General features: G+C 41.8%; 1 protein-coding gene across 4 annotated transcripts; it reads right to left on the bottom strand.

The window, feature by feature from the left end:
* Positions 1-10293: 10293 nt before the first annotated feature.
* LOC306986211 (uncharacterized protein) lies at positions 10294-90535 on the bottom strand. Of its 4 annotated transcripts, none has more exons than XM_079589207.1 (4): positions 90068-90535; positions 35707-35794; positions 31389-32864; positions 10294-11709 (listed from the first exon to the last, which is right to left on the bottom strand). In XM_079589207.1, the coding sequence occupies exons 3-4, from the start codon at positions 32718-32720 to the stop codon at positions 11416-11418; spliced, it is 1626 nt and encodes a 541-aa protein (XP_079445333.1). In that variant the 5' UTR covers positions 32721-32864; positions 35707-35794; positions 90068-90535; the 3' UTR covers positions 10294-11415. The 4 variants fall into 4 exon arrangements, with proteins under 4 accessions (XP_079445333.1, XP_079445335.1, XP_079445336.1 ...); XM_079589209.1 differs by having other exon boundaries at positions 35707-35788; XM_079589210.1 differs by having other exon boundaries at positions 10300-11709; positions 35721-35788.
* Between the last annotated feature and the right edge of the window lie 34911 nt (positions 90536-125446).

Raw genomic sequence — 125446 nt, 5'->3', positions numbered from 1 at the left:
TTTGTCTGCATTATAATTACTAAAGACTGGCTATTCACGCTGTTTCAATCCCTCATTTCTTTTATCAAAGTTCTCACCTCACATTTGAAACTGTATCAAATGCCCTTCTTGAAAAAAGAAACATTTCATTAAGCATTCCTATTTAAAAAAATCTTAAAAATAACAGCTAGGTGGCAGGTGCACCTAGGGCTAGCTAGCATGTTAGCTTAGCACACCATCAATACATGACAATTTGTGAGATTAAAACCATGTTTTTGCTCCAAACTTACTTTATAGTGCAAGTCAGTAGCGGGTTTGGCACGGGCAGAAAACACTGAATGAATGTGACATTTTTTCATGTCACATGGGGGGCGGCACAAGCTGTTAAAAAATAATCCTCTGCGCCGCAAAGCGGTTTTCTATTATCTATCATTTCAATTATTGGCAAATTGGCGCCCCCGCTTGCTGAGAATGTGCTGTGCACAGAAGCTATCCCTTATCCCTCACAATGTGTAATCGCTCACGACGTGGTGTAATTCATTGTAGAACCGCGACTGGCGCAAGTCGAGTGTTTTAAATAACCTTCTGTGATCTGATTTGGCTTTGAATTAAAAAAAATCAGACAGAACATTTTATTAGGCTATATATAATATAATATTATTTTATAGTATTCTGCACAATGTCTATATCGATTAGCATTACATTATAAATATAATCTATTATTATAAAAATACCTGACATGGCTTGAAGAACACAGGTAAAACAACATCGTTGCAATCATGATTATTGTCTTCAAAACATCTTTATCTGCATGTTACAGCGATCTCTGAAAGCTTTGTTTATGTCAGGGACGTCCTGGAATGTCACATGATATGTCTCTTCTTCTTGTGTTCCATACATTGACTATACTGTGCAAATGGCGCCCTCGGGCTGCTGGTGTGTATTGAAAACAGTACATCAGAGTATCCAGCGCTCATAATGATTACATCGACGCATTTGGGTATAAATTCACTAAATATTATTCCTCTCTATTGACATCTGACATAAACCTATATTTCTCCAAATCTGCTCATTTTTGAGCCAAAAGCCCTGAGGGACGTTGTTTTGTCAAGCGCTGCCATGATGATCGCACGGGAGTTTTTATGAATGGAGCAGCTGATGCTCATTATTCATATTAAAGGTATCGACTCATTTTTTCATTACATAACTCCTGACACAAATTAAGACATAACTGTCACTATAAGTTTCTCAGAATACAATAATGGTCCAATATTGAAACTTGAGTCTTATATCTTTTTAATGATGTATAGTTTGTCAAGGTAATAACATTAAATCTAATAGTAACTTTGAACTAAACAAAGGATGATTCTGTGCGCCGGCGCTCTGGTGAAGCTTAACAGGTATGTAACCATTGTATATCGACATGAAATATACTTCAAAATCACCATGAATTATCTGCGTATTTATACTGGAGAATGCTTTGACACGCTACCAAAGCAATCCACCAAGTGTTTAAAATGTATTATAATATTGATAAATAAAAACCATTTGGTGAATTGCAGAACTACAGGGAGCTATTGGCACAATTTCACCTGCTGTAAGTCAGTCTGGTTTATAGGAACTACAACCTTTGAAACATGATAAAAGAAAAAAACTTTTATTATATTACAGAAATTTCCTAAGAAATAGTTGTTTACTGTAAATAAATGAAGGGAGGTATTGGAAAAAAGTCAGCTGTATTTGAATGTTAAACGTAATTTTTATTAATACAAATTATACGTTTTAACAACTTGAAGGAATTGGCGGACGTGCCCTTAGGCATCATGCGCTGTGGTCGCGCGTCAGAGTATTAATGTGCAGCTGTATGCCAAATGCACGCAGGGGATTTAGAATTAATAAATGTCAATATACAATGGTTAGCTACATACTGTTAAAGGGGGGGTATAATGCCCTTTTCACAAGATGTAAAATACAAAATAAATCTCTGATTTCCCCAGTGTGTGTGTGTGAAGTTTTAGCACAAAATACCCCACAGATATGTTTATATAGCATGTTTTAGCACTTTTTGAGGATTTGCAAAAACACCGTTTTGTGTCTGTCCCTTTAAATGCAAATGAGCTGCTGCAGAGGGCGGAGCTTCAAGAGCTTGTGTGTGTTAGCATCTGCGATTACCTCTCACACACACACACACACACACACACACACACTAACATGACAGAAACTGTTCTGTCTTTAATGTTAAAACGAGTCAGACAAAGATGGAGAGACTCAAGAAGAAGTGACAACATGTAGAAGCAACAGGACGTCTCAGAATGGTTAGTTGATGAGTTTATGTTGCTGATGTGGAGTTAACTATCTTCAATTAGCATATTCTGTCATGGTAATCTATAAATCGCTCGTATAGGAACTGTTGTGAGATGCACACAGAGTGACGTTCTATTGCATGTGAAAAGATGGATGCTAAAGTTTGAGCGGACTCACAAATGTGCTCGACTACAACAACTCTTCCTCTTCTCAACATGGACTGTGTTCCGGGGGCGGGGCTTATGTAAATTCTAGGGTTGGTGATGTCACTAACCCGGAGGAATGTTGTGTAGTTCCAGCCGTTTGTTGTAGTCCTTTTCTTTAAAAGCAAATATCTTCCTTTGCTCTGAACTTTGAGCGTTGTAACTTTGCAGATGTTGTTTATGATCAAACAGCAACATTACACTCGCACTACAGTTAGAAAACACAACATTACACACTCACTACAGCTAGAAAACACAACATTACACACTAACTACAGTTAGAAAACACAACATTACACACTAACTACAGCTAGAAAACACAACATTACACACTAACTACAGTTAGAAAACACAACATTACACACTAACTACAGTTAGACAACACAACATTACACACTAACTACAGCTAGAAAACACAACATTACACACTAACTACAGTTAGAAAACAGCAACATTACACACTAACTACAGTTAGAAAACACAACATTACACACTAACTACAGCTAGAAAACAGCAACATTACACACTAACTACAGTTAGAAAACACAACATTACACACTAACTACAGCTAGAAAACAGCAACATTACACACTAACTACAGTTAGAAAAGTGAAATCATAATCAACCACCCCTTTAAAACTAATCGTGGTGTTGATATATTAAGACTTCTGAGTCTGACCCTATAGAATAATGGCAAGGAAAACGTCTCTGGTTACGTATGTAACCTTAGTTCCCTGAGAGGGAACGAAACGCTGCGTTTACGCAATGGGAACACTTCCAAGTGTCTCGTCATGAAGCACATGTATAATCAGTCCAATGAATGAGCGGGACATCAGGTGACGTCATAGACCAGGAAACTATAAATCACCCCTGAACGCAGAGCGTGACAGCTTCTGATAAACCTGAAGCAAGTCAATCAGGGCATGCAGGAAGTATGGCAGGCGAACGCAGCGTTTCGTTCCCTCTCAGGGAACTAAGGTTACATACGTAACCAGAGACGTTCCCTATCAAGGGAACTCCCGCTGCGTTTACGCAATGGGAACCCCATACCCACTACGCCATAATTACAAGTGCCCGTTCTGTGTGAGTCCTGCGCACACTAAGAAGCGAGAAACCTCGCCCCCGGAGTGGAGAGGTCTAAATCATAAAATTTGACAAATGTATGCGGTGAGGACCAGCCTGCCGCATTACAAACGTCATGAAGGGAAACTCCCGAAATCAAAGCCGTAGAGGCAGCCATACTCCTTGTAGAATGAGCACGGACAGCCAAAGGTGAAGGCTGTCCGACCGCTTGATAAGCAAGTGAGATAGCCTCGACTACCCACTTGCTCATAACCTGTTTCGATGCAGGGCAACCCTTCTTGGTTGAACCGAAGCAGACAAATAACTGCTCTGATCTACGCCACAGGGCAGCTCTGTGAACGTAGGCATCCAAAGCCCGAACTGGACACAACAGATTTAGTCTTTCCTGATCTGGGGTATTAAAAGGTGGAGGACAGAAGGCCTGCAGCACAATTGGGCCTGCAACATTAGTCAGTATTTTAGGAATGTAACCCGGCCTAGGGTGAAGAAATGCCTTAACCATACCAGGTACAAATTCTAGGCATGTTGGAGCAACCGACAGGGCCTGCAAATCTCCAATTCTCTTAATTGAAGAAATGGCAAGTAGGAATAAAGTTTTTAGTGTAAGGAACTTTTCTGAAACCTCTTCAATAGGCTCGAAGGGAGCCAGGGCCAGACCCTCAAGTACAATGGCCAAATCCCAAGCCGGCGCTCTAGAGTGCAGTGCAGGCCTCAGCCTCAATGTGCCACGGAGAAAACGATTAACCAAAGGATCTCTCCCCAGAGAAGTAGCCCCCAGAGGGGTGAGATATGCCGATATAGCTGCTACGTACACCTTTAAGGTGGAAGGAGATAATCCAGCAGAGAAACGGTCTTGAAGAAAACTGTACCAACCGGGCAGTTAACAGGATCCAAATTACGTTCTCCACACCAGGTAGAGAATAATTTCTAATAAGAGAGAATAATAAGTTTTCTCGTGGAGGGAGCTCTGGATTGCAGGATGGTCTCCACGACCTCAGTCGAGAGACCGGATTCTATGAGCTGGGCCCCCTCAGAGGCCAAGCCCACAGTCTCCACAACTCTGGGTGAGGGTGAAATATTGTGCCCCTTGCTTGGGACAGCAGGTCCCTCCTGACAGGAATCTCCAACGGAGAGCCGTCCAGAAGAGACACTAGGTCAGAGAACCAAACTCGGGCCGGCCAATACGGGGCTACTAACAATAGATGAGCCCCTTCCTGGCGAACCCTCTCCAGAACTCCCGGGAGCATTGATACCGGGGGGAAGGCGTACAGGTGTGACCTCGGCCACACCTGTACCATGGCATCCAGTCCGAGAGGAGCTGGATGAGTGAGGGAGAACCACAGCGGACAATGGGTTGTATCGTACGATGCAAAAAGATCGATCTCTGCTCGACCAAAGTTCTCCCATAGGAGCTCCACCACTTCGGGGTGAAGTCTCCACTCCCCGGGCCTCAGCCCCTGCCTCGATAGGATATCTGCACCCACATTCAGATGCCCTGGAATATAAACTGCCCTGAGAGACAGCAATTTCCCCTGGGCCCATGGGAGGATCTGATGAGCCAGTTTGCACAGTATACGAGACCTCAGACCCCCCTGATGGTTGATGTAAGAAACCACCGACATGTTGTCTGACCGGACAAGCACATGGTGGCCTCTCAGGTCCGGCAGGAAGTATTTGAGAGCATGAAATACCGCCATCATTTCTAGCCGATTTATGTGCCAAGAGAGCTGATGGTCCTGCCAAAGACCGGTCGCCGAGCGGCCACTCATGACCGCCCCCCATCCTGTGAGGGATGCATCCGTCGATAGCGTTAAGCGTCGACAAGAAGCCCCCAACACTGGGCCCTGGGCGAGGAACCAAGGCTTCTTCCACATGACCAAGGCACGTAGGCAGCGCCGCGTGACCTTGATCATGCGGAAAGGATTTCCCCTCGGAGAAAACCCCTTGGTCCTGAGCCACCACTGCAGGGGTCTCATGTACAGAAGGCCAAAAGTTATCACGTTGGACGCAGCTGCCATGAGACCCAACAATCTCTGAAACTGTTTCACAGTGTGTGACTGGCCTAGTTTTACTCTTTTTACGGCTGTGAGAATCGCAGAGATACGTGCTGGAGACAATCGTGCTTGCATGGTTGTCGAATCCCACACCACCCCTAGATAAGTGGTCCTCTGAGCTGGGAGGAGCACACTTTTCTTTACGTTTAACCGTAACCCCAACAACTTTATATGAGACAGAACGACATCTCGATGCCGAACTGCCAACTGCTCGGATTGAGCTAGAATCAACCAGTCGTCGATGTAATTTAATACGCGAATGCCCTGGAGTCTCAGAGGAGCCAGAGCTGCATCCACGCATTTTGTAAATGTGCGGGGTGAAAATCCTAGGCCGAACGGAAGAACCCAAAATTGGTATGCTTCGCCCCCGAAAGCAAACCTCAGGAACTTCCTGTGATGAGGATGGATAGACACATGGAAGTACGCGTCCTTCAAGTCTATTGTGACAAACCAGTCCTCGGACTGAATCTGTGACACAATCTGTTTTAGCGTAAGCATTTTGAACTTGAGTTTCTGAACTCTGCTGTTTAAATGACGCAGGTCTAGAATCGGACGCAACCCTCCATCCTTCTTCGGAACGATGAAGTAACGGCTGTAAAACCCTGACTCTCTGCTGGTAGGAGAAACCTTCTCTATAGCTCCCTTTTGAAGAAGCGTCAGTACTTCCTGCTCCATGACCAGAGCCTGCTCTGGGTCCACTACTGTGGAGAGGACCCCTAGAAATCTGGGTGGACGAAAACCGAACTGAATTCTGTAACCCTTTTCTACTATACGCAGGACCCACTGAGAAATATTTGGCAGAAGTTTCCACGCTGCCAGAAATTCCACTAAGGGAACCAGTCTCTCGAGACTGGCCTCTGGATTTGGTTGAACAGTCACTTCGGCACCCTGAAACGGCGAACCGGCAGGGAACAACCGAACTGACCGCTCCACGACCCTCCTCGGAGGATCGAATGGGGACGCTGACACCACGGTGCCCTGTAACGGCGAACCGGCAGGGAACAACAGTTGTGGCAGCGCTGCGACTTTCCTCAGACTTCCCCAGAGGGCGCCGAGGAGGAACGATTTCTCGAAACCGTCCCTCCCCGGAGGGGACCACCCTCAGAAGTTTGACACCATAGGCGTCAGGACTTCTTCTTCTTAGACCAAGCCTTCTTAGATATGACAGTCCTCAGATCTTGCCTATCACCAGATGGCCTAGCCTGCGACCGCCACCCAGACCCCCCAGGTTGTGGAGGAGCCCGAGCGGCGACGCTACGTTTCTGTTGCACTCTGTGCTGTGAGGAGCTCGTAGACGGCCGAGGCTGCTCTGATTTAATGATTTTACGAAAAGCAGTCTCGGGGGCATCAGATCGGCGAGGAAGAAACTTCTGGAACGCTGCAGATTGCTTTTTTGTTTCTTGAAACCTATCAACGACACAATTTATAGCATCGCCGAAAAGACTTGTAGGAGAAAGCGGGGCGTCCAGAACAACAGATCTGTCTTTATCTTTGATTTCAGAAAGATTTAACCATAAATGGCGCTCCGTGGCCACCAGGGCTGCCATAGACCGGCCCACTGATTTGGCCGTCTCCTTGGTGGCACGGAGAGATAAATCTGTCGAGCGACGCAATTCTCGAATTGCGTCAGCACTAACTTCCTCACTTTGATCGATATCCCTCAGCAGGTCGGCTTGATAAGCTTGCAAAATAGACATTGTATGCAAGCACGCTGCTGCCTGACCTGCTGCCGAAAACGCTTTACCCACAAACGATGATGTAGCTTTTAATGGTTTAGTGGGTAATGTCGGGGCTTTCAGTGATGACGCTGACTCGGGAGAGAGATAGCTCGCAAGCGTCTCTTCAGCCTGAGGCATTGTCACGTAACCAAAATCTTTAATACCTTTAACATTACTATAAATAGATGTTTGGGGATTAAAAACTCTGAAAGATACCGGTTTATTCCACGATTTCGACACCTCAGTGTGGAGATCGGGAAAAAACGGGAGTTCCCGACGGGGAGGCTGTGATCTAGATGGAAAATAGCGATCATCTAGTAAACTCTTTTTAGAATCACATTCAAAATCATCGGCTGGCCAGTCAATATTTAATTTAGCTACAGCGCGAGATAAAACCTCCATAAGCTCCTCATCACCAGAGGTATGAGCTGGCGAAAACTCATAATCCCCTGTATCAACACTGACAGCGTCCAATTCCTCGGAACTGGATAGCTGCGGCATTGGTGCCTCAACCCGGGGAGAGGAAACCGCAGGGCGGGCTTCCCCCTGGGCAAAGACACTGGATCCAGCCGGTAAAGGCTGAGATAGGGCGGTGCCCGTCTCAAACCCCGCTGCTAGATCCATCTGCAAACCCCAAGATACGTTTCGCCGATGTGCCTCGGCAGCAGCGGGACCCGTACCTCGGGGAGCGCGGACCGAACCGTCCTCCTCAAAGAATGCCCGGCGAGAGCGGAGCGTCCTCACGGACAGCAGCTCGCAATGCTCACAGTCAGCTCCCTCGAGAACTGACTGGGCATGCTCCACTCCCAAACAAGCAACACAAGCTGATGTGTGTCCCCACCCGTGATGTAACGAGGGCAGGGAACAACACAACGCTTGAAATCTTGCTTGCTCGCCATAATATATATATATATTGAGTGTGTTTGTAACAGACAACAATAAATCAGACAAAGGACAAATACAGAGAGCGCTTCGCTGAAGAAACAGAAGCTGTCACGCTCTGCGTTCAGGGGTGATTTATAGTTTCCTGGTCTATGACGTCACCTGACGTCCCGCTCATTCATTGGACTGATTATACATGTGCTTCATGACGAGACACTTGGAAGTGTTACCTTGATAGGGAACTCTTTTTTCTGCGCTCCGAGAGCCCTCTAGTGGTCGGAAGCATTTCCGCTGTGTTGTGCACTTATGTTTGCTTTTCAAACTCCACTGTGTTGTGCACTACTGGGCCACCGTATGAAACCCTTCAGAGAAGAGGTCAGAGGAAGGGATAGTTAAGAATCTTTATATTACCCTTTTTATGAGAAAAAAAAAATCCTATTATGCTTTTCCAGATATTCCCTTTCATTCAGTGTGGAATGTATCTGTTTGTGAATGCAAAGTTTTAAAGATCAAAGTGCACAATAAATTAAGTTTTTGTCTCCTAAAAGAAAGCATCGATCCAGAACGACCGAAACGTCAGCAATTCCAGTTTCACTTCCTGTTCAAACAGCAACCGTGTAACAAATGCTCTCCATTGGCTGCCGGCGAGCGACGCCTACTTTGACCCTGGAACTGGAGTTGTAGCTGAGACTGGAGGTCATGTCGTTGTTCATGTCGAGAAGACGCTGTTTTCTGCAGTGCAAATCCAGTTTGGATGCGTTATAAAAGGATGAGGTCTTGCGCTGGAATTGATACAGAGAAACCGGCGCCATTGTTACCGTTTGTATCACTGTGTATAATCGCTGAGGAAGAGCTGAAATGTTTCCGACACACGCTGTAAGCAGTCGACCAATCACAACACACTAGGCCATCTGACCAATCAGAGCAGTGCGTGCGAAATCCCATACTCTCTTGAGGAGGTACTTATATATATGAGCAGATTACATTTGAAGGTGTGAAATTAATGGATTACTGCGTTTCACATTTTAACTTCTCCATTAGCTTGACATGTTGCCAGGCCTTGTGTTATGTTGCGGGTCAATTTGACCTGTTTCGATTTTCTAGTCGTTGGAAATACTGGTTAACCTATGTTTTTTTTCTTGATATTTTGTGACTTTTTCTCATTTATCATCATGAACATGCATGCAAAGTTTCAACATGCTGATGTGTTTTGACATATACAAACAAAATTACTATTACGTTCGTGATTTTCGCGGTCAATTTGACCCACATATTTTATCGCTCTAAGGCAACTGTACAGACCCAAAATAATAACATTTATTGGTTATATTTAGCTATTGTGGCTTTTTACTACCTTATGAAGCTAAAAAATTAGCTTTTCCATACTTATTTCAATACAGAAAAATATTTTGTCAGCCACAGATTGTAAAAAATTAGCTATCATTTATTTTTTCAAGCTACCTGAAATAAAATTAAACCTTTGTTTTTTTTCTTGCATGCAAATGCAACATGCATGCAAAGTTCAACATGCAGATGTGTTTTGACATATACAAACAAAATCACTATACGTTCGTACTATTACTAATAGTGTCAATTTGACCCTCATAGGCAGCTATTTTAAATAAACTGTACAGACACAGATTAAAAACATGTATGTTATGTATGGCAGGGCACTTGTGATGTGAGGTGTGCCCATCCAGTGCGAGAGCAAAACCAGCACCGTGTGTGAAGTGCAAGAAATTCATATGCAGAAAACACACACTTGCTGTGTGCTCATCATGTCAGAAGTAACTTCTTGACTTCATGAAAGGAGTCTACAAAACAAAAGTTGAGCCAACTTAGGAAAAGTAAACATTATTTTCATTATACAGCTAAATTGAATTGTTCAGTTAAGATGTTCTAAGCATAAAATAAAAAAAAAAATAAAAAAAAAGGAGCAGTATACTGTTAATCAATAATAATAAAATTTTGTCAAAACAAAACTGTTTTAATAAATTTTTCAAAAGTGGCGCTTCAGGCTAACAGGTTAAAAAACATTTTCATAAATCATATGTTCATATATTTTTTTTTGTAATGTTTGACAAATGTTTATATTAAAAGTTTACAATTTGCACCTGAATCTGTGTTGTTTTTCATAGTGTGATTTTTGAGGAATTGTATTGAATCCAATTTCACCCGCTCCATAAAGGCAGTAGCCTACACAGAACTCGAACAGTGCACAAGACTGTATGATGCTTCTGAAGGTTTTGACTCTCTGACCTCATAAAACCATAAATTAGAATATTCCGTCAATAGTAAGGTTTTCATTCGCCGTTTCATTGCGATGCTAAAAATGGAATGAGATCCTTTCAATATAAATCTAGAAAGCCGTTCTTTTATTTCTAGCCAACATTGTATTACAGTCTCACAACTTTAAAAATATACAATTTTAGAGCATTTAGAACATTTATAAAGAAAAAAATCTAACAGCAAATATTATTTGAAAAACCACAACAACAAAAAATAAATCAGAGAAAAATAAAGTGATAGAGTGTGCTTAATCAAGAGTAGATATACCCGTATCTGAGTTCGAAACACTAGACTTCTGTCATTCCCCCACAGGACTTCTCTGATGTGTCGTTAGCACCATCGCTCTTTAAAACACCAGTCGTGTGTGAGTTTGGGTCAGTCCAGCATTAGTGGCCTTCGCTGGGTCAGAACAGGCTGGACTGTGTAATGCTGAAGTGAACTAGCATGTTGACCCACACTGAAAGCTCGGCTGAAGGCTGCTTCACATTCAGCTTGCCTGCTGGACTGAAGGTACAAACGCAGTTCATAAGCATGAAACAAGACTGCATTACCAAAATAACGGTAGACTATTTCGTTTAGCATATTCACAGAACACTTGTAATGATATATTCTCATATAATTGTGTACTTTTCCCCATCCCGTAGCATTGGTTTGTTATGATACTCATTGAAAAGACATACCCTGCAGAAAGAGGCTTGAGGTTAGCATATCTAAAAGGTGTGTGGCAACACAAGTAAGGGATTTTCTGATTGTCTCCTTGTGCATTTTGGGATTCGCTAGCATGTGTTGTTCTACATTCTGTTTCACGTTTAATAGGAGAGGACCGATTTACTAGCCGTTTTCTATGAGGTTACCGATGATCATTTGCTAAACCTTCGCGCGGAGTGAAGTCGACTGGAAACATCACTGCCGTCTCTCGAGCTTCGAGCCTTGAGGTAAATGGGTGCTAGTCTTGCTTTCGGGCGCGGACCAGCGTCTCTTGCGTGTGCGCGGTGGCTCCAGCGCAGGCTGCGGCGCGGGGTCGGGTGCGCGCGGGGGGGGCATCTCCGGAGCAGGAGTCAGGGCCAGACACACGTCCCCGGCGCTGAGCTGGCGGCACTGCAGGCCGTACAGCCGCGCGCTGCGCTGGGGACTGCAGGAGGACCAGCCGCGGTCCCGCACGAAGAACGGATACTCCGCCAGCACCGTCAGCAGCTCCTGCCGGGACAAGAGACTTCGTGAGACGACTACACTTCACAGACACTTCAGGGACACCTGCCAAGAGGAGTATCCGCTCTAAAGACACCGTTTCCCAAATACAAATCATTACTCTTTGTTAGAAAACATCATTTGTTGTTATGAAGTAAAGCTGCACACATCATCACATGAAAGTGTCCTTTCCTAATCAGAAGTTCCTCTTCCTATCAAGTTTCAGTTAAAACGTCTCGGTTACGTATGTAACCCTCGTTCCCTGAAGGAGGGAACGGAGACGTATGTCGTGACCGACAAATAGGAATCTCGCTAGAGAGCCAATCTACTTCGAGTGAAACTAAACGAGCCAATACACATTGGCATGCAATCATTTGCATCAGCTGCGCAGCCTCACAGCGTGGGTATATAACGAGCAGCTGGTGATTGCACTGTAGTTTTTTGCTGAGGAGCCAAGCCGATAAGCTGGCTGCCCCGGCGGGCGGCAGCAGATGTGGCGACGGGACATACGTCTCCGTTCCCTCCTTTAGGGAACGAGGGTTACATACGTAACCGAGACGTTCCCTATCAGTCGGTCACTACGACGTATGTCGTGACCGACAAATAGGAATCCCTACCAAAGCGCCACAGCTGCTGCACCCCATCCAGCGCCCTGTGCAAGCCTCTACACCTTCTTGCCTGGAAGGACGATAGGAGGAGGCTTACACAGAGTGAACCTGTCACTGTTGTTCCGTGATAACCCATACAGTGAGATTATTGGATAACACTGGGAAGCGTGCCCGAACTGAAGGAAGGGAACGCTGCGGAAGCCACATTCTCGAGGAGTTAAGTGGAGATAACATATGGACTAACCCGAGGGTTGTACAGCATATGAGTAATGGGTGACTTAGCCCAAGGGAAAGACACGGGCTTCCGATTAGGAGCAGCCGTGGAGAATATACACATATGGGATCCCCGTAGGGTCACACATATGGGACCCAGCCTAAATCCGGTTCTCAAGGATTCAGCGGATAAAGGCCTGGCACCGGACGCTCCGCCAAGTCCGGACCGAGGGTTTTTGGAGGACTCACAGGTTTTTCACACTAGAGAATAAGGGTGCACAGTAGGGTGCAGCAAGCCGACAGAGCCGGGCCTCTCAGTGCTTCTGCCCGTCTAGGGTGAGAAGATGGGAGGAGACCGGCTCTACATGTAGGCTATAGTATCTAGCAAACGTGTTAGGTGTCGCCCAGCCCGCAGCTCTACAGATATCTGTTAGCGAGGAGCCACGTGCCAGCGCCCAGGAGGATGCAACGCCTCTCGTGGAGTGTGCATGCAACCCGAGCGGGCAGGGCACGCCTTGAACTTGGTAAGCAAAGGCGATGGCATCCACTATCCAGTGGGCCATCCTCTGCTTGGAGACAGCCTTTCCCTTCTGCTGTCCTCCGTAACAGACAAAGAGCTGGTCTGAGGTTCTGACGCTTTGAGTTCTGTCCACGTACATACGCAGAGCGCGAACGGGACAGAGCAAAGCCAGGGCTGGGTCTGCCTCCTCCAGGGGCAGCGCTTGCAGGTTCACTACCTGGTCTCTGAAGGGAGTGGTAGGAACCTTGGGCACATAGCCAGGCCGGGGTCTCAGTACAACATGGTTGTCACCCGGCCCGAACTCTAGGCACGATTCGTCGACCGAAAATGCCTGCAGGTCCCCTACCCTCTTGACAGAGCCCAGTGCAACCAGCAGCAAAGTCTTCATGGAGAGAAGCTTCAAGTCTGCTGATTGCAACGGCTCAAAGGGAGCATCCTGAAGTGCTCGAAGCACCAGGGAAAGGTCCCAAGAGGGTATGGAGGGGGGTCGAGGAGGATTTAATCGTCTCGCCCCCCTAAGGAACCTGACGACCAGGTCGTGCTTTCCAACAGTTTTGCCATCTATGTGGTCGTGATAAGCTGAAATAGCGGCAGCATGTACTTTGAGGGTGGAGGGATACAGCCTTTGCTCCAACCCTTGCTGCAAGAAGGAAAGCACGGACCCTATCTTCGGGGGTCTTCTCGGCGAGAAGAGCACCACTCGACGAACAGGTTCCACTTCAAGGCGTACACACGTCTCGTGGACAGCGCCCTTGCAGAAGTGATGGTGTTAAGTACCTCTGGGGGTAAGTCACCTAGAACCTCCGCATCCCGTCCAGGGACCAGACATGGAGTTTCCAGAGGTCTGGACGCGGGTGCCACAGGGTGCCCCGTCTCCGAGTCAGAAGATCCCTCCTCAGAGGAATGGGCCAGGTAGGGACTGTCACGAGGAGCATGAGTTCTGGGAACCAAGTCCGGGTGGGCCAGTAGGGAGCCACCAGAAGGACCTGCTCCTCGTCCTCCCTGACTTTGCACAAGGTCCCCCCTCACTGGGGGAAATGCATATTTGCGAAGGCCCCGGGGCCAGCTGTGTGCCAGTGCGTCTGTGCCGAGTGTTCCCTCGGTCAGGGAGTAAAACAACTGGCAGTGGGAGGTCTCTGAGGAGGCAAACAGGTCTACCTGAGCCTCTCCGAACCCTCTCCAAATCAGCTGAACCGCCTGGGGGTGGAGTCGCCATTCTCCCGGGAGCACAGCTCGTGATAGCTCGTCGGCCACACAGTTGAGCACACCGGGGACATACATGGCTCGAAGCGACCTCAGATGCTTCTGACTCCCGAGGAGGAGATGGCGGGCGAGTTGCGACATGCGACGCGAGCGTAGACAACCTTGTCGGTTGATGTACGCAACGGTCGCAGTGTTGTCCGTACGGACCAGCACGTCTCTGCCCTGTAGCGGCCTCTTTAGGCGGCTCAGAGCGAGATGTACTGCAAGCAACTCGAGGCAGTTGATATGCCAATGCAGTTGGGGAGCCGTCCACACCCCTGATACTGCATGCCCGTTGTACGTGGCACGCCAGCCGGTGGCAGAGGCATCTGTGAATACCACAGCATAACTGGACACCTGTTCCAAGGGCACTCCTGCCAGCAGGAACGAGGGATCTGACCACGGGCTTAAGGTCTGGCGGCACACCGGTGTGATTGCCACCCGGTGAGTGCCGTGATGCCACGCCCATCTCGGGACTCGGCCGTGAAGCCAGTGCTGAAGCGGTCTCATATGAAGCAGCCCGAGCGGGGTTACTGCTGCTGCCGCTGGCATATGCCCCAGGAGCCTCTGAAAAAGTTTCAGTGGGACCGCCGTCCTGCCTTTGAACGTGTTCAAGCAGTTCAGCACCGACTGGGCGCGCTGCTCTGTGAGGCGCGCTGTCTGTGCGACCGAATCCAACTCCATACCGAGAAAAGAGATCCTCTGCACGGGGGCGAGTTTGCTCTTTTCCCAGTTGACCTGAAGGCCCAACTGGCTGAGGTAACTGAGCACGAGGTCCCTGTGTTCGCATAACTGATCTCGAGAGTGTGCTAGTATGAGCCAGTCGTCGAGATAGTTGAGGAGGCGAACGCCCTGTTCTCTCATGGGAACAAGGGCCCCCTCCGTGACTTTCGTGAAGACACGGGGAGACAGGGACAGCCCGAAGACCAGGACCTTGTACTGATATGCTCGACCCTCGAACGCAAAGCGCAGAAACAGCCTGTGTCGAGGAAGAATCGAGACATGAAAGTACGCGTCCTTCAGGTCGATCGCTGCAAACCAATCTTGGGGACGGATGCATCCGAAAATGCGTCTCTGCGTGAGCATTTTGAACGGTAGCTTGTGGAGGCTCCGATTCAAAACTCGCAGATCCAAGATCGGTCGTAACCCACCACCTTTCTGGGGTACAATGAAGTAGGGACTGTAGTGTCCTGACCTCATATCGGCTGGAGGGACCGGCTCTATCGCGTCCTTCGCCAGTAGGACTGCGATCTCCGCACGCAAGACATGGGCATCGGCTGCTCTCACTGTAGTGGAGTGGATGGCCCGAAACTTGGGGGGACGCCAGGCGAACTGAATCGCATAGCCGAGCCTGATGGTCCGAATGAGCCAGCGAGACGGACTGGGGAGCGCTAGCCAGGCTCGCAGAGACCGTACAAGCGGGACCAAAGGGACCGTAGGCGTACCCAGAGCGGGGCAGCGAGGTGGAACACAGGGACGTGGCCCGGGAGGCTCTCTCGGGGAGGCGTCCCGTAGCGTGGTCTGAGTGTGCTGTGCAACACTACCTGGTTCCACGAGGCAGGAGGTGCAGGAGGCGGCTTGGTTGCATTCTCGAACCACAAACTGCTGCCAGCTGGCGATAGAAGAGGCGGATGAGGGTGGTGAGGATTCTCTCCTCCCACTACTCTCCAGCCCTCTTCAGACCCAGAGATAATGGAACTGCTTTTTTTTTTTTTTTGAGAATTTGGGTACCACTGTGACTCCAGTGGTGGAACAGAATTTTGACTCAAAAGATTCACTTCCCGGCCCTCCACCAGGAGTGAGCAGCTCCACCCATCTCCGCGTCACTCGTCTCTGGTGATTGTTTCGCCGACACTTAAACAGTGGCTGAGACAGGCGGTGTCATCCCCCTGCAGCGGACACAGTAGAGCAGGCTGTGCGAGAGTTGTTTTTTGCAGGGGATGACACCTGTGGCGACGAGTAGACTGAGGGGCAGCCCACGAGGTACTCTGGTACTCTGCTGGGCCAGTTCTCAACAGTGTCGCCGAAAAGGCCACCTTGTGAGATGGGAGCATCGAGAAAGCGTGCTTTGACTAGCTCTCACACCTCTACAAGGACAGCAAGGGCGCTTCTGGACCACCAAGGTGGACATCGTCTGATCGAGGACCTGCTCTGTGACTTGAACACGGTCAGTCAACAAGCGCAGCTCAACCCCGGATCAGAACTACCCTCATGCAATAAGAGTGCCTTGGCCTCAAATGCAGGGTAGAGGTGGCCTGCCAGAAGCACAGGCACCCCACCATCGAGGGTAGTGAGAGAGGTGAAAACTTATGCAGAATTTGGCACTCCATTTTGTTTTTTGTTTTTTGGCACCAATATAGCTCCATACTGCTAAGTTTTCAATGCACGTCCGAGAAAGACCCGGGAAAGCATGGCTGTCAGCTCTGAATCTGATTCAGCATAAGCACACACACTATTACAGTGGGAACTCGGCCTCATCATCTCCAGAACGAAACAGCCCCTCTCTCCGATGCAGCAATCGACATCTGCCCTCAGCTGGAGCCTTGAATGAAATGCTAGGTTCCTCCATTTTGAAGGACCAGCAATCCCATCCAGAAGCTGCGCAGCTTGTGATGCGCTAGAGAGGGAGGGGCCCTAGGGGGTTGGTTCCCCGAAGGAGAAGCCCTCAGCTCTCAGGATCACCCAAGCTATTCTACTGAAATAGACCTCTCCTGGTGGCCACCAGGGAGGGCGCTACAACGGAGAATAGACATGGGGACCGCGCATCTAGAGCGTCGAGCGAGCGCTGGGTCGCCGTGACAACCCGCGCTGCAGCCCGGCAGCTCGACGGCACACGACACGCTGGTGTCCCAGAGTGTCGAGCAGACCTGCAGCTGTGCTTTCACACACAAGCAGCGGCTGGCCAACAACAGAGGGGACTCAAGCTTTCCGGAGAAAACAGAGTCAACCGGCATGCCGACGTGGTCATGTTCCCGTGCGAAAACATGAGCCACCCACGAACACAGTCTCACATGTTTCCCAGGCATGCGAGACAGTGATCGTGGCCGTCAGTGAGGACAGGAAACGACCGCATCCAGAAACACACAGGTGGAATGTCATCTTTAGAAAGACGCAACTCACACCCATGTAAGCTCTTTCAGGTGAATGCTCTTCTTGGTACTGAAGCACGCAGTGGAACGGTCGCAGCGGACACAGACAGAAATGTGCAACCTGTCGTGCGCTGTCTCTCTTCACGGCGGTCTTACCAGCCGTAAGAACGGCTATTTAACGCTCTTGGCGCACCGTTACCAGCTGTGAAAACAGCTTTTTTGTTTTGCTCAGAACACAAAAACAAAAGAGAAAAGAAAGTCGACCCCACTGCCGCGCTGTATCGCACGCACCAGACACGAGAGATCTTCCTGAAGAGCTTGCTCGTTGTTTGATCACTCAATATTGGATAGATTAAACAGCATCGGTTGGCTCCGAAGCAAAAAGCTACAGTGCAATCACCAGCTGCTCGTTATATACCCACGCTGTGAGGCTGCGCAGCTGATGCAAATGATTGCATGCCAATGTGTATTGGCTCGTTTAGTTTCACTCGAAGTAGATTGGCTCTCTAGCGAGATTCCTATTTGTCGGTCACGACATACGTCGTAGTGACCGACTGATAGGGAACTAATAAAATAATGGTGGAATCAGTCAACGACGGCACACAGTGGAATGATTTTTCTCACAAGCCTTTAGAAATAGAAATAGAAATGCTCATTCTAAGGTAATACAAACATAATACAAACACCAGCAGCCATATCACCCTGTAGCCCAAGACTGGTTGCCCACTGAAGCTAAGCGGGGCTGAGCCTGGTTAGTACCTGGATGGGAGACCTCCTGAGAAAGCCAGGTTGCTGCTGGAAGAGGTGTTAGTGAGGCCAGCAGGGGGCGCTCACCCTGTGGTCTGTGCGGGTCCTAACACCCCAGTGTAGTGATGGGGACACTATACTGTCCAAAGAGCGCCGTCCTTCGGATGAGACGTTAAACCGAGGTCCTGACTCTCTGTGGTCATTAAAAATCCCAGGATATCCTTCGAGAAAGAGTAGGGGTGTAACCCCGGCATCCTGGCCAAATTTGCCCCTTGGCCTCTGTCCATCATGGCCTCCTAATCATCCCCATATACTGATTGGCTTCATCTCTGTCTTCTCTCCACCAGTAAGCTGGTGTGTGGTGGGCGTTCTGGCGCAATATGGCTGCCGTCGCATCATCCAAGTGGATGCTGCACATTGGTGGTGGTTGAGGAGATTCCCCCCTTCTATGTTAAGCGCTTTGAGGTCTCAGATAAAGCGCTATATAAATGTAACGAATTATTATTATTATTATAATGTTTCTTTTACTCTTACTCATAATGAATCTTTATACTCCACTGAAATCATAGTTATGTATATGATATTGCATTTCTGTCAACATATCCTCCTAAATACGACACAATGCACTTTAAAGGCCGTAATCCTCACCCCAACTCCATTATCTCAATTAATTGACAATAGACGTATTGGCCAGATTTATTTCCATCCAGCCCTGTGTCCTGAAGATACCTGAGAAATGTGCGGTCAGCAGCAGACTTTTTAATCTGGTGTTTATATGTCTTTATCCCTATCCGGACGGGATTAATCTGGTGTTTATATGTCTTTAGCCCTATCCGGACGGGATTGATCTGGTGTTTATATGTCTCTAGCCCTATCCGGACGGGATTAATCTGGTGTTTATATGTCTTTAACCCTATCCGGACGGGATTAATCTGGTGTTTATGTCTTTATCCCTATCCGGATGGGATTAATCTGGTGTTTATATGTCTTTAGCCCTATCCGGACGGGATTAATCTGGTGTGTTTATATGTCTTTAGCCCTATCCGGACGGGATTAATCTGGTGTTTATATGTCTTTAGCCCTATCCGGACGGGATTAATCTGGTGTTTTTATGTCTTTAGCTCTATCCGGACGGGATTAATCTGGTGTTTATATGTCTTTAGCCCTATCCGGACGGGATTAATCTGGTGTTTTTATGTCTTTATCCCTATCCGGACGGGATTAATCTGGTGTTTATATGTCTTTAGCCCTATCCGGACGGGATTAATTTTGTGTTTATATGTCTTTAGCCCTATCCGGACGGGATTAATCTGGTGTTTATATGTAGCCCCATCCAGACGGGATTAATTTTAGCCCTATCCGGACGGGATTAATCTGGTGTTTTTATGTCTTTATCCCTATCCGGACGGGATTAATCTGGTGTTTATATGTCTTTATCCCTATCCAGACGGGATTAATCTGGTGTTTATATGTCTTTATCCCTATCCGGACGGGATTAATCTGGTGTTTATATGTCTTTAGCCCTATCCGGACGGGATTAATCTGGTGTTTATATGTCTTTAGCCCTATTCGGACGGGATTAATCTGGTGTGTTTATATGTCTTTAGCCCTATCCGGACGGGATTAATCTGGTGTTATATGTCTTTATCCCTATCTGGACGGGATTAGCTCTACAAGGGTAGATGGAGTGATGTCATTACCACAGGACGTCTGTAATATTAATGGCCGATTCGCACGGGATCAGAAATCTCAGTAAAACCAGCAGAAGTGTGAGAGTAACTCTGTTTACACACCGCCGTCACTCCTGTCGTCATGTGTGTGTTACGCTGCTTCCTGATATCACACGCACAAACACACATAACCTATATATATATATAACAGTAATGTCCGGTCGAGCGATGTGTTCACTTCAGATTGGGTTCTGGTGGTAATAAAAGATGTTTCGTGTCTCTAACAGGTGTGTTCGATCTTCTCTCTGATCTGAAGTGTGTGTGTAAACACTGAGTTTGTCCCAGCGTTGAGAACGAACTGAATGCTTTTCAAGCGTCTCCATACTTGAAAACCGGCGGGAAACTACTTTTAAACAGGACAGGACTCAACATTTACGTACATATATTCGCATGGATTAGTATTACCTGAGGTGATTTATTTTACTGAAGAAAATCGCCGTAATCTTTACTGGCATTGTCCGTGATGATCACTGAGATGCACAATCAGACGAGACTAAAACCACAGAGAAGCTCTGGTAATAATCTACCCCCCCCCCCCCCCCCCCCCCCTACATGTTACACTAGTCCCGTCCGGATAGGGCTGAAGAATTGCTCTCCGTAAAGTGGAGTGGTAGAGGAGTGCAGGCGACGCCTTGTGTGGAGTCACACCGGACCCGAGCATGTGGTCGCTTGGCAACCAAACACAACAGAACTTGGTCCGGCACCGAAACCTCTGGCTGGAGCTCTAACGCTCTTTGGGAAAGACCTGTTGTCTGGACCCATAGTAGTCCAGTCGTTTTAAGCCAAAATGGGGGTCAACCGTGAACAAATTGCAACAGAAGCAAACTCAACTGATGTTGTATCCTCAATATGTCCTGAGTAAGGGAAAAAAGAGCCCCGAAGAATCCCCTTAGGGGGAAGTTTCGAAAAGACCCAAATATATGAATGATTTTGCCTCATTCTTCATAAACAAAACTACCACCATCAGCGGCCAATTTACCAATCCACAAACTAACACACACATTTTACCAGCTAACACACACATTCTACCTTCCTTCTCCTTGCTTTCAGAGACAGAAGTCTCCAAACTCCTTCTTTCCAATCGCCCTACTACCTGTCCGCTTGATCCCATTCCCACTAACCTACTTCAAGCTATTTCTTCCTCTGTTATACCCACACTCACACACATCATAAACACATCTCTTCACACTGGTACTTTCCCACAGCATTCAAGCAGGCTCGGGTAACCCCACTGCTTAAGAAACCCACTCTAAATCCAGCACATCTGGAGAATTACAGACCGGTATCTCTTCTTCCTTTCGTCGCAAAAACACTTGAACGAGTTGTTTTCAACCAGATCTCCTCCTTTCTTACGCAGAACAACCTCTTGGACAGCAATCAGTCTGGCTTCAAAAGCGGACACTCGACTGAGACTGCTCTGCTCTCAGTAATTGAAGCTTTGAGATTGGCAAGAGCAGCTTCCAAGTCCTCAGTTCTCATCCTGCTGGATCTGTCTGCTGCCTTTGACACAGTTAACCACCAGATCCTCCTGTCAATCCTAAAGATGAAGGGAATCTCGGGAACTGCACTCCAGTGGTTCAAGTCTTATCTCTTGGGTAGGTCCTTTAGGGTGTCGTGAAGGGGTGAGGTGAGGCGTCTAAGACCCAACATCTAGCTACTGGTGTGCCTCAGGGCTCAGTGCTTGGACCACTTCTCTTCTCCATCAACATGACATCACTAGGATCTGTGATTCAGAAACATGGCTTTTCCTACCACTGCTACGCTGATGACACACAACTCTACCTCTCATTCCAGCCTGATGATCCGACGGTAGCCGCTCGCATCTCAGCCTGCCTGACAGACATTTCTGTCTGGATGAAGGACCACCACCTTCAACTAAACCTTGCGAAGACAGAGCTACTCGTAATCCCGGCTAACCCAGCACTTAATCACAACTTCACCATTCAGCTAGGCTCGTCATCCATAACTCCATCAAGATCAGCCAGGAACCTTGGAGTTGTAATTGACGACCAATTGAATTTCACAGATCACATTGCTAGCACTGCCCGGTCATGCAGATTTGCCTTGTACAACATCAGAAGGATCAGGCGCTTCCTATCAGAGCTACACAACTCCTTGTTCAGGCACTTGTTCTATCCAGACTGGACTATTGTAATGCTCTCCTGGCCGGTCTCCCAGCTTGCACTGTCAAACCTCTGCAACTGATCCAGAAGCTGCAGCTAGAGTGGTCTTCAACGAGCCGAATAGAGCACACGTCACTCCTCTCCTAACAAAATTGCACTGGTTGCCGATTGCCGCTCGCATCAAATTCAAGTCACTGATGTTTGCCTACAGAACAACCACTGGCACTGCTCCCTTGTACCTGAACTCATTAATTCAGACTTATGTGCCATCCAGAAACTTGCGCTCTGCAAGCGAGCGCCGTCTTGTGGTGCCATCTCAAAGAGGCACGAAATCTCTTTCTCGGACCTTTACCATGACTGTTCCCTACTGGTGGAATGATCTGCCTAACTCAGCCAGAGCCGCTGAGTCCATAGCCATTTTTAAGAAACTGCTGAAGACGTATCTTTTTCGGCAGCATTTAATCCAGTAATACTAACACTCTCTTCTCTATTCTAACAAAAAAAAAAAAAAATACTGTACGTTGGATTGTACTGTGAAGGGTCATAGCACTTACATACTGTTGGTCTACTGCTAGTTTAATTGCTTCTATTGTTTCTCATTTGTAAGTCGCTTTGGATAAAAGCGTCTGCTAAATGAATAAATGTAAATGTAATATATCCTATTCATACGCCTATTCATTATCTTTCTCTAGTGAATAGGGTAAAACCTTTAACCTTTAGATATCACCATGACAATTACATAGCCAGGAGAAAATGTCTTGTTGAATCTTGTTGACATATTACAGTAAGGTATAGTAAGTATAGTAAGATCTGAATGGAACCCATTTAGGCTACCCATGAGCATAAACACATTAAACCACACTGTAAAACCCAACAAGTTAAGCTAACTCATTTAATTTGAGGAAACTTATTACCTCAATTTAATTAAGTTAATAAAAAACAATAGTTATGAGTACTCTGAACTTATTTTAATCGAGTCCACTAAACAATGATATTTTTTAATACGCAATTAAACTTTACACTGCATTTAAATACTTTATATAGCTGAAACCTCACTATATTGAGTAAAAAAATTGAAAAGACTAACTTTAAATGAACTCAGAGCACTTGCAGTTCCTGCTAGCTCGCAATATCATATACAAAGTCAAATCTAATGAGTTAAGCTAACTCATTACATTTGAGGAAACTGATTACCTCAATTTAATTAAGTTTATAAAAAACAATAGTTATGAGTACTCTGAACTTATCTCAGTTGAGTTAAATAAAAGTATACATTGCAGTCAAGAAATTAAGTGATTGATTAATTTATGAATTAAGCGATTAGTGAGCATTAATTATGAACACCTGCTGTTAACAAGCAGAATCACTGAAGGAAAAAGAAACACAAGAACTACAACTGACTTCCAACCACAGCCTTAGATGAAATCAACTTAAGATCAAATATGTTTAAATCTCTCAAGTTCTCAGCAGAAGAGGATTATGACCCATGATTATCCAATTAAATCTGTGGGCAAAGAGACACTTTACGTGGCTTTTCAGTCTGGAAATTCATGTTCAGTCTGTCCAACGTAACGCTGAGGTCACCTGTCAAACCACTACACAAACAACATTAGCAGCTTCACTTATTACTAACCAGTTTTACTTTTGTCATGCATCTACAGAATTTGTTATTGAGAATGAACAGAGGTTTAGATGATGATGATTTATTGAGTTTCATTTAAAGACACCATGATAGTGGTCAGTGTTTGCTTTAGTTGGTCTCTTGACCCTTGACTTTATAACACCAGTTTTTCTTCTGGCTGCTGTAACTGAGTGTTTATATAACACATTTGTTATGGCACATAGGCCAAAAGAAAATATAAACATGTTATTGCGTTTAGATGATGCAAATCAACATTTAATGACTTGATTTTCTGATCTTTTCCAGAGCCAAATCTCTGAGTAAACAGGTGATGTGTTACTTGTATTATTTGTTATAACAGAACTCTGATTTTACTGTAAGGTCCATTGTAGTAACAATATGATTTTTAAAACCTCTATGGTTTCATACTGACTTACACAGACATCAAGAATGAGCATATGAATCTCAACAACGGTGACCAATAAAAAAATATTCATGCCGCAATGTGTGCTGGGAGCAATGGATACATTTTGTATTATGCTAGTACCCAGCATGCATTGCAACATGAATAGTTTTTAATGGTCACCATTGTTGAGGTTCATATGCTGAATCTTGATGTCTGTTTGTGAAACTTTTTGTGCACATTCATTTTGTAAAATTCTTCATGTTGTCTGATGAACATAGAATTGCTGGTGCTTATGCTGTTGAAACACAGTTTTGAACAAAATTATTTATATGTTTCCCTTTTTATCAGGGATTAGACTCTGATTAAGATCAGTGAATCAAGTCACAAAATGATTGATTGTCATCATCAATCCTCAACCATCTATACACAATCACAAATTTTCCATGACTTTTGTACCATTATAAATGTGTTTTATAAACACACAATATAGCAGCCAAAGAAAACCTTATGTGGAAAAAGTCAAGGGTCAAGAGCCCAACTAAAGCAAACGCTGATCTCCATCAGGGTGACCTTAAACGAAACAAATCATCAACATCTAAACCTCTGTTAATTATAATAATAACTGTATAATAATAATAATAATTAAAACTGGTTAATAATAAGTGAAGCTGGTAATGCTGTTTGTGTAGTGGTGTAATCCTCTTTTATCTTCAGTTTATTTCATCTAAGGATGTGGCTGGTGTTTCTCTTTTCTTCAGTGATTCGGCTTGTTAACAGCAGGTGTTTATCACTAATCCTCAATCATCACTTAATTATACAATTATTATTCAATTATCATTCTGGGATATAGAAATGTTCTATAACTCATTCAGTTTGAGTTCTATTTCAGTCATTCAAGTTTCAATAATATTTGAGTGCAGTGAACTCAATTTGATTTAGTACATATTACTGTTAGGTTTTACAGTGCAGTATTTATTATTATTATTGCAGAGATGGGGTTTGGGGCTGGGTCCGTGGGTTTCTGGGGGTTCACTTTTTATTTTACCTATATCTTCTGCATTCTCCTAACTCTTGTTCTTCCCTCAGACTCATCCCCCAGAAACCCACGGCCCCAGCCCCAAACCCCATCTCTGCTATAATAATACTGGTTTAATACACTCAATAATCAATACTGGTTTACTACACTCAATAATAATACTGGTTTAATACATTCAATAATAATACTGGTTTAATACACTCAATAATAATACTGCAATAATAATACTGGTTTAATACACTCAATAATAATACTGGTTTACTACACTCAATAATAATACTGGTTTACTACACTCAATAATAATACTGGTTTAATACACTCAATAATAATACTGCTTTAATACACTCAATAATAATACTGGTTTACTACACTCAATAATAATACTGGTTTAATACACTCAATAATCAATACTGGTTTACTACACTCAATAATAATACTGCTTTAATACACTCAATAATCAATACTGGTTTACTACACTCAATAATAATACTGCTTTAATACACTCAATAATCAATACTGGTTTACTACACTCAATAATAATACTGGTTTAATACACTCAATAATAATACTGGTTTACTACACTCAATAATCAATACTGGTTTACTACACTCAATAATAATACTGGTTTAATACACTCAATAATCAATGCTGGTTTACTACACTCAATAATAATACTGGTTTAATACACTCAATAATCAATACTGGTTTACTACACTCAATAATAATACTGCTTTAATACACTCAATAATCAATACTGGTTTACTACACTCAATAATAATACTGGTTTAATACACTCAATAATAATACTGGTTTAATACACTCAATAATCAATACTGGTTTACTACACTCAATAATAATACTGGTTTAATACACTCAATAATCAATACTGGTTTACTACACTCAATAATAATACTGCTTTAATACACTCAATAATCAATACTGGTTTACTACACTCAATAATAATACTGGTTTAATACACTCAATAATAATACTGGTTTAATACACTCAATAATCAATACTGGTTTACTACACTCAATAATAATACTGGTTTAATACACTCAATAATCAATACTGGTTTACTACACTCAATAATAATACTGGTTTAATACACTCAATAATCAATACTGGTTTACTACACTCAATAATAATACTGGTTTAATACACTCAATAATCGGTTTAAAGTACCTCTTCCTGCCTCTATGTATTATGCTCATAGGTAGACTAAATAGGTTCTATTCAGACCTTAACATTCAGTCTTTTACTGTAATATATCAACAAGATTCAACGACACATTTTCTCCTGCTGTACCCAATGTTTAGATCTGTTGTGGTATTTATGCAAATTAGCACATACATAATTAGATTATGCTCCGTTTGTCCATGTTAAAAAACAATTAAAAAAAAACTTGTAATACGTTTTTCGATTGTCTTGATGCAAGTAATCAACTCAGTAATTGTCATGGTGATATCTAAAGGTTAAAGGTTTTACCCTATTCACGTGAGAATAATAATGAATAGGCGTATGAATAGGATATATTTGGGTCTTTTTCGAAACTTTGCCCTAATGGGATTCTTCTGGGCTTTTTTTCCCCTCCTTAGGACATATGGAGGATACAAAATCAGTTGAGTTTGATTCTGTTTGAATTTGTTCACCCTTTTATCCTAAAACGCCTGGACTATAGGGGCTAAAGGCACATTTGATGTTCTTCTCCTTTAAACCACCAGATGGCAGTCAAACTCAGCTCAGCACTTCTCTCAACATCCGCTGACACATGGCATTTGGCTGATCCTTGACATCTCGGAAGTTGATTCTGCACTAATTTAATCTAATGAATTGATCTTTCTTTCTTTTTATTATATTGTAGATTTATGTACAACATAAAAATCAATAAAATTATTGTTTATGTTTTGAGACAAAAGTCTCCTTAATGTTTTTCCGTTTTGTTCAAGGTAAATAAAGCAAAAGAATATGTAGAGTAGACAATAATTAACATGATAAGAAACAGCTGTCGGACTTTTCCATTTGATGACATGGTTAGATTCAAATGATCATTTACATATATTAAGTTGGGTGTCCACCGTATAAATAATCCCCATTTATAATGAAACTATAAATATAAATTAATTATATAACATAATAAAATGTAATATTTATTGTTAACAGTAAAGCTATTTTAAATTATTATGAGATCTCATTCAGTGCTTTCAGAACTTTTAATTTATATTAAAAAAAAAACATATTTTTTATATGAACATATTTTAATGACAGTATATTAATTGTACAGAAATTAATTAATTAATTTATCAAAATAAACAGAAAACTTAGCTAAAGAACGTCTACTAACCAAAACGCAAAACATCTGCAATAAGCCAGGTTATCTAAATCAAAGATTAGACAGATATGTGTATCATAATATATAATTCTCAATTACTTTTTTCGACAATCAATTATTGTTTTGCAGATTCCAGAAAAAGGAAAGAGTGGCGCCACAAACTGAATCATGCATGTTGCAAAACAACATTCCTGTGACTTCTCTAATAAAACAACACATATTTTGCTGTATACACCAAATATGAATGTTTCGTAACACTTTACTTGAAGCGGTGTGCATAAGACTGACATGACACCTTCATAATCATTACATAACACACGTCATCATTATGAAGGAGGTTTGTGCATGTTTATGACAACTGCCATTAAGTGTCATTCGCTCAATTATGACATTTATAATGCAAATATGACATTGTATGAGATGTCTTGGTAATGACAACTTGACATTACCAAGACAACATAAATTGTCATAAACATGACATAGGAGATTCATTATCAAACTTAAGAAACCACTTAGCTTTACGGGTTAACATTACAATATTTTTCATTTTAATGACAAATTCAAAGTGTACCACTGTAGTTGAGGTCAAGAAGAATATTCCTGCCACCGTTATAATGTCCTCATGACAGCCAATGTCAAAACCAATCACATGACAGTTTAATGTGATGTTAACCAATAAAGTGGGTTTTTAAGTTTGATCATTAAAGGGCACCTATTATGGAATTTAGAAATGTACCTTTCATGTAGTGTGTAACATAGATCTAAGTGAACAAAAACATTCTGCAAAGTTTGAAATATGAAAGTGCACCGTATATAAAGTTATTGTCTTTCAAAAGTAAGAGTCGACTCTGAGTCATTTTTATGAATCGTTAGAAGACCGAAGCTTTTTCTCTGACTAGATGACGTCAACTTGTCAAGTTATTTGAATACGACACGCCCACTTATTGCGCTCCAAGGCCAGCAGGGAAACATCAGGGCGACGAGACGCTGTGTTCTGAAGTGCGACTCAAACTCAACTTTTTTCATCTGCCCAAGGAGGAGCATTTGAAGACTAAGTGGCTACAATTCATATAACTATACCACAGAAGTATAGTCCGAGCCTTGTGCTTTGTTCGCGCCATTTTGAAGACGATTGCTTTTTAAATGCAATCAAACTGGGATCCGCGAGCCGGCTGATATTGAAGGAAGGTTCAGTTCCAAGTGTATTTGCATCAGCTTCCTCCTCCGTATCACAACCTGTAAGTGTTATTAATAATTGTTGCTTTTATATTTTATGTAGCATGCTTAATAATTATGTTGTTTGTTGTGTAAGCACCGTTTAGCTTCTAGGTCTTCAATGGCAATTGTATTGAGATATGTGAAGTGTTTGTCGTTGTTTTCGGAGTTGTCTTAAAGAATAAAGTAATACCTCGTAGTAACGTAACTGCATTTTTTTTTTTTTGTAAAAACGTTATGTTTATGCATCGGGCTAACGCAAACAAAGACTGATTGTGCTTTTACAATATGAACTCTGGGCTATGCTCGCTAACATAACATTACATTCTTTATCTTATTTTTCGTTTTTTACTACAAACTATAAAGCAGTGGACTATAATCATTATTATAACACAATTTAATTGATAAAAGCATCATTGTACTCCGTGTTAAACAATAAGTATTATCTCTGTAAACACTGCTGGGTCATCTGACCAATCAACGATTAGCGTCGCGCAAAGGAGGGGTTTGGAAAACGAGTCGTTGAACGATTCATTTGGGAGTCGGTGAGCAAATCAGGTAAAAATAAATGCATATTATACGAAAACAAAAGTGTTTTTTGTCATTGCATTCATGTAAAACTGTTGTTGGGGACTCCCACAACAACATTAGGAACATTTTAAATGTCATAATAGGTGCCCTTTAATAATTTTCAGACATATTTATGACAGGTATGTTGTCTTGGTAATGTCAAGTTGTCATAACAAAGACATCTCAAACAATGTCATATTTGATTTATAAATGTCTTAATTGAGCGAATGACACTTAATGGCAGTTGTCATAAACATGCACAAAACCTCCTTCATATTCATAACATGTGTTATGTGTCATATCATGATTATGAAGGTGTCATGTCAGTCTTATGCACACCGCTTCAAGTAAAGTGTTACCGAATGGTTAACATTAGCAGACAGGCTGTCAGCTTACTTTACTTTCTTCAATTGACATCCATTTAAAAAGGCCAAACTGTTCTCACAAAAGTGACTGATAAATATAATAAAAATCATGATCCGAAATATGATATCAAAATTATACCCATACACTGTAATCTCTAATGCTCAAAAGTATTCAATTGCATTGAACAGGGGGAAATTAGGTATTCAAATTAGTTGAACCTATTTAACCTTGGTGAGTATTTCTAACTTTATTTTGAGCTTATGAAACTGACGCATTACTGTTTTGAGTTTAGTGAACTGTCTTAGCTGGGGTTTAAAAGACGATATTATAGATTTGACTGCACTACTGGAAGAGAGCAATCGAGCTGGAAGTTTACATCACTGCTTTCTGGAGATTTATAGATTAATCAAAGTAATTTCACCACTGAACTGACTCAATCTATGACACTATTGTCTTCTGTAGAGCTGCTTTACAGCGGAAACGTTAATACTGCCGTTTTTTTGTTTATTCTTGTACATTTCTGGCTTCTTCTGGTGATATTTTAACATCCATATTTGCTGTACTTCTGAAGCTCTCATGAAAGACTATTTCTGATCCCGAGCCTTGGCTGAATGTGACCAATGACCAGCCGGGAAACAGAAAAACATTCTTATGAAATTCTTTGGTGTTATCAACATTATGTTTAAGGGATTATCATCAAGGAAGAAAAATCTAATTATATAATTCATCAATCCTGCCAGTGTTTATCCTCTTGCCAGCCTCGAGACCTGTGGACAACGTTTCAAGTCGAAAACAACGAGTTTCAAACTGTTTTTTTGCCTCTTATAATGACTATGTTAATCTATAAGATAGAGTTCTCCAAAACAATGACAAAAACAATATATTTAATATATTTGATTATAAAGCATGATAATAACATAAAGCAATGTTTATTTTACTCCGATATATTTATTTTATTCTCATCTCACACGTCATGGATCTTCACTCAAAAGGCTTTTTTTGCAATGGGACGTTTCTTTATATGATGTATTTCTAATAAAAATACAAATGTTATACATTTCATCTTACAAGAAATGTGGACACAAAATGGCTAAACAAAAAAATCTATTTATACAGCCATATTATATATTAAAGCACAGACTTTTCTTTTGTTCAATCAATCAATCAATCTTTCTTTAATTTAATTAGCATCAAACTACATTATTGTTCACAGTGATAAAAAGACTGATTATAGATTATTAAATAAGATTGCACAGTAGGTGGCGGTATGCACTAAGAATGTTAAACTAAAGAAGAGGTATGGCGTGCTTCTTTCTTCTGGGTGACTCCATTGTGAATGTCTTTGGTCACCGCTAACTCTGAGTCTCATACTCCGGGCTGACTGAACTTACAGTACTCCAGAACGACTGCATACCGTGAGTAAACACAGTTTGGGTTAATCACCCGAGAGTTCAGGGTATATGTGACGTAAGCTAACCTTTTTTTCTGCAATACCACCCAGATTCTCATCACATTTTCTGTCCAATCAAATGCTCTGTATAATCTGAGGTCCTTACATTATTAAAGATGCAGAGGCTGTGGCTCGATATGTCCTGCTCTGAACTCGTATTTCAGTGGAAATGACATCCACACATTCAATAACTTTCAAGGGACTTCATTAGGATTCTAAGTAACCTTTTCCGTTGCCTGGAAGACATCAAGTATAGGAATGTGTGTTGCTACTTCAACATGCACAAAAAATGTTAAAGATCTTGGTGTCATGTTTTTCACCCATCAACGCAAAATTCCCTTCCTTATTATCATGTTGCGCTCTTACAGCATAACATCACTTGACTTGGCATCATAGTTTGATTTCTGCATATAGACTCACCTGAGTGTTGCGGTCTGTGAGTAAGACCTGCAAGTGGTTGAAGCCGTACGTGGGTCCTGGCGAGATGAACAGAATAGTGCAGGAGCTCAGGTGAAACTCAGGCAAGGTGTCAGCACTGCGTAAGAAGTCCTCCGTCTTCAGCTCCTCCACCCTCTTCAGATGGCCACCGGCCAGCTCGATCAGGGAACCTTTGGCAAAATGAGGTAGGACGGCAGAAGGAGGCGGGTCAGGGCCGGTGAGCACAGCGACGGGAGGCCGGTACGACCCCGGAGAGGGATCCCATTCTGTCTCAAACCCATGGCTGTTCTGCTGGCTTTGCAGGGAGTACTGGGAATTCCTCGGGGAACAGGACACAGAAGGACTAAGTTGTGGATATGCTTGAGGGCTCTGGTGAGCAGAAGGGCAAAGGGACCCCAGAGCATAGTAGATCTGAGCTCCAGCCTGAGAGGCACTAACACCAAAGTGGTCCTGAGAAGTGATGGCCTTTCCTGCCTTTGTGTCTGGCGAGGGGGGCACTGGAGCTTTGGGCGTTCCCCGGCGGTCCCTGTCCCTTGAGGAATGTGCACTTGTGTTCTCTCGCAGCAGAAGGCCTCTCCCGAGGGTCTGTCTTGTCGTATTCTCCTGTCTGCTCCTGCCATTGGCATGGGGACCATCCAACCTGCTCACATTGTCGTTCCCACAGTCATCGCAAGAGGGCACTCTTCTGCTAGGCCTGCTGTCTGGGCTATCAACACCATTGGGCCGTCTGCCTTGGTACCTGAGTCTGCTGTCAGGGGGGGCGTCCTGGGGATAAGCCGTAGGCTGTGGAAAGAGATTGGGGGAGAAGAGAGATGAGCAGTAGTCTCGCCGACTGGGGCCGTAGGACCACATTTCCCTGGACTCGGCTGTGTAGACACTCTTGAACGTGGGCACAGAGATGAGCGGTTGCACACTAATGGGGGGGATGTCACTGCTCAGCCAGCGAGAGTGCTGGGGAATGGTGTGCTCCAGTCCTCCATCCATACCCCGTCCACACAAGGTTTCTCTCCAGGATGCCGAAGATGGGCCTCGCCGCTCTCCCACCTGGACCGGCAAGTACGAGTGATGCATGGCGGGGCTGTAGGACACCTGCCAAGGCAAGGACAGAGAATACGGGGGCAGCATGGGGGGAGCGGGTGGTAGAAGATCCCCACTCTCTCTGTGACCCTCGGTGGAGTGATGCTGCCGCCGGCTTCGGAAAGGGGCAGGGGGTTTGAAGTCATCCTCTGGAGCTGGTTGATCTGATGAGCCCTGCCGGGATTCCCGCTTTTTTGGGGGGAGACACTCCTTGCTGCGGTCTGGGCTTGGATTCATGGGACAATCCCCCGGGCCTTCTGGGCCGCACTAGGTTACATGGGCTGGGGAAAACAAGGGGCTAGGAGAGAGAAATCTTCTTCTGCTGATCAGCATCACGCACACAACGTGTCACTCACGGCCACGTTCAGAGCTCCCACTCACCTGAGAGGAGAAAGTGCAAGAAAAATAACGTTACTGACCTCTTGCTTGGCCCTCAACAGTATATGCACACAACAAACACACCAATGCAGGCCCTAAATACAGTATGTTGTAAGTATAAAATATATATCCTAGCAGATTAACCACAGATTTAGTTAATCAAATTTAAGATACATTTTAAAGTGTTGTCCATACGCTGGTGCCTTTATGGTCTGGCTCCGCCCTCCTACGTACTTCCCCTTAATTAAAATTTTCCTTCAGTACTACTTCTGGGCTTGCGGTATATTCTTGGGTTTTCTCCGGTCAATTTTTTACCGGTCCAATCAGCGAACAGGGAGTGGCTGAGAATGATGACGCTAGTTTGAGTTGACATACGTCACGAGACTCACGACCAAACGTTAGCGATTGGTCATGGCAGATCCAGAGTGGCTCTGGGCAGATCCAATAGTTTTAAACTTCAACAGAGGACCGCCTTCAAGGAAGTTAACGCTCGTCAATGGAGAGAGGCCAGACTCTCTGTACAAATGAAATGTAGGAGAGTCTGTTAGGACCAGGCTAGGGCATTTATACAGTATATGATTATCTTCTATTATGTAGAACTTCGGTTTTGTGGGCTTTTTAGTGGGAGCAATAAATTGGACAACTGAGACCTAAATAAAACGCCCATATGATTATCACAATATTGCTGTAGTGGTACCAACAAACAAACAAAACATATACTGATACACAAACACTCAAGAAACATTTTCTCACCCACACACATACAGAGATGGCAAGAGACTACATGCCAGTTCTTAAATAGGTTGCCTCTGCTCATTAAAACTGTGATGGAAATCTCCAGACTTATTCCAGAATGTTTCAAAAACTCCTACAGCAGTGATAGGAAAAGCTACCGCATGATTGAAGTTAACTTTACGATTACGGATATACGGCATTTGAAAAAACAACAAGAACACACACACACACACACACACACACACACACACACACTAAACAAGGTTTCATTCACACCTTCCTGTGGGGCAGAGTCTCTAATGTCTATCCAACACTCCTTAGACATTCAGGCCCTGTTTACACAGAACGCTCGCGGGTGAAAACGTAAAAATATTTTATCGGATGTGCCTTTCGTTTACACGGCGACGACGTTTTTGGGGCTTAAAAATGCCAAAAAGTGAAACCCCCCTCCAGAGTGGAAATCTTAAAACCGCTCCACCGTCGCGTTCCCCCCCATAACGCTCATCTAAACGCAGAATAAAAGGTGATAACGCAACGCCACTTTTGCGTTTTCTCTTCAGACCGTTTCCGTGTAAACACAGCCTTATATTCCGCTGCGCTGCCAGCACATCTGGCCTGTTTCTCAACGCCTCTGTCTACCACACTGTCTGCACACACTGAACCCGATACCCTGCTGCTGTTTCCATGGAAACTGAGTCCATACATCTACAGTGACCAAAGACGGCTAACAGGACTATATAGGGATTCTGTCGGAAAATGTAGGCCGTCAAACTGTTCAAACTCATCACACATGAGCAAGCTGCTAAAGCGAGTTTCAGAAAAGTTTGTGCAGTCTAAGCTTTCACATTGGATGGAGACCATTTCTAATCATTGTCACAAGTCCCTTTTTTATCTTTTTTTTTTATCTCAAGTTCTAGTGCAATCTGTGGAGAAGATATTTACTTGAATAATAAATAGAGAGCTGAGTATAAGTACATTTCTCATAAGACAGTGTTGAGCTGTCAAGTGCTTACAAATGCTTTATGTTTTTTATAATGTTCACACATTGCTTTGTGCATCATCGGTCATTGACTGTAGTGTGTAAAGTAATTTAACCGCACATAATGTTTGTTATATCTCTGAACGCTGCACATATGAACACATTTTCATGATGAAGTTGAGAAATCATGTTACTCCCGCAGACATTTAAATATAAAAATAAATAAATAATAATAATAAAAGTTGAGAAGCATTTCTGTGGTAATTTTTTTATTCAAAACAGAACTGAAAATAGAAGAGCTAGACATAGATCACAACATACACTCTGTGAACTGAAATTTCTGCTTGTTCTTTATTATCTCTAGGTGGAGTTTTGAAAAATAAAATAAAAATATGACATAAATGTTGACAGATGATTATTACCCTAAACATTCAGTACAAACACATGTGACACCTTTTATCCCTGCGACTCGTTTTTACAGACCTGCTCGTGTTAGATTCTTCTCTCTAACATGAGGCTTGTGTTCAATGCTCTGCACATTTATACAATTAGAACGTTTTTAAGAAAGCTTTCAAAAAAATCAAAGAGTAGAAAACAGGACAAGCACTGACAACGAACACACAGTCTTTAAGAGGAGCAGTCTAGTATTTAATGCATTACCAGCGTAATACACTATCCGTACAGACAGCACAGCATCTTTGCCATTTATCAGACAGGATTTCATGGCGACTGACATTTATTACACTTCACTGTCACAAATAACTCTGAGGCGTAACACTGTTTATTTTTGAAGTGTCACAGTACATTCTTTTCACTGCTTTAAGTCTCACTGCTTTTATGTAAACTCGTGTTCTGCTGTTCTAGTGTCATTAGTGTCGGACTAGTGGAGAACCGTGATCTCCCAACACTTACTAACACAACGTAAAAAGGGGTTTAAAAAACAGGGATCCTAAAAAGCAGTGAATACTAAATAATTCCAAAGTAAACTATGAACTTTAAATAAAAAGCAAAAAAACTAAAAACCAGAATGAAAACCACAGATTAGAGAAAAGCAACTTCTACGCATGTCACGAGCACACACACACATGGTGTTAATGACTTATATCGAGATCAAATGAAAACAATGCTGACCTGATGCGACTGACCTTGATGGGGTGTGCGGAGCAGATATCCGTGTGACGCCACTTACTCCTGCAGTCCATCACACCTGCATCTCTCTCTCACACACACACACACACACACACACACACACCACTAAGGCGACGGTGTGTACAAATCTTCAGGCAAATTGTGGTGTCACAACCATGTCGAAAGGGCTGCAAGGCTGACTGTGAAAAAGTGTGAGAGTTTGTGCATGTGTGTGTGTGTGTGTGTGTGTGCGTGCATGTACACAAGGCTGAGGAAATGAGTAATATCGTGCAGTGTGAGGCATGTCTGCTGTGCAACAACACACAGGCAGACCAGTTGCTGTCGCCCACTCGCCTTACTCACTGTGAAAGGGATAAACACACACACATGCAGTAACAGACGGGTAATTACACACTCCTACTCATCCTATCGCTCTCAAACACACACTCTCAGCTCTGAGCATATGCATTTACATACGTGATAAGAATGTAGATAGATAGTGATATATGCTCTGGTTTCAAGCACATCATGACACTGTAGACCGGGCCGGCAGTGGCTCAGTGGTCATGAAGGTTGTCTACACACCGGAAGGTTGGCGGTTCTATCCCCGGTTCACCTGACCGAGTGTCGAGGTGTCCATGAGCAAGACTAACCCCAGCGGCTCCCGACCAGCTGGATGAGCCGTGCATGGCTGACACCGCCGGCGGTGTGTGTGTGAGTGAACGTGAGGCAACATGTACAGCGCTTTGGGCCATTGGGTCTGTGAAAGCGCTATATACATGCAGTCCATTACCAGGATTTTAGAAGACTTTCTGACCATAAGCAAATGACATTATACTGTGACATCACTAGCTGTTTCATAAAGTCACCGTTGTGGTGATTGGTTCCTTTTAGCTGACAATTTGAATAGGCTATATTTACTGTTAATCTCTTTATATGTGTGTTCTGAACACATCTGGTTGCTTTGCCTCCATACTACATAACTGAAGTTTAATAACCAAGTGTGAGAAATAACCAGGAAACTCCAGCTGTACCACAGAAACTGTAACGTGTTGGAAATGCTGCTCTGTTACAAATAAGGATGCGTTTAATGTTAATGTTGTACTTTATTCATGTGATGTGATTCGATTGACTCGATGTTGGGGAGTTAGAGAGCTGGTGCGGTTCTCTCATACGTCGGCTGTGGAAGCCTCTAATAAACACCCGTTGTTATTAAAACTGTCTCGTCCTTGCCTGAGAACCTACACTACTATTTCTTGCATGTTAATATGAATTTCTGTCAAACAGTGAGAGACCTTTGGTTGCATTAGTTAGTTAGTTGTCTGTTTGTGTGGCGTTATACTGGGTAGCCTCACACTGAAAACCTGCTGAATTAAAGGAGAACTCCGGTCAATTTTAACATTGAGCTCAATTTTTAGTAAATTTGGAGTGCTGTCAATACAGAGAACAACGACAAAAATCGGTGTTGCCTACACCGTGTTATCCTCTTTTTAAAATTTGCACCCTGTTGACTTGAATGGGACAAGTTTTAAACCTGCTTTTATCCTCTTATCATCCTTGATGTGTCATTACAAGTGCCCAGCCATGTTGAGTGATTCCTTAAGAGTGAACACGAGTGAATCTGACTGCAGGAGATGTGAAAGATATGAATAAAAATGATGTTATATCAGCCAGCGCACATACCTGTATTTAGTTCCTGTTTTCGGTGGAAGTCCAAAGTAGTCGATTGTCGAGTTCACGCGCGTGATCATAGTAACTAAACCTATGCGCGTGAACTCGACAATCGACTACTTTGGACTTCCACCGAAAACAGGAACTAAATACAGGTCTGTGCGCTGGCTGATATAACATCATTTTTATTAATATCTTTCACATCTCCTGCAGTCAGATTCACTCGTGTTCACTCTGAAGGAATCACTCAACATGGCTGGGCACTTGTAATGACACATCAAGGATGATAAGACTAAGAACTGGTTAAGTTTAAAACTTGCCCCATTCAAGTCAATAGGGTGTAAATTTTAAAAAGAGGATAACACGGTGTAGGCAACACCGATTTTTGTCGTTGTTCTCTGTATTGACAGCACTCCAAATTTACTAAAAATTGAGCTCAATGTTAAAATTGACCGGAGTTCTCCTTTAAAATCCTGGATTGAATTGGATTGTGGAAGCTGAGAAATGTCTAGGTTATTATGTAGTCCTAGTTCCCTGAGTGTTAATGAGAGATGTGTGTGATTAGGGTTGCCACCCGTCCCTTAAAATACGGAATCGTCCCGTATTTACAAGTAAGATGATGCGTCCCGTATCAAATCAATAAGGGACGCGATTTGTCCCGTATTTTACATTAGGCCCACATATAGTTGAATAAAAACATAAGGATTTTGCAGTATGGATAATACTAATAGCAAATATAAAGAAATCAATTTCTTAGTAGAGAAGCTCATTGCGTGATTGCATTTTAGCGACTTTGTTTCTATAGCGACCGAGTCTCGTGAACATGCGCTGTAAACCTGCACGTTTTTTAACCCCTTGTAGCGCGCTGTTCGGGTCTTTTCGACCCCAAATGACGTTTGCTGAAATAAATAAAACATTATATTTGTCCAAATGATGTCACTTCATTTGGATGACACTTTCTACATCTACAAAAAAATTAAATACATTTGAATAATATCTGTTTTTTATGTTAGTGTGGGGGGAAAAAGTCACACTTGTGTTGTTTCAACAAAATGTCATTTTGAAACATAATAGTTTTTTTTTTTTAGGATTTATAGTTTTAGGAGGATTTATTATATATTTTTTTACTTTAGGCTATATAAATAAATATTTTTTAAACAAAAACAGTAAAAAAAGTTAAATTCACTTTATAAAAGACCCACATTTCTAACGTTCATGGATGTAGATAATTTGACATGGTTTAGTGTAAGATTTTTGCCCATCTTTTGGAAAATGCTGTTTTAAAAGTAAAGAAATTATCACTTTTGTGAATGGGTGTCCCTTATTTTGCCACACTGAAGGTGGCAACCCTATGTGTGATCGAAACATCAGTGTTCACATGGTCTGAAGCGCTATAGAAATACACAGGGAACGTTCCCTTAAAGGAACACTCCGACTTTTTGGGACTTTAGCCTATTCACCTTATCCCCCAAAGTTAGATAAGTCCATACATACCTTTTTCATCTCCGTGCGTGCTATAAGTCTGTTTGACGCACCCACCGCTAGCCTAGCTTAGCACAAAGACTGGATGTAAATGGTTGCAGCTAGCATACTAATCCAAATAAGTGACAAAATAACGCAAACATTTTCCTATTTACATGTTGTGATTTGTATAGTCATAGAGTGTACAAAAAACAAAGTCACATGAGACAGACATATTTTAACTGTATAAATACTGGGAACTATATTCTCTGAAGGCGAAGCACTGCTACTTGGGCGGAGTGATAACCGCAGCACCTGAGACGCGCTCTGAACGAACTCTCTGCTCCTCACTGAAAAAGGTATGTGTGGACTTATCTAACTCTGGGGGATAAGGTGAATAGGCTAAAGTCCCAAAAAGTCGGAGAGTTCCTTTAAGTAGCAATTCAATGCTGTGTGAACAATTTAACACTACGGCATATGAACTGTTGCTGCCAAATTACTAAACCTGTGTGGCAAGCAAACATTGAATAAACAAACAAAAAATATATACACTGTATACATATGAATTACTTCCATCCCACAGACAGAACCTATGATGCCAGAATCAAAACGTCATACAAATCTGACAAAAGTATTTGGAGAGGACCAGCCTCAAGCCAATGTCTTCCAAGCAAGCACCTTTAACCAATGCCAATGAAGAAGCCCCGACACTTGTAGAATAAGAGTAACGAAGACAACCCAAACGCCCCATAGGCAAGCCGATGCTTGAAGACCGCATAACCTCTATTTTGACAACCAAAGCATACAGAAAGCTCATCTGACTGACACACACTGCTCCATCTCAGCTACACACTTCTCCATCTCAGCTACACACTTCTCCATCTCAGCTACACACTTCTAATCTCAGCTACACACTTCTAATCTCAGCTACACACTTCTAATCTCAGCTACACACTGCTCCGTCTCAGCTACACACTTCTAATCTCAGCTACACACTGCTCCATCTCAGCTACACACTTCTAATCTCAGCTACACACTTCTAATCTCAGCTACACACTTCTAATCTCAGCTACACACTGCTCCATCTCAGCTACACACTTCTAATCTCAGCTACACACTTCTAATCTCAGCTACACACTTCTAATCTCAGCTACACACTGCTCCATCTCAGCTACACACTTCTAATCTCAGCTACACACTGCTCCATCTCAGCTACACACTTCTAATCTCAGCTACACACTGCTCCATCTCAGCTACACACTTCTAATCTCAACTACACACTGCTCCATCTCAGCTACACACTTCTAATCTCAGCTACACACTGCTCCATCTCAGCTACACACTTCTAATCTCAGCTACACACTTCTAATCTCAGCTACACACTTCTAATCTCAACTACACACTGCTCCGTCTCAGCTACACACTTCTAATCTCAGCTACACACTGCTCCATCTCAGCTACACACTTCTAATCTCAGCTACACACTTCTAATCTCAGCTACACACTTCTAATCTCAGCTACACACTTCTAATCTCAGCTACACACTGCTCCATCTCAGCTACACACTTCTAATCTCAGCTACACACTTCTAATCTCAGCTACACACTTCTAATCTCAGCTACACACTTCTAATCTCAGCTACACACTTCTAATCTCAGCTACACACTTCTCAGCTACACACTTCTTATCTCAGCTACACACTTCTAATCTCAGCTACACACTTCTCCATCTCAGCTACACACTGCTCCATCTCAGCTACACACTTCTAATCTCAGCTACACACTTCTAATCTCAGCTACACACTTCTAATCTCAGCTACACACTTCTAATCTCAGCTACACACTGCTCCATCTCAGCTACACACTTCTAATCTCAGCTACACACTGCTCCATCTCAGCTACACACTTCTAATCTCAGCTACACACTTCTCCATCTCAGCTACACACTGCTCCATCTCAGCTACACACTTCTAATCTCAGCTACACACTTCTAATCTCAGCTACACACTTCTAATCTCAGCTACACACTTCTCCATCTCAGCTACACACTTCTAATCTCAGCTACACACTTCTAATCTCAGCTACACACTTCTAATCTCAGCTACACACTTCTCAGCTACACACTTCTAATCTCAGCTACACACTTCTAATCTCAGCTACACACTTCTCCATCTCAGCTACACACTTCTAATCTCAGCTACACACTGCTCCATCTCAGCTACACACTTCTAATCTCAGCTACACACTTCTAATCTCAGCTACACACTTCTAATCTCAGCTACACACTTCTAATCTCAGCTACACACTGCTCCATCTCAGCTACACACTTCTAATCTCAGCTACACACTGCTCCATCTCAGCTACACACTTCTCCATCTCAGCTACACACTTCTAATCTCAGCTACACACTTCTAATCTCAGCTACACACTTCTAATCTCAGCTACACACTGCTCCATCTCAGCTACACACTTCTAATCTCAGCTACACACTGCTCCATCTCAGCTACACACTTCTAATCTCAGCTACACACTTCTAATCTCAGCTACACACTTCTCCATCTCAGCTACACACTTCTAATCTCAGCTACACACTTCTAATCTCAGCTACACACTTCTAATCTCAGCTACACACTTCTCCATCTCAGCTACACACTTCTAATCTCAGCTACACACTGCTCCATCTCAGCTACACACTTCTAATCTCAGCTACACACTGCTCCATCTCAGCTACACACTTCTCCATCTCAGCTACACACTTCTAATCTCAGCTACACACTTCTAATCTCAGCTACACACTTCTAATCTCAGCTACACACTGCTCCATCTCAGCTACACACTTCTCCATCTCAGCTACACACTTCTAATCTCAGCAACACACGTCTAATCTCAGCTACAAACGTCTAATCTCAGCTACACACGTCTAATCTCAGCTACACACTTCTAATCTCAGCTACACACTTCTAATCTCAGCTACACACTTCTCCATCTCAGCTACACACTTCTAATCTCAGCTACACACTTCTAATCTCAGCTACACACTTCTAATCTCAGCTACACACTTCTAATCTCAGCTACACACTGCTCCATCTCAGCTACACACTTCTAATCTCAGCTACACACTTCTAATCTCAGCTACACACTTCTAATCTCAGCTACACACTTCTCCATCTCAGCTACACACTTCTCCATCTCAGCTACACACTTCTAATCTCAGCAACACACGTCTAATCTCAGCTACAAACGTCTAATCTCAGCTACACACGTCTAATCTCAGCTACACACTTCTAATCTCAGCTACACACTTCTAATCTCAGCTACACACTTCTAATCTCAGCTACACACTTCTAATCTCAGCTACACACGTCTAATCTCAGCTACACACTTCTAATCTCAGCTACACACTGCTCCATCTCAGCTACACACTTCTAATCTCAGCTACACACTTCTAATCTCAGCTACACACTGTAGCAACATCGACTATGACAGCTGCTTGTCAAATTAGCTAATAGTGAATCACACAAACACTTCATTCATTGTGTGACCGGACGAGAGCTTTGTCTCTTTCTCCATTACACACACACACACACACACACACACGAAGAGACATGTAACGTGACACCACATTCCACAAAGGCACAAAGGAAAGGGCTTCCACCATAGTCCCTCTGGAATGTATGCACACACACACACACACACACAAACGTTTCCTTAAACGAATCATATTTAAAACATTACCAAATGTATTATGTGTTGCTATTTATGTGTCGTGACAGATTTGGGTTTAGTTTACAATTATAGCATGTATTAATTAAACTTTAAAATGTCTATACTAATGCATAATAATCAAATGTTGTATTCCTAAATGTAACCCGAAGATGTTTGATACTATTTTAAATCCTGAGACCTAACGGAGTTGAATCTTGACTGCAAGGCACAATAATATGCATTTATTCTAGGAAATACCATACTTCTAAATATGAATGTTAAATTTGATTTCACATGACATAGTCAAAGTGGGCGTGTCTTTACAAACAAAGGAACATTCTCCCGCTCTAGATCAGAGGATCCGATTCGCTCTTGTCCCAGAAGAAGGCGTATCCTTACATTCCTTAAAAGCAAAAACGCTCTTCCTGCATTCTCTCTTGCTCTGCGCTTCCTGCCTTCATCACTGCTCATCATGTGACGTCTCCGATCTAAACTCCCTCACGGAGTCCCCTGCTTTTATTTTCTTTATAAAGTTTCTTTTGTTTAATTTCCAAATTCCACTTTGTTCGTTTCCACCTACGAGTCGAACGAACGGAGCCTGAATTCCTTCAGCAACTTCACTTTCAACCAGCTTTCAAAGCTCCCGCGGAAACGTGCTCTGGCAACGAGCACGCGCCCGGCTCCGAAACGACACGAGAGAACGCGCCTCAGACACGAGAATGCGCGCTCCCCTCAGATCCAGACATGCGCACACACGACCTTTTGCAAGTATCACTCTAACGAGTTGTTAATGTTTTAAGGTTCGATGCATTTTGGTTGGCTCTCAAAGGTCTGTGATTTCGTTATTCTATGATGTTTGCTGTTCTATGGTCACACGTGACCATTCTCTCTTTCTCTATCTCTCTACAATCTCAGCGCGTGCTACGGCGCGCGCCCCTCCCCAACTCTCTATAAATCTCCTTCTCTCTATCATCTGTTATTCGTTGTCTTGTTCGTCACATGTAAGATATGTATAAACGTATAATCAGTATGGTGTAGTCTGTATATTCTCTAGTTTTGCATTTATTAAAACAATATATTCAACTGTTTCCCGGAAATGCTTGTAAAACGAGTCAATGAGATAAGATCCAAGAGCTGCCAGCGCGCTCAATGTTAACTACATTAAGTAGTTTAATTTTATAAACACAGGAAAATTAATATTCAAGGCCAGAAGGTTAATATTTCTTGGAGTTTATAAGAAAGGATAGCTTTGTTGAGAAATTAATCACTTAATCTGACAGTTGGTCGCTGGACGAACAACGATTTGATAATTACATTAATTTCCCTTAAAGATTATCTCATAATCGAAGTTAAGTAAGATTATTGATATATGAATGAGGAATTACAATTCGTTGCGATTGATTATTCATATATTCATATAATCCACTTACACTTTCGACAACTTAAAGTAACTGTTATATGCAAAATATTAATCATATTCATGATTAGTTATTAAAATTCCCTATGAATCATTTGAGCTAATTCATCCGGACCCAGAGTCCGAAGCATAAGGCATATAAGGTCTACAACACGTCTAATCTCAGCTACACACGTCTAATCTCAGCTACACACTTCTAATCTCAGCTACACACTTCTAATCTCAGCTACACACTTCTAATCTCAGCTACACACTTCTCCATCTCAGCTACACACTTCTAATCTCAGCTACACACTTCTAATCTCAGCTACACACTTCTAATCTCAGCTACACACTTCTCCATCTCAGCTACACACTTCTAATCTCAGCTACACACGTCTAATCTCAGCTACACACTTCTCCATCTCAGCTACACACTTCTAATCTCAGCTACACACTTCTAATCTCAGCTACACACGTCTAATCTCAGCTACACACTTCTAATCTCAGCTACACACTTCTAATCTCAGCTACACACTTCTAATCTCAGCTACACACTTCTAATCTCAGCTACACACTTCTAATATCAGCGACACACTTCTAATCTCAGCTACACACTTCTCCATCTCAGCTACACACTTCTCCATCTCAGCTACACACTTCTAATCTCAGCTACACACTTCTAATCTCAGCTACACACTTCTCCATCTCAGCTACACACTTCTAATCTCAGCTACACACGTCTAATCTCAGCTACACACTTCTCCATCTCAGCTACACACTTCTAATCTCAGCTACACACTTCTAATCTTAGCTACACACTTCTAATCTCAGCTACACACTTCTAATCTCAGCTACACACTTCTCCATCTCAGCTACACACTTCTAATCTCAGCTACACACTTCTAATCTCAGCTACACACTTCTAATCTCAGCTACACACTTCTAATCTCAGCTACACACTTCTAATATCAGCGACACACTTCTAATCTCAGCTACACACTTCTCCATCTCAGCTACACACTTCTCCATCTCAGCTACACACTTCTAATCTCAGCTACACACTTCTAATCTCAGCTACACACTTCTCCATCTCAGCTACACACTTCTAATCTCAGCTACACACGTCTAATCTCAGCTACACACTTCTCCATCTCAGCTACACACTTCTAATCTCAGCTACACACTTCTAATCTTAGCTACACACTTCTAATCTCAGCTACACACTTCTAATCTCAGCTACACACTTCTCCATCTCAGCTACACACTTCTCCATCTCAGCTACACACTTCTAATCTCAGCTACACACGTCTAATCTCAGCTACACACTTCTAATCTCAGCTACACACTTCTAATATCAGCTACACACTTCTAATATCAGCTACACACGTCTAATCTCAGCTACACGCGTCTAATCTCAGCTACACACTTCTAATATCAGCTACACACTTCTAATCTCAGCTACACGCGTCTAATCTCAGCTACACACTTCTAATCTCAGCTACACACTTCTAATCTCAGCTACACACTTCTAATCTCAGCTACACACTTCTAATCTCAGCTACACACGTCTAATCTCAGCTACACACGTCTAATCTCAGCTACACACATCTAATGTCGTACCCGCACAGAAGAAAATGCTGTGTGGTGGGCAGATGCAAATATAAAAAGTAATTGCAGTGTTCAGGTCACCATTACGTTTGAAAGATTTCATGAAAAGAACATGAGCTGAGTCAAATATTGTAACATATAAGTCCACTGGAGGCGAGTTGGTTGAGAACCCAAATGCAACTTTAATTACAAAGAAAGATAAACACAAAACAACAGCAAGATGAGGCATGGAACTCGGAACTCAAAACAAGAACTTGGACAAACAATTAATTCCCTGCAAAGTCTTGTGTAATACTGCATTTCTGAGCGTTTTTACATTGATTTCCCTGGTTCCTGGTCTTTGATATCTGCCTGTGTCCTGGTTTTCCCGTTCCTGTCTCAGCCTCTGGATTTGTCTGTTGATTGGACTGATTTACTGCCTTCTGACCTTGCGCTCTGACCTCTGGCCTGTCTTCTACTACAATTGTGGATACCCTTTTATTAAAACACTGCATTTGGATCCTCAACCTTCGTGTCTCGGGGCAGTTTGTAACAAATATGCAGTCCAAAAGAGCTCAATACGAGAGGCATGGCTAAAGGCAACAACGTTTATAGAAGAGTGCCTTAATTAAGAGCTGGAAATAACGGATGACAGGCACAGACGGGCTACAGGGCAAAGCAGATTAATGCGATGCATTTTGGGAGAATGTTGAACTATGTAAATTGTTAACAGTTATTAATGTGGGCTGAAATGCAAGAGGTGGTACCAGGAATAATGCACAACACTGGGGTCACCCCTTGTAAAGTGTCGGTACTGTGTCTTGCTTCCACGAATCAGTACTTTGCATTAGTTAATACTTCAAGTAATATTAGTTAACATGAACTAACAACGACAATACTTTTACTGAATGTGTTAATGATTAATAATGTTTTTTTTCAACGAAAACAAGTGCATTTCTATATTAAAAGTTCACATTAGTTAGTTGAGGATGCCTAATGGACTAAGAACAAACAACAGAATTTTAAGAAAAAAATATTTACTAAGAGTAATAAATGTTTTAAATAACTATTGTTCCCCATCTGTCCGTCACTATAACGTCTGACAAACGGGGTCTCACTCGGCAGCACCAATTAGCTCTGAGTTTTAGAAAAACGGCCAATGGAATTGGCGAATGGAATCCGCATGCCGAGCCACTCCCACATATATATACGGGTGTGTAAATGAAGGCATGCATCCACTCATTCAGACCTTTGCTTTCCAGCCGAGTACTTGCAGACAGCGGTCACACTTCCAGTCACCTAGGCAACGGAAGAGTATGCAACGGTGATCTTTCTCACTGGTGGAGAGGGCGCAGCGGGTTTTGCTATCACTAAGCGTAGTTGCTGTTTCACATGCCTAGGGCGAGAGCATGCTCCCATGTTCGTGGATAGTTCATGTTAGGGCTGCACGATTCATCACATTTTAATTACGATCACGATTTTGGCTTCCCACGATAAAATCAACCAAAAAAATACTATCGAGCGATGGTGCGCGAGAGAGGCCGAGTGTGTCTGCACGAGCGATAGTGCGCGAGAGAGGCCGAGTGTGTCTGCGTGCGAGCGATAGTGCGCGAGAGAGTCCGAGTGTGTCCACGCAAGCGATAGTGCGCGAGAGAGTCCGAGTGTGTCTGCGAGCGAGCGATAGTGCGCGAGAGAGGCCGAGTGTGTCTGCGCGCGAGCAATAGTGCTCGAGAGAGTCCGAGTGTGTCCACGCAAGCGATAGTGCGCGAGAGAGTCCGAGTGTGTCTGCGTAAGCGATAATGCGCGAGAGAGGCCGAGTGTGTCTGCGCGAGCGATACTGCGCGAGAGAGGCCGAGTGTGTCTGCGTGAGCGATAATGCGCGAGAGAGGCCGATTGTGTCTGCGTGTGAGCGATAGTGCGCGAGAGAGGCCGAGTGTGTCTGCGTGAGCGATAATGCGCGAGAGAGGCCGAGTGTGTCTGCGTGAGCGATAATGCGCGAGAGAGTCCGAGTGTGTCCACGCAAGCGATAGTGCGCGAGAGAGTCCCGAGTGTGTATGCGTAAGCGATAATGCGCGAGAGAGGCCGAGTGTGTCTGCGCGAGCGATAGTGCACGAGAGAGGCCGAGTGTGTCTGCGTGAGCGATAGTGCGCGAGAGAGGCCGAGTGTGTCTGCGTGTGAGCGATAGTGCGCGAGAGAGGCCGAGTGTGTCTGCGTGAGCGATAATGCGCGAGAGAGGCCGAGTGTGTCTGCGTGAGCGATAATGCGCGAGAGAGATCGAGTGTGTCTGCGTGAGCGATAATGCGCGAGAGAGGCCGAGTGTGTCTGCGTGAGCGATAATGCGCAAGAGAGATCGAGTGTGTCTGCGTGAGCGATAATGCGCGAGAGAGGCCGAGTGTGTCTGCGCGAGCGATAGTGGTCGAGAGAGACCGAGTGTGTCTGCGTGAGCGATAGTGGTCGAGAGAGACCGAGTGTGTCTGCGTGAGCGATAGTGCGCGAGAGAGGCCGAGTGTGTCTGCGTGAGCGATAATGCGCGAGAGAGGCCGAGTGTGTCTGCGCGAGCGATAGTGGTCGAGAGAGACCGAGTGTGTCTGCGCGAGCGATAGTGCGCGAGAGAGGCCGAGTGTGTCTGCGCGAGCGATAATGCGCGAGAGAGGCCGAGTGTGTCTGCGCGAGCGATAGTGGTCGAGAGAGACCGAGTGTGTCTGCGCGAGCGATAGTGCGCGAGAGAGGCCGAGTGTGTCTGCGCGAGCGATAGTGCGCAAGAGAGATCGAGTGTGTCTGCGTGAGCGATAATGCGCGAGAGAGGCCGAGTGTGTCTGCGCGAGCGATAGTGGTCGAGAGAGACCGAGTGTGTCTGCGCGAGCGATAGTGCGCGAGAGAGGCCGAGTGTGTCTGCGCGAGCGATAGTGCGCGAGAGAGACCGAGTGTGTCTGCGTGAGCAATAGTGCTCGAGAGAGGCCGAGTGTGTCTGCGCGAGCGATAGTGCGCGAGAGAGAACGAGAGTGTCTGCGTGAGCGATAGTGCGCGAGAGAGGCCGAGTGTGTCTGCGTGAGCGATAGTGCGCGAGAGAGACCGAGTGTGTCCGCGCGAGCGATAGTGCGCGAGAGAGACCGAGTGTGTCTGCGCGCGAGCGATAGTGCGCGAGAGAGACCGAGTGTGTCTGCGCGAACGATAGTGCGCGAGAGAGGCCGAGTGTGTCTGCGCGAGCGATAGTGCGCGAGAGGGGGCGAGTATGTCTGCGTGTGAGCGATAGTGCGCGAGAGAGGCCGAATGTGTCTGCGTGAGCGATAGTGCGCGAGAGAGGCCGAGTATGTCTGCGCGAGCGATAGTGCGCGAGAGAGGCCTAGTGTGTCTGCGCGAGCGATAGTGAGCGAGAGGGGCCGAGTGTGTCTGCGTGTGAGCGATAGTGCGCGAGAGGGGCCGAGTGTGTCTGCGTGAGCGATAGTGCGCGAGAGACCGAGTTTGTCTGTGCGAGCGATAGTGCACGAGAGAGGCCGAGTGTGTCTGCGTGTGAGCGATAGTGCGCGAGAGAGGTCGAGTGTGTTTGTGCGAGCGATAGTGCGCGAGAGAGGCCGAGTGTGTCTGCGTGTGAGCGATAGTGCGCGAGAGAGGCCGAGTGTGTCTGTGCGAGCGATAGTGCGCGAGAGAGGCCGAGTGTGTCTGTGCGAGCGATAGTGCGCGAGAGAGGCCGAGTGTGTCTGCGCGAGCGATAGTGCGCGAGAGAGGCCGAGTGTGTCTTCACGAGCGATAGTGCGCGAGAGAGACCGAGTTTGTCTGCGCGAGCGATAGTGCGCGAGAGAGGCCGAGTGAGAGAGACCGAGAGTGTCTGCGTGTGAGCGATAGTGCGCGAGAGAGGCCGAGTGTGTCTGTGCGAGCGATAGTGCGCGAGAGAGTCCGAGTGTGTCTGTGCGAGCGATAGTGCGCGAGAGAGGTCGAGTGTGTCTGCGTGTGAGCGATAGTGCGCTAGAGAGGCCGAGTGAGAGAGACCGAGAGTGTCTGCGTGTGAGCGATAGTGCGCGAGAGAGGCCGAGTGTGTCTGTGCGAGCGATAGTGCGCGAGAGAGGCCGAGTGAGAGAGACCGAGAGTGTCTGCGTGTGAGCGATAGTGCGCGAGAGAGGCCGAGTGTGTCTGTCCGAGCGATAGTGCGCGAGAGAGACCGAGTTTGTCTGCGCGAGCGATAGTGCGCGAGAGAGTCCGAGTGTGTCTGTGCGAGCGATAGTGCGCGAGAGAGGTCGAGTGTGTCTGTGCGAGCGATAGTGCGCGAGAGAGACCGAGTTTGTCTGCGCGAGCGATAGTGCGCTAGAGAGGCCGAGTGAGAGAGACCGAGAGTGTCTGCGTGCGAGCGATAGTGCGCGAGAGAGGCCGAGTGAGAGAGACCGAGAGTGTCTGCGTGTGAGCGATAGTGCGCGAGAGAGGCCGAGTGTGTCTGTGCGAGCGATAGTGCGCGAGAGAGGCCGAGTGTGTCTGTCCGAGCGATAGTGCGCGAGAGAGACCGAGTTTGTCTGCGCGAGCGATAGTGCGCGAGAGAGTCCGAGTGTGTCTGTGCGAGCGATAGTGCGCGAGAGAGGTCGAGTGTGTCTGTGCGAGCGATAGTGCGCGAGAGAGACCGAGTTTGTCTGCGCGAGCGATAGTGCGCTAGAGAGGCCGAGTGAGAGAGACCGAGAGTGTCTGCGTGTGAGCGATAGCGCACGAGAGAGGCCGAGTATGTCTGTGCGAGCAATAGTGCGCGAGAGGCCGAGTGTGTCTGCGTGTGAGCGATAGTGCGCGAGAGAGGCCGAGTGTGTCTGTGCGAGCGATAGTGCGCGAGAGAGGCCGAGTGTGTCTGTGTGTGAGCGATAGTGCGCGAGAGAGGCCGAGTGTGTCTGTGCGAGCGATAGTGCGCGAGAGAGTTCGAGTGTGTCTGTGCGAGCGATAGTGCGCGAGAGAGGTCGAGTGTGTCTGCGTGTGAGCGATAGTGCGCGAGAGAGACCGAGTATGTCTGTGCGAGCGATAGTGCGCGAGAGAGACCGAGTGTGTCTGTGCGAGCGATAGTGCGCGAGAGGCCGAGTGTGTCTGCGTGTGAGCGATAGTGCGCGAGAGAGGTCGAGTGTGTCTGTGCGAGCGATAGTGCGCGAGAGAGGCCGAGTGTGTCTGTGCGAGCGATAGTGCGCGAGAGAGGTCGAGTGTGTCTGTGCGAGCGATAGTGCGCGAGAGAGGCCGAGTGTGTCTGTGCGAGCGATAGTGCGCGAGAGAGGTCGAGTGTGTCCGCGTGAGCGATAGTGCGCGAGAGAGGCCGAGTATGTCTGTGCGAGCGATAGTGCGCGAGAGAGACCGAGTGTGTCTGTGCGAGCGATAGTGCGCGAGAGGCCGAGTGTGTCTGCGTGTGAGCGATAGTGCGCGAGAGAGGTCGAGTGTGTCTGTGCGAGCGATAGTGCGCGAGAAAGGTCGAGTGTGTCTGTGCGAGCGATAGTGCGCGAGAGAGGCCGAGTGTGTCTGTGCGAGCGATAGTGCGCGAGAGAGGCCGAGTGTGTCTGTGCGAGCGATAGTGCGCGAGAGAGGTCGAGTGTGTCTGCGCGAGCGATAGTGCGCGAGAGAGGCCGAGTGTGTCTGTGCGAGCGATAGTGCGCGAGAGAGGTCGAGTGTGTCTGTGCGAGCGATAGTGCGCGAGAGAGGCCGAGTGTGTCTGTGCGAGCGATAGTGCGCGAGAGAGGCCGAGTGTGTCTGTGCGAGCGATAGTGCGCGAGAGAGGCCGAGTGTGTCTGTGCGAGCGATAGTGCGCGAGAGAGGCCGAGTGTGTCTGTGCGAGCGATAGTGCGCGAGAGAGGCCGAGTGTGTCTGTGTGAGCGATAGTGCGCGAGAGAGAACGAGTGTGTCTGTGCGAGCGATAGTGCGCGAGAGAGGCCGAGTGTGTCTGTGTGAGCGATAGTGCGCGAGAGAGGCCGAGTGTGTCTGTGTGAGCGATAGTGCGCGAGAGAGGCCGAGTGTGTCTGTGCGAGCGATAGTGCGCGAGAGAGGCCGAGTGTGTCTGTGTGAGCGATAGTGCGCGAGAGAGGCCGAGTGTGTCGGTCTGAATTTGAGCGTTCCAAAACAAAGCCAAAGAGCGGTAACTGGAGTTACGGTGTTCTGCCTTGGTTTCTCGTGGGCTTTTGGAAGTTACTGTTAAGACAACCCATTATTTTCACGAAAAAGCAAAGGAGTTGACTCAAGATACTTATCCACATGATAAAGGAGGTCTTGAATGTCCCCAAAATATCAATAACTCATTTTCGACCAAAAACAAAGTTACAGTCTTTTGCCCTTTGCACAGCTGCCTAGTTCCTGGACTGCATAATGAATCCCGAATATGGGATACCAGTTTTAATATATAGACGAACAGGCAAGCAGTGGCTTATATTATAACATTTTCATTTTAAGATTGTTAAAAAGTGTGTGTGTGTGTGTGTGTGTCAGAGAGAGATAATTGTGTGTATTTTAGCGCAAACCAGTACAGAAGTAATCAATAAATTATCAGGGAGGGTCATGCCTTTTTTCACAATCTTTTTGGAGGGTCATAGACAAATGTATTGCTGGCTAGGGGAGGGTCAAGTCTATTTTGACTATTTATCTAAAAACTCCTCCGGTGGCCCTTAAATATAAAGTACAACAGTACATAAGACCTTTTAGTTGAAATCAAAAAGAGCCAGACAGATCTGCAATGATTTGTAAATATAGGTAAATTAATACAGTAGCCTATTGTAATGCAGTCACAGCTAATTATTGTGATTCTACAACATTACTTTAATATTGTAATTTCATGTCCTTGTTTATAGTAATATCATAGCATACAGTTGCCATTTTACCTCTGTGGGAATTAATGAGTAATTCTTAAGAACAGCTAGTAGCCAAATCAACTGTACATTCACACTGAAGTTTTCACAGTGATAGCACATGAGTGGGAGAAACTGAGATATTAATCTGTGGAGAGAGAAAGAGTAGAAGAGATTGAAGATAGAAACAAATATGTCATGTCAAAAGGGCAGGGCAGAAAAAGAAAGAGACAGCAGTAAGAGAGAAAATATTATAGAAGACTCATCCTACACAAAACCTCTATCTCTGAGAGTCCATGTGTCATAGAAACCTCTGAGTCAAACCAAAACTGTACACTACATCTCTCTTTCTCCACACACACACACACCACACACGCAGCGTCAGCGTTCTCTTTGAAGCCGTGTATCTGAAGGAGAATACTGGCACACTCTTTAAATAGACACTTGTTTAGATGGGACAAGATTGAATTGCAAATCACTGAAACAGATCTGCTGTGTTTCTTCTGATTACATGTATTACATTCATTTGTAAAATTGAAGATGTTACAAAAAAGTAGTAGTAAAAAAAGGTAGTAGAAACCAGGGTTCATCCTTAATGTCTCTCTCCATTGTCCTAACCCTTAAATAAAACAAGTGTCAATATTTAGCACACACAATATGAGAAATACAGAGACATTTGCTGCTCCAAACCCCCACCTTCTCCCTGAAAAGTTAGCCAAGGAGGCTCAGAAACCCCAGAAGCATATGCAAATGTTTTAAGTCTGTACAGAAAGACACATTAAAGCACTGCATACTTGACAACCTAGCCATATCCCCCTGTAGCCCAAGACCAGTGTCCCACTGAAGCTGAGCAGGGCTGAGCTGGTTAGTACCTGGATGGGAGTTGTTAGTGAGGCCAGCAGGGGGCGCTCAACCTGTGTTCTGTGCGGGCCCTAACGCCCCAGTGTAGAGACGGGGACACTATACTGACAAAGAGCACCGTCCTTCGGATGAGACGTTAAACCGAGGTCCTGACTCTCTGTGGTCATTAAAAATATGCCCAGTGGCCTCTGTCCACCATGGCCTCCTCATCATCCCCATATACTGATTGGCTTCATCACGGTCTCCTCTCCACCAGTAAGCTGGTGTGTGGTGGGCGTTCTGGCGCAATATGGCTGCCGTCGCATCATCAGGTGGAGCTGCACACTGGTGATGGTTGAGGAGATTCTCCTCTTCTATGTCAAGCGCTTTGAGGTCTCAGAAAAAGCACTATATAAATATAATGAATTATTGTTATTATTATTATTGAGTTGAAGTTAAAAAAATACTAGTTAAAAATACTGGTTATTTTTTTTATCCTTTATTTATTCATGTAAACTGTTTGAGAACCTCTTCTCATTGACAAACATGACCTGGCCAAGAGGCTACAGGAATAAATAGAAACATGCTGTACATAGTCATTCATATAACACATAGAACAGGCAATAAAAAAATAAAAATAAAATAAAAAGTAGACAGCAGAGAGAGAGAAAAGAAAGAAAGAAAGAGTATGTGTGTATAAATATGGTTCAGTATTATCAGCAGGAACAAGAGTCAACATTGTTGTTTTGGAGGTTATGCTTAAAGGTGGAGATTGGGATCAGAGACGTAAGTTTCCGAGTATTTTGTAGTATGTTCCAGTCATATACTGCTGCAAAGCGGAAAGCATTACGTCCAAAGGTAGTAGAAACAGGAGGGGTACTACATTTAATAAGATTACTTGATCTTGTGTGATAGGTGTTATGAGTAGCATGAAAAAGAGATGACAGGTAGAGGAATGTCTTGCCCAGGATTGTCTTGTATATGAAGAAAAACCAATGATGGAGCCGCCGGGTATGAAGGGAGGGCCAGCCCACCCAAAGCCCAGGGTTCATGTCTGATAGAATATATAATGATCAGATATTGTCATGTTTGGCTATAGGTTTGGTATCTTTTATTTTGCATGTTTCCTGTTTGTCATGTGATTCTCTTGCTCCTCATGTGATCTTGCGTGTGCTTCCCTTGTGTCATGATTCCTGTCGTGTGTGTACAGTAGTCATTTCCTGTCTTGTGCCAAGTTTTGTAGTCCTATGTAGTTTTTCATGTTGATTCGTCTCCCCAGGTGTATCTTGTTTCCTCATTTCCTAGTTAAGCTGGTTTGCCCCTGTGTATTTATAGCCCTTGTGTTTCACTTGTTGCTTTGACAGTTGTTGTACATGTAATGGTTGCCTTTGTTTCTGTGATCCTCGTGGTTTAGTGCCATCGTTTCTTGAGTTCTGTTTGATCTGTTTATAAGTTAGTTTATTAAAAATCCTGCACTTAGATCTAGGGGTGTTCAGATCGAGGCTTCGTGAAACAACAGTTGAAGCAAATGTGCCGTATTGTGTCGAGGCTTTGAAACAATCTGACATCTGTCTCCACGGTGGTCAGATGTGGTCAGAACAGTGTAAATGCAACCAAAACCTGGGCCAAACAAAATCTTTCAATTGGAATTATCTAATCATCTTATAAGATAATCAAGTGTATATATGTTATCGTATCAATTGTCAGGGTTTGTTTAGTTTGTTCTATGAGTGGTTTAGCTACACAGGCCAATAATACTCTAACTACCATTATTAATTTTATTTATACTAATGTCTGATTAAAACGTCTACAAATGTATAAAACTGATCAGAGATCAGGTAAAACCCACTGTTGGAGAGGCTTTTGGGCTGTTAGGTTCTGATTAGGTAATGGATGAGTAAATCCTTCTGGGTGCGCGGTCAGAGCACAAATAATGAGGAGACAGGTCATCAGATTAACTGTGTATTGGGGGTAGATGGATGGACCACAGACGTATATTCAATGATGTACATAGTTTTGAAGGTCAGTGACTAACATCATGATATTACATCTGCAGCAATCACCAAGAACAAACAGGAATCAACAACTTTACAGCTGACAGCTCGCACAGATCACTCAGACACAGTAGATAGCGGCAGCGACAGAGATCATCGCCCCCAGCGGTGAACCATTGAAATGTCGAAGTGTTTCGAAGCAGTTATGACGTAATGAAGCCTTGTTTACTGAAGTCACGTGACACGCTCCGAACCATTGATTCGGAACAAAATATTCGTAAAGGCTTCAAAGCTTCATGAAGCAGTGTTTTGAAATCGCCATCACAACATAGATCCTAGCCTTCGCCTGCTTTCCTCAGCACGTTACAGAACATGAGAAACACTTATATAGGTATATATACGCTAAGCTAAGCTAAGCTAAGCAGGCACTTCTGGTAAAGAGTAAGGGTGTAACCCCGGTGTCCTGGCCACACTCCACCCATTGGCCCTTACCAATCGTGGCCTCCTAATAATCCCCATCCACTGAACTGGCTCTATCACACTATCCTCTCTCCACTAGAACTGGTGTGCGGTGAGCGCACTGGTGCCGTTGTACTGTGGCTGCCGTCACGTCATCCCAGTGGAGCTCACACTGGTGGTGTTGAGGAGAGACCCTGACATGATTGTAAAGCGCTTTGGGTGTACAGTAGTACATATGAAACCTCTATATAAATGCCTCATTCTATTCTATTCTATTCTATTCTATTCTATATACACTCAAGGGGAGATTGGTGAACAAGACACACCTGGGAACAATCATGAACTAATCAACAAGAAAAACTACAAAGGACTACAAAACATGGCACAGAACAGGAAATAACATAAGTCCACACAAGACAAGGGGAACACAAGACAGGAATCATGACACCGTGGCTGCGTTTACACTTGGCATTAACATGCGACCTGTATCTGGATGTTGTCCACACACACACACACATTGAAAAGACGAGTGTAAACGCGATTCTGATGGGAATGTGATCGATCAGCGTGTCCTGGTCCAGAGGGAGTCGAGGACGCAGTGTGATCGGGTGTAATGTAATGTAAATGCAATCAGCCGTTTGTGTGTGTGTGTGTGTGTGTGTGTGTGTCTGCATTCACAGGTGGACGTCATATAAATCCCCCAGTCTCCCCACGTGCTGTCAGAAAATAATGGCCAGACGCAGTTTAGACAATAAATTTAATTTATTTGTACCTTACAATAAACGTCAATATTTAAAACAGTTTATTTAGACTTACATGATACTGTGTGTGTCATTTTTCATTTTAATTGTGCAACATTATCTGAAGAGGCGATCGCCTGTACAATCACAGCTGTGATCATGAGATCTTAATGAAGAGCGTGCACTGCTTTGCCAGAGGAATAATGGGAATACACTTTTTATTTTTTTATGTTTTAAATGTTTTTATTGTTTCAGCATGTTTATTAATCTCCCATATAGCATTGCATGCTATAACCTTAAACCCTGATGATCGATGATGTGACTTAACCATATATTTTTGTATGATCAACTCTGGAAATATTCCTCCATTCAAAAAACGTAATTTGATCTAAGACTGGAGATTGCACAGGAAAGTAAAGTGAGTGAGTGTATAATCTTAACTCTTATTGGTGTCGTGCACAGACCCAATTTAAATATTATGCAGAAACAGAAATCCGATCTGCTTGATCCATCATGGTGATCGCATGTGATCACAGCCCTTGTCCATGTGTCATGTTCTGATTGGTTGTTTTACTCAGGTCTGTTTTCTCATTGGTTCATTGTGTTCAGGTGTTTCTCGTTTGCTCAGTAGTCCCTGTGTATGTATAGCCCTCATGTTACCATTGTCTGTTGACTGGCTTTTCTATCTCTTTCACTGCTGTTTGTGAGTTTAGTTTCATGTTTATTTCCAAGCCATGTGCAAGTTTAATGAAAAAAAAACAAAAAAAGATTATTTTCATGGATCCATGAAATGGATTGACGACTGTAGTTTTCTTTCTTCTGTGGATGTATTTCTTTCTGAAGCAGGACAGGTTTGAGTGGGATGCACTGAATCTGCTATTTCAAGAAGTTCAGGAGGCTTTTGATACACACAGTTGCCAAACATAAGTGCAAGATTACCTTTGGTTCATTTTTGGCAAAAGACAAAGATATTTTATTTAATTTGTTTGTGTTTATTACATTTAGCTCAAAGCTTCTGTGTGATATTATTTTAAAATCAACTGAACATAAGTTTTGAATAAACACTCCCACCCAAAATGAATGAAAGTAAATAGTCACTGTAAACAAGTGTACATAAAATACAGAGAAATACAATTAAACAAATAGCGCATTAAAGCAAAGACGTGTTTTATGAATTCAAATGTTTAGTGGTCCGGCTACATCTCTTTGCTGTGAATCATTTTTCCTGTGTGCAGCACTTCTTTGGCCTGATCATGTTTCTCGCCTCTGAAATCTCTATGACGCAGCAGAACTCTCCGGAAGACCAGAGGAGGTGAAGGTGAGGAGGAGGAGAGAGCGGGATCTCGGATGAGCTGAGACGCGAGGATGGAATAGTTACACGTGTGTGTGTTTAATCTTTATCATAGTGAGAGAGAACTAAGAGCTGATTTTTTTTTTTTGCTTCTATCTTGCACTCTAATGTATGACCAGCCGAATCTGATGTATCTTCATGATATTACTGAAAGGAAACTGTGTCAAAAGTGTGTTCTATTTTATTTTTTATCACAGCTATTATGGACAATTGAAATAGTTCACTAAAACCCCCAAAAAATCTACATGCACGATTCTTGGAAGATAATACATGCAAGTACATTCTACGGATTCAATTGAATGCACACTACTGCTACAGATACTGTGTATTCTGTAGTACGTTATATGGAAGTAATAGGGCATGACTATTCGAACATTATGTTGGCATCAGTGGAATTGCACGAGCATGGTTTAAATCATACTTATCTGACCGTTATCAGTTTGTAGCAGTAAATGAAGAGATGTCTTATCAATCACAAGTTCAGTATGGCGTACCACAAGGCTCAGTACTAGGACCGCTGCTGTTCACTCTGTATATGCTACCATTAGGAGATATCATTAGGAAACATGGAATTAGCTTTCACTGTTATGCCGACGATACTCAGCTGTATATTTCTTCAAAACCTAACGAAACCTACCAATTCACAAAATTAACGGAATGCATAGCTGATATAAAAAATTGGATGACTAGTAATTTCCTACTACTAAATTCAGAAAAAACAGAGATTCTAATTATTGGACAAAAAACTTCCACACGTAATAACCTAGAGTACTGTCTAACACTTGATGGCTGCTCTGTTAAGTCTTCGTCGTCGGTTAGGAACCTGGGTGTGCTCTTTGATACCAATCTTTGAAAGTCACGTGTCTAGTATCTGTAAAACCGCATTTTTCCATCTTAAAAATATAATTAAATTACGCCATATGCTCTCATTGACAAATGCAGAACAATTAGTTCATGCGTTCATGACCTCAAGGCTAGATTATTGTAATGCTCTACTGGGTGGTTGCCCTGCACGCTTAACCCTCTGGGGACCACAAACGAGATTTTTTTACATAGCAGCAAAATAGACATAAAATACAGTCATTTTTGGTCATACAGACTTAAGAAATATGAAAAAATAAGCTGTTAAATCTTTAACTACTATGTACTAACATTGAAATTAATAATTTGATACAATGGACTTATTGTGTACATATGTTTTTATATTGTACTTATATTAAAAAAATTCCTCCTTGTAATTACAGCGGTAATTAATTTATGTAATTACATTTGTAATTACACTGTAGACCCTTCCCTTATACCTCAAACCACCCTTAAACCTACCCATACCAAGTATTTTACAATAGAACATGAACACAATAAGTACATTGTACTTATTTTTTCTATGTAAGTACATAGTACTTAAAGCCACTTAATATAAAGTGGGACCCTATTTGGTCATGTCAACTTACAATCGAAATAAAACATTGTGCTTTTGTAAAATTAAGAAAATAAGCAGGGAGTGCTTTCTGCCTCTCCGTCTCCGTGAACTTTTTTCTGAAGCACGTCTCTAAACTCAAACAAAACTCAGCGAATACTATTCACTCAGACATGAGCAATATATCTTTATAATCATTTAACTGTGTACTTTTAAATTATCTAATTCAAAACTAAAACAAATATTCTCTGTTTATGTAATCTATATAAAAAGAGTGAGTTCTCATGTCAGCTCATTATAGCTAGTTATCTTTTAATGTGACCACGCCCACGGAGAGCGCACGCTATTCAAACGCAAATGATCTGAGGCAATACATGCAAACATGCAAACCGGCCACATCAGCTCGATAAAACACACCAAGTTTAATCAGATGAATGTACTGTGTGTCATCTTGCGAGGAATAATCCTGGGAAATTTACCTCAGAAGTGCTGGTTTCACTTCGAGGAGCAATGGATCCAGTTGAGGATTAGTATTAAGTTTTTTATTCTTATATGCTTTGTTCTAATCGCGATATGGAATAGTGTCTGTAAACCGCAAAAAGACTGTTTAAATATGAATCGCGTTTGTGTGTGTGATGAATGAACGGCATATATGCGCGCTGTTGCTAACGTTACTAGTTTTGGATAGACTATTAAGTTTTTACTGTAAAATAGACATCAAATAAGCTTTTGTTAGCCAGTTTCTGCTCATATGTTAAATATATAGTATGTTTTGTCAAAAATAAACTCATAAACTATAGATGTTATAGTGTTTGTTCCAATGTAACGTTAGGCTATATCAAACTAATGAATCCTTACCTTTGAAATATGTATGATACTTTAAAAAAGAAAGATTACACTTGAAATATTGTTAAAATTGTAATTGTTGTTGATTTTACTTGTAAACACTTTTTAATAAAATAGCAAAAATATATTTACAAGGTAGATGTAAAATAATCTTTATAGGTCAATATAAGCCTTCTCATTAAATTATTAAATTATTTATAATTGTTTTTTATTAGTGACACTTTTTTTGGGCAGAGGATGTATTCCAAAACTTTCTGAAAATACAGTATGAGAATTAACTGCACAATTACTAGAAATGTTTACCTTGGATATTATACAATTTGCATGTATAAAAAAATAGTGGAAAAAAAATCCAGGTTTCCAGGTATGACTATGTACAAAAATGTGCTTTTGACTTTAATTTATATTTGGATTATATATATGTATTTATTTATTTATTTTGTCCTCACATTCTTTCTTGTGTGACACACCTGAATGAAAGGCTCATTATGCGGGGTCATTAAGCGGGCCATTGTCTTCTCAGGTGTGAACCACTTACTATTAATGATGTGTTGGATCAGTCACGCCCCTGCGCATATTGCCTTCCCAAACAAAAAGTGTTTTACAAAATGTAAATCAATGTATTGTTTTATGTGAATGATTAGGCAGGATGATTTTCAGATCATTTTGAAGGAAAAACTCTAGGCGACAACATCCATTACTCAAAAGTATTGTGAACACATATTTACTATGTGTTTTGTGGCGTTATTTCAGACACTTACATTATTTGTTTCTTGAATAACCATGCATAAACATTATTCTCTGAAAAATACAAACATGTACATGCATGTTCCTCACATATTATGGTAGCCCTGTTTGTGATAAATAGAGTGTAATTACACCTCAATGCAAAACTATTTATATTTCCTAGACTTAACTCTAGGCAGGCTCGGTGGGCACTTTTTTTCGGTCGATTCGATTTTTCCATTTCCTAACGTCCAGGTTCCAAGAACATCAAACCTGATGCGTTGTCCCGCATTTTTGACCAATCTGAACGCCCGGTTTCTCCCGAGTCCATCGTTCCACAGAGTCGTGTGGTGGCAATGCTGACCTGGGAGTTCGAGTCAAAGGTACACACTGCCTTACATGGGGTAGTGCCTCCGCCCGGATGCCCACCAGGTCGATTGTTTGTGCCAGAGAGATTGCGGTCCAAGGTTATCCAGTGGGGTCATTGTTCCAAGCTAGCTTGTCATCCGGGAGTTAATCGTACCATCTTTCTCATTAAACAACGGTTCTGGTGGCAGACCATGGCTCGCGACACTCGTTGTTTTGTATTGGCCTGCTCCATCTGTGCTAGCTGTAAGACCTCCACTCGTCCTCCAGCTGGGCTCCTTCAACCACTGTCAGTGCCTTCGAGACCCTGGTCACACATTGCGCTAGATTTCGTCACAGGCCTACCTGCCTCACAGAGTAGCACGGTGGTTTTAACCATGGTGGACAGGTTCTCGAAGGCAACTTTCATCCCTCCGCCCAAATTACCATCAGCCAGAGAGACAGCGGTGGCTGTCATAGACCACGTTTTTCGGATTCATGGCCTCCCGACAGACGTGGTCTCTGACAGAGGTCCCCAGTTTATTTCCAAATTTTGGAGAGAGTTTTGCCGGTTGCTGGGGGCGAATGTCAGTCTTTCCTCTGGGTTCCATCCCCAGAGCAACGGACAGACGGAGAGGGCCAACCAAGATTTAGAACGGGGGTTGCGATGTTTAGCGTCACAGAATCCGTCCTCTTGGAGTCAACACATCTCATGGGTTGAGTACGCTCATAACTCATTATCAGTGTCGTCCACGGGCCTGTCTCCGTTTGAGTGTAGTTTAGGGTACCAGCCACCAATTTTTCCTAGCCTGGAATCCGAAGTCGCGGTCCCCTCCGCTCACAAATTCGTCCAGAGGTGCAGACACATCTGCAGAACGGCCAGGGAGACTCTTCTCCAGGTGGGTTTGCGCACCAAGGCCCAGGCCGATCGCTGAAGGTCGAAGCCTCCCGTCTACGTCGCTGGTCAAAAAGTGTGGCTTTCATCTACTAATATTCCTCTCCACTCCGCTTGTAGAAAACTTGCTCCTAAATGTATTGGCCCATTTACCATCACCAAGATCCTTAGTCCGGTGACGTTCCGCCTCAAATTTCCTCCGGCGTACCGGAGAATTCATCCCATTTTCCATGTTTCAAAGATCAAGCCCTTTTTTCGTTCTACTATTAAATCGCCAGTCCCGGTTCCCCCACCGCCGCGAATCGTAGATGGGGAACCAATTTATTCGGTTAACCGTATTCTGGACGCAAGGCGGAGGGGACGTGGATTCCAGTACTTGGTGGACTGGGAGGGTTACGGTCCGGAGGAGAGGAGTTGGGTTCCTGCCCGAGACATATTGGATCATTTCCTTATCGATGCTTACAATCGCCAGGTAGGTCCCTCTGGGAGCGTCAGGTGACGCTCCTAGGGGGTGGGGTAATGTCACGGTTCGCAGGTTCGCTCGCTCATTCTGTGTGTCACTGCTCTGATCTGATTGCCCATGAGCAATTCGCGTCAGATCAGTCGCAGGTGTACTCCGTTTGTGTCATATCCTATATGTAGTGCTTTGTTTGTCATGTTCAGTGTCAGATCGTTGTTTCCCTGGTCCTGTTCGGGTCTCGTGTTATGTCTGCATTCTCGTTCCTGTTTCCTGTTCTCACGGATTTCTGCATCTCTCTGTCAGCCTGGTCGGACTCTGCTTCAGTGGATTATCTGGTTCTTGTCAGTCTTCTGGTTTCCTGGACAGCGCTGCCAAGGCTCTGTTACCGACCACGGACTTCACCAGACTTCCTGTTTCGCTGTTCACTCTCTTCATTAATAAATCCATTTTACTTGCATTTGGATCCTGTGATTCATACCCTAACATTTGCTCTCTGTGTGCCAACTGCCAGCACACTGTAACAGTAGACTATGGATGGAAATATGCATATGGAAATGGTATGCAGATGAAGATATGCTTAGTAAAATTAGGCATTGTAAACTCCATATAGTTTGGGGAGGGGACACATGTGTGCACAATCTTCGGCTGATTAGAATTTCTAAAGGGAATTTTGCATAGATTTTGGCATACGTGGACTTTCATCATTTTTTTTACTTTTGTGGTTGCGCAAAATCTGCTTTTTGTACTCTGTAAGGATGAAATATACGTAAGTTTTCTACATGAATCCTCAGAAAGTCTTATAAATTGCATACATTGCTAGAAACTTGGGATTTCATTATTTCACTCTCTTAAAATTTATTCTTTTCTCACTTTCTTTCTTTCTGCAGATCGTGTGAATGAGTGTGTGTTTGTGTTAGATTAGTTTTTATGTAGAATTGTTCAATAACTCGTTCAGTAGTTCAATAATCTCGTTTGTATTTAAAGAGAAGTGTCTTGTTATGTGCTCACAAGGTAATGTCTTAAATCTTGTTACTGTGTTAATAAATAGTGTTTTTACTATACTTTGGATATTAATATGCGCCACATAGTTAGTTACAGCCCCTTTAATTGAACGATTAATTTAACCAAACTGTAAAAAAGTGATTTTCAAAATTCCTTTAAATATTCATATTAATTCCCTTTGAGATAAATGTACCTGTTTCACTTACAAGACTCATGTTTGTACATGTATGTATACAATTAAACTTAACAGGAAGGCTCTCCTGCTCTGTATCCCACAACCTCTGTCCCATATACCTCCTGGTGTGACTCTCGATGTAACATTAGCCCGCCCACTTATCGCACGTGGAGACACCAGGGAAACTTGAACCTCAAACACTGCAGCTGATTCCTGTGGACACTGGACAGCATCATGTCGAGGAGACGCTGCGCTCTACAATGTGACGGTAAAGTCAGTTTGTGAAGACAACGCAGGATTCGCAAACCACTTTTATTGATACAGTTTCCACGTGTTCACCGAAATATATTAGAAACATACTCTGTAAATAATTTAGTCAAATATTTGGTTTATGGACATGCACTTGTTAATGCTGATGCTGAGGAATTGTAACATTACCTCAAACTGAGTAGCGAATCACTGACACGTTCTGCTCGGGTCGTCCTTGCGATGGAGGTTCGGGTTGAATGAATAGTTCTTCCAGTGTTTCATCATCGGACTCGCGCTCGCATTGATATGGTCAAATCGTCAATGTTTGTTACTATGTTTCGTTTACGGTGTAGAACGCATCATGCACGCAGAGCTGACGTTGTTATGGCAATGGGAGTTTTTGTTTTCGATGCGTAAACCAATCACAACAGACTGAACTGTCTGGCCAATCAGAGCAGAGTAGACCAATCACAACAGACTGAGCTGTCTGGCCAATCAGAGCAGAGTAGACCAATCACCACAGACTGAGCTGTCTGGCCAATCAGAGCAGAGTAGACCAATCACCACAGACTGAGCTGATCTAGCGATAGATAAGTCCTGGGACACACTATCTTAACCGATTTTAAAACTGCACAATCTAGATTCCGCCAGACCGCAATATCTCATACCTAACGATTGTAGTAATAATTTCAGTTTATAGTAACAATTAACTTCAGAAGAAAGACAAATATGTGAATTAACAGCGCTCAAAGTCGACACTCAGAGGCTGTGTTCCAATCACACCCTATACCCTCATTCACTATCCCCTACATTAGCTCACTAATATAGTCCACTTGACAGAGTGAATGAAAAGAAGTGAGTGAATTGAGACACTGATGAACACCTGATAAGCAGAATCTCTGAAGGACAGAGAAACAAGAACAGGAAAAAGAGAAACACAAGAACTACAACTGACTTCCAGCCACACTGAGTGTGAAACCAGTTTAACATTATTTATTTCATACATGTACAAAAGTTATTGTTGAGAATGAACAGGGATTTAGTTAATACTAAAGTTTGTTGTCACCATGATGGAGATCAGTATTTGCTTTAGTTGGTCTCTTGTACCTTGACTTAAAAACTTCTTTCATTCATCTCTCTTTGGCTACTGTAACAGTGAGTTTATAAAGCACATTTGTTACGGCAAGAAAAAGTCAAGAGGAAGTTGATCAGGAGTTATTGGTTTTGTGATGATGTCATAATCATTCATGATTTTTTGCTCAATTTTGTACGTATGCTATGAATTTATGGGTTTAATACCATATATCTGATAATCTACAACATGAAATCCAGCAATATTTCTGTAATCAGGTCAACTGAAAAATTTTGAAATCATATGGTGCATTAAAATTGTATTAACTGCTGCTTGACTCAGGCAAACACAGGGATCAACAATCAGCGTATGAATCTCAACAATGGTGACGATCAAAAGTTTCATGTCGCAATTCATGCTGGGTACCGGGATAGTATAAAACTGCCAGCATGCTCTGCTGCATGAATAATAATTAAAAATATGTATTCCCAACATTGTTGAGATGCATGTTCTAATTTGTGGTGTTTCTATATTGCAGTGTAACTCTATTATTTTTGGTTATGTTAGTGTTAGAAATAAATTATTCATTGTTGCTGTTATTTCACAGTGGTGGTAACGTAACACTTTTTATTGACAAACTCTGAATGAATGGGAATTAACTTCTTAGTGAATGGACAGGCTATATAATGCTTTTGTCATGATAGTGAATATAATTGCAATCATTCACAAACTATGTGTATGTGCACAAGTGTGACTTGCAAAAACACAGCTCAAGCAGCTTTATAAAAGTCATGTGTTGGCATCAGCAACCCAACTAAAGCAAACACTGGTCTCTATAATGGTAACTTCAAACCAAACATTTTCAATTAAACATCTCAATAACAACTTCTGTAGATGTATGACAGAAATAAAGTCATACTGGTTAATAATAAGTGTAATAATGTGTAATGGCTGGAAGTCAGTTGTAGTTCTTGTGTTTCTCTATTTTCTGTTCTTGTGTTCCTCTTTCCTTCAGTGATTCTGCTTGTTAACAGCAGGTGTTCATCACTAATGCTCAACAATCACTTACATATTCACTTAATTATCTTATCAATGTTACTTTTTACTCTTTGTAGTGTGGATTTTCCTGTGGGGTTGAGAGGGTTAACAGTGTAAGATAAAAAGACACACCCACGAAAAGTATTTAAACAGTAATAAACTGTAAGTTATAAAACAGGGTTATACTGGCAACACTGTTGCCAGTAGTTTACTGTAAAATGTAGTTTTTTGGGTCACCATTGTGCTGAAGAGTAGAGCCTGTGCTTCAGTCCAGGAGAAGATCTAGAAACTTTGATGATATGCTGCATGTTGCTTTTATTTAACAGACGGTGACTGTGTAGTTGCTGGTCCAGTGGAAATATTTTTATGTACTTAAAGGTGTAGCGGAGGATTTTTTTTTTTTTTTTATTAAACCTTTATTTAACCAGGGGAATAATCACATTGAGATAAATATCTCATTTACAAGTGAGCCCTGGCCAAGGTAGCAGCACACAATATACATAACTACATAAAACAAATTACACAACACACACATATACAACAATACAACAAGATTAAACGTTAAGAGCAAGTGCAGACAGATTTAAATAATTTGTTTAGATGTAACTTGAACTCATTAATTGAAATAAGTACATCAAGTTTCAATGAACTTTGGATCTCATTCCAGGCAGCTGATGCGCTATAAATAAAAGCAGTTTTTCCAAACTCTGTCTTCATTAAAGGAACATTTAAAAGAATATATCTACTTGAACGTAGATTATACCCTTGACTATTAAAAGTTATTAAGCTATTCATATATTGAGGAAGCTGGCCGACTAATGCCTTGTATACAAGTATGAGCCAGTGCTTGTACCTTCTTATGTGACGTGAAGGCCAACCTACCATTTCATACAGTGCACAGTGATGAGTGTGATATTTTGTGCAAGTTATACATCTTAGAGCAGAGTGATAAACAGAATCTACTGATTGTAAGAGAGCTTTAGTGGTATTTCTGTAAAAAACATCTCCATAATCTAAGATAGGTAAGAAGGTAGATTCCACCAACTTTCTCTTGGCTGACTGTGAAAAACATGCACTATTCCGAAAATAAAACCCCAGCTGTAACCTTAACTTAGACAGCAGTTGTTTAACATGTAACTTGAATGATAAGTCCTCTTCCAACACAAACCCTAGATATTTGTAAGAGGAGACCAGTTCTATAGAGTTACCCTGCAGAGTGTAAAGAGGTGGTGGAGAAGAATTAGTCTTATGTTTCCTAGAAAAGACCATGTATTTTGTTTTCTTATCATTCAGGACTAATTTTAAAGAAAGTAGGTTACGCTGAACTAATTCAAATGCTTTCTGCAACTTTAAAATGCAATTATCAATAGAAGGTGCAAAACAATAGATAATGGTATCGTCGGCATATAAATGAATACTTGCGTCTGATAGATTATCACCAAGATTGTTAATATATAATGTGAACAACAGGGGACCCAAAATGGACCCCTGTGGCACACCAGATTCAATGGTGAGCTTATCAGAAAGAGACCCCTTAATTTGCACTCTTTGACACCTATTCTTTAAATAGTTCCTGATCCACCCTAATGCGGTTTCAGAAAGACCAATACTATGTAAATTTTTCCGGGTGGGTAGTCTATACTATTGGTCCACCTAAGTGTCAATCATTCTGGTGATACGTTTACGTAAGGCCGTCGTACGTGCTCGTCCCTATGTTTTCGCTTTCTGCGCATGCGCACTTTCAGGTGTATTATGTGTGATGAGTTACGGTTTCAGCCATTCCTTTGAAAATGGCTGAGGGTCGAAAGAGAAAAAATGTATACGAAGTGTATGATAAGAAGAGAAAGGCCGCAGAATATAGAAACAAGACCAGAGTGATTTTGGGTGAATATTTCACACGCTGGCGTGCACTAGAAGCACAGGTTGGGCTTCCCACTGATGCCACAGTCGCGAAGATTCTACTAGACAGGTAAAGTTTGTCATGCTATTTGGAGAAATTCATTTAAAATCACTGCTAGTAAAAGTAAATGTAAGCTGATTAGCGATGCTAGCCGTTTAATAGGCGTTCCCTCTCGGGAGCAGATAGAGTGTTGCGCATGTGCATTTTTTTTTAAATTGGAGAGGGCGGGTCTTTTCTAAAATTAGGAAAGATCCTCCGCTATACCTTTAAGTTTTTTAGTGGTTTCTAATGAAAGTTCACAATAATACTTTGCTTGTGCATTTGATGCATTATAAATTTGAGTTAATACATTTAAATGACAGTTGGTCAATTTAAGGCAGCCGGTTTCTGAAAGTGAAATTAGTTTTAACTCGAGTATTAATTTTGTGCATTTTTACAGTAACAAACTGTATATTACAGTAAAGAACTGTACAATTAACAGTAAATTACTGGGAACAGTGTTGACAGTATTTTACTTTAAAAAAAACCTGGTAAGGTCTAACAGTGCAGATTATTTAAAATTTACGTGTGAAAGGGTTATATGTTGTATGCGCAGCCGCAGCGGAGACATAATTTAAGGCCGCGAGTCCCTCAAGAATGGAGTGGCTCCATAAGAAGCATCTCAAGGTCCTGGAGTGGCCTAGCCAGTCTCCAGACCTGAACCCAATAGAAGATCTTTGGAGGAGCTGAAGTCCGTATTGCACAGCGACAGCCCCGAAACCTGAAGGATCTGGAGAAGGTGTGTATGGAGGAGTGGGCCAGAATCCCCAGTGTGTGCAAACCTGGTCCAGAACTACAGGAGACTATGATCTCTGTAACTGCAAACAAAGATTTCTGTACCAAATATTAAGTTCTGCTTTTTCTGATGTATCAAATACGTATGTCATGCAATTAAATGCAAATTAATTACTTAAAAATCATAAAATGTGATTTTCTGGATTTTTGTTTTAGATTCCGTCACTCACAGTTGAAGAGTACCTATGATAAACATTACAGACTTACATGCTTTGTAAGTGAAAAAAACTGCAAAATCGGCAGTGTATCAAATACTTGTTCTCCCCACTGTATGTATGTATTGTCACGGGGTGAAGAATCACTCGACAAGGCAGGCTTTGTGAAAAGGCCCCGGAGGGTGGATTTAATTACAATCAAATAAACGGGTGAAAGAAGGTAAGCCGGTGCGTGGTGGCTGGTGCTTTAAGTGCTCTTCAGTCCAAACGAAAGTGGGTGTCCAAAACGTGTTCCAAACCGGTATGCTGTCGGTCACTCGCTGCTTTCTGGGGAGAACAGAGAGAAAGGTTAGACCAGCGCTTCCATTCGGCTCGAGACTAGAGTCTGCCTGTTTGCTAAGCATGTGCTGCTTATGTGGCTGTGGGCTGATTGGGAGCAGCTGTGACCGATCAGCCGGCGGTGAGGACGTGCAGGTGTTTTGTGTTGGTTGCCAGGGCGACGCTGATTCCTCCAAGGAAGCTCGTCACATTCCCCCCCCCCCCCCTAAGCGTCGTTCTGGTCCTGTGAACAAATGGAGACAGCAGGGGTGAAGTAAGGGGAGGGTGGGGAATGACCCCTGACATAGCTGCATAAGCTGTCCAGATCCGTGAGAGGCCATCGGCATTCGCGTTGACGGCCCCGGCCCGATGTCGTACCTCAAAGTGGAAGTCCTGGAGTGCTAGGAACCAGCGAGTCATCCTGGCGTTGGTGTCCTTGGCGCGGGCCATCCATTGTAGGGGCGCATGGTCGGTGACCAGGGTGAACTTGCGGCCTAGGAGGTAGTACCGGAGCTCCAGGATTGCCCACTTGATGGCCAGGGTTTCCTTCTCCACGGCGGCGTACTTCCTCTCGGCCGGGGACAGCTTCCTGCTGATGTAAATGATCGGATGCTCCTCACCTCCCTGGATTTGGGACAGGACGGCTCCCAGTCCTGTGTCGGAGGCATCCGTCTGCAGCAGAAAGGGGCAGCTGAAGTCTGGAGAGCGGAGTACGGGTGAGGACGTAAGTGCTGCTTTGACCTGGGCAAAGGCTTCCTCGACCGATGGGGTCCAGCATACTTTCTCCGGCTGCCCCTTTCTGGTCAGGTCTGTCAGGGGGGCGGCTAAAGAGGAGAAGTTGGGGATAAAACATCGGTAATAACCCGCCAACCCCAAGAAGGCTCGTACCTGGGTCTTCGTCTGGGGTCTCGGGGCGGAGTGCATGGCCTCTACTTTCTTTTCCTGCGGCCGTATGAGGCCTCGTCCGACTTGGAAGCCCAGGTACTTGGCCTCGGAGAGGGCTAGGTGGCATTTGCGGGGATTGGCGGTGAGTCCAGCCCGCCGGAGCTCCGAGAGCACCTTCCGCAGACGATCCAAATGTTCCTCCCATGCCTCGGAGTGGATCACCACATCATCTATGTAGGCGGCGGCGTACGCCTGGTGGGGCCGCAGGAGGATGTTCATCATTCCCTGGAACGTGCAGGCCAAAGGGAAGGGTCCGGTACTGCCAGTGGCCACTGGGAGTCGAGAAGGCAGTACCTGCCAATAGCCTTTGGTGAGGTCTAGGGTGCTGATGTACCGGGCCCTTCCGAGGCGGTCCAGCAGTTCGTCGACCCGAGGCATGGGGTACCCGTCGAATTCGGAGACTTCGTTCAGGTTGCAGAAGACTTCGTCTCCACCTTCTGGGCAGCCAAGAGATGAGGGTTGACGTCAACCACCACGGGATCGGTGAGACTCAAGGCAGCCAGCTGGTCCCGCGTCCCCACCCACTTCTTCAGGAGGTTAATATGGTAGAGTTGCTCCGTCTGCCGTCGTCCAGGTTGCCTCAGCCGGTACGTGACTGGCAGGAAGCCAGGAACTTGCAGGCGGAGCTGGGGACCAGGACCATGACGCGGTCTCCGGGCTGGAATTCCCGTGGCTGGGCTGCCCGGTCTTAGTGGCGTTGCTGCGCTTGCTGGGCCTTGCTGAGGTGTTCCCGGACCAATGGCATCACTCAATCGATCCGTTCTCTCATCTGTCGAACGTGTTCGATGACAGTGCGATGAGGGGCAGGCTGCTGCTCCCAAGCTTCCCTGGCGACGTCCAGGAGCCCACGTGGTTGACGGCCGAACAGGAGCTCAAAGGGGGTGAAGCCAGTTGAGGCCTGGGGAACTTCGCGGATCCCAAAGAGCACGTAGGGAATCATGAGGTCCCAATCCTGCTTATCCTCCGCCGTCACACGTCTAAGCATCTGCTTGAGGGTCTGGTTGAATGTCTCCACGAGTCCGTCCGTCTGAGGGTGGTAGACTGTGGTCCTCAACTGCTTTACCCGTAGCAGCCTGCAGAGATCCGCCATCAGCCGGGACATGAACGGGATCCCCTGGTCAGTCAGGATCTCCGAGGGGAGGCCGACTCGGCTGGCCAGCAGAAACAGCTCCTGGGCGATGGACTTCGCGGTGGCCTTACGCAGGGGGACTGCTTCTGGGTACCGGGTGGCGTAGTTGACGATTACCAGGATGTGTTCGTGTCCGCGGGCAGACTTTGGCAATGGCCCCACTATGTCCTTTCCAATCCGCTCGAAGGGCACCTCGATGATAGGCAGCGGGCTGGGGGGTGGGGTCCTGGGCGACGTGACCTGGCAGGCTTAGCAGAACCGCTTCACTTCGGCCTCCAGGCACGGCCAGAGGAAGCGGTCGTGGATGCGCTGAGTGGTGTTGGCTGCCCCCAGGTGACCTGCCATGGGATGGGAATGCGCCAGCTCCAGGATGGTTTCGGTCTTGGCTCGGGGTACAACCAGCAATTTATTCTCCTCCCCCCTCCGCTGAGCGACACAGTACAGCAGGCCATTCTCAACGACAAAATGCGGGAGAGGATGGGGCAAAGTAAACTTTCCATTCAGAATCTTATTGGCATCCATTTCGGCGTCTCACGTTCATCATTCATCCATTCAAAACGGTTCAATACTAGTAAACAGCAAATATCCTAGTAATATGCATGCTAATTAACAACTATTTAATAGTGAGAATTGAACAGTAAAATAAAGTGTTTTTGGTAAAAGCTATGCATTCACAAGGCTAGGTTTCTTTGGTTTTATTTTGAACAGACAGTAGTGCTAATTGCAGTTTGTTCCACCTATCGCCACAGTTGCTACAGTACAACCTCCTTTAGTGTATTATTCACTAAGCAGAAAACAAAATGCACTCTTGCATAGCTGGGCTTTTATTTGCAGGGCTGAAAAAAAAAAAAAAAGGTATTTGTTCACAATCAGCTATAAAACTGAAAAGCATCTTGTGTCATAAAAGTACAAAATAAATAGCATAATGAAAAATAAAACTTCTTCATTAGGAGTGTTACAACTTGCTCTACTTAAAGTATATTTAAACATCCAAAGCTTAACCACAGAGGCATCAGAGGCAGTGTTATATGTTAGAAGGGCTTTTCGAGATAAGGCTGTTGTCGCCAAGGTACATGAGCGTTGACTGTCTGGACCTCACAACTCGGAAATTTAGTCTCGGCGAGAAAAATTTAAATACTCGGGCGAGAGAGATCTCTGGTGGCGAATGGAAGGATCTTCAGGATGAAAATGCGAGCTTCTCCTCCTGTCTATACGTAATTTCTAGGGATGTCCAGATCTGATCACGTGGTTTCAGACTCGATCGGAATCGGACGTTACCTATCGATCAGGACTCGGATATATATGTATATATATATTTTCTCATTATTTTTTAACACTATAGTTATGCGGTGGCACAGAGTTAGACCCTTTTGACTCCACACAGAAACAGCAACGCGTGCCGCATGACATCACTTTGTTGACGTCACCAAAAGTGAAGAATTTATGTTATTTATTACTTGATTGTTCAAGCTACCTCACAGAAGTGCTCTGTTTGTTAACACAGTTGTTAAATGTTAAAATAAGGTGAATTAAAATAAGGAACATCCTGGATCTGTTTTTTCGCTCTTCTTTATTCTTTTTGTTATGTATTATAGAAGTATCGGATCGGGACTCGGTATCGGTAGATACTCAAAATCAAATGACTCGGACTCGAGGGCAAAAAAACCTGATCGGGACATCCCTAGTAATTTATCTACTGTGCGACAGAGAGTCGCGTGGTTATGACGGAATCGTTAGCCTATTTATACAGAAACGGCTTCTACAGGGCCATAACGTAAGATACAAGGTAATGGAGCATTTTATACATTGTCGTGATTCTTAAGAAATAAATAATGGACAAATGGAGTCTTTAAACTCCTCAGATGTAAAGTTATTCGCTGTCAAAGTGACGCCAAAATGAATAAGAGTCAATGGAATGCTAACGGCAGGTGATGGCTTGTTATCCAATGGATGCCCCCATAGTAGGTACGCTAAATAAGTTGCAGCAAATTTTCAAATAGCTGCTATTTTTTAATAATAAACCATATTTCATATTCATATTCATTCTTTATTATCCTTGATAGAGGAACTTTGTTTTCACAGACTGTACCAGGAGCAACATTCAACACGCATAACATACCATGTACACATAACATAACATATCATAACATAACATAACATGTAGATAAATGAGGCATTCTGTGAATTCAACGCTCTTATAGCTGAGATTACAAAACTTTCCCTAGCTGTCTGTATCTGCGGCCTGAGGGAAGAAGGGTGAAACATGAGTTAAGAGGGTGGCTGGGATTTTGTACAATGGTGTTTGCTCTACACAGTGTTGTGCATGAACGCGTTCAATGAACGACGTTCACTGAACTCGTTCATATTTTCGCCGAACGCTGAACAGAACGAATCACTTTTCATACAATGAACGTGAACGAGAGCGGCGCTCACTCTGGCAGGAATGAGCAGCACGCGCAGTTCACGTTCACGCTCATTTGAAAAGTCAGGTTTTACCAGGGCTTAATTTGAGCCGGAACACGCTGGAACATGTTCCGTCACCTCCGACATTGGATCCGGCACCTCCTGTGTCACTAAAATGAATTGCCTAAATGAAAAAAAAATAATTACTGTTTGTGTAGTGTTCAATGTTTGTGACGCATGACTTGCGCGCTTGTTGTACGAGTTGAGATTGCTGTTAGCCTCAATCGTTTCACTCAGGGGAAAAATGTCAAAAAGACAGGAAAGTTTGCTTAACTTTTTCAAATACGCTGGACAGTCAGATCCCAAACAAGCAAAAATAGTTTCCGCTGATCAAAAAGGAGACCACGGTGGACACAGTAGCCTAGTATCGATATCTCGTTATTTCGACATAAATAAGGGGACATTCTAATCTGCATGAAGCCGTTGAAGTTGTTATAGAAAGCCTTTCTTTAAAGTGAATTTCGTTTTGTATAAATTGTATCTTAATTTTAATACATTTTTCATCAACCAATTGCCTGTATTTAATGAATAGGCCGACGAAACAAATATAACGGAGGCGCCCGCGCTCACTTGCACGTGAACTAGAGCACATCCTAACTTAACCAAACTCAGTGTATGCCTCACACAGACATGACAAATACATCAAATACACAAAGCTTGAAATGTCTTTAAACTAAATAATTCAAAACGAAAAAAGAAAAAGGCTACTCTCTGATAATCCATTATTAGGCTTATTTATGTGCATTTCTCTCTATAAGCGCGTTCACACGGAGATGGCGATCGTCAACTTCATCTTTGCAGCCGAGTCGACACTTTTAGAGAAAACACTTGTTTATTAATAAAAATCAATACACGCGTCACCGGATTTACAGATGCACGCACACATATTATTTCGAAATAACGAGATACTGTGTTGAAATAACATTATTATTAATATTAGCCTACATCTTTGTTAAAAGAATTTTAAAAAATGAACGTGAATTAGTTCATTTTTAGATATGTGAACTTAGTTCATAAAAAAAAAAAAAAGAACTATGAACATGAACTAGTTCATTATCATCTGTGTGAACTGAACTTTGAGCTAGTTCTTTTTAAGTATGAACGGCCACAACACTGGCTCTACAAATGGTTGCAGCGTCAGTGAGAGCCGGCAAGTTGGGTGTGGGAAGACCAATCATTTTTGAGGAAGTGTTTCTATTTTTGCTTGTTTCTATTAGTGAGAGAAAGCATAGTGACACTTTTCAACTAGCGGACTCACTATGTAAACAACAGCATGGATTGCACTGTTAATGTACTACTCAACACGTTGGTACACTAATCTTTTATGTCTAAACCACGGAAAAAATGCATGGAAGCTGCTAAATCATATAGAGAAGGACTTGGTAAGCAGGAAAGGGTGCGACATTTTTACAAACTAAAATGAATAGGTGGTAGATCCGTACCAGCTATAGCTTCTTTGTCATAGACTGACGACCTGACATTTCTTCCTTCTATTTCTTATCCCGACATAGGCTACATTCAGACTGTCAGTCCAAATTCGATTTTGTGTGCATATGTGATTGAAATCTGAGAATTGTGAATAGTAAGGTCTGTACTCTTAAGTGCTTTGTTCTAATCGTGTCGTGATATGCAATAGTGTCTGTAAACCGCAAAAAGACTGTTTAAATATGAATCGCGTGTCTGTGTGAATGAATGAACGGCACAGACGCACGCTGTCGTTTACTACAGCTGTACAGTTGTGCTGTTCATTCACACTCTTACATTAGTAAACATGTTATTTTTACATGAACACATCAGCTAGTTTAGCTTTTACCAAACTATATTGCTATGTAAAAATCGACTGAAATATGTTGAAATAAAATGTCTTTGTATAAGCGACAAACTGCAAATTAACATTCATGCTATTATATCATAAACACGATATGTTACAGACGAAATATGAATGTTTAGACAAGATTTCATGATTAGTTTTGGAAAGCTTATCAAATAAGCTTTTCTTAGCCGGTTTCTGCTCATATGTTACATATATGGGATGTTTTGTCAAAAATAAAGTAGGTATATTGCATTATCAACTAAGATGTTAGTATAGTGTTTGTTCCAATATTCAAACTAATGAATCCTTAACTTTGAAATATGTATGATAAAATGTATACTTTTTACAAAGAAAGATTACACTTAAAATATTGTTAAAATTGTAATTGTTGTTGTAATTGTAACCTTTTAAATAAAATAGCAAAAAATATATTTACAAGGTAGATGTAAACAAAATTTTTATAGGTCAATATAGCCTTCTCATTAAATTATTTTTATTGTGTTTTATTAGTGACAAATTTGGGGAGAGGATACATATTCCAAAACTTTCAGTAAATACAGTATGAGAATTAACTGCACAATTACTAGAAATATTTACCTTGGATATTATACAATTTGCATGGATACACAATTAGTGAAACATTTTTTTTTTTTAATTGCGCAGTTTCCAACTGTGAACCAATTTTGTAGAATATATATATATTTATTTATTTATTTTGTCCTTGCATTCGTTCTTGTGGCTCAGTGACACACCTGAATGAAAGGCTCATTATGCGGGTCATTATGCAGCTCATTGTCTTCTCAGGTGTGAATCACACCATTATTCATGTTCCTTCACGCTCACACGCATATTGCCTTTCCAAAAAAAACGTGTCTTACAAAGTTTAAATCAATCTATTGTTTAATGTGAACGATTAGCCCGGATGATTTTCAGATCATTTTGAAGCAAAAACTCTAGCCGACAACATCCATTAGTCAAAAGTCTTGTGGACACATTTAGTATGTGTTTTGTGGCCTTATTTCAGAAAGTTTTAGTTTTTTCAATAACCATGCATAAACATTATTCTCTCAAAAATACAAACATGTACATACATGTTGCTCACATATTATGGTAGCCCTGTTCGTGATAAATAGAGTGTAATTACACCTTTGCCATTAATATGTTTATAAGCAACTGAAAAAAGCACAAATGTCAGTGCATGTCAGAACATCTCAAGGACCCCAAAAACACCTTAGACCCCAGAGGGTTAATGCGGATGGTGAGGAATTACAGTTGTAACATCTCATAATGTACCTCAAACTAAGTTGAATATAATAGGGGTCGACCGATTATCGCATCAGTATAAGTCGCATCAGTTAAAAAATGCGTCACGAAGAGGAAAAAACATATATAAGTCGCACTGGACTATAAAGTCCAGTTTATTTCACAAAATCCAAGACCAAGTACAGACATTTAATCTGGAAAGGCAAGTTATTCAGCTACACAACAGCACACAGAACAACAGCTGAATAGTGTCCGGTGTGTTAGCGTAACACATTAACAGTTATTCAGCTACACAATAGTATAAAAAACATATACCTGGGAGGCTGAATAGGCTAAATTAACATTAGCCAGTGAGTCCAACAAGCAAGTTACCGGTAAGCAAGTTCACCAAGCTCCCGATCTCATTCCACAACACTGAATCCATTTAATTCTTCCTCGGTGTCGCTTCTGAACAACTCCGCTAACTAGAGCGCCATCTCGCGGCTGTAGACGGTAATGTTTTCTTTTGGTTCATCTCAGTCAGTATGAATTAATTTTGATATATAAGTCGCACCTGACTATAAGTGGCAGGACTAGCTAAACTATGAAAAAAAGTGTGACTTATAGTCCTGGAAATACGGAACAGCAAGAGAAAATACAATCAGATGCTGTAAACTGATTGATGATAGGAATAATCATCATGTAGTGGCTTATCTCACTAATATTGTGTGTGAGCTTCATACAGGTGATATGTTATTCATTTTGTTTTCTTATTGTGATTCTACAGCAAGAGTTCCAGCACATTTATATCAGAACATCAAATGATTTTTACTCACACACAGACATCAAGAATCAGCATATGAATCTCAACAATGGTGACATGCTTCATGGTGCAATGCATTCTGGGAGCCATGGATAAGTATCGTATGATGCACCCAAAATGCATGCATTGCATTGATGAAAAATTAGAAATGGTAGAGTTAATGAATAAATTAGATGACATGTATAAGAAAAAAAGTAGAAGGTCCCTTAATTCGCTCAAAAAGAAAGTGGCTTGAGGAAGGGGAACAAACCTTTCCTTGAGAATATTGACGCTTATATTTTAAAACGCAGTGCAGCTGCACAGCAAGCACCAGCAGAGCGTCTAGCTCGCCCATTGGCTGTGCTGCAGCAACTGCACATCCTATGGCGAAGCAGCTCAGGAGCAAACCAATCAGGAGCTAGCGCGTCAGAGCCCGCCAGAATGGGCGTGACTTACGCTATAAAAACCGACCATTTTATTTATTATTTTTAAGCAAAATTCCATATTCACAAATGTAAATTTTCCTGTAAAAAACCCCCCGTTTTATATCATTTAAGAAAGAAATGGAGCTTTATATTGACTCAAATCTTTTTTCTATGAAGATTTTAAGTTACATTTAAAAAATGTTTCAATGTCTTTATTTAGATCTACATTAATCCCCCTAGTGTGCAACTCTGTTACTTTTGTTGTATTTTCTTAACCCTCTGGGGACCAAAAACGCACCGGCACGTTTTGCTCGTGTTTTTTTTTTAGCAATGCAAAATAAACTCAAAATGGTCTGTTAATTTTGATCTTTCATTTTCGTGTTATACATCAATCGATCCTGTTCAGTTTCTATTTTTTTTCTGTATACTCACAATAAAAATAAAGTGTTTTGCTTTTTGCCAAATAAAGAAAAATTAACATGATGCGAGTTCTGCACTCTCTCTGTCAATGAACTCCAATTTTAAACGCGTTTGAAAATGATCTGTAACTCCGCGAAACTGCAGTCAAACAGGCAAACATACCCACGGGCATAAAGCTTGAGATCGCATCTTTCAAATGAAGTAATTTATATAAAAAACAAATATTCTCAGCTTCTGTAATCTGTATGAAAAGAGAGCAATTCAAATTTGTTCGTTTTAAAGTGGACATTTCAAGCTTTAGCCTACATAGGCTATATTTTGTTTCAGTTCTCTTTCAGAAATCAGAAAGAGTAGGCTGCATATTTACCCACTATTATTACAGATATTTTACAGATATTTTCACAAATTAATATGGAAAACATGTCGATTTCTAAGGCCAAATTAGAACCTGGAATTGACATTTTTCCCGCAGTGCTGAATGAGAAGAGCCATTAATATTATTAATAAACTATTGTTTTCTAAATCGGCTAAAAAACATCTCCATCTCCGCTGTTAAGCAGATGCGCTTTTAGAGAGAAATGCTCCTTTCATACGCATTACATAATCAGAATGTATTAGCTTTCGATTCGAATTTGTTCGTTTTAAAGTGGACATTTCAAGCTTTAGCCTATAGGCTATATTTAGTTTCAGTTCTCGCGCTCCAGTTCACGGAGATCATGAAAGCGCGCCTGATTGTTTTATTTTATTTTACAAAAGCACAATGCTTTCTTGTTATTGTGAGTTTACACAAATAAAAGTAGTTGCGAATAATGTATTATGTTTTCTGTATGACCAGAAATGATAAGAGTATTTTAAATTGTTTCCACTGTTGATAGGAAAATGCAAGTGTTCGTGTCCGCGGCTCCGTGCCATGTAGTGCGCGCTCCACACTCCACACAAACCCTTGGATATGCGTCAAAATATTGTTTATTTGTGATAATCTTAGCCCTGTATTATTATTGTCTAACCCGTATTATGAATGACATTTTACGAATTGCTTTGTTCCTTTTTTGGATAAAAGTGTCTCTAAATATGTAGCCTAATAAATGTTATAATAATGATGATAATTATTATTATTATTTGCGTACACAGACCCCAAAACACACAGCGTCTTCTAAGTCAGGTGACTGTAAATGCGCAAAAACTGTTTCCATTGCAGTTTTAAAGAAATATTCCTTTTTGCACAGTTGGCCGCAAGATTTGTGTGCTTTGCAAAGGACAGCTTGGTAAAAGGCAGGACACACCTTGGAAATGCCAGGCATGCAATGTTCACTTGTGTCTTCAGTTGAACATTTAGTTCCTCCACATAGAGGAATTACAATAAAACAGATTGAAAAACAAAACCTTTGAATCTCTTTGTTTAGGCTTGCCTCATGATGGGCCATTGGGGGAGTGTCTGTCACACGCCGGGTCTGAATCTCATTAATATTGATGGGCCATTACCACTCCTGCATAAACCTCTTCTGACAAAAAAACGGTCTTACAAAGTTTAAATCAATGTATTGTTTTATGTGAACGATTAGGCAGGATGTTTTTCACATCATTTTGAAGCCAGAACTCGAAGCGACAATATCCATTAGTCAAAAGTCTCCGGAACACATATTTAGTATGCGTGTTGTGGTCTATTTCAGCAACTCTCTTTTTTATTATTTTTTTTCAATAACCACGCATAAACATTATTCTCTTAAAAATACAAACATGTACATACATGTTGCGGGGCATATTATGTGGCCATATTACACATATTCAGTGCAGACCAAAAAAACTTAAAAAGAAAGGTTTTGTACGATTCACTTTATCAGTTAGTGTTTCCGGTGGCTGGAATTTTGTCAGTCAAAAGTAATCGATCTCCGAATGCAACGTAATGAACTGACTCCATATGAGGAAATGTCATGGACTTGTAATTCCAATGAAAAGCATGATAACTTATACACTTAGAATTTATATGAAAATTCCAGCCACCGGAAACACTAACTGATAAAGTGAGTCGTACAAAACCTTTTTTTTTTAGTAAACTCTGTGTACACAAACAATGTAGTCAATGCTGGAGTTCATGTGTAGAGTCTCTGGTGACACCACTGGCAGAAGCCTTACCAGCATCTCTATTGTGCAGCCCATCCAGGCTCTCCTGCTCACATCTATAAAAGTCTAAAGAAAAATGTTTTATTCCAATCTGTTTTATGTATACTGTTAATTTAAACTTTTATTTAGTTTTTCTTATCTTAAACGTAACTTATCTTGTAAATAGTTGTAAAAAGTTGGCTACTGTAAGTCAAAATGTATAGAACAATTGATTTAGTGTCAAATGTACAATTAATTGACATGACAAAAATAAATGTACAGAATAGTTTCTTTGTTACAAGTTTAACAAGTTATAACTTGCATTACAAAAATTAACAATGCACATAAATTGTTTTTGTTTAATTTACAAATTATAACTTAGCCTACATAAAAATAATGTATACGATTGTTTAATTTACGCATACTCAAAATATACATATTGCTAAAATATTTGTTGTTGGACAATAAAGTGCCATATGTAGAATTTTAAACCTACAAGTATTTTATTTGTATTTTATGACAGCAGTAACTGTATAGCGACTATTGTAATGGGATAATCAAATGTAAGTAAATTGGTCTGTGCTTTTGATTGTATTTATGTATTTTTTTAGTGTAGTGAATTTAAAAATAAATTAATTATTTTTGTTTTTAGATTGCAATTTTACAAAGTTTGCACATAATATACCAGAGCCTACATGGTCACGTTCACTATATTTGTTTTCATAGCTTTCAATATTAACTTTGTTTGTAGGACAACACTGGGAAGGATGTAAAATAAAAAATAAATACAGATATATTTTTTAATCCAAGTGGAAAAAATTTTAAAATCCTGAGAAAATCCCGCCATCCAACCAAAAAATACAGAGATATGATTTATTGGCCATATCACCCCGCCCTAACTGTACCATTAAATAATATGCTTATGAAATATTCATTTAGATTACAGTGAATTTGTTTTACAATATATGGCTATTACAGTCATAGGAGGAATAATAATAATTAGTATTATTATATTCTAATTGTTTGGCTTCTTAACACACCAGTGAGCCTGTAGTGTAGACTGAGACACCCTCTCACAACTAAAAAGAGATTTAAGTCCCCTTCAAAGTTCAGGTACAAGTAAATGCAAAAAAAAAAAACCAAAAAAATCAGGCGCCCCGGACAGTACGTAAAAAGTGGACATGTCCGGCCAAAAGAGGACGTTTGGTCACCCTAGGTTAAAAAAGTAAGGTATTAAACAAATTGACTTGAGTGCCAACTGCACTGAAACAATCAATGATCCATTGAGGGCAAAAGAGATAGAGAGAGAGATAGCATTGCTAATCCTCTGATGGTCGAGGCCAAAGAAGGATTAGTTGAGTTCTGGGTGTAAAGCTCTCTTCAAAGCACTGGGTGAGTCCTGATGGTATAAATAGGGCTGCCGCATCTAAGCCACTTTCACGAGTTGCCTAATTTCATCCTGGGATGCTGCTGATTAAGGTTTGATGTTTAGGACTGACATTTTAAGACACAAGCCTTTATGGAATTTTCTACAAAGTTGTAATTTACATCAACCTGCATAAATACGCCGTCGAGCGTCATCATAACTATGCCAAACCTATGGGCGGCAGTGTAGGGAGAAGGATAAAGTTTTGCAAGCCAATCAGAATCCTCAGAATCTACAACAACGAATAACACGAGCGACTTCCTGTTCCTTTCATAGGGCGTTCATAATGTGACGTTTGAGAACCTAAAACCCTGTTTCTCCCAGTTGACCAGAAATCAGAAATCTCCACTCTGGCTGGAGTGTTTAGAAATAATAGTTTTCTGTGATAAAAACAGTGTTTTCATGTAAATGAGAGGCCAAACCACAGGGAAATATTTGCGTCTTCCCTTTGTGTAAACGGGGCATCAAAGAGGTAGGTAGAGTGACGACTGACCAAGGGGGAGCTGGTGGAGTCACTGGGCCGAGGGTCCCTGGTGGAGCCGAAGGTGGGAGGAGCCAGGACGGAGCCGACTGGCCGAGATGGAGTGAAGGGATCCTCTAGCACAGGCGCTTGCTCATGACAGGGCATCTCCCGAGACAGCGCAGGACTGCAAGCTTCTAGCTTGGAGGACTGGCTGAGCTCTGTGGTGATGGAGTCGACCGGAGACTGGACAGGAGGATGGTGAGTAGGGCACAGTCCACACATATCAAAGAAATGAGCACATCACAGTCCATATTACTCTTAAAGGATTAGTTCCCCTGAATCCCCTGAGAAAAAACCTGAAAAAACTTAATTTATTTTCCAAGACATGAACATCTTGGATGGCATTGGGGTGAGTAAGTTATCAGGAAATGTTCATTCTGAGGTGAACTAATCGTTTAATGCTGTCTTTAAACAGCAAAGAAGGTACACCAGAGGAATTATCGTCCAGGTAGTTGTTAGTGCTGTCTTTACACAGCGATGAAGAATCAGATGCTGGGTGGGCTAGGGCAGGAGTTGATCCCACTGAAGTTCATCCCTCGGCCGCTGGTGTCGCGGGCTCACACTCGTGGTCAGACTCGCTCGGGGGCTTCACTTCCGGGGCAACGTCTGCGAGGGGCTTTCACATATAATCTCATTTAAATTAGAAATTAATCTATTTAATATTGTCTCTCTATATTTTAATAAGTTTAAGTAAAATCAAGTAATGATTCATGGAAAAAGGTAAACTGGAGCCAGTGTGACACACAGTAAATGCTAAAAGCAGGAATAAACATCATCTCGTTTAAACGTGCTCGCTTGTTCGTACTCGCCAGTCCTCTGCATCAGGGGCGATTCCAGGATATTATAAATGGGGGGCACAGGGGGGACCAAGAACCAGTCAGGGGGGGCCAATCAGAAAAATCAACTGAAAATAAATACTGGTTTAAAAAATATTAAGCACTATCACCAAAATCTTTTTCTTGAACTCATCGCTTTGCTTCAGCTGAACCCCCTGGAGCCGTATGGGTTACTTCATAATGAATGCATGGATGCACTTTTTCAACAATTGGGTTTGACATTATTGGAAAACACATTTTATAAGATCTAATAATTGTTACTTTAACTGTGACGTGGAGGATTTTCCATTTTTCTTTTTTACTGAAATTGTAAAATCGAGGTGAGATTAGTAAATAGAGTTGTAGTATGTAAACCTCTGGAAGTTAAGGTCAAACAGGATTACTGGGCAGTGCTGTATAAGATCAGTGACGCTCTTACAGACATCGTGATCTCTGTAGATCTTCATCACCGAGGCCAGCACGTGCCTTACACACACACACACACACACACACACACACGTCTTGATTAGCCAAAACGAGCACATTTGAGTGGAACCTGATGCAGTGTGGCGTTACCGCTGTCACACGCGTAACATGAACACATAATGTGCATCGCTGCATGGGGAACACTTACAGACGGACGTGCGCCCGCATGCACCCACTGGACTGGGATGAACTGAATTCATTAGTTTGGTTTTTAGATTAAATGTTTTCCTTGTCCACTGTGATTTTGAATTCTCTCCTGATGACATGGTAGTTCAACATATTGTACTTCATCTACCGTTTCATTCATATACAACTTTCAGTTGTTGTTTTTAGGGGTGTGACGAGACGCGTATCTCATGAGAACAAGACGAGACGAGATTTTTGCACAATATGTTATTCACGAGTTCACACTTACAAATAAGTCAGATGGAATAAATGGTATGCATATTTGGCGTGCTGTCCGAGGAGACGGCTCGGTATTCGGCCCGAACCCAGAGTACTCCCCCCGTATTGCTGGCTGTAAAAGAGAGCCAAGGGTGAGGAGTCGGGGTGGTGGAGGGATGCTGGAAACTGTCAAGGAATGTTAGGTGAGTTGACAGAATGGATATATATGCTTCTTGTCATGCTGATTAGGGTAGACGTAATTGTTTGATGACAAGTAATTTGCATTGGTTACCTGATCGTGCTCCTCCCGAACTTTGTTTATAAAACATCATTAGAAGTCCTCAATGACAGAATTCACGACTGGAACAGTAGTCTGCAGGGGCATTTTGAAATGTTTTAGCTGATCATCTTGTGATGAATGTAATTTCAGTTCTACTTTATGAGAATTATCGGATGCATTGAAAGACAACAATACACAAGCACAGCAAAAGGTCAGGTCACAAATGATGTTTTATTAACAAGGTTCGGGAGGAACACGTTCTAATGATCAAGCAATCAAGTAACTCCAACCAGCTGTCATCAATCAGTAATCAACAGATCCACTCAATCAGCATGAGTAAAGCCTATAAATATTCACAGTCAACTCACCCTTATTCCTCGACAGTTTTCAGCATCCCTCCACCACCCCATCTCCTCACACTTGCATGGCTATCTTCCTAACCAGAGACGGGGGGAGTACTCTGGGTTCGGGCCCAATTTCCGAGCTCGGAGCCCTCCCCCCGGACAGCACGCCAAATACGCATAAACCTTTACTCTCTGATCATTCGTAAGTGTGAACTCGTGAAACTCCACTGACCGGCTTCTCTCCTGTATGACTTCACACGGGTCTCTTCAGACCGTACTGTACTTTAACTATGAGCTTTGAGGCTGTGTGGGACTCCTAGTGGAACTATTTCCACAAATTAAACAGAAATAAAAACAGTATAAATAACAATAGTCTTACTAAGTGTAAACAATAAGTGCAAGTGCAGCCATGACTCTCAGTATTCAAAGTGCAAACAGAGAGCAGAGCCACAGCGGCACAGTCCAGAGACAGCTCTGATATTGAGCTTGTGTTGGACTTCGGGATCGGTGTAGTCCGTAGTGGCGGTGCTGAGAGCGCATACAACCCACATGGAAAAAACCTATATGAGGATATATGCGCACAGATGAAACCTATATGCAGTTTATATGCACATATATGATAATATATATGCTGCATATATGCGTATATATGCCACATATAGGCAAAATTGAGGTGCATATGTGCATATACAGGCCATATAGGTCTCCTGTATTGCTTCTTTATATCCACATATAAGCCCTATATGTACATGTACATACAAGATATGTCTCCTATATCTCCTCTTTGGCAATATATGACATTTTCTTTTATCAAGGCAATAACTAAGAACTAACTTAAAAAAAATGCAAGAACATGTGCAGAGCTGCCAACTCTCACGCTTTCGCCGTGTGACACACGGTTTTGCCTGTTTTCACACGCACTCACGCCACACATCACATTTCTCACGCAAAAAAGAAAAAACTCCCCGACCATAGATGGCGCTGATGAGCGTCACTGAACCCTATGCGCTGCCCCCCGAACTTAGTAACAGAAGAAGAGATACAATAAAGACGGCGGGGAAAACCGCGACGACTGGTGATGAGAATCTGAGCTCAGCTGAGAGATATTAGTAAATAAACCCGAACTTACCGAAATGTATGCCTCGGATCAATCAGTGTTTTTCAACCGCGGTAAGAAGTCAATAAAACAGGTAAATGTTGTAAATGGACTGCAAAACAGGTCGGCTAGAACAATGTCACATAAGTTACATTTACATCAGGAAAGCAATTTAATGACCATTTATAGGCTGGAAAAATTAGCTAGAGAGTTTTGTTAAATATGTCCACTATATTAGGCTACATATATTTTTACTTATATCATTAAAATATTATTAAGTTGTTATTATAATAAAGAACGCATTATATTTTATTTAAGTTGTTATTTTTAACCTTTAATAAAAAAATAGGGCTCTCTATGTTTTCAGCATTAGTGATTTATTTGTTAACATGTATCTACTGTAACTACTAATTATTACCAAAATGAATCGATATTGAATCAAGATGTCAAGCAATAATAAATACAGTAACCTGCCAGCAATTGTAACCATGCAGCTAAACATTGTAACATTGTTTAGCCCCCCCCCCCCCCCCCCCCCCCAAAAAATCTCACTCCAAGCTAAACTCAAAAGTTGGCAGCTATGCATGTGTAAATAAGCGAACACGTGAAATTGGTATCACATTTAATTGGCATGTTATGGAATTTTATTATGGCAATTAAGTGAGAGGAGATGGAAAGTTATGATGTCCGCACGTTTTCTTGAAACATTTACAAGGTCAATTCTTTCTAAGATAGTGGAAAATAAAAAAATATTCAACCAAGTAGAGCTCCATACTCCAACCCAGTAGGTGGCGGAAATGCACCTTTAGTTGGTTTGCCAACCGCCATATAAACAACAGAAGAAGAAGAAGATAGTGGAAATGAAGGAAATGTATAACAAATTGGTTTGTCGTTTTTTTATTTTGTCAACCAAGCCTTTTTTCAATTTCAAGTCAACGAGGTACCGTTTGTAACGTACTGGATCCATATCTATTGCTTTTCTTTAATTGCGTCTTATTTCCTTAACGTTATTTATACTGGCAAGGGGCCGTTCACACGGGACGTGTTTTGCTGTGTAGTTTAACGCGAGACGCTGGCAGTGGAAGTGGAAAACTCAAGGTCTCAGGACATGTTAAGCTGAACTGATTTTAACTTGAGCGCAGTGTTTTTATAATGCTGTGTCATGAAGATGCAGCGTTACACACACCTGTCTAGTGCGTGTCTATGTAGAGAAACTATGAAAAAGTAGCACACTGAGTGGAGAACGGTGTTCTGTGTGAACCGACATTTATCAGATGCTGTTGGGCCGTCAGTCTGTGCGACTGCAACCCATGCTGGATGAGCAGCGCACACGTTTACAATAGTTTACAGTGGTTTTATTGTTATGAACAGCAAAGTGGCGGTGGAGGCGGGGCTGTACTGGGATATGCTAATGTCAGCCTCACGCGCCGTCATGGCGATAGCTGCTCACTCGACGAGCAATATAATCTGTAAATATTTGGTAGATTTTTAATGCATGTGTGAGTAATGAATTAATAAATGAACGGATGAGTAAATGAATGTGTGAAACGAATGGAATAAAAATAAAAATAAACAATATGGAGGATTCACATCAGGGATAGTGAGTTATATTCTAAAACAATCACTTGTGTGTATAAGAGCATTTGTCCATCTGATGAAACAAGACTATTATCTCAAAACGAGCTACGTACAGTACAATACAAATATGTGATTAATTGCATAAGATTCCTGCATACTTCAGCTTACTAACTGTGCTTAAAGTCTACTGAGTATCAAAAACTTAATTAAACTTACTTTTAATTTAATCCAAGACTCTATACAGTCTAATGATGTTTCTATATATTTTTACAGGTAAACAAGACAAAACAAGAGACATGAGTCAAGAGCCTGAAGTAACCAGCAGAATGAGCGATTAATAACCAGCCGACATTTCTCAGCCGGAGTCTGCCATGGAGAAGCACAAACCAGCAACATTACTCTATTCACACCCACACACACTCCTGTCTCTGCCTCCACCTCTCTCTCTCACACACACACACACACACACTCCTGTCTCTGCCTCCACCTCTCTCACACACACACACACACACACACACTCCTGTCTCTGCCTCCACCTCTCTCACACACACACACACACACACACACTCCTGTCTCTGCCTCCACCTCTCTCTCACACACACACACACACACTCCTGTCTCTGCCTCCACCTCTCTCTCACACACACACAACACACACACACACACACTCCTGTCTCTGCCTCCACCTCTCTCTCTCACACACACACACACACTCCTGTCTCTGCCTCCACCTCTCTCACACACACACACACACACACACACTCCTGTCTCTGCCTCCACCTCTCTCTCACACACACACACACACACACACACTCCTGTCTCTGCCTCCACCTCTCTCTCACACACACACACACACACACACACTCCTGTCTCTGCCTCCACCTCTCTCTCACACACACACACACACACACACACACACTCCTGTCTCTGCCTCCACCTCTCTCTCTCACACACACACACACACTCCTGTCTCTGCCTCCACCTCTCTCTCACACACACACACACACACACACACACACTCCTGTCTCTGCCTCCACCTCTCTCTCTCACACACACACACACACTCCTGTCTCTGCCTCCACCTCTCTCACACACACACACACACACACACACTCCTGTCTCTGCCTCCACCTCTCTCTCACACACACACACACACACACACACTCCTGTCTCTGCCTCCACCTCTCTCTCACACACACACACACACACACTCCTGTCTCTGCCTCCACCTCTCTCTCTCACACACACACACACACTCCTGTCTCTGCCTCCACCTCTCACACACACACACACACACACACACACACACACACACACACACACACACACACACACACACACACACACACACACACACACACACACACACACACACTCCTGTCTCTGCCTCCACCTCTCTCTCTCACACACACACACACACACACACACACACACACACACACACACACACACACACACACTCCTGCTCTCTGCACACACACACAGACTCACTCCTGCTCTCTGCACACACACACACACACACACACACTCCTGCTCTCTGCACACACACACACACACACACACACACTCACTCACTCCTGCTCTCTGCACACACACACACACACACACACACACACACACACACACACACACACACACACACACACACACTCCTGCTCTCTGCACACACACACACACACACACACACACATAGACTCACTCCTGTCTCTGCCTCCACCTCACTCACACACACACACACACACACGTGTGAGAACGCTACTGTAAAAATAGACATCTTAAAGAGGCAGCAGCGATCTAAGAGTCACTGACAGTGACAGAGAAGATCTTAAACCAGGGGCGTAGAATTTAGTAGGGACGCTAGGGGCGTGTCCCTACCAATATCCAGTGACATTGATATATCCCTAGCATTAATGTCGATCAAAACTATATAATGATGTCCCCGTCCCCACCAATTTCAAAATCAAACCTATGCCACTGTCTTAAACCATTCATATATTATCATGAATATGGGTTTGCATATTTGGATATCTTTTTTAAATATATAAAATGGCAATATAAATATATAGGATACATTATTAAAATGTTTATGATATATACTATACACATGGCTTTCACTATCAAAAATTCACTATGAAAAATGTTTATTCATGTTATACCGTGCAATTAAATATTCCCCAATAAAAGTCTTACAAGTGTAATAAAATTAAACCTTGACAACAAACAGCTAAAAAAACAAATCTGACAAACCTTGGTTCTGGACTTTAAATAAAGCATATGCCTGAGTCAGCCTTACTACGTGTAGTTATAACAAAGATAGTCATTAAAGGGTCAGAAATTGGTAGATATCGCTTCATAATATAGCCATGACTGACAGTTCAGAAGTGCACAACACAAGCCGATCGTCCAGCGCTGGCCTATCAGCGTCCTTCATCTGCCTCTCCAACACTTCAGCGCTAGCCTTACACACTAACCCCGGCTCTGCACGGTTCACGTAACGCTGGGCACTTTGAAGAACACACTTTCAGTCACACATTGTCTTGTCATTGCTTGAATATCCACACAACACCCACACAACATACCTCACACACTCCCGTATGTCTCGAAGACACTCAGTAACGCTTGTTCTGTCACACTTGTCAACACGAGCACACACATGCAAAAGTGTCCTACCTCTTCGGGTGTCTTTTTATGGAGAGGAGTATAGTGAGTGATCATGGGAAGCAGCGGCAGCGCAGCAGAGCGGGATATCCAGCATGATGCTGTCAACTGTGTCTTTTTCCTTATCTTGTCCTCACCTAGTCACTCTTTTGCTGTATCTTCTGTATGTTTCTGTCTCGCCCGCTGTGAGCGCTCTCTCTCTCTCTCTCTCTCTCTCTCTCTCTCTCTCTCTCTCTAAAGCTCGCTCTGCTTTCTTTCGGCTTCACACACACACGCACAGACTCACACACTTTAGCTCGCCCTTTGTGACCCCCTCCTCTTCCTCCCTCTCTCTGTGGGTGTATAATTAGACTCAGTCCTGTCGTGATACAGCTTTCACTCATTGTGGGAACGACTCTGAGCGGCTGGACGTGCTGGCAGGAAGCCGAGCAGCTTTGCTCATTAACCTCTTAAGAGCTGGGGAATGTACCGCCACTGCCTGTGTCCCATTGGCCACTTCCCTTTCTCATCCCAGCCCAGGCCTGCTTTGATTGGCTGCTCAACTACATGCTTCTCTTCAGCAGCGCACACCATTGGCTACCACACCAGCTTGTCTGCATGCTCTGTTTTACATTTGACCACCAACTTTTGATATACTTATCTGACTACATTTACTAGTTAAAAAACATTCTAGTTTTGTTGTGATCCACTATTTAAAGTGTTGTTTAATTGACTGTTCATGGTGAAGTGTTGTCTAGCAGGTACGACATTTAGTTAATCCCACAGATGAAGATGCTTGAAATATGTAATCATGTTAAAGCAGCACTCAGTAAGATCTGGATTTCTTTGTTGTATCCTCGCGTTTTGCTCGGAGGTTTCTCTCTAGAGCTCCCCCCGCAGCTTCGGAATATATATTTGACAACAACTGTTAAAAACTCGCTGGCGATTCTCAGACACTAGAGGCTTAGTAGATCAACGACATCAAAGCAGATGGGAAACTCTTTGCAACGTCGTCTTCATTCGGGTTCCAACAGCGCGAGGGAGCGCAATAATGACAGCATTATAGCAAATTTCTTTTTGCAGTAAAGCAATTCTTTACCTCGCGAGACTTGGGATCACACGATACTTCCAGACGAAGAGGCCGGCGGGTCGCCGGCCCAAAGTTGCAAACGCTGTTTTTCCGCTCATGGGCACCAGGGGGGTGCGAAACCACCACCATTCAACCCAAAATAAGTAATATAACCATTCCAGTGACTCCGAAGTTGATCAGTTAAGGTAAAAAAGTTACTTAGTTCACCTTTAAGGCGAGACACGGCAGGCAAAAGCATCGTTTTTTTTTTTCACTGGTCAATTTTGAGATTTTGGCCTATTAGTCTTCAATAACATGTCTTCTTTCAGACTTGTGGTGAAAAAAAGTCCAAAGTACACATTTAGGTCTTTATTTTACTGCACGTTGTCTATTTGCGTCTGTAGATTTCTCTGAAATTCAACAAAAGTTGGCGTTGTATATCAACGCGCTGCTCCACGATCTCTGTCTGCTTCCTTTAACCCTCTGGGGTCTGAGGTGTTTTCTGGGTCCTGGAGGTGTTCTGACATGCTCTAACATTTGTGCTTATTTCTGTTACTTGTGACATTTTCATGGCTAAAGTCTTATTACACTGCATTCATCACAAACTCTGCTACAATAATATGTCAGCAGCATGTATGTAAAAGTTTGTAGTTTTGAGATGATGTTTATGCGTGGTTTGTGAAAAAAAAAAGTCACTTCTTCACTTCATTTCTTCACAAGACTTTTGAAAATTGTATCATGTAGCCTAGAATATTTGCTTCAAAACTATGTGAAAATCATCCTGCATACTCATTCAGATCAGACAATATATTGATTTCAAATTTGTAAGACATGTCTTGTGTAAGAAAGCTTTATGCGAGGAGGCGTTAACCACCATGAATATTGAGTGTTTCACATCTGAGAGAGACAAAGACCCTCCCATAATGGCCCTATTAGGAGCTCTCAGGCACTATCATTATGGCTCAGGCTGCATGATGGCTGCAAGTCTTTCTGTCTGCTCTTTGTCTGTCCATTTTTAACCATTTTCACTTCTTTAAAGCTGCAGTCCGTCGTTTTTCCTCTTTGTCGCCATCTCTGTTAGAAATCTGCAATTGCAGTTATTCGCGGAATTATTAACTGTGCGTGGGTAGTAAATCGGCATGAAACAGCGCGGATGAACACAATGTATTGAGGAGAACCTGTCGCGTCGCTGTGGATACTGTACTGTCATCAGCAATGTTAGAGTATGCCTTTTGAAAGTGTCAACATTAGAATTTTCATCGGTAAATGTCATCTGAACAAGTAAGTAACATTCACTTTTGTTCTGACCAAATTCGGGGGGTGGGGGGAAGCATTGCAGTAGGCTAACGTTATATCATGCTGATTAAATCTAACGATTGCTTATATCACGTCAAAACGTGAAAAATATATTTTTTCTGTAGCCAATCTGAAGTCCGAAGTCTTTGGGTTTTACAACTGGTGAATCTCCAGTTGTCACTGGTGATTGTCGCTTTAAACTTTCGGGATCCGCCATACCAAGTGGATAAATCTCCTCCATCATCCACACACGCTAGCCGGGGACTCCTTCTCTATGTGTACAGAAGTGACGTAATGACGCAAAGACATGCTCGAAATTCCCGCGGAAATCCACCAGTACCACTGGAATTAAAATCATTATTACAAGATTACCGTTTTGAATCGAGGTAAGGCAAGCAGATCGTTTTGAACACTGGCTGGTTACGTTTTTTTTCAAAAATGTCTTTTTTTATATTTTTAAACCCAAAAAAGTGCCGGACTGCAGCTTTAAGTTAAGGATTTTTAGGACACCTTTCACTAAAATATTCCAGACAGTGCCTTCATTTAACCTTATCTAAGTTTTTGTGCCTATGGATATTATCCCCTGTTATTTTTGTGAGCTCTTGGCCTATAATTTGGTTTGAGGCCTATCTTCATGCTGCAGCCCAAGGATCTGCTGCAGTGTGGCTCGTCCTCAGCATAGATCTGTGACAGGGTTTCTTGAAACTGGATTTACAGCAAGATAACAACATCTATCTCCAGCTGCATTGTGGTTTGGTTCCAGCACACACTAAAGCCTACTCCACCTGGTCTGAGGCCTACCTGTTTGTTTTCGAGAGGTTTTCAGCCTACTCCACCTGGTCTAAGGCCTACCTGTTTGTTTCCGAGAGGATCTCGGCCTACTCCACCTGGTCTAAGGCCTACCTGTTTGTTTCCGAGAGGATCTCGGCCTACTCCACCTGGTCTGAGGCCTACCTGTTTGTTTCCGAGAGGATCTCGGCCTACTCCACCTGGTCTAAGGCCTACCTGTTTGTTTTCGAGAGGATCTCGGCCTACTCCACCTGGTCTAAGGCCTACCTGTTTGTTTTCGAGAGGATCTCGCCCTACTCCACCTGGTCTAAGGCCTACCTGTTTGTTTTCGAGAGGATCTCGGCCTACTCCACCTGGTCTGAGGCCTACCTGTTTGTTTTCGAGAGGTTTTCGGCCTACTCCACCTGGTCTGAGGCCTACCTGTTTGTTTTCGAGAGGATCTCGGCCTACTCCACCTGGTCTAAGGCCTACCTGTTTGTTTTCGAGAGGATCTCGCCCTACTCCACCTGGTCTAAGGCCTACCTGTTTGTTTTCGAGAGGATCTCGGCCTACTCCACCTGGTCTGAGGCCTACCTGTTTGTTTTCGAGAGGTTTTCGGCCTACTCAACCTGGTCTAAGGCCTACCTGTTTGTTTTCGAGAGGATCTCGGCCTACTCCACCTGGTCTAAGGCCTACCTGTTTGTTTCCGAGAGGATCTCGGCCTACTCCACCTGGTCTGAGGTCTACCTGTTTGTTTTCGAGAGGATCTCGGCCTACTCCACCTGGTCTGAGGCCTACGCGGACCTGCATTGTGGCTTGTTTCCAGCACACATTGAAGCCTGTGCTACCCTACTAAAGCTTCTGAATCATGCTTTTCTTTATAAAAAATCTACCGGTTCTCTGGATTTTGTCACTCGCCTTTTTGCTGCATGTACAGTATCAGGACCTCAGGCCTGCTGGTAAATGCACTCTGGGGTCTGCCACAGCCTTTCACTGTCGGGGAACTTTGGACTTCTTTCTACAATCGAGAGATGTCACATCCTACTGGATTACTAAGGCCACATTTACACATAGCCGGGTATTTAGAGAAACAAATATTTCTCCCCCTCCGTTTTCAATAATAACATCGTGCACACAACCCGCATAAATACGCCGTCGAGCGCCTTTATAACTATGCTAAACCTATGGGCGGCAGTGTAGGGAGAAGGATAAAGCCATGCAAGCCAATCAGAATCCTCAGAATCGACAAGAGAGAACCTAAAACCCCGTTTCTCCCAGTTGACACGACAACATATAACCGGCGTTTTCAGAAATCTCCACTTTGGCCGGAGTTTTTAGAAATTATCGTTTTCTGGTATAAAAACGGCGTTTTCGTGTAAATGACAGGCCAAAACGCAGAGAAATATCTGCGTTTTCCCATCGTGTAAACGGGGCCTAAATCTGTGGGACTTTCTGCCACCCAGGTATTTCGAACCCTTCCATATTTTTCAATTATGTTGTTACAGGAGCTTGTTACTGGCCTTGCCCTTTGTAAAATACAAACAATGGCTTTGTTCTGGTGTTGCTCTTAGACGTATGCTAATTATTCTCATGTTATTTATCTCTGGTAATGTTCATCCAAATCCTGGGTCAGCTAACTCAGTTACTGCCCAGCTGTCATTTGGTTAATTTTGTGACCATAAATCATTGTTTTTTATTACATGTAAATGTCTGCAGTCTGTTAAACTCTAAGCATTTTGATACTTTAAAAACATTGGTGCACACTGCTAATCCTGATGTTCTTGCTACCTCTGAATCTTGGCTTAAAAAAGGGAACACTGATCTTGACATCTTCATACCAGGCTATAATCTGTTTCGTCAGGACAGAGCTACCAGGGGTGGTGGTGTAGCTATGTATGTTAAAGATCATCTGCAATGTACTGTTGCTCTTTCTAAGTCAGTTCCTAAACAACTTGAACTACTGGTACTAAAGCTTAGACTTTCAACTACTTTCTCTCTCTCTGTTGCTGTTTGCTATAGAGCACCTTCAGCTTCTGCACTTACAGCCTTCAGTCAATTCCTAGCTCCATACATATCCTCTGAGTTTATCCTTATGTGTGATCTAAACTGGGATATGATCAATCCTCGAGATACAGTCTTGCAACAGTTTGATGCTCTAAATCTTACTCAAATTATCTGAGCCCACCAGACCCAATCCTAAATCTCCCTCATCATCCACTCTGATTGTCCTCCTTTTGACTAACACCCCTTCTAATTATCAAGCTGGAGTTTTCAGTCAAATAAGTGATCACTGCGCTATTGCATGTATACGCTCTGGCCTCTCATTCAAAAGGCCCCCAGTAATTGTAACTAAACGCTCTCTGAAAAACCTTGACATGCAAGCTTTTCTCCTAGATGTTGCGGCTGTGTCCTGGGACAGAATTAATTTATTCCCCTCCTTGGAAGAGGCATGGTCTTTTTTCAAAAACACGTTCAGTTTGATTATGTTTAAGCATGCCCCCCTAAAAAAATTAGAATCAAAAATCGATATAGTCCCTGGTTTTCCAATGATCTAGCTGAGATTATTCATAGTAAAAATTCCCTCTGGAGAAAGGCCCGCTCCTCCCAATCTCCAGTTGACTGGCTGGCCTTCCGTCAATGCAGAAATAAAGCAACACAGGCTATCAGAAATGGCAAAATCTCTAATTTTAAAGAGAAACTAACCACATGTGGCACTGATGCTAGGGCATTCTGGAAAACAGTCAAGGTAATGGAAAATAAAGTTGTTTCCCCCCATTTACCAAATGCTATGTTATTTAATGACATTATCATTACTGAAAAATCTCAGATGGCCTCACTTCTAAACAATCACTTTATTAATGCAACACATACAGTTTCAATGTGAAACCCTAATCCAGTCTCAATGGACACATCAGCTACAAACTCAGCAGATCCACAATTTTCTCCATCAAGCAACAGTGGCTTCTCCTTTACGCCTTTTCCCACCTCTGAAGTCCAGGATGAACTCACCAAGCTGAACACAAACAAATCTGCTGGCCTTGATCCCATATTTTTAAAAGCAGCAGCCTGCATTATCGCTGCTCCCGTCACAAGACTATTTAACATGTCCCTACAGCTCTCTGAGTTCCCCACTGATTGGAAATCAGGCATCATTTTTCCCCTCTTCAAAGGGGGTTCTGAATCTGACCCAAATTGTTATCGCCCAATTTCCATCCTACCATGCCTTGCCAAAGTTCTGGAGAAGCTCGTCCAAAAACAGTTAAATGATTTCCTGGATAAAAATCATACATTATTTGACATGCAATCTGGTTTTCGGATGGGACATGGGTGCATAAGAGCCACCACAAAGGTCCTTGATGATGTAATTACAGCATTAGACAGTAAGCAGGTCTGTATTGCCACCTTTATAGACCTCGCCAAGGCCTTTGACTCCGTCGACCATAGGATAATTTTACATAGACTTTCCAGTATTGGTCTATCCACCTCTAGCTGTGATTGATTTGACAGTTATCTCACCAACCGTGTCTAGCAATTGAAGGTTGAAAGCATATCAGACCCACTTATCATCTCTAAAGGTATGCCTCAAGGCTCTATCCTGGGCCCAATCCTTTTTTCTATCTACATCAATGATATAGCCAGAGCTGCTGGCACCTCTCGGATTCACCTTTATGCAGATGATACCATTTTGTACTCAGTTGGTTCCTCTCTCATTTCTGCGGCTGCCAGTCTTCAACTTAGCTTCACCTACATAGAGCAGTTCTTTGACAATCTTCACCTCCGTATTAACACCAGTAAGACAAAATGTATCCTTTTTAGCCAAAAACCTGTTACCAAGACTCCACCTACAATCACCTGCATGAACGGTATGGCTCTGGAGTATGTCAAAACATATAAATACCTAGGCATCTGGTTGGATTCATCCCTGTCATTCATTACACACATCAATAACCTTCAAACTAAAGTCAAAGCAAGACTAGCCTTTCTTTTCCGCAATAAAGCTTCCTTTACTCATGCTACCAAATGCACCCTCGTTAAGATGACAGTGCTGCCAATATTTTTATCTACAGAATGGCACCAAACACAGCCCTAAAAAAACTGGATACACTCTATCATACAGCCATCCGTTTTGCCACTAATGCACCCTTTCACACTCATCACTGTGACCTGCATAAACTGGTGGGCTGGCCCTCCCTTCATACCCGGCGGCTCCATCATTGGTTTTTCTTCATATACAAGACAATCCTGGGCAAGACACCTCTCTATCTGTCATCTCTTTTTCATGCTACTCATAACACCTATCACACAAGATCAAGTAATCTTATTAAATTTATTACCCCTCCTATTTCTACTACCTTTGGACGTAATGCTTTCCGCTTTGCAGCAGTATATGACTGGAACATACTACAAAATACTCGGAAACTTACGTCTCTGATCCCAATCTCCACCTTTAAGCAGAACCTCCAAAACAACAATGTTGACTCTTGTTCCTGCTGATAATACTGAACCATATTTATACACACATACTTAAGCACTATATTCTTTTTTTATTTTCCTTCTTTCTCTCTCTCTCTCTCTCTCTCTCTCTCTCTCTCTTTGCCGTCTACTTTTTTATATTTTTTTATTGCCTGTTCTATGTGTTATGTGAATGACTATGTACAGCATGTTTCTATTTATTCCTGTAGCCTCTTGGCCAGGTCATGTTTGTAAATGAGAAAATGTTCTCAAACAGTTTACCTGGATAAATAAAGGTTAAATACAAATAAAATAAAAAATCATTATGAGGCACAAAGAATGACTGCATTTAAAAAATAATGGCTTTTGGGGATTTATTTACAACACAACATAATCCAAAGATACACAAAAAAAGGACAAAAAATCACATTATTGAACATACTGATCACACCTTTGTGCCATTCCTGAAACATAGGCGTCATACATACCTGTCATTTCCATGTTGTTTCATTTTTCATTTTACCAAGTAGGCCTACATGTACAGAGAATCATGTGAATGTTTAAGTCAGCAGGACTCCATCTGTGGTCTCTCATCTGGTCCCTGTAAAAAAAAAAAAAACGAAACAACTGTGAACATTGTGATATCAAGATAAACTACAGGGCTGAACGATTGTGGGAATCCATTTTTAGATTTTAAAAATTGGGTAAAAATTGCGATTTAAAAAAAATATAGCCTATGTAATGAACACCTTGTTGTGTCTTGTAGGCATATACGTGCAGTGGTGCTTACAATAATATTAACAAGCCTATAGCAGCTAGGCAGCCTATAAATCGTTAAACACTTCAGTAACACTACACTAGAGTAAAAATATAATTGATTATCATATGTTACTTCAAATGTTTACAATTGTTATGACGTTATGAAATGAGATGGAGTAAAAACATGCGTTTTGCTTTTCAAACAGACAGCGCAACTGACTCAAACTTACAGCGCGTGCAAGAGAACATTTACTGAAGCGATGGAGCCGCTGAATGTGAAGTTTATGCAACAATAACACTAACTAATATAATTCAGAATTATTTCTTACCTTAAAATCTTTGTCTTCAAATCGCGTTCTTCTTCTTCGGATGTAAATCCAAGAAGCTCGCGCGCGTCTTCCAAACTCGGCAGACAGCAGAGGACTGATGAGGTTAGGTGCTTTGTTTTTCGAGATAATGAGCGCGATTTGCATCTCTATATGTTTTGCGCGTGTGGGTGTGGTCACATTAAAACTAATGAGCAAGGGTTTGAGAAACTGGATATCTTGTTGGTTTTATACAAATTGCTTAAACAGAGAATATTTGTTTTCTTTTTGAATCAGGTCATTTAAAACTACACACTTAAATGTTTATATAGAGCTCATAAATGTGTGACAAGTATTGTTTATGTTTAGGGATGTGCTCAAGAAAAAAAAGTTCACGAGACGGAGAGGCAGAAAGCACACCCTGTTTATTTTCTTTATTTTACAAAAGCACAACGTTTTGTTTAGATTGTAAGTGGACACATTCAAAAGTAGACATCTCACAGATTCTTTTTTCATATTTCTTAAGTCTGTATGACCATACCTGACGGAGTATTTTAAGTCTATGTTGCTGCTATGTAAAAAAAAAAACCGACCCCAGAGGGTTAATCACACACACCACAGGAAAGCTCTCTCTCTCCTGTACAATGCTGTCGATCCGAATATGGTAATTTCCTTTTAATCAGCAACCAATCGTGAAAGTACAATGGGCATTTATCATTGGCTGATGTCAATTTCTAAATATGAACAGTATATTTAGATTTTCTAGGTAATGAACGATCTATCTACCGAAAATATATGCAAAATCGCGCATATTTAATGAGATAATGCCTAATTTGCTAATTAAACGTTAAATTTCAAAAACGTGTAATACATTTTTTGCATATACTTGTGTGAGGAAATTTTAAAAAATTACCCTATTCACCTGTAGTGTCTCGCCTTAAAAATCATACCAATCAATAAGTACGTAAACATATATATTTTTAATGCGAGTACTACCACAATGCTAGAGTGTGTTCTGAGTGGTTTATATGGTATTGCTATACAGCTGCTTGTTTATGTGTTTGCTATATCTATAAAATACAGAAGTTTTTTTTTTAACCCCGTCGGAAAATAGTTTCTAATTCTTGTTTTAAGCATAAACTTAATTAAATTGTGATCAAGCTTGCATCAGTTCTGGTAGGTCACGTTAGTCAAGCTTGCATCAGCTGACTGTCAGCTGATCCACATCCACCTATAGAAATACAACTCCTATCACAGCAGCAGAGGTGTAGTGGTAAAAAAAGAGTTGGGTAAACTATAAATTCTAGTGGACCTCGACATGGTCACCCGGTAAGGTGGGCCACTGCCTACCGGTGTATGTGTATCCTGATGACATCACTATAGGCTATCATTTGATGTACTACCAAGGGTATCACTGGCTGTTCCCTCATCATAGGTCACACTAGGGGTGTGACAATAACCGCATCACCGCAATATCGCGTTAATGAGATGCCTACCGCGGTGTGAGGTCATCACCGCACTTCTTTTTTTTTTTTGCTGAAAGTTACAGGAGAGCATATGGTGTGTGATATGAACTATAAACGCATTAATCTTTGCTTACAATTTACTGTATTCCGTGAGTCCTATCTTTAAGGGCTTCTGGAGAAGAAGAAAAAATGCTTCCCGCGCAAGAGAGGGACAGTCCATTAAACATGGGGGATTTATTTTTTGTCTGTGTCTGATTATTATTAATTAACTGCTAGGTTTCAGTACTTGTGATATTTACAGATAATGTTCAATTAAATATACTCAAACACAGGCATAAAAGACAAAAGCATAACGTAAACAGTTGGAGTTAGATTTTAATTGCAAGTAGCAATACTTCTCTTATGTGGTATAGGCAATAACAGTTGACGGCGCTAGCCGAATGACATTTTTCAAATAATGGCCACGAATCTAGTGCCTAAGCCAAATACTGTGTCGCCTATTTGGGCACATTTTGGCTTTGAGGAGGGTGACAAGGGGCAGCCGGTGAATTTGGACGAGCCAGTATGCCGTATTTGTAGCACAAAAGTATCCGTCCTGCGAGGAAATACCACTAATTTAAGATCACATCTTAGAATTAACCATCCTGTGGCGTTTGCCGGACTTGGGTGCAGCACACCTGGAAACGTTAAGCCTACAACCTCAGGCCAGCAGCGACAGTTGGGAGTCTCCGAGGCCTTTGCGAGAGGTGCGAAGTACCAAAGAGGCAGCGATCAGTGGCGAGCACTTACTGACAGTGTGACTCGTTATTTGGTTATTTGGATCATTCCGTACCGTTGAGAAGCCAGCGTTCAAAGCCATGCTACAGGCATTTGATAAGCAATATGTACTTCCTGGCCGAAAGTACTTTTCTGAAACAGCGATTCCTGAAAAGTATCTGTCAGTGAAGGACGGCATAATACAGGACTTAAACCCCTGGGGTCGGCAATCACGCCGGCGTGATTTGCGCGTTTTTTTTCACATAGCAGCTGAATAAACTTAAAATACTCCGTCATTTGTGGTCATACAGACTTAATAAAAATGAAAAAAGAATCTGTGAGATGTCTACTTTTGTATGTGTCCACTTACAATCAAAACAAAACGTTGTGCTTTTGTAAAATAAAGAAATTAAACAGGGTGTGCTTTCTGCCTCTCCGTCTCGTGAACTTTTTTTTCTTGAGCACGTCTCTAAACATTTAAAAAACTCAGCGAATACTTGTCACACATTTGTGAGCTCTATATATTTATAATCATTTAAGTGTGTAGTTTTAAATTATCTGATTCAAAACGAAAACAAATATTCTCTGTTTAAGTAATTTGTATAAAACCAACAAGATATTCAGTTTCTCTAACCCTTCCTCATTAGTTTTAATGTGACCACACCCACACGCGCAAAACATATAGAGATGCAAATCGTCCATGTGTCGCGCGAACGCCCCCATTACCTCAACAACAAAGCGGCAAACTTTATCAGTCCTCTGCAGTCGTCGAGTTTGGAAGACATGCTGTGAGATTATTGGGTTTACATCTGAAGAAGAAGATCGCGATTTGAAGACAAGAACGATTTTAAGGTAAGAAATAATCCTGAATTATATTAGTTAGTGTTATTGTTGCATAAACTTCATATTGCCATTGAACTGTTGCTCGATGCTTCAGTGAATGTCCCCTGCACGCGCTGTGAGAGTTTGAGTCAGTCGCGCGACGTGCGTTTGAAAAGCAAACCATGATTTTACTCCAATCTCATTTCATAACGTCATATCGATGTAAACATTTGAAGTAACATATGATAATCAATATGTTTTTCTCTAGTGTAGTGTTACTGAAGTGTTCCTTTTTAACTATGCCTGCTATACTGTTCTTATTATTTGATTCAGCCCTGCTGCAAAAAATACTTTCTTAGTTAGTATTTTTGTTTTGTTTCCAGTCCAAATATCTAAAAATTCTTAAACCAAGAAGTGTTTACTAGAGAAGTAAAATGACATAAGAAATTCTATTTTGTTTTAAGATAAAAAGAAAGTAATTTAAGTAATTTTTGCTTAAAACGAGCAAAATTATCTGCCAATGGGGTAAGCAAAAAATTATTGGTTTCCATTTGAATTAAGATTTTTTTTCTTGTTTTCTATTCGAATTCAGATTTTTTTGCTTACCCCATTGGCAGATAATTTTGCTCGTTTTAAGCAAAAATTACTTAAATTACTTTATTTTTATCTTAAAACAAAATAGAATTTCTTATGTCATTTTACTTCTCTAGTAAATGCTTCTTGATTTAATAATTTTTAGATATTTGGACTGGAAACAAAACAAAAATACTAAGTAAGAAAATCATTTTTTGCAGTGCAGGTATATGCCTACAAGGCACAACAAATATATATATATGTATATATATATATATATATATATGTATATATATATATATATATATATATATATATATATATATATATGTGTGTGTGTGTGTGTGTATTTTGTAAATTTTAAAAAGGAATTTTCACCAGAAATCTAAAATGTATTCCCACAATCATGCAGCCCTGGTTTCTTCTTGATATCAGCATGCTCACAGCTTTTTTATATATATATATATTTTTAGGTAGCTACCCGTCCTGCTGACTTCAACATGAGCATGAGGAGGTAAAGTGAAAAATCAAACACCTTGGAAATGACAGGTATGCACTATGTTTCAGGAAAGGAAAGGTGTGTGACTGGTTAAGTCTCTGTCTTTAGTTCAGTGTGTTAAATAATGTGCTTTTTGCCATTTGTTGTGTATCTTTGGATTATGTTGTGTTGTAAATAAATTCAAACAATCAAAAAGCCATTTTTTTTAAAATCTCCTCATTCTTTGTGCAAGGTAATGTAATGATAGTGCCTGAGAGCTCCTAATAGGGCCATTATGGGAGGCTCTTTGTCTCTCTCAGCTGTGAAACACTCAATATTCATGGTGGTTAACGCCTCCTCGCATAAAGCTTTCTTACACAAAACATGTCATACAAATTTTAAATCAATATATTGTCTTATCTGAATGAGTATTCAGGATGATTTTCACATAGTTTTGGAGCAAATATTCTAGGCTACGTGATACAATTTTCAAAAGCCTTGCAACGAAATAATTAGTTTGTCTTTCATGACATTATTTCAGTGACTTTTTTTTGGTCATTTTCACAAACCACGCATAAATGTTATTATCTCAAAACTACAAACTTTTACATACATGCTGCTGACATATTATTGTAGCAGAGTTTGTGCTGAATGCAGTGTAATAATACTTTAGTCATGAAAATGTCACAAGTAACAGAAATAAGCACAAATGTTAGAGCATGTCAGAACACCTCCAGGACCCAGAAAACACCTCAGACCCCAGAGGGTTAAAAGACGTTGATCATTTCTCAGTGACAACTGATATGTGGTCAAGCGTTAACATGATGCCATACATGAGCCTGACCATACACTATCTCAGCGCAAACTGGGAACTAAAATCGAAGTGCCTGGAGACCGTGTTCACGCCAGAAAGCCACACAGGTGACAACCTGGCAGAAGCCCTCAGGTCCTCCTTCCAAGAGTGGTCCCTGGACGAGAGGAAACTGGTCTGTATTACCACAGACAATGGGGCAAATATTGTGGCTGCGGTGCGAAAACTTGGCTGGAAATGGCTAAATTGCTTTGGCCATAATCTGCATTTAGCCGTCACCAATGCAATGAAGACAGAAACGGACCGCACTGCCCGAGCCATGGGTGTGTGCAGAACATTGGTGACGACTTTCTCGCAGAGCTGGCAAAAGAAGAGAAAGCTGCAGAAAGAACAAGTCGAGCTCAACCTGCCCCAACATTGCTTAGTTCTGGTGAGTTGTGTGCTAAACTTCGATTCTTATTTCTTTAGACGTTGTTTTTCAGGTAACAGTCCATGTATATAAACGCACTCGTCCAAACGCAACTTGTTGAAACTTTGAATAATTTATTCTACTAAATGAAGGGTTGCAAACGATGACAAAACCTGTTCCATAATTCCTATTAAACTCAAAAGATATATAAAAAAATTATAAATAAATGTTATTTCTTATTATTGTTAATATGTTTAATTTTTCAAAGCGAATAACGAAATCTAAAATCCTGTAAATAACTGGGCAAAACTTATGGAAACGCCAATCAATGCTCTGAATTTCTGCTGCCCATTTTCATGATCAAGATAAGAATAAGATTTTATTGATCCCGAGCTGGAGAAATACGCTTGTTATAGCAGCTCCAGATACTACAGAGCCCTGCACATGGTGCAAGAAAAAAAAGTTGGCTAAATTGTGCGCACGATTTAGGCTACTAATTCGTTCCCTTGATTTATAAATCATGCGCACAATTTACTATTTAGTTCCCTCGATTTACAAAATCGTGCGGACGATTTACTACTTTGTTCCCTCGACTTGCTAAACCGTCCACACAATTTACTAATTTGTTCCCTCTATTTATAAATCGTGCGTACGATTTAGCCTAGTTTTTTCCTGTTATGTGCGGGGTTCCTTAAGATAAAACACAACAGATGGCTAAAAAATAAAGAAATGGAGAATAAGAATAAGAGCATCATATATAGGCCTAAGGCTACAAAATACAGATTGATGTGAACATTGCACTGGTCGCGAAAAGAAGGTACACAGCAAAAACTCCAGTGTTAAATTAACACTCCTGGGAGTTTATATGAGTCCACACTCAAGAGTGTAAAGTGTTAAAATATGAGTGTTAAATGAACACTCAAGAGTGTTAAAGTTAATGAGATAATTAAGTTATTAATGGAGTGATGATTGAGCATTAGTGATGAACACCTGATGTTAACAAGCAGAATCACTGAAGGAGAAAATCACAAATTGTATGCCACCATTATGGAGATCAGTGTTTGCTTTAGTTGGGCTCTTGACCCTTATATTATTAACTTTAGATATTGCTTGTCTGCTGTTACTGATTAATAACAGTCAGATGGACAAATAGAAATTGTGATCTGATGGTGTTGGTTATGTTCTGACATAATCAAATTGTGATCTAAAATAAACAAAACATATTTAGATAATATGGTGTAACTTACTAATACAGCAGTTCTCTGATTCTAAAGCAGATTTTCAGTGTTTTTAATATAATCCAAAATATTTAATAAACATGGTTCTGATCAAGAAACTTTTAAATCACTTTATTTAGAAACACAGAGATCAATAATCAGCCTGTGAATCTCAACAATGGTGACAATAATAAAGCATGTTGCAGTGGCTGCCACCAATCAACTCATTAATGGCTCCCATCATGCATTGCGGAATTAATAAATTATGACCTTTTAATTGAATATTTTGCTCATCACCATTGTTGAGATGCATAGACTGAATCTTGATGTCTGTGTGTGCCTAAAATGAAGTTTTTTTTTTTCAAAACAACTTTCAAATAAATTATTCCATATTTATTTATAAAAAATTCTGGATATTTATGTAGAATCACAGTTATGCTGTAATACACAACTTAAATAAACAACTTCAGTCAGAAATAAGGGTTCAGTGATCAAGTTCATATTATGATTGTCATAACATAACCAATAGATAACTTTTTTTCTTTATTCCTCTGTCTGTTATAAATTAATAACAGCAGGCACACAAAATCTAAAGTTAATAATATAAGGGTCAGGAGCCCAACTAAAGCAAACACTGATCTCCATAATGGTGGCTTACAATTTGAGATTTTCTCCTTCAGTGATTCTGCTTGTTAACATCAGGTGTTCATCACTAATGCTCAATTATCACTTAATTAATCACTTAATTATCTCATTAACTTTAACACTCTTCAGTGTTCATTTAACACTCATATTTCAACACTTTACACTCTTGAGTGTGGACTCATATAAACTCCCAGGAGTGTTAATTTAACACTGGAGTGTTTTCTGTGAACACTGGAGTTTTTGCTGTGTAGTGGCACGGTGTATAAATAAATACATTTTATTGCACAGGACAAAAACAAAGCCTAATTGGGGATTACAATTGTGTTTTTAATGTATTCACAGGATTGTCCTACCAGGTGGGGCACTAAGCAGAAAATGGTTGCGCGCGTTCTCGAGCAAGTGCCAGCAATTAGGAGGGTGTTGATGGATGACCGGCGCAGCCAACATTTGATACCGACGTGGCAGGACATCGAAGTCCTCGAATCCATTAATGCAGCGCTGAAGAAGGTCGCGGATTTCACAGATGCGCTGTCTTCCGAGAAGACAGTTACAGCGTCCTCTGTTAAACCCTACTACAGTTATTAACTGAGGATCTTTTGCTCCCAACCGATGAAGACACGGAGTTGACGCGCAACCTGAAAAGAAAAATGGTTGGAGTCTTGAAAGACAAATATAGTGCACCTGCAACACAGCAACTATTGGCAAATGCCTCATTCATTGACCCAAGATACAAGGACATCAACCCCGGAGATGACGTTAAAGATGCGCTCCTGGAGGAGATGCTGACAATGCCCGAAGAGCGGCGTGATGTCGGGGATGGAGAAGGTGCCATGAGTATCATCAGTGCTGCGGCTGGAGAGGGAGAAGGAGGAAGTGCGCCATCATCTTCTCCTACTCCTCCAAAAAAAATTAATCTCGCGGACCTGCTTGGAAAGAGAAAAGCACAATCCTCCAATACGGTCCCAAAAAGAATCCGTGCAGACACTGAAGTCGCAAGGTATTTGCAGGAGGAAGCCCTTGATCTGCAATCTGATCCGCTTGCCTGGTGGCGGGATAATCAGGCTCGATTCCCTCTTCTGTCGAAAGTTTCCAGAAAGTATATGACTATATGCGCTACGAGCACTCCCTCGGAGCGTGTATTCAGTGCGCCTGGCAATATTGTCACTCCGTTAAGATCCTCGCTGAAACCAGACAAAGTTAACATGTTGGTTTTCCTGTCACGAAACCTGAAGACCGAAAAATAAAGCAGCAGGACTTTTCACTTAAGCGGCCCAACAGCCGAACACTTGTTCAGACTATTGCTCTTTTATTTTGCACTTTAAAAAAGGTTGTTTATGTTTAGCCTAATTAATAGTTAATTATTAATATTTACAATTTAATATAAATGTTAATTTGCTGTTAATAATAAGGAAAACTGCTTTATAATGATTAAAAACGGTTGTTTAAGTTTTGCCTAATTAATAGGTAATTATTCATATTTACAATTTAATATAAATGTTAATTAGTTTATTTGTTAATAAAGAATACTGCTTTATAATTATTAATTTCCATTGGCATTTACAACATGCGTTACAACAGTGTGTGATGCGGCCGCAGGTGTTTTTTGTTTTTTTTGAGGGGGGGGGGGTGGGTTGTCGGTTAAAGGTAGGGTAGGTCAGAATTGTCTAAAAAAACTTTTATTCAAATTTGTTTAAACTGTCTTTATATACCAATACATAATTAAAATGCAAGTACTCTGAAATAGAGAGTATAAAAAACTGAGTGACTCTAGTGTATTTAATCTTAAATAAACACAGCTCATTAATTCCATTCACTCCCACCTAAAAACGGGTGCGCGAGTGCGCGCACGTCGGCAGAGACAATAATAGCGGCGGTAGTCATGGCGACGGAGAGTGACAGTCGCGCAAGCCAATCACGTGTTTCGTCCCGAATGGAATTAATGAGCTGTGTTTTTTGAAGATTAAATACACTATAGTCACTCAATTTTTATACTCTCTTTTTTAAAGTACTTAGGCTACATTTTAATTATGTATTGGTATATAAAGACAGTTTAAGCCAATTTGAAAAAAAGTTCTTTAGACAATTCTTACCTACACAACCTTTAACCGCCAAACCGCGAGATTTGTTATATGCGAGATCCGCGAGACATCATATGTGCTTCTTCACCGCGGTAAGAAAAAATCCCATACCGTCACAGCCCTAGGTCACACAATCACTATTCAATTCATACATTAATCTAAGTTCTTGTTAAAGAGACCCAAGAAGGAATAATATGGTTGAAATCTGTAAAGTTTACTAAACCTTAAAGCTGCAGTCCGTCGTTTTTCCTCTTTGTCGCCATCTCTGTTAGAAATCTGCAATTGCAGTTATTCGCGGAATTATTAACTGTGCGTGGGTAGTAAATCGGCATGAAACAGCGCGGATGAACACAATGTATTGAGGCTGCCGCGTCGCTGTGGATACTGTAACGTTACTGTCATCAGCAATCTCAGAGTATACTTTTTGAAAGTGTCAACATTAGAATTTTCATCGGAAAATGTCATCTGAACAAGTAAGTAACATTCACTTTTGTTCTGACCAAATTCGGGGGTGGGGGGAAGCATTGCAGTAGCTATATCATGCTGATTAAATCTAACGATTGCATATCACGTCAAAACGTGAAAAATATATATATTTTTAAGTCTTTGGGTTTTACAACTGGTGAATCTCCAGTTGTCACTGGTGATTGTCGCTTTAAATTTTCGGGATCCGCCATACCAAGTGCTAAGCTAAATCTCCACCTCCATCATCCACACACGCTAGCCGGGGACTCATTCTCTATGTGTACAGAAGTGACGTAATGACGCAAAGACATGCTCGAAATTCCCGCGGAAATCCACCAGTACCACTGGAATTAAAATCATTATTACAAGCTTACCGTTTTGAATCGAGGCAAGGCAAGCAGATCATTTTGAACACTGGCTGGTTACGTTTTTTTTCCAAAATGTCTTTTTTGATATTTTTAAACCCAAAAAAGTGCCGGACTGCAGCTTTAAACCTTGCAAAACGAAAACGGTTGTTGTATTTTCAAAACGCAAAGTTGAACACCAAAATGTTAATTTGAACTGTAGGCTACACCAAATGCTGCGCAAAAAAAAAAAAAAAAGACAAATTTTTGTTCATGACTTTTTGCCCTTTTATTAAACATTTAAAATATTCCCAAATTAATATGGATTTTTTTATTTATTGATTTTACTATTTTTCTAAGACAAAATTAGAACCTGGAAATGATATTTTTCCCGCAGTGCTGAATGAGAAGAGCCATATATATCTCTCTCTGGAACCACAGCTACAGAAAGGTGATTTAAAGGTGAGTTATAGGCTAATAATAATAAATGTGTCTGAAAAAATAACGAGGCATTTTAATTGTTTATTAATAAACTATTGTTTTCTAAATCAGTGTCGGCTAAAAACATATCTCCATCTCCGCTGTTAAGCGATGCGCCTTTAGAGAGAAATGCACCCTTCATATGCATTAAAAAATCAGAAGGTATTAGCTTTCGATTCGAATTTGTTTGTCCAAAACTAGTCACAACTAGCAACAGCGCGCATATATGCCGTTCATTCATCACACACAGAAACGCGATTCATATTTAATCAGTCTTTTTGCGGTTTAGAGACAATATTCCTTATCGCGATTACAACAAAACATATAAGAATAAAAAACTTACTAATCCTCAACTACTGGATCCATTGCTGTGAAACCAGCACTTCTGAGGTAAGTTTCCCAGGGTTATTCCTCACAGCCTCGCAAGATGACAGTACATTCATCTGATTAAACTTGGTGTGTTTTATCGAGCTGATGTGGCCGGTTTGCATGTATTGCCTCAGAAATAGATTTTCAAAATTTGGAACACAACTTGTCCATAGGTCTATTACAAAGCATTCTTGAATTACAACCATTTAAGTTTGGATAGTGATTTTCATGTCTATGCGAAAAAAGGGAGGGGAGGAGAGGGGAGTAGTCTCAGCCTCAGACGTCACGCCCACGGAACGTTGGCTAAACGTCTGATGCATATGGTACACTTAACTGGAAACACTTCAGGACTGTCGAGGTCGTCATCTGATTGGTTGAATTTTATCGGATTTCTGGGGGGCGCGAGTGTCGCGTTTATTTTCGGTCTGCCGGGAAACAAAGCGCAGACGTGTGATTGTGGAAGAAAAACTGTTGTGTTTATATGAGTGACAATGAGCATTTATCAAGATCAGCTAAACGTAGAAAGTATGCAAGGTTCACGGCATAGACTCTTTAAGAGATTATTTTATCTTTAAGAGATTTTCTATGCTGACTGACTTATTGCACGCCGGTCTGTTGTTGTGGGGACATTTCCACGCCCCGAAACGTGACGCTGACAGTTAAAGGGTTAACCCTCTATAGTCTAAGGTGTTTTTGGGGTCCTTGAGATGTTTTGACATGACCTGATATTTGTATTTTTTTCAGTTGCTTATAAACATATTAATGGCAAAGGTGTAATTACACTCTATTTAGCACGAACATGACTATCATAATATGTGAGCAACATGTATGTACATGTTTGCATTTTTGAGAGAATATTATTTATGCGTGGTTATTCAAAAAACTCAAACTTAAATGTTCTGATATAAGACCACAAACGACCAACTTCACATATTCCCACAATACTTTTGACTAATGGATCTTGTCAGCTAGAGTATTTACTTCAAAATGATCTGAAAATCATCCGGGCTAATCGTTCACATTAAACAATAGATTGATTTAAATTTTGTAAGACACTTTTTGTTTGGAAAGGCAATATGCAGGTGGGCGTGAATGATCCAACAAGGTCATGAATAATGTCCTCATTCACACCTGAGGAGACAAAGAAGACCTGCTAATGCTGCATACTAATGAGCCTTTCACTGAGTGTGTCACTGAGCCACACAGAATGCAAAGAATGCAAAGACAACACACATACATACATATATATATATATATATATATATATATATATACACATACACACACACATCTACAGAATTGGTTCAGAGTTGGAAACATCTTGAAAAAAAAGTGTATTTTTCCACAAACTTGTGTAGGCCTATGCTTGCAAATTGTATAATATCCAAGGTAAACATTTCTAGTAATTGTGCAGTTAATTCTCATTCGTATTTTCAGAAAGTTTTGGATTATGTAGGCTATCCTCTCCCCAAATTTGTCACTAATAAAACACAAAAATAATTTAAAGAGAAGGCTTATATTGACCTTTTAAGATTTTGTTTGCACCTTGTAAATTAGGTTTTATTGTGGCAGTAAAAACTTTATAATCTATCCAAAACGAAATGTTGTCTTTCATATTTCGTCTGTAACATATCGTCTTTTATAATATAGCCTATATTAGGGCATAAATGTTAATTTGCAGTTTAAAATGTTGCTTATACAAAGACATTTTATTTCAACGTATTCAGTCGATGTTTACTCATCTCAGTAGCAATATAGATAGTTTCATTCACACACACACAGACACGCGCGAGCTGTAACGTTAGTAAACAAACGCATGCACATGTGCCGTTCATTCATTCAAACACAGAAACGCGATTCAAATTTAAACAGTCTTTTGCGGATTACAGACACCATTTCATATCGCGATTAGAACAAAGCACTTACTGATGATCTGCAGCTGGATCCGTTGTTCGGCTACTCCAGCACGTTTGAGGTAAAATTTCCAGGATAATCACGATATTATAAGCAGAGCTATTCCTCACAGCGAGTGTGTTGTCCAGCTGTTGTGGGCGTTGACTGGTTTGCATGTGTTGCTTCAGATTATCTGCGTTTGAATAGCGCGCGATGGGCGTGTCACATTAGTGGAGTAATGAGGTGCCAGAACGATAATGAGCACAGTTGATCTCTCGCTCTTTTTATATAGATTACATAAACAGAGAATATTTGTTTTAGATTTGAATTAGATAATTTAAAACTACACACTTAAATGATTATAGAGATATATAGCTCATGTCTGAGTGAATAGTATTCGCTGAGATTTGTTTAAGTTTAGAGAAGTGCTTCAGAAAAAAAGTTCACGGAGACGGAGAGGCATAAAGCACTCCCTGTTTACTTTCTTTATTTTACAAAAGCACAATGTTTTATTTCGATTGTAAGTGGACACATAAAAAAGTAGACATTTAACAGCTTATTTTTTCATATTTCTTAAGTCTGTATGACCAAAACCGACGGAGTATTTTAGGTCTATTTTGCTGCTATGTAAAAAAAAACGAGCAAAACGCGCCCACGCGTTTGCCGACCTCAGGGGGTTAAGGGCCACAACTGCTCAAGATGCACAGTCAACGAATTTGACATGGATTACTGCTTTTTAATTCTGAGATAATACAGACAGAGTCAACCGAAAAAAAGTTGGAATTACTTTTACCATTTAGGTTAGCCTAGTTTGTACGGACGTTAGCGATAACTAGCTTAGTGCTATATGGATTTGTGTAAGATCTGACATGAACACCTGCAAGAAGGAAATATGGCTCAAACACGTATGGATTATTGTGGATACAGCAGATGACGTGCATTGCTATGGATTATGGATCTTCCATTGATTATATCGGATTGCATGGAAAGGTAGGATGCCTGTGTATTTAATAATTGGTTTTCGGCGTCTGATGTGAGGCGAGTGTCAGCGTCAACATTTGCGCTAGTTACGTTAACACAGATTCAATTTAGCTAACTCACTGACATGACAGATCTGAACCATCGCCCTGAACGAAACTAACAGCATTTATGACCACCTATTAGCTTGCATAATATATGGCTTGTTCACCTTGCTTTGTTGATTACATACTTGGAGCATTTTGTCTGGCCAGAAAAGTTGTGGTATGTTGCTCTCGCAAGCTAGCTGAATTAAGCAGATGCAATCGAAAATGTATACATGTAGCTTGGGCTTATCTAACGTAGTTTTTTTCATTAGGCTTAAGCGATCATATTGGCTATGTGCGTTACTATCTGTTGTCATTGGCAACTGATCGCGTTGCGCACGCTGGCTTTAGCACTATGCAGCACAGATTCAAGCAGCTTGCGGTGATAGAAATTAACAATTCATGGTGCAAACGGAATAACTTCTGCTGTGGCACAGCTCTAAAAAAAGACCAAGTAAACAGACACTATTCATTGGAGTCTATAGAGAGCCTAAGTCCCGCCCCTCCGCTTCCGGCTCATGGGACCTTATTTCGGAAAAAAATGGTGAGAAACAACTTATCTTTTTATTCCGTCCAAACTGTGCCCTGAATTACACATATGATGATTGTCAATTTAAAAGATAATTATGAAAGTCAAGAAAGTCGCAGTTTGTCATAAAACAGAAGAGTAACGTTTAGTTTTATGTGAAAATCACTCAATGAACTTCATCTCTCGTCTCGCACTATACATCACCGTTGCTCATGTGTGTGCAGTCTGGTACAACACACTCCGGCATCACGGCGCAACGTTACGATTATAACGTGAGACTATAGAAAACATGACAGACATTAGCTTCAGTAAAGTTAGCTTCAGTAAAGCAAACTTCATTCATTGAGTGTAAAGGTATGACGTCACATGTGCGCCTTTTGGGTTTGTAGTCTTTGTAATGACGTATTTTCACAGTCTTATACCTCAACAGTTTTACATCAAACTGCGACTTTCTTGACTTTAAAATGTATCTTTTAAATTGACAAACATCATATGTGTAATTCAGGGCACAATTCAAACGAGATCAAAATATTTGTTGTCTCTCGCTATTGACTACCATACAATATTTTTCCGAAATAAGGTCCCATGGTGGTCGACCGGAAGGGGAGGGGCTTAGGCTCTCTATTGACCCTTCGCAGGGAGCTTCATTGACAGGTGATCTGACCAATCATACTTCGCTATCCGCCATTATGTCTGACAAAGCAGTCAGGAGAGTTAGTAGATTAACATGGGAGGGGATTTGAACTTGAGAAGCGGAGTGTACTGACGTCTTTCCGCGGTTAAAACAACATTCCTTCTGATGTTCATTCATGTTTATTTGATGCTATAAATGAACTAGAAGGAAGAGATGATCGGTTCACGAGCAGCTTTAACTGAGGCGACACAGAGATCTGACACACACATTAAAGAGCCACAAAATGCTATTTATTGTTTACATTTCTTTTAAAAAATGACCAAATTTGAAAGGTGAGACTTTGTTTAATATCAAAAGTAACCCAAAAGTAAGCTGGTCTGTGTCTGTCGGTGTGTTGTCAGTGTCCTCTCTACTCTGCGGTGTGTTTTTCACTGCGTGAGAACATGGTGTGGCGTGAGAGAGGCGTGGCTTGTCGGACATAGCAACAGTCAGTAACTAAAGAGGGCGGGTCTTTGCGAACGGTCAATTCAGCGTTATAATAAAAACTAAGTAAAAATATATATATACATGTCACGGGTGACAAAAACGCTCGGTGAGCGGAACCTTCTCCCGAGTGCTGAGTTCCTGGAGGGAAGCAATTGCGTGCGACACCTCCCACTCCGAAAATACTGTCAGACCTGATTAGCGCTACTGCACTGCAGGTGCGGGAGAGCGAAAAGCAGCGTCCCCGCAGGCTTTCTGTTTGTTAAGCTGAGGATAAAAAGGACATTCAGAGAGAAGAGGGGTGTGCAGTCAAGGAAGAAGAAGGAGTTTGAGTTTGTGTTGCAGGCAGGACGGGTATAGGGCACAGTTATTGTTCTCAGGACCGCAGCGTGTGTAGAGAGAGTCGGACATTGGCTTGTCACGGGGAAACTAGTTTGGAGTGATCTATGGAGGCTTGCTGGATCAAGCTATCGGCTGATTCGACACTGTGAACAGAACACGGGAAAGATAAGTGAATATTTCCTATCTGCAATCAATTGAAAAGCGTGAAGAAGAGAATGTGAATGTGAAATTGACCGTTGAAGAAGTCATATATTTCAGAGTGTACCGAAGAGAGACAGAGGATTGAATATTCCCCCCCTGGAGTGTGTTTAATGGAGTGACGCCGCCGATCAGCCTTATTTGTGTGAGTGAATTGCAGTGCCTTTACTCTAACTATATACATTGATTTATTGTGGTGGATTTGAAGTGGACACGAGTGTGGTGTGCTTTGCTGAGAAGAAGCTTCAGTCTTTATACACCTTTGGGAAAAAAAAAACATTAAACCTCTCTTCATCGAAACCCTGAGTGCTACAACGGATCTGGTGAAGTATTGCCTTGCATCATCGTGAATTGACTGTCTGAACAGTGAAGATTATCTGGCTGGTTGAATTCCCATTCAAATTGCCTCTCTCTGTTTGGAGACTGTGGAAAAACTGATTGACGAATGTGTAACTACTTAGAACCGAAGTAAGCCACATCGCTGGTAAAACAAGTTTTTAATCCATAGTTTATTAAAGTACCTTGACGTAAGTGTTTTATTAAAGAGAAGAGTTTTACCTGTTTAATTACCTCTGAACCCTGGAGTGTGTAGCTATCGCTGGAAGAGGAGTTTTACCATTTACTTACTGTCTGAGTCCTGTAGTGTGCAGCTATCGCTGGAAGAAGAGTGCTTACCCTGACTATCTACCTTCAGAGTCTTGAAGTGTGCAGCTATCGCTGGAAGAAGAGTGCTTACCCTGACTATCTACCTTCAGAGTCTTGAAGTGTGCAGCTATCGCTGGAAGAAGAGTGCTCACCTGACTATCTACCTTCAGAGTCTTGAAGTGTGCAGCTATCGCTGGAAGAAGAGTGCATACCTGTCTACCTACCTTCTGAGCCTTGAAGTGTGCAGCTATCGCTGGAAGAAGAGTGCTTACCTGTCTGTCTACCCTCTGAGCCTTGAAGTGTGCAGCGATCGCTGGAAGAAGAGTGCTTACCTGACTATCTACCTTCAGAGTCTTGAAGTGTGCAGCTATCGCTGGAAGAAGAGTGCTTACCCTGACTATCTACCTTCAGAGTCTTGAAGTGTGCAGCTATCGCTGGAAGAAGAGTGCATACCTGTCTACCTACCTTCTGAGCCTTGAAGTGTGCAGCTATCGCTGGAAGAAGAGTGCTTACCTGTCTGTCTACCCTCTGAGCCTTGAAGTGTGCAGCTATCGCTGGAAGAAGAGTGCTTACCTGTCTGTCTACCCTCTGAGCCTTGAAGTGTGCAGCTATCGCTGGAAGAAGAGTGCTCACCTGACTATCTACCTTCAGAGTCTTGAAGTGTGCAGCTATCGCTGGAAGAAGAGTGCTTACCTGTCTACCTACCTTCTGAGCCTTGAAGTGTGCAGCTATCGCTGGAAGAAGAGTGCTTACCTGACTATCTACCTTCAGAGTCTTGAAGTGTGCAGCTATCGCTGGAAGAAGAGTGCTTACCTGTCTGTCTACCCTCTGAGCCTTGAAGTGTGCAGCTATCGCTGGAAGAAGAGTGCTTACCTGTCTACCTACCTTCTGAGCCTTGAAGTGTGCAGCTATCGCTGGAAGAAGAGTGCTTACCTGTCTGTCTACCCTCTGAGCCTTGAAGTGTGCAGCTATCGCTGGAAGAAGAGTGCTCACCTGACTATCTACCCTCTGAGCCTTGAAGTGTGCAGCTATTGCTGGAAGAAGAGTGCTTACCTGTCTACCTACCTTCTGAGCCTTGAAGTGTGCAGCTATCGCTGGAAGAAGAGTGCTTACCTGTCTACCTACCTTCTGAGCCCCGAAGTGTGCAGCGATCGCTGGAAGAAGAGTGCTCACCTGACTATCTACCCTCTGAGCCTTGAAGTGTGCAGCTATTGCTGGAAGAAGAGTGCTTACCTGTCTACCTACCTTCTGAGCCTTGAAGTGTGCAGCCATCGCTGGAAGAAGAGTGCTTACCTGTCTACCTACCTTCTGAGCCTTGGAGTGAGTAGCATCACGGAGAAGGAGCCTTCGATTCACCAAGCTGCTCCGTGGAAGAAGGCCCAGCGACTGTTACCCTCCTTACCCTTGCTGCCATAAATAAAGTGCTTAATAAAGATTGTTATTCCTTTGAAATGTACCTTTGCCTCTGTCTGGTCCATTCCGTTGCATACCTGTGGTGTCGGCTCCTCACGGTGGTGTCTGGAGCCAGGGGCGGGTGGTCATCCGAGCCCTTCCCGGCCTGCACTGATGACATATATATATGTGTGTGTGTTATTGAAACACTGCTTGTTCTAAATGTTATCTAGTGGCTATTGGGAACATGGTTGTTGTACTTTTAAGGTTATTTAGCCCAGTCGTTATTTGGAACATGGCTGTGTTTTAGGCTTATATCTGGTGTCATTGTCCTTCGGATGAGACGTTAAACCGAGGTCCTGACTCTCTGTGGTCATTAAAAATCCCAGGATGTCTTTCGAAAAAGAGTAGGGGTGTAACCCCGGCATCCTGGCCAAAATATGCCCAGTGGCCGTGGCCTCCTAATCATCCCCATATACTGATTGGCTTCATCACTGTCTCCTCTCTACCAGTAAGCTAGTGTGTGGTGGGCGTTCTGGCGCAATATGGCTGCCGTCGCATCATCAGGTGGATGCTGTACATTGGTGGTGGTTGAGGAGATTCCCCCCTTCTATGTAAAGCGCTTTGAGGTCTCAGAAAAAGCGCTATATAAATGTAACAAATTATTGTCACATGCTTTGCTAAGCTTATCAGGTATCGGCAATATGCTGTCATTTCAGCAACACTGCTATCAGTGGTTGCTAGTGCAATGTTATCGAATGTATGCTTGTTACTTCGGCTTCTAGTATTATAGCGCATACTGTCCTCAGCACATGCTGTAGCAATCAAACGTTGTTTTACGCTTATCTGGTTTATCCGATTATTGCAACATGCGGTGTTAAAATTACCACATGCTTGTGGCTAAAGCTATCTAGATATCGCAGTACATTCACCGCAGAGGTCTAGTATTCAACACTAACAACATCGTAGCCTGATGGTCCTGTAAAGGAGTGTGGAATCATGGGAGTCGTCATCTTCACCTCCACAGCCGATGGAATCCGTAGGACTGGAGCAGAAATCATGTTCATGAACGAGGAAGCACATGTGGCGGAGGGAAATATGCCGCCGTCTTGTGGGGGAAATATTCAGCAATATACTATCCTAGTCCCAATGATTTTAGTCTTTGTACAACTGTTAGCCTACACAGCAAAAACTCCAGTGTTCACAGAAAACACTCCAGTGTTAAATTAACACTCCTGGGAGTTTATATGAGTCCAGACTCAAGAGTGTAAAGTGTTAAAATATGAGTGTTAAATGAACACTCAAGAGTGTTAAAGTTAATGAGATAATTAAGTTAATAATTGAGTGATGATTGAGCATTAGTGATGAACACCTGATGTTAACAAGCAGAATCACTGAAGGAGAAAATCTCAAATTGTAAGCCACCATTATGGAGATCAGTGTTTGCTTTAGTTGGGCTCTTGACCCTTATATTATTTACTTAAAATTCTGTGTGCCTGTTGTTATTAATTTATAACAGACAGATGAACAAAGAAAAAAAGTGATCTGTTGGTTATGTTATGATAATCATAATTTTAACTTGATCACTGAACTCTTATTTCTGATTAAAATTTATGTTGTTTAATACAGCATAACTGTGATTCTACATAAATATCCAGCATTTTTGATAAATAAATATTGAAGAATTTATTTTAAAGTTGTTTTGAAAAAAATAAATCTTAATTTTAGGCACACACAGACATCAAGATTCAGTCTATGCATCTCAACAATGGTGACAAGCAAAATATTCAATTAGGAAAATGAAATTACTTCATATAATTTGTTCATTCCGCAATGCATGATGGGAGCCATTAATGAGTTGATTGGTGGCAGCCGCTGCAACATGCTTTATTATTGTCACCATGGTTGAGATTCACAGGCTGATTATTGATGTCTGTGTTTCTAAATAAAGTATTCAAAAGTCCCTTGATCAGAACAATGTTTATTAAATATTTCGGATTATATTAAAAATGCTGAAAATCATACGCTTTAGAATCAGAGAGCTGCTTTATAAACAAGTTAAACCAAACTATGTAAATGAGTTTTGTTTATTTCAGATCACAATATGATTGTCAAAACATGACCAACACCATCAGATCACATTTTCTCTTTGTTCATCTGACTGTTATTAATCAGAAAACGCAGACAACCAAAATCTAAAGTTAATAATATAAGGGTCAAGAGCCCAACTAAAACACACACTGATCTCCATAATGGTGACTTACAATTTGTGATTTTCTCCTTCAGTGATTCTGCTTGTTAACATCAGGTGTCTTCAATAATGCTCAATCATCACTTAATTAATAACTTAATTATCTCATTAACTTTAACACTCTTGAGTGTTCATTTAACACTCATATTTTAACACTTTACACTCTTGAGTGCGGACTCATATACATTCCCAGGAGTGTTAATTTAACACTGGAGTTTTTGCTGTGTAGTTGTATGTTGTGTGTATCGTGTTGCAACGTGTAAAAGCTCAAGAGGCGGCGATTCATACAGCAACATGCTTGTTTTTTTGATTGGAAGATATTGATTGACAGCCGGAGCCCCCTATCTCATTTTACTACTTTGTCTGATCGCATTTAAATTTTTCGCAAATTTATTTGAATAAATAATGACAACAACATATTTTACTGATCATTAAATACATGTTTGAAACGAACAATGATGGATTGTGATTTGTGATCAATGGTGTAATTTGTTTCGAATTGGGACTGGGGAATCCCTGGGTGAACATGTATTGCGTACAAAACAGTAAAAAACGTTGAACTTGAGGCAGATATGGAGTCGTCAAATTACAAACACAAAAGTGGCTTTCAAAAGTGCAAACGAAAAGAGGAATTTGATCAAATAATAAATAAATGACCAAAAATAGGAAGCTTCTTTAAAAAGATGACACAGGAGGGGGAGATGGAGATGGAGCAAGAGAGTGAAGCGGCCACTGGTAGTAGCACTCCGCGGTTAATGCTAGCACCAGTGGATCAAGCTACATCGATGTAGAAGATGAACATGTTCAGGAGGACGGGAGTGAGGCACCCACGGGGCTTTCCGGTATTGTTGGTAACATGCTATTTAAAGTATTTTAAGTATTTAAAAGAACAAAAGCATCCAGAATTGCGCTGTGAGTTTGGGGGATATTGGCATATGGTTTTGTTTTGGGGGGTTATTGCTAGGCTGCATGGATGCGCAGGGAGTTCTTGCCCAGAACAGAACCAATTGAACACAACAGAATATAATTAGAAGATAGTGGTCCTGATAGAATTGTTTTTATACTCAAAACAATCAAATGGGGTATACGGAAAAATTTAAGAAAAAAACCCTTAACTTTCACAATTTTGATTATCAGGTAAATTTATTATATTTCAAGGGTCCAGATATTTTAATTAGAAAACAAAAGTGCCATTTTTTTCTTGCTGCATTAAATGGGAACTATTATGCCCCTTTTTACAAGATGTAGTAAAGTCTCAGGTGTCCCCAGAATGCATCTGAAGTTTCAGCTCAAAATACCCTATAGATCATTTATTATACCATGTTGTAAATGCCCATTTTTGAAGCATAAACATGCTGTTTTTGTGCATGTATCTTTAAATGCAAATGAGCTGCTGCTCCCCGTCCCCTTTCCAGAAGAGGGCGGAGCCTGTACAGCTCGTGCCTCAGACACTCAAGAACTAGAACATCTGTTTGGTTGGTAACACTTTACAATAAGGGTGCACTAATAAGCATTAATGCTTAACTAATGCACAGATAATACTGAATTAATGTATTACTAATGATTATCTAAGCTATTCATTAATGATTGCCTCATTAGCAACTAATGGAGAGTCTGTCTGGTTAATATATTAGTTCATATATGAATTGTTATTAATTAAATATGTAATTGTGGATTCATTCCATAATCACTTATTTTATTAACTAATAGTGTTCATTAATTTGTTAATTACCACAATGAGCCTAATATGCATTAATACATTATTAATTACAACATTAGTAGTGTGTCAATTACTACAATTACTAGATGATGAGTTAATAATGATGTGTCACAACATAATGATTGTTAGCTAATGATTAATTAATCATTAATGACCATCACTAGAGTTTATAAAAGCTGTTTATTAAACACTGGTTTTCAAAAACATTGTAGTAATTGACACACTACTAATGCTGTAATTAATAATGTATTCATGCATATTAGTTTACCTGTATTATCTGGAAGTTGCAATATAAGGCTTTGGCTCATTGTGGTAATTAACAAATTAATGAACACTATTAGTTAATAAAATAAGGTATTATGGAATTAATACACACTTACATATTTAATGAATAACGATTCATATATGAACTAATATATTAACCAGACAGACTCTCCATTAGTTGCTAATGAGGCAATCATTAATGAATAGCTTAGATAATCATTAGTAATACATTAATTCAGTATTATCTGTGCATTAGTTAAGCATGAATTAATGCTTATTAGTGCACCCTTATTGTAAAGTGTTACCGTTTGTTTTGATTATCATCTCTATAGTGATCATGCTCACGTAACATTGCAGTTCTAAAGTAAAATTGACCTCAGAAGTGCTGGTTTCACTTTGAGGAGCAATGGATCCAGTTGAGGATTAGTAGCAAGTTTTTTATTCTTATATGCTTTGTTGTAATCGCGATATGGAATAGTATCTGTAAACCGCAAAAAGATGAATATGAATCGCGTTTGTGTGTGTGTGAATGAACGGCATATATGTGCGCTGTTGCTAACGTTACTAGTTGTGGATAGACTATAAAGTTTTTACTGTAAAATAGACATCAAATAAGCTTTTGTTAGCCAGTTTCTGCTCATATGTTAAATATATAGTATGTTTTGTCAAAAATAAACTCATAAACTAAGATGTTATAGTGTTTGTTCCAATGTAATGTTAGGCTATATCAAACTAATGAATCCTTAACTTTGAAATATGTATGATACTTTTCAAAAAATAAAGATTACACTTGAAATATTGTTAAAATTGTAATTGTTGTTGATTTAGATGTGAACACTTTTTAATAAAATAGCAAAAAATATATTTACAAGGTAGATGTAAAATAATCTTTATAGGTCAATATAAGCCTTCTCATTAAATTATTTATTATTGTTTTTTATTAGTGACACATTTGGGCAGAGGATGTATTCCAAAACTTTATGAAAATATAGTATGAGAATTAACTGCACAATTACTAGAAATGTTTACCTTGGATATTATACAATTTGCATGTATACAAAAAATTGTGAAAAGAAAAGTTTCCAAATCTAACTTTGAACCAATTCTGTAGAATGGCTCATATAGCCTATTTGAACAGGATTTGTTTCCAGGTATGACTATGTACTAAAAATGTGCTTTGACTTTTATTTATATTTGGATTATATATATATATATATATTTTTTTTTTTTTTTTTTTTTTGTCCTCACATTTTTTCTTGTGTGACACACCTTAATGAAATGCTCATTATGCAAGCTCATTATGCGGGGTCATTAAGCGGGTCATTGTCTTCCCAGGTGTGAACCACTTACTATTAATGATGTGTTGGATCAGTCACGCCCCTGCGCATATTGCCTTCCCAAACAATAAGTGTCTTACAAAATGTAAATCAATGTATTGTTTTATGTGAGTGATTAGCAGGATGATTTTCAGATCATTTTGAAGGAAAAACTCTAGGCGACAACGTCCATTACTCAAAAGTATTGTAAACACATATTTCCTGTTTTTTGTGGCGTTATTTCAGACACTTAAATTTTTAGTTTTTCCAATAACCATGCATAAAACATTATTCTCTCAAAAATACAAACATGTACATACATGTTGCTCACATATTATGGTAGCCCTGTTTGTGCTAAATAGAGTGTAATTACACCTTTGCCATTAATATGTTTATAAGCAACTGAAAAAAGCACAAATGTCAGGGCATGTCAGAACATCTCAAGGACCCCAAAAACACCTTGGTCCCCAGAGGGTTAAATAACTTTAGTAGTTTTAATAAGAATACATTGTTTTTCTTGAATGCTGCTGTGAAATGCTCTGACTATGAAATAAACATGGCAGACTGCGTACGGCTCACTCAGGGGAGGAGCTAAGCTAATAGGGCGGAGTTCGTCGCCAGTCGTGGGCGGGCAAGTACATTCCTGAACGGCTCATTTTGAGGCACAGTTTCAGATTTATGGGGAAAATAACAAACGGGGTAATTGGATTTTTTCCACAATAAAGTGGTTGTGTACACACACTGCAGACACATAATTATGTTCAAAATCAATTTAAAAGTGAATGTTACATAATAGATCCCTTTTAAAGGTCCACAAGAGCACATAATTAATACTTAAATGGAAGCATTTTGGAACAACTAAGGCTAAACTTAGCAACTTGGGGAGGGGGTCAAGCGAGATGACCCAGATCCCAATGGCCACTCTGGCTGAGCTTGGGGAGAAACTTACAGAAGGACGACCATCACTGCAACACTCCATGGATCTGAGCTTTATGGCAGAGTAGCCAGATGGAAGCCTCTCCTCAGCGTGAAAAGTGCAAAAAAGCAACATTTTCTGGACTGATGAACCTCAAGCGTCATATCTGAAGGACACCAGGCAATGCTCATCATGCTGTGATCCAGCCTCTACTTCTCTCTGGAGAGACCTGAAAAGGGTTGTCCACTGACAGTCCCCATTCAACCTGACAGAGGTTGAGAGCATCTCCAGAGAAGAATGGCAAAAAATCCACAAATCCTGGTGTGTAAAGTCTGTCACATCAAACCCCAAATGACTTGAGGCTGTAATCGCTGCCAGAGGTGTTTCAACGAAGGACTGATTTAAGGTTCTGGATACTTATGCAATGTGATCCTTCTGTTCTGTGGTTTTATACATTTGCAAAGTTATCCCAGCCCAGCTGTGTAGTTGGCAACGGCTACATGTCGGTCGGTCCCAAGCCTGGATGAATGGGGAAGGAGGAGTGGAGAAAGCAATAACAAACTACTCCACTGTTTTTGCGAAGTATTTTATGGAGCACAACCAAATGTCTTCAAACATGGTGTTGATCAAGGCAGACGTGAACAAGCCCAGAATTGAAACTGAAAGTCTGCTTCAACTGAATGGTTAAATCATAAATCAAAGTTATCACAAATCTATTTTTTGCTTTGTCATTATGGGGTATAGAGTGTTGATTGACATGAATAAAGATTAAGCCTTTTACCAAAATATGTTATGAAGAGGTCTAAATACTTTCACAGTATTTTTGTGTGTGTGTATATATATATATATTATTTACAGTTTTTTTAAATCTCATGCACACACATTTTTTTCAGTTTTCTTAAGTGACAGTAGCTTCCAGTTTTCAGTGATTTATGCAACCTCACTGGAAGAGAAAATACACGTTCAGTGTGACTAGCACATGGTCATCCAGTCACATGCTGTGTGTGTGTGTGTGTGTGTGTGTGTGTGTGTGTTTGTGTGTGTGTGTGTGTGTGTGTGTTGTTCCCTTGTGAGCTGTGGAGTGAAGAACAGAAGACTGAGGCCTTATTCTCATTTCCTCTCTGTCTCTAACACTCTCACTTCTGTCACACTGTGACATTATCTGACCGCTATCACAACACACGCACACACTCCTTGTCAGCAGTCAGACAATCGTGAAGGTTTCCAGCTTGTAATTATGCATACACACACTTACTGAGGAAGTGGTCAATGTGAACGGAACAGAGGACATGGTTGCGGTGTCTCTGACACATCAATAGATGTTCCTTAAGGACATGCTCTGGTCAACTAATTGAGAAAGAATAAGAGAAGGTCTGTTTCAAACCCTGGTGAAGTGCTCACACTCTAAGCCCGGATAAGTTGAATGCACTTAAAAAATTTGAGGAAACCGGTTGCCTTAAAAACTTTAAGTAATGGGTTATGAAAACTTGAGTGCATTTAACTTAAATGCATGAAAGGGTGGAAGTTCAAAACACTGAATCCCAAAGTTGATTTCACTTACAATCTCTTGTAATATCAAATGCCTTTTCACATGAACTCCACTTACTAATTTAAGTTAAAGTAACTACACCTTAAGTGGGTGAATTAGACAAATCAAGTTTACATCAGTAGTCTTTACTGAAAATCATTAGTTCACATTAAAAATGTTTTGAGTATAAGGTGTACTATTAAGTACCCAGCATGCATTGCAACATGAAGCTTTTCATTTGAGTGTCACCATTGTTGAGATTCATATGCTGATTGTTGATGTCTATGTGTGACAAAATAACATGGCATTTGAAAAAAAAATCTGCATAATGTTTTTACAATTGTTCAAATTATAACAATTATGTTGGATTTCCTGCTGTAAAAATCACAGGACTTTCATATCAATCATATAGAAAGACCCAGAAAATAAGAGATTAAACTCTAGATAAAATGATGTGCTACTGACTTATAATCTTTATTGATGACAACATCAATATGCAGTCATAGTCACTGGATCACTTTACTCTTGGCTTTTTTGCTATAACAATTGTGCCTTTTAAACACACAGGTAAAGCAGCCAGAGAAACACTAATGTTCAAATGTCAAGGGCAAGAGCCCAACTAAAGCCAACACTTATCACCATTATGGTGACTACAAATTTAAACAATAATTCATC

This window comes from Phoxinus phoxinus (genome assembly GCF_949152265.1).
Source record: "Phoxinus phoxinus genome assembly, chromosome: 18".
NCBI classification, from domain to species: domain Eukaryota; kingdom Metazoa; phylum Chordata; class Actinopteri; order Cypriniformes; family Leuciscidae; genus Phoxinus; species Phoxinus phoxinus.
This window is presented reverse-complemented; position numbering and strand designations above follow the sequence as displayed.

Bases quoted from the DNA above. Each gene is read 5' to 3' on its own strand.
- LOC306986211 (XM_079589207.1), bottom strand. From the start codon at position 32,720: ATGAATCCAAGCCCAGACCGCAGCAAGGAGTGTCTCCCCCCAAAAAAG. The intron at 11,710-31,388 runs GTGAGTCTATAT...TTGTCCCGGCAG, and splicing joins TCACAGACCGCAACACTCAG to GAGCTGCTGACGGTGCTGGC.